The 123,865-nt window shown below is 39.1% G+C and overlaps 4 protein-coding genes, 3 long non-coding RNA genes and 1 other non-coding gene across 47 annotated transcripts; 3 read left to right on the top strand and 5 right to left on the bottom strand.

Annotated features, from left to right (window-relative positions):
* Window positions 1–4,639: 4,639 nt before the first annotated feature.
* On the bottom strand, window positions 4,640–8,781 carry LOC126410492 (uncharacterized). Its single transcript, XR_007574556.1, has 3 exons — window positions 8,113–8,781; window positions 5,522–6,666; window positions 4,640–4,761 (listed from the first exon to the last, which is right to left on the bottom strand). It is a non-coding gene; the product is annotated as an uncharacterized LOC126410492 (long non-coding RNA).
* A 20,612-nt stretch (window positions 8,782–29,393) lies between these two features.
* LOC116262118 (mechanosensitive ion channel protein 10) lies at window positions 29,394–49,900 on the bottom strand. Of its 4 annotated transcripts, none has more exons than XM_050080316.1 (6): window positions 48,854–49,759; window positions 31,127–31,822; window positions 30,893–31,016; window positions 30,498–30,791; window positions 29,883–30,085; window positions 29,394–29,781 (listed from the first exon to the last, which is right to left on the bottom strand). In XM_050080316.1, exons 1-6 carry the CDS (start codon window positions 49,465–49,467, stop codon window positions 29,514–29,516), a joined length of 2,199 nt encoding a protein of 732 aa, XP_049936273.1. In that variant the 5' UTR covers window positions 49,468–49,759; the 3' UTR covers window positions 29,394–29,513. The 4 variants fall into 4 exon arrangements, with proteins under 4 accessions (XP_049936273.1, XP_031496356.1, XP_031497076.1 ...); XM_031641216.2 differs by lacking the exons at window positions 29,394–29,781; window positions 29,883–30,085; window positions 30,498–30,791; window positions 30,893–31,016; window positions 31,127–31,822 and adding exons at window positions 46,342–46,814; window positions 46,916–47,118; window positions 47,529–47,822; window positions 47,924–48,047; window positions 49,775–49,900 and having other exon boundaries at window positions 48,158–49,667; XM_031640496.2 differs by lacking the exon at window positions 48,854–49,759 and having other exon boundaries at window positions 31,127–33,224.
* On the top strand, window positions 37,609–45,015 carry LOC116262164 (uncharacterized). Of its 7 annotated transcripts, XR_007574561.1 has the most exons (7): window positions 37,609–37,753; window positions 37,857–37,920; window positions 38,087–38,127; window positions 38,827–40,964; window positions 43,152–43,195; window positions 43,763–44,093; window positions 44,179–45,013. It is a non-coding gene; the product is annotated as an uncharacterized LOC116262164 (long non-coding RNA). The 7 variants fall into 7 exon arrangements; XR_007574563.1 differs by having other exon boundaries at window positions 38,827–38,977; window positions 39,404–44,093; window positions 44,179–45,014; XR_007574562.1 differs by having other exon boundaries at window positions 38,827–39,231; window positions 39,395–44,093; window positions 44,179–45,014.
* Window positions 49,901–53,764: 3,864 nt separating the features above from the next.
* LOC116263120 (uncharacterized) lies at window positions 53,765–58,593 on the bottom strand. Its single transcript, XR_004174570.1, has 5 exons — window positions 58,523–58,593; window positions 56,888–56,978; window positions 54,684–54,789; window positions 54,530–54,588; window positions 53,765–54,028 (listed from the first exon to the last, which is right to left on the bottom strand). It is a non-coding gene; the product is annotated as an uncharacterized LOC116263120 (long non-coding RNA).
* A 7,461-nt stretch (window positions 58,594–66,054) lies between these two features.
* TRNAY-GUA (transfer RNA tyrosine (anticodon GUA)) lies at window positions 66,055–66,147 on the top strand. The gene is made up of 2 exons: window positions 66,055–66,091; window positions 66,112–66,147. It is a non-coding gene; the product is annotated as a tRNA-Tyr (tRNA).
* A 1,195-nt stretch (window positions 66,148–67,342) lies between these two features.
* Window positions 67,343–74,632, bottom strand: LOC116262454 (putative pentatricopeptide repeat-containing protein At5g37570). 25 transcript variants are annotated; one of them, XM_050080076.1, is made up of 6 exons: window positions 69,592–74,632; window positions 69,441–69,503; window positions 68,457–68,708; window positions 67,801–67,889; window positions 67,663–67,717; window positions 67,343–67,592 (listed from the first exon to the last, which is right to left on the bottom strand). In XM_050080076.1, exon 1 carries the CDS (start codon window positions 74,403–74,405, stop codon window positions 72,765–72,767), a length of 1,641 nt encoding a protein of 546 aa, XP_049936033.1. In that variant the 5' UTR covers window positions 74,406–74,632; the 3' UTR covers window positions 67,343–67,592; window positions 67,663–67,717; window positions 67,801–67,889; window positions 68,457–68,708; window positions 69,441–69,503; window positions 69,592–72,764. The 25 variants fall into 25 exon arrangements, with proteins under 25 accessions (XP_049936033.1, XP_049936034.1, XP_049936035.1 ...); XM_050080077.1 differs by having other exon boundaries at window positions 67,801–67,832; XM_050080078.1 differs by having other exon boundaries at window positions 67,801–67,832; window positions 68,612–68,708.
* A 2,868-nt stretch (window positions 74,633–77,500) lies between these two features.
* LOC116262382 (serine carboxypeptidase-like 35) lies at window positions 77,501–110,375 on the top strand. 5 transcript variants are annotated; one of them, XM_050080027.1, is made up of 7 exons: window positions 77,501–77,925; window positions 78,267–80,202; window positions 80,298–80,458; window positions 98,207–98,317; window positions 98,409–98,504; window positions 103,939–103,975; window positions 104,062–105,270. In XM_050080027.1, the coding sequence occupies exons 3-7, from the start codon at window positions 80,308–80,310 to the stop codon at window positions 104,066–104,068; spliced, it is 402 nt and encodes a 133-aa protein (XP_049935984.1). In that variant the 5' UTR covers window positions 77,501–77,925; window positions 78,267–80,202; window positions 80,298–80,307; the 3' UTR covers window positions 104,069–105,270. The 5 variants fall into 5 exon arrangements, 3 of the variants coding, with proteins under 3 accessions (XP_049935984.1, XP_049935985.1, XP_049935983.1); XR_007574431.1 differs by lacking the exons at window positions 103,939–103,975; window positions 104,062–105,270 and adding an exon at window positions 106,875–106,972 and having other exon boundaries at window positions 80,357–80,458; XR_004174452.2 differs by having other exon boundaries at window positions 80,357–80,458; window positions 98,409–103,975.
* LOC116262381 (zinc finger BED domain-containing protein RICESLEEPER 1-like) lies at window positions 90,167–94,964 on the bottom strand. Of its 3 annotated transcripts, none has more exons than XM_031641701.2 (4): window positions 94,681–94,964; window positions 91,039–92,986; window positions 90,880–90,938; window positions 90,167–90,734 (listed from the first exon to the last, which is right to left on the bottom strand). In XM_031641701.2, the coding sequence occupies exons 2-3, from the start codon at window positions 92,982–92,984 to the stop codon at window positions 90,896–90,898; spliced, it is 1,989 nt and encodes a 662-aa protein (XP_031497561.1). In that variant the 5' UTR covers window positions 92,985–92,986; window positions 94,681–94,964; the 3' UTR covers window positions 90,167–90,734; window positions 90,880–90,895. The 3 variants fall into 3 exon arrangements, with proteins under 3 accessions (XP_031497561.1, XP_031497560.2, XP_049935982.1); XM_031641700.2 differs by having other exon boundaries at window positions 90,883–90,938; XM_050080025.1 differs by having other exon boundaries at window positions 91,039–92,929.
* Window positions 110,376–123,865: the final 13,490 nt, after the last annotated feature.

Here is a 123,865-nt window from a genome sequence, read left to right as displayed (position 1 = left end):
TTCTTATTCTTTTGAATCTGTTCTGCCTTCTGAGCACTCCTGTTTATGACTGAGCCAGTTTAGATGCCCTCTTCAGACAATTTTTATTTTTAGGTTTAAGGTTGTGGTTTAGTGGGATTATGCATCCTAATTTTGTTAGACAATTGTACCGGAGAATGAACGGTCTTTTTGGTTGCTGTTACATGACTTGTGGTCTTGTCATCTGGAGTCGGCACTGGATGTCCCTGTATTAGGTATCAGTTTCTAGGAAACAATGTCCCGGTTTTTTCGACTTCTACCGGGTGAGGACCCTGCCTAGGTCTTTTTGGATTTTTAATTTTCTGATTGAAAGGCAAAACAATGCTTTAAGAAATAGAGAAATGGAAAAGTAAGCTAATTTCTTTTCTGAGAACATGATTAAAACTTTGACTTCTGAACGCTACAAGTTGAGGACCTCCTTTTTTTTTTTTTCTCCATCTCATCCACCGTTAGTCTGGCGATCTCAGTGGGTTGATGATATCGATTCTTGGTATGTTTTGCGGTCGCCCTGGTAACTCCACAATATTTGGAATAGTAATCTTACTTTTGTCACAAATGGTGGCACTAATGATGCAACGGAAGTGAGAGCTCTGAGATTTGCGTTGTTTCACTTGGGTTACATTTTGAGGTTCTTTGCACTGTTAGGGCTTTCTTTTGAAGTGGCCTATTCATATGTAACGCTTTTTATGTGCTTATGAGTTCTGGATTTGCATTTTCATCTTCAAACTACGGATTGATGGTGGACCTTGTGTTGTGTGTTGGTTTGGTTTTGTGAAACATATTAAGATCCAACTATCTGAGAACCGGTTCATGGCAATTGCTGAAGCTTTAGCGGCGCATACACGTACTCAAGATGATGGACTTTATCGAGCCATTGATATCTACCTTAAAGAAGTTAAGGAAAAACACTTTTTTCCTTCATCTTGTTTCTTAAATATTTTCAAACGTCAATATTTTGATCTATGTTTAGGTGGTCTGTGATGTATGCTATAGACTATAGTCAATTTGCATATATATATATATATAATATATATATATATATATATATATATAATATATATATATATATATATATATATAATATTATATATGTTTAGAAATTTGTATACGTAAAAATTATCTTTGCGTTCTGTAAAGTGGGTTGTGTCCAGACAACAAGGTCAGATGTTCTTTCCAACTTGTGAACAAGCTTATGTTTCTTTTGTAGGCATGTGCTTCCGGTGATTTCATTTACTTCACAAGTTCTGTCTGATTTAGTACTTACACAGCAGCAATCCAATTTTTTTCCTGCTGCAGGCCCATCCAGGGTTGCCTGACTTGGAGCGGAAGAAGCTATGTAAATTGATTGATTTCCAGAAATTATCAGCTGAGGCAGGTGCACGAATGAGCCGCCTTCCTGCGCAGTCGGTTGTTCAAGTTCTTTATTTTGAACAGTTAAGACTCCCGAATGCCTTATTTTCTGCTCATGCAGATGAAGACCAGCAAAGTTTCCATCAGTCTCAACGCATTAGTAGTGGTGCTCTCAGTGCTGCCATATCCCCTCGTGATAACTATGCATCATTAAGACGAGAGAACCGGGAGCTAAAGCTAGAGCTAGCACGTTTAAGGATGAGATTAAATGACTTAGAAAAAGACCATGCTTGTATGAAGCAAGATATTGAGAGAACAAGCTCTAATAAGTTTTTAAGTTCATTATCCTCAAAGTTTAGCAAAACTAAGCCCATTTGGTAATAGTAGCTCAACCAGATCAACTTCATCTTCAAGGCGATCATAGGCAACTGGGCTTGTGCTCTCTTGTAGGATAAGGAAAACCTTGTCTTAGTTCCATTCAACTTTGTTTTTCCTTCTTATAGCTGTGTATGAGCTCCACGTGCAGCAACCTTTTTCGCCTTAGCAGAAACTTTGCAGCTTTAACTGGCTTCCCATATCATGTATGTCGCTGTTGTACATATACATTGAATATCTTTCACCAATACGTTGATTCTAACTTCTGAATGCTGCTGCTATTTTGAAAAAGAAAAAGAAAAAAAGTCACCATTTTCTGCCCGTTTGAAGTTCAGGAAGTTTTACTTTATCCTGATTAATTTACACATACATAGAAATTTGGGCTGAAACGAATTTTCTTAGTCAGTTCAAGCATTTCACAGCACCATTTTGTCAATCTGGAAAATTTACTTGCCTATGAATCTGGTAACTTTTTCTGTTAAAAGTTATACATCAATCTGTGCAGAACGATTATAGCAATCCAGCCCACTCGAATCATAACCCAACCCTAACAGCTCCAGTTCTTTAAAAAAGTAGGAACCGATCAACCACTTATAAATATATAAATAAGTATACACATTTTATTACGATTAACTATATTTATATATTAATATAAATATCGTCTGGTACTGCTGAACAATGCTTCTTCTTATAGTATGTTTTACAACTTTGAAATCATTGGTATCACCATTCGCGATTGCATGTGTGATCTCCAAGCTCTGAACTTAGTCAGGCCTACCCCAAAAAAAGCAGGTTCTATATGATGAAGTCGGCGTAGCAGGTTGAGACATTGATTCAATATTACATGCTATGTGTGTGTCTACATATATATATATATACATATACATATATAACTTCCAGCTTTCTAATGAATATGTTCCTTGTGCATATACAATATTGAACTTACCTGATCCCAAATTCCAACCTGAGTTGACTGGGATCAGGTTTCAGGTCTTAACATAATGTTGTCCTTACTGATACCTATCAAAATCGGAGTGGAACCGATCCGGTTCATGTGCCTGCTCATATCACATAGGAGGAAGAGATAAGGACGACCATGGTGGAGTAGGGGTGAACAAGCTACTCAAGGTCGACTCGTAAACGAGTTCGAGCTCCATCATGTGTTTAACGAGTCGAGCTCGAGTTCACGAGTCGACTCGTTCAACTGATCGAGCCTTAATCGAGCTCAACAAGTAAGGGTAAGTATCAAACGAGTTTGTCGAGCTCGAACTCAACACGCGACTATCGAGTTGAGTTTGAGCCAGTGTAGTCAAGCTATTTTCGAGCTCAAGCTGAGTCGAGCTCGAGGTCTTACTTAGTCGAGCCGAGTTCGAGCTTGGCTCGTGTTCAGCCCTAGGTGGAGGCTCTTTCCATGGCAAAAGAAACAAGTGAGTGGGGCAAATGTTTTTACGGGATAAGAGTGATTCCCAAAGGAAAATGAGTGGCGGCCATAAGAGCGAGAGCGTGGAGGATTGGGGTGAGAGAGGCTCAAACTCTCGACCTCAGGATCACTCGAATAGCTATGAGACCTACGCACTGGCCAACTGCGCCACCACCCCTTGTTGTTAAGCCGTGCTTATTTAACAAAATCCTAGTTTGTCCTCCCGTTCAACAACCGTGACCACTTTGCATTAAGAAGGCAGCCTGTTCTCTAGTTAGAATCCGTCAACGAACATGGTTAATTCTGTCCATTTGATAGCTTAATCGGTTTGGTTCATTCATAGGCTTCCTTGCGATTTTTCTTGCAGCTGGTTAATATATCAAGGAAAAAGTTTGCTCACCTTTAGTTCAGAATTTTTATTGTTTAGGTTTTTTCATTTTGCTCTTTTCCATGTGGTTCAACCGAATTCAGTGCTTCATTGTGATTCTTCTTGACCAATTATTAATTTGATGCATCGTACCCTGTTAAAATACTTTTTCTAAACAATATGCGTTAAATATATACACAATAGTTGCCATCGTCGTCAATAAGGTTGAGTACAGGATGGATGATCTCTTCGACTATTTTGAACTACCTTCATGATCATGAACGGTGAACATGAGCTGCTGACTTTTCAATATATAAAGATTGAATCTCACAATGATGGCTGAACATATGGTATTTGTAGCTTCGGAAACTAATGTTGTAAATGTTACTTTAGAAGGAATGCAAATTTCTGCTAGGAGTAATATTTTCAGAGGAACTGTGTCAGCTATTCAAGAAAAAAGAAGCAATTGAATTGATAAGTTCAAAAGAAAAATATAAATGTTAAGACAATACAACCTGTGCAAAAACCACTGTAAAGCTCGAAATAGGATGCACCATAACTCCATGCATAAAAAATGTAACCTAGTTGTTTGATGTTAAATCCAGATGCAGCATTTGGCAGGATGACCATAAAGCAAGCCAAAGTGAGCAAATCTACATGGGTATGAACAACCAAGCCCCCTAAAACCTAAGCACAGAACCTTTGAGAGGCTACGAGGAACAAATCTTTGAAATGTGGTTTTATCAAGAGCAGCCTCTGATAAATGTCACAGGAAGTGCACAGAATCCATAGCTCCAAGTGATCTCCATATGCACGAGAAGACTTACCAAGTTCATGCAACAACTTTTTGCTGTCAGAGTAGCGTGAACAAATAGTTAACATGTGGATGAGACTAATGATTGATGTGCTACATTTAATTGAAGAATGATCATCCTTCATCTCTTGATTCCCTTTTTTTATTTATCCTTTTCCCATATTTTTTGGGACATCAAATGAAGGACAGCCCTAATTCAGATAGCAAGGACTAGGAGATATTCATGTGGTTTTGCACTGGGCACCACCAGGCAATTAGAAACGAAACTCTACAATGCTCCCATACCAATATCACCAAACACCACCACTATAATGATTGTCTTTGGTCTGCGCATATGCTCCAAAAAGGAATGCCACGGCACCCTGGATGTTTCATACAGGGAATTTGGAAGCCAAGACCGCTGGAGTCTTCTACCTCCTGCACGGACATTTGTAGCTAGTTTTATCAGGAAATTCAACAAATTTGACTAATAAGCACAAGAACTTAAGGATGCAGGAATTATCAGTGTAAGTACACAGAAATGTCGCAGCATCTTAGTCTACAGGCAAACTCCATAAAGTAAAAACCTTCATAAACTAAAAATTGAACACACATCTAGATAAAGTTCCATATGATTTAATGGAGAACCCCAGACTAAAGCCCACTTTATGTATGCTGGAAGACTAAGACCATTTTGTGCAAAGCCATGCCACCCAGATCGAAAAACAGTGTCTTGCCAGGTGCTCTGGTAGATCAGCCTATATCACATCCACGAGAAAGCAGTAGCTGTAAGAAACTAAGAGGAAAAAAAAAAACAAAACGAAAAGAAAAAAAGAAAAGATAAAGGTGGATACTGCAAAAATACACAGCTAAATGAAGACAGAGAAGAATGCACAGATTAAATTTGCTCAGTCTATAATAAGCCATGGAATTCATCCTCAACAAACATGAGGGAGCAGTAAAACTTGATGTAAAATTCTTTTGAATTAAATGCTTATACATGAGAAAGGGTTTCATAAACGGATGAAATTTCCTCTCAACAAGGTGCTTGAAAGTTGAAACCAGTCATGAAGCAAACAATGAAAGCTTCATGAGTCTGCCAACCAGAATTTCCCCGAGCTTTTTTCTATTGGAAAACATGATTTACATCAGTATAATAATCTCACAAAAATAAAATTAGGGAAAGAGATATACATACACTGCTCCAGGGAGAGGAATAATTGTCAGTTGAGACCAACCAACATCCATCTGACCCTAATCCTTCCCATCTTGTTGAACTTGCTATTTCTGTCAATTCATCACTGGAACTATGGTCGTAGTCAGCACGGTACTTTTTTCTCTTTTTCCTATGTCTCTTTTTTTTATGTTTCGAGGAACTCTGGCTGAACTGCTATCACCTGTCCTACTTCCACCATTATGTGAAGAGCCATCACGACCAACTAGCGAATATGTGGCAGACTTGCAAAAGCCAATCCCATTTGCAAGGAAGAATGATTCCCATGAATCTGAAGATTTACATTGCAAAGCCAAATGCCTATGCACCACCCAAGATTCAAGCCCAAGTAATTTCATTGCTGCCAATCTGTTTATTTTTGTACATTCCTACATCAGTGACCAGTGTTGGGCTTCATCCCGAATCCTATTTATTTTTGAAAGGATTTCACTGGTCTTATCTTTTTCCTCAATGTGTTCATCAATATGTACAAGACCTAGCAACTGGCGACCGTGATTAATAACTGCATTTGATAGAACCAATTCATCAATGGCTAGCTTGTGTGAACTTGTTAAAAGTAAAATTTCAAGCCAAAAGGATGGTGAGAATGGCCCCTTCAGTTTGCCAAGAAACTTTAGAGTGCAAATTTGAACAAACTTTGTGTATGTGAATCATAAACTCAGACAGCTCACTTTCATTAAGTAAAATCAAGAGAAGGTTGCAGAGATTTGAGAACTGCTCGTCATTTAGAAATTCATCAATGGAAGCCCATACATCTGCTGCATTCTCTTCATACATTAAATGGGTAAACTGATCAGTGAAGAACTCCATATCAATACGAAATATTTCCCATCCTTTAATGTCTCTGCAAGTTCATTTGATACCCAAAAATCAGGGACGTTCTCCAGAAAATTCTCCACTGTCCTCAACACATCCAAATCAAGGAAATAGTGTGGCTTCGTAGCAACCATCGCTAGTGATTGACCATGTTTCTCGTTCCACTGAGCTCCTCCAGCAAACGTCTCTGTTTATGAAAGCACATTGGGATATTGCCCAAGCTCCCTTCTGGTGCTCATACTTGCCAGAAGTAGCAAAGTTTCCAAACCACTGCAGAATGCGCCCTGGATTACCTGTACAAAAGCCATGAAGAAAGTACGTTTGAAAATTAAAAATCTATTCCCGCAGCATATAATAGACCATTTACCAACTATAACAAATCATTGGCAGCTGCAACGATCAAGAGCCAGACTAGTACCGACAAATTTTCAGCACAAGAACACAGTCGTTAATACATGCATACACACATGCAAATATAAACACACTTTTGTACAATACTTGTATCATAGTCTATATGTCTTTGTTGCACACATACACATCTATACGTTGCAGATTTATATATTTGTTTTTCTGTTCCAGTAATTTTATTTTCTTATGTATATTTATTGTTATACATTTCTCTTTTCCTCAGTTTTTTTAATTAAGATTAGACCTTGACCTTTTCTTAGCTGGTCAATAACTAGTTCAAGTTCTCCTTGTATAAATTTGGAGATGACTCCCCCTTCTCAAGTAATGTTTTTTCCGAGCTTTTTTATTTGTTTTGGACATTGACACAGTTTGCAACTTGTCCATGCCAATTCAATGGTGATCATATTGGGAACCGTGGTGCATGTGCATGCATGTGTACACATATATGATGAACCTGCCTCCAAAGTAAACGTATACGGGTATTATATGGCGAGAAAAAAAACGGGTATAAAACGGCAAAGTTATATATCTCAGGAATAAAACGGGAAAAAGATGACAAATTTTTAAAAAATAAATAAAAATCCTGATACTTTGATAAAAATCGTAAATGAAAAATAAAAAAAAACATTGAAAAATGACTAGATAAGCAACAAATTAAAATTAGATACTGAAAACTAACAAATACACAACTTGATGATAAACTATGGTAGATTCCTTCATCTGGAAGAGACAAATTCAGCACATAGAGGCATCTCAGAATGGAGAAGCCAACACCTTCCATAGGTAGCAAATTAACTTGATGCAAACAGTTTCATATGGCAAATTGGTGCATGTCAGTACATATAAAATGCATGTTAGTTTCAGCCTTTAGCTCAACAAGTATACGGAGTACTGCTACTAACAAACAGTGGCAGTAGGTAGGCTGTGATAATTTTAGTGAAATGACCGCTTCTTCATCTCTCCAAAATTTACTATGACTTAGAAAAGTAATGGCCATACATGTGCCCTTAACGCCTCCCCTTATGCCATAAACAATTGCAAGCAGTTCCCTCGAGCTAAGACTTGAACCCGCTCGTGCAAAATATATTTACTAGGAAGGGGGGTCTTCACTAATCAATGATCAAATGCAACAAGAAAAGGGGGAAACTTGAAGCAAAAGCTTGCACAAAATTCAGTTTTAGTACTTCTGCGCTTTTTCAAAGGACCAAAGCGACATCCCAAATCAAGATTCGTCTGAGAGGAGGAAAAAGCACCCGAAACAAAAACATTGTGTTAATGCATGTAGGAATAACCAAAAGCATAAATCTTAAAAGCAACCATTTAAAAATTACCACTAAAAAACTTCTCCAGCATGTAACATTTCTTCGCAAGCAATTGGCTTCTTCTCGAAGACCAACTGCAAAACTTGGGCTGCAATTCGACGCCTCTGTGAGCTTGATTCCAATAGTTTCCTGAATAGCACCCACTGCTCTCTTGGCCCAATCGAATTTATGCTTGCAATGGTGTTGCACAGCCACAAACGAGACTCCGCCCGCCCGTTGGCGACAATTACTTGCCGTAGAAGGGAACCCAGCTCTTCAAGAAGTGAACCCCATCCCGCTTGCGGCGCCGGCGTTGATGTCAATGTCGCCATTATCATCATCACAAGTCCTTTGAGACAGAAACAAGTGGACCATTTTCCCTTTGCGCACAAAAATGAGCTGCTCACTCGATGATGCAGCCGATAACTGGAAGAAAGAAATCCCCAGCAGTGGAAATCGATTTGGCCGTTCAATACCAAATAAATATGAGGTTGTTTGGAGATAGTGGGATTTGTTTCTCCTTCTCACTGTGCTTGGCTTTTGATCGATGGAATAGGGAACGAAAAATATGCAATCAAACTGAATCACAGCAAACCGCTCCAAAACCAGACGAGGAGAAGAACGCATGAGTTTTACCCCGTTACCATCCCCACGTCGGAGTTAATATGGCAATCTCATGACTTTTTCCCTTTTGTGGAAGCTCCATATGTACAATATAAACGTGGGTCGCTTTTCTCACATTCCTTCAGACTTTCAAGCGTGTTTTTGCATACTACTTCATGAACATGTTATGCTTGGGACAATGCATTTTTCATCTTCTAATTTTAATTTTATTTATAAAAACATCTTTTATATTTTTACTCTCATTGATCCATTTCACGAACAATTCGGATTTCAATTTGATTCAGCCCATTTTTTGAGTCTTTTCCCTGACAGATTCAATTCAAAAACCAATATAACAACCATCAGATAATAGCCAGAACTCTCTATTGAACAACTAAACCTCATACATACCCCTTCTACAAAGTTAGGATCATTGAGGAGAGTGTACATATATTATTTGTGCTATGCACACCCTGCAGTATAATGTGTGGTTTTCAACGAGAGATTTTATGTTGGCGGACTAATGGTAGGGGTTGGCAGACGACCCATATCTGTTTCAAATTTCATGTTAACTTTTTATGTTGTAAAAGTAAGATGTTAGTATGCAAGTTAAAGTATAGGAGAAGTGCTACCCTGAAGTACCATAAGCAAGTTTGCTACCTAGGAGAGAATAGGAGGAACGGTATGACCTTCAACACTTGGGTGTTAAGGAAATTGGTAAGAGCCACAAATCCGTTGGAGAAGATAACGACAATAAAAAAACGGATGAAGAGCTGCTAATTGAATATTATGATCGGATGAAAAAGGCAGTAAGATCTGAAGATAAAGAAAGGCGACAATCTTGGGATCAATCAAAGATTTCATCTAATATAGGAAAGAAAGATGTTGCCTATGATAAAACGTGAATCTTTTCCCTATAAATCGAACCCAATATAGAGCGTGAGGCATACTTTTAGAAGCAGTGCAAGAACATTCAAGACAGTCAACATTAGAACAACGCTAAGCAATTTTATGTATTTTGGTCAACGATCTTGTCAAACATCTTGAACATGATGTTCCTAAGACTTGGGATTGATCAAAAACATTGATTATTTGATTGCCTTTCATTATAATGACCTCCCCAATCCACCTGCCCATGTAACGTCAGATCCGAGGAAAAGAAAGAAGCAAAAACTAAAAAGTAGATGGTATCTAAAATGAACTCGATTCTTAGTTTAGGCATTTGTCATATCTATGTACCATCCTTTATGTTCTTAATTATAAAGATATCTACGTGCATCTTGATTTCAGATCAGTGCCTCTAGATCTCTTCAACAATAACAATCTAAAATTTTGGGTAAGATGTGGTTGTCAAATAAATCAAACAATCTTAGATTGGTGAAAGCTCGTAGATTTGCCCGTCAATGCTGTTTAGTACTTATTATCAATCATAGTTACCAACTTGGCTGCTAACAATATGAAAGTTCAAGCTTTAATATTTTGTCCTTATTCCTTGGTAATGTACCATGCTTCTATTCAACCATTGAGTCAAAGTAAAAAATTTTCAATATGTTGGCTTAAGAATGTTGCCTAAAGCAAAGGGTGAAGGAACTAACCTAAGGTTATTTTTTCGACCACTGCTAAATACATTATTAACGTTAAACATAATTGCAGGAATGTCACCCACAATAACTCAAAACGACCATTTGATAACATGAATAATACATTGTTTAGGTATTGAAATATTTGTGAATTAAATCTAAGAAAGTAAATCATGGATAATTTCACTAAATATATATGATTTTAGGTGGACATGAGGAAATCTGATCCCCCAAGTGAAGGTCTAAGTCTGCCTCCTTTCTTCATCCTCTCAGTGTTTAGGGCTGGTTCAAAATGGCACCAAATTGTTTCTACTTACATATATTAATATATTCTTTTTACAACACAAAAAGTTGTACCTCATTTTGCAGTACATGAATTTGACATTATGGGAGATTTAAATAGAAACCCACTGCTTACCAATTATCGGAGATTTAAATAGAAACCCACTGCTTACCAAGTGTTCCGTTCACTACGCCTACCCTCTTCACAATACCTAGACACAAGATAAAATGTTTCTAGATTTCCAATACTCAAAATCTATTATTCATAAGCCTGGGCATCGAAGAGGCGGGTCGGGCCAGCCCGGCCCGATACCAATCTCGCCCTCCGTCCCCTGCTCCACCTCCTCGTCCGTCACCCTCTCCCCCCTCTGTATCCCGCTCCTCCTCCGTCTTCCTCCTCCGTCTCCCTCTCCCCCTCCGTATCCCTCCTCCTGCTCCCCCTCCCCCTCCCCCTCCCCCTCCTCCTCTGTCTTCTTCCTCCGTCTCCCTCTCCCCCTCTGTATCCCTCCTCTTGCTCCCCCTCCTCCTCTGTCTTCCTCCTCATTGCCCCGCTCCACCACCGAAACCTTGTGCGCCAGGTCGAGACCGCTGGGGAGGGGGAAAAGGAGTCGGCGAGGGGGAAAAGGCGCCGTGGTGGGAGGAGGAGGAGGAGCGCGGCCGTCGGGAAGGGGGAAAGGGGGTCGGCCGTTGGCAAGGGAGAAAGGGGGTCGGCCGTCAGCGTGGGGGAAAGGTGGTTGGTCATCTTGCTCCTCCATCGGGGTGGGCCGGGCCGGGCCTGACAGAGCGGCCCAACGGGCCGGGCCTGGCAGAGCGGCCCAACGGGCCGGCCCTTACCGAGTCGGGCCTGGCCGGCCCGGCCCGGCCCGATACCCACCCCTAATTATTCAATATATGATTGATTTTAGAGGTCAAAACTCAACCCAAAACATAAGATAAACATATATATAATTCCTTAAGGGCAAGGTTGATTACTGGATAGCTTATTCGTGTGGTCAATAAAGTTTGCATTGTGGAAAAATCGATCAAACATATTACAAAATTAACCATGAATCGCTTATCCAATTTTTAACGCATATAATCCATTGATTCAAGGTCCGAACCGTCAGTACCTGATCCGATACGTGAAAATGGGAGGAACTGAACTTTAGGGTTTGCAACCCTTTATCAGGCGGCTAGGTTGGCTTCTGCGGGAGAGCGAAAGGACCAAGTGGAAGGAGGCTTCTCTTTGCCCATCTGCTGCACAACGTGGAAATGGGAGATTGCTCTCTCTTCCATCTCCTTTTTTTTTTTTTTCTATTATGGCCTAGATCTCTTTATCCCTCCTCCTGCTACCCCTCCCCCTCCTCCTCCGTCTCCCTCCGTCCCCCGCTCCTCCTCCCCGCCCTAATCTCTGATAGCCCCACCCTACGCCGCTCCACCACCGAAACCTTGGGAGCCAGGTCGAGACCGCTGCAGAGGGGGAAAAGAAGTCGGCCGTCGGCGAGGTGAAAGGCGGTCGGACGTCTTCTTCCTCCGTCGGTGCGGACTTGGCCGGGGCGGTGCCGGCCCGAGAACCGTGCTATCGGGCCGGGACCGGGCCTAGCTGAGGGGCCCAACGGGCCGGCCCGACATGATACCCACCCCTAATTATTCAATATAGGATTGATTTTAGAGGTCAAAACTTGACCCAAAGCATAAGATAAACATGGATATAATTCCTTAAGGGCAAGGTCGATTGCTAGATAACTTATTCGTGTAGACAATAAAGTTTGCATTGTGGAAAAATCGATCAAACATATTACAAAATTGACCATGAATCGCTTATCCAATTTTTGATGCTTATAATCCATTGATTCAAGGTCCGAACCGTCAGTACCCGATCCGATACGTGAAACGGGAGATACTGAACTTTAGGGTTTGCAACCCTTTATCAGGCGGTGGCTAGGTTGGAGGCTTCCGTGGGAGAGTGAAAGGACCAAGTGGAAGGAGGTTTCTCTCTGCCCATCTGCTGCAGAACGTGGAAATGGTGAGATTGCTCTCTCTTCCATCTCCTTTTTTTCTATTATACCCTAGATCTTGGTGATTGCTTTTTTTCTTTGATCTTGCTGTCGTTTTTTATGGAGTTGTAAGATATTACTTCATCAGCCGCACCACTGCCTTTAGCTATAAATCTGAAGGAACACTTGATGGTCATTTTTTTGGTATAATTTGATACGCAGTAGACTAACAGTTTAGTCCTTTTCAGCTTCTATTGGTGAAGAGGGCTCTGTGTAATTTGGATGCTTCATTCATTTTGGTAGTGAAAAATGCTTTTCTCTCTAAATTTTAGTTAGTCATTATTCGTTTTGAACAAGCATGAAAGACCAAGCAATTTAACTCCATGCTGATCTTCTTGGAACTTAGCGAGTCTCTAGTGACCGTATGCTTCCAGGGTTCAAGATCTCTTTGTAAAAGCTGTTCTAAAAATTTCTTCTTGGTTCATTGATTCTTTTTAGTTTATGATCTTATAGATATCTAAGCATATTTTATCAGGTGTACATTAAAACTTGTTTATGTCCTTTGTAATAGATTTGTTGATCTATGTTGTTTTAGGCCTTTACTAAAGCTCAGAAGGTAAAAGCATATTTCAAGTGATTTCAAGTGAAGTACAAGAGAAGAAGACGTATGCAGTTTCCTTTTGTGTTGCAACATTTCTTAAGATTCTTTCTTCCACGATAGTGATATTGAATCGTTTCCATCATCTTGTTAAACAGAGGGAAGAACAGATTATCGTGCACGCATTCGACTTGTTAATCAGGATAAGAACAAATACAACACACCAAAGTATCGGTTTGTTGTTCGATTTGTATCCTATTCATCTACTTGCTTGATTATAATTTAAATTAAGCAATTGAACTTTAATTTATTAGGTGGCAGCTGGGTTGGAGGCTTCCGCGGGAGATCGAAAGCACCAAGTGGAAGGAGGTTTCTCTCTGCCCATCTGCTGTAGAACGTGGAAATGGTGAGATTGCTCTCTCTTCCATCTCCTTTTTTTCTATTATGACCCAGATCTTCGTATCTCTTCTCCTGCTCCATCTCCCCCTCCTCCTTCGTCACCTGCCTCCCCCGCTCCTCCTCCCTGCCCAAATCTCTGATAGCCCGACCCTGCGCCGCTCCACCACCGAAACCTTGGGCGCCAGGTTCAAACCGCCGCAGAGGGGTAAAAGAAGTCGACGAGGGGGAAAAGGCACCGTGGTGGGAGGAGAAAGAGGAGGAGTGTGGCCGTCGGTGAGGTGAAAGGTGGTCGGCCGTCTTCCTCCTCCGTTGGTGCAGGCTTGGCCGGGCCGGTGCCAGGCCTGGCTGAGCGGCCCGACAGGCCGGCCGGGCATGATACCCACCCCTAATTATTTAATATAGGATTGATTTTAGAGGTCAAAACTTGACCCAAAGCATAAGATAAACATGGATATAATTCCTTAAGGGCAAGGTTGATTGCTGGATAACTTATTCGTGTAGACAATAAAGTTCACATTGTGGAAAAATCGATCAAACATATTGCAAAATTAACCATGAATCGCTTATCCAATTTTTAATGCTTATAATCCATTGATTCAAGGTCCAAACCGTCAGTACCCGATCCGATACGTGAAAACGGTAGATACTGAACTTTAGGGTTTGCAACCCTTTATGAGGCGGCGGCTGGGTTGGAGGCTTCCACGGGAGAGCGAAAGGACCAAGTGGAAGGAGGTTTCTGTCTGCCCATCTGTTGCAGAACGTGGAAATGGTGAGATTGCTCTCTCTTCCATCTCCTTTTTTTCTATTATGGCCCAGATCTACGTATCCCTCCTCATGCTCCTCCTCCGTCTCCCTCCATCCCCCGCTCCTCCTCCCCACCCTAATCTCTGATAGCATTGTCGCTCCACCACCGAAACCTTGGGCGCCAGGTCGAGACCGCCGGGGAGGGGGAAAAGGATTTGGCGAGGCGAAAAAGGCACCGTGGTGGGAGGAGGAGTAGGAGCGCGGCCGCCGGGAAGGGGGAAAGTGGGTCGGCCGTCGGCTAGGGGAAAGGCGGTCGGCTGTCTTCCTCCTCCGTCGGGGCGGGCCTGGCCGGGCCTGTGCTGGGCCGAGACCCGGGCTATCGGGCTGGGGCTGGGCCCGGGCCTGGCTGAGTGGCCCGACATGATACCCACCCCTAATTATTCAATAATAGATTGATTTTAGAGGTCAAAACTTCACTCAAAACGTAAGATAAACATGAATATATTTCCTTAAGGGCAAGGTTGATTGTTGGATAACTTATTCCTATAGACAATAAAGTTTGCATTGTGGAAAAATCGATCAAACATATTATCAAATTAACCATGAAATGCTTATCCAATTTTTAACGCATATAATCCATTGATTCAAGGTCCGAACCGTCAGTACCCGATCCGATACGTGAAAACGGGAGATACTGAACTTTAGGGTTTGCAACCCTTTATCAGGCGGCGGTTGGGTTGGAGGCTTCTGTGGGAGAGCGAATGGACCAAGTGGAAGGAGGTTTCTCTCTGCCCAACTGCTGCAGAACGTGGAAATGGTGAGATTGCTCTCTCTTCCATCTCCTTTTTTTCTATTATGGCCTAGATCTTGGTGATTGCTTTTTTTCTTTGATCTCGCTGTCGTTCTTTATGGAGTTGTAAGGTATTACTTCATCAGCCGCACCACTGCCTTTAGCTATAAATCTGAAGGAATACTTGATGGTCATTTTTTTGGTATAATTTGATACGCAGTAGTCTAACAGTTTAGTCCTTTTCAGTTTCTATTGGTGAAGAGGTCTCTGTGCAATTTGGATGCTTCGTTCATTTTGGTAGTTGCAACTTTGGCCTATCGCAATGGGGAAAGTGAGGAAGGACAGGTCGGTAGATATGCCCTTGGTGGTGGAGTTCTAGCCGCAGTGGGTGAAGAAGCCACCAACGGAGGCCCTTCACGGCACCACGGTAAAGCTGGAAAGTCAGGGGAAAGAGGTGCGGCCCGGCCCAGCCAGTTAATAATCGGGCCGGGCCGGGCCTCGGGCATAAATCAAAGCCCGAGGCCTAGCCCGGCCCGGCCCGATGCTCAGCCCTAAGAGTGGGCCTTTGTTAACACCCCAAATTTTTCCACATCAAAATTGAAGTAATGTGAAAATTTCTCAAAAGAATTGTGAAATTTTGCAATTTCAAAGTCAATTTCAAACATAAACGTAATTTGGATTCAAATTATGAATTTAACTTGTGACACAAATCCCAATGCATGATTATGAGTTCAAACTATGTCCAAATTAGGATTTGAAATCTAAATCCAATTGCAAATGTCATTTGAAATCCAAATCCAATTGCAAAATTCAAATTTTGACTTAGATCCAAAAATTGGATCTAATTCGGTCTAGAATGCTATGTGGAACCCACGTGTGGGCCCCACCTAGCCCGTGTGGTCAAGAGCCCCCCAGGGTCACTCCCCTAATTTAAAAAAAAAATGTTTTCTCCCAATTAAATGAAAAATCATTTTCAAGGAGAAATGAATGATATCATAACTAAAAACCTAGGAAAAGAGAAACATTTATGCATCTCTCTCTTCTTTAACTAGGTCCTCTTTAAAGAGTTTTCAATCTTCAAAAAGCAATAACTAGGCTAGTCAAACCCACTTAATTCAAGTAGGTTCAACCCTAGTGCACCCAAATCTTAGCTAGGCTCAGTCAACATGAGCTCAGTTTGACCAAAAAGTAGGTCTGTCTCACGATCCAATTAATGGATGAAAATAGGCTTTGACCGAACCAAACTCACTTTAACTAAACTCAGTCAAAGTACAATTTAGCTCAATTAAGAGATTTCTTGGCTCAAATTTATCAAATTACCTCAAACAAAGTCAAACTACTCGCAAATGAGCTTTGAATTTCGTCAATTGGTTGAAATTGACCAATCTGAACAATTTTGCCCTTCTATGGTCAAATTGAGATTACAGAGCCCAAAATTGGTTTGTGAAAGGAAAATAAACATTTGGATTTGTCAAATACATAAATCAAATACCAAATTAAAATTCAATCTTTCAAACGAAAGTTTGATTCAGCTGAAATCCGTCTTCAATCAAATTGTGGACAAAAATACCCTTTTCGAGCAAAATTTGATGGAATTTTCAAATTTTATTCAAATTTAAATTGAATTATCATAAGTCAATGACATTTGGAGCTTAGTAACTAGGTTTTAACCTAACAAGCTCAATTTCAAATAAAAAAATAAAGAAATAGCGCAAAATAAGGCAAAACCCTGTGTAAGGGCATTTTCGTCCGAATTTTTGGTCAAAGTTGGTCAACTAGGTCTGAACCAATCTTGACCAAACCTAGCCCAGCCCACCTAGCTCGTGGAAATGAGTTAAGAAATGGTCAATTAGAGCCTTTAAAGCCTATTTAACTCATTTTACAAGTCCCCAAGGTCTTAAGCAAGTTTCCATGGTGAGTTAAGAAGGTGGTTGAACCTACCTCATCCTCTATATAAGCCTTTTCTTGGCCACTAATGAGGGGGATGAAATTTTCAAGCACTTCACCAAGTTGTGGCAACCAAAAAGCTTGGAGGGAGAAGCCAAGGAAGAGAGGAGAGATTCGTCCAAGTACTCTTCCCTCTTTTCTCATATTTTCTTCCTCATTTCTCTCCATTGATTTTGCTAAGTTAGGGTGCTTAAGTGAACCCTTACTTAGGATTTTCATGGTGAGAAGTCTTCTATCCTACTACAAATTCCAGCAAGCAAGTTATTCTATTTCTAGCTTTGCTAAGCTCGAATCAAAGCTTGGATTCTTGCTTAGGATTGCTCGATTTAGAAAACAAGTGAAGGCGAAGATCAAGTATCAAGACTGACCGCAAGGTAGGTGATTTTAACAATTTCTCATCTATTTTGGCTTCTCATTAGTTTATTTTAATTCCAACAATTCGTGGAAGGGTTTATTTTCATTTGTTTCATGGCTGGGAATGATGTCCAGCTAAGGAAAACCTACGATTAAATGTACATGTTAATGCATCATGCATGCATACGTCGGTTTTTCTTAAAGATGAACCCATGTATCAAATTTTGAAAAAGGCCCCAAGGCCACTTCCCTTTCAAAATAACCAGCTTAAAACCATTTTGAACTCCCCACCATGAGAGAATATCACAGTGAGAGAGTGATCTTGTTGCAATATATATATATGACGAAAATGCCTATTAAGGATGGATGCATTCTCATGAATGTAATCTATCTTTGCATGGCGAAATTAAGGATGAACTAGCTTGAGCATTCATTTATCCATTTCCATTTAAAGTTATTTTTTTTCATGCTTTATTTAATTGATAAATGGTAGTATGGGAGATTTGAAACAAGTTTTCAATCTTCCCACGTAAAAGAACACAGCCATGAATCTTCATGATTTGTGAGTTATGTGATCCCTTCATGTCATTTTGAAGAGTAAAGTATGTATATGTATACATTGTTATATGTATACATATACGTATCCAATCTCTTGTTAAAAATTGTTTTCTTCTCTTAAAATCAGATTGGAACACGTTTCCAAACTGGTTTTAAAAGAAGATGGTTCATTTTGACTTTCATAGTACCAAGTTATGAAATCATTTTCATTTCATTTTAAAATTTGTTTAATTTCAGCAATCCATACGTAAGATGTATGTATGTTGTTGAAATCAAACCATATTTTATAGGAATTTGATAATGTCAAATTTTACATATTTGAAATGCCAACTATCCTACAACCATCCAAAGAAGTTGATGATTTCATGAGTACGAAATCTGAAATTTGATTAAGAACTTCTCATTTCTATCTAAAAAACAAGCTCTTTATTGGAATCAATGTCCACAATTTTCAGCTATCTAAGTCAACATAAGGTCTGATTTTTTTAGCTATCTTGAGACAAAAGTTGATGTTATCCACGTCTCCATCTATTTCAAAAAAAAAAAAAAAATTGATTTTGACATCGTTTGTGTATTTTTCATCATTTTGATAGTTTTATGTCAAGTCTCAAGCTTATGGACTACATCTCTAATTCATATGTTTAATCATATAATAAGCATATTTAGTACATGTTAATTAAAATCAATCTCTATGTGTAGATCGTATGATGTGCAATTGTAATATGGACCTTAAGAGATTATGAGAGAGTGAAAAATGTATGTTTCATATGAATGAACCTTGAGAGATTTTGAGAGAGTGAAGAATGAATGTTTCATATAGTTTCACTTCTCATTTCATGCATTCACTTTCACTCAAAATCAATGGCACCACATGCACATTCTCAAGAAGTTAAGTGATTCAAATTTGAGTTGCAAAAAGTGACCAAGTCATATTGCAACAAAAATTTGTAAACTTCTTTTAACTTCAAAAGAAAACACAAGTAATGCATTCATGATTTTGGCCAAATTATATTTGAAAAACAACACGTTTTCTAACAATTTGGAACCTATGTTTCATCAAAAGAATGAATTCTACCTAACCAAATCACATGATTTGCAAAAGAAGAATTGAAAAATCAAGTTTCTTTGCTAAGGAAATTTAGCTATTTTTCAAAAGTTATCATAATTTCAACTCATGAACCATTTAGAGTTCACAATAAAGAACTGAATTTCACTCTTCAAAATCCTCAAGAATTGTGTATTTCAAATCGAGTGGCACAAAAACAAAGGTTTTTGAACCAACTTGAAAATCCTCTAATCTTCAAAACGAGTTCAAATCACTCATTCGAAATAAATTTTGGTTCTTGAATCCAAAACTTCAATGCATAAGCATATAGAATTTGCATCAAAAACTCGTATATGATTCAAATGATCCTTAGTCCTTGGTCTAATTACCACTGTTAAAGGCGGCAGGAACGATTGGACCTCGTACCGATGAGCGGACCGCTTTTTCATTAAAATATTTTTCAAAACCTCAATTTTAAAACAATTTGGCTGATTCACATGTGACACCCTTTGAGAAAGGGGTGGGGTGCGAACAGCCTTGTTCATGACAAAGAGGTGGATATTAATATCTTGAGGTTTTAAAAGGTTCCTTTGATGTCAAAGAATAATATGGAACTAGTTTTTTATCAAGACCACCTAAAAGGTAAAACATTTCAAAAAGTATTTTATAAATCTACCTCAGACAAATACATAAACAGTTACAAACTATTTTGTTAGCCATAGGGGCCTAAACTTCAAATGAAGCTTTTGTTTCAACTTAATACACATATTCCATATTATTTCAATATGAAAGTAATGACGGCCCAAGCCACTATAAATTTTTGCAGGGGATGAGATTTAAAATGGCATTTAAAAGGGAGATTCTTATACCAAAATACACCATAGCTTACCAAATGTTTTCGAAATCAACTAGCACTTTTTTTTAAGTGAGGCATATAATAACTAATTAATTGGCAACCGATAGCTGGAATATCAAGTACTACAACATTGGAGAGAATCAGAAATTTCTCTGCCAAATCGAAGATAACCTTGGTAAGTGATAATATGTCACTGAAAGCAACAAGGCACAAGAATCAAGTGCCACTTAATTCTTACTCAATCGCTTCTACCGAAAAGCTATCAGTATAAAATCTTTTTGAAAGAGTGGTGCATTAAGAGGAACAAACGTCGTTTATATCTATTAATTGAAAGGCGAGAAACAAGTAAAGAGCGTGATATTGATGAGCTGATTTGGACATCAAAGAGTATCATAAGAAGAGTGGGTGGCGCATGCAACACATATGCATTGTCAAATGAGTCTCCTTTTTGTTTTTTGGACAAACCCAGGAGACTAAATTGTGCCTGGGCCCAGCTCATTTCGGCTAGAGATACCTGACCCAATGCTGAGTCTTAGTTGTATACTGTTTTAAACATGAAAAAACTTATTTATATAATTTTTAAATAAAATATATATTTAAAAATATGCAATTGCATGTCCAGCTGGAGATCCAAACAATTACGCCGTGTTTATTTCACTCTGGATCTGAGGTCTATGAACTTAAGATCGGACCACCTTCCTATTCAACCTTAAATCCATCCATGTAATTAAAAAAAAGACCTCTCAGAACACATCCTTTTATGTAGCCTCGGATTTGAGATCTGAAACTATCAAACACAACCATTAGTTAATTTGTGCTCAGCTTAGTCAGACCATGCAAGAACTCGAGCTCGGCTGCGGTAAGCTCAAGCCTGCTGTTGGCTGGCTCCTTGTTAGCTCGCCCGTGTATTGCTTTTCCCTTTTTTCAAAACAAAGCTTGTGCATTTGAAGCTCGGCCTTGAGCTGGAGCTATATATCGACTCATCGTGCAGCCTGAGGCAGAATATATAGGAAACAAAATAGAAAACCAAATTCAATTGATATTGATCACCAACCCCATGAAACTCAATATATAAGTTCTGGACTTTCCAATTTAATTATATCTATAATTTTAAAAACCACAATTTTGGTAATACTAGAAATACAATTATGATTGATAACATACAACAAGCATAATAGTAATTTAATTGAACGTGATATTTAAATTGACCTTAAAAGCTGTGTCACCGCGGTAGTGACCCACGTACCGGTACCGGTACACTGGTACAGAGGTATGCGGTGGTACGTTTGGATTTGGTTTCGGATCGAAACCATATCCAAACCAAATTTATATCCGAAAAAAATGTAAAACAGTAAAACCTAAAATCGTTCGACGACTCGACGGTCGTCTTCTTCTCTGCCTCTCTTTCTTCCTCTTCATTACGAAAGGCAACGGATGGCGACCGGCGACGGACAACCGATGGACGGCGAGGGACGGTACCTCTGTTTCTTCGTATCCCCTTTGCCTCTGTTTCTTCTTCCACCTGATCTCTATTTCTTCATTATGCAATGTTCATGCTAGTCTTCTTGCTATCTTCCAATTGTTATTTGCATCTTCTTCCCTTAGCTTGTTTGTCATCTCTATTTCTAATGATCTACAGTAAGATAATGTATTAGCAGAAACTCTTTATAATTTTTTTTAAATTAAAAAATTAACTTTATTGCATTAAATTTTCACCTAGTACCCAAGTGACATAGACATAGCTGTCGAAACGAAGGCATGTGACAGTACCACGGAAAGTTCTTTCACACCTCGAATGCCCATAAAGTGGAGGGAGGCCCAGTTTGTGCATCACGCTTGGGTGGTGTCCGCAGGGACGCACAGACAACGTAACGGCGAGGGAGAACATGGTGGTTCACACGATCTGGAAAGCGGTCTCGTTCATTCCATGGTAAATGTTATATTTGTCCGTTCCTCCCTATCGGACAAGCTCTACCGCGTTCCTTGACGCCTTGACGCTAAGGATGAGAACATGAGGTCGGTCTCTTCACGGGCATTTGGTGAACTGCTTATAACCGATCTTGATGTCTGAATTTTTCCTTTCTTTTTCAAAAAAGATCAATTGAATGAGTATCAGACTGACTATCAGTATGGATGTCCCAAAACCCACACTTACACGTGCGAAATCTAACTGTATATCTAGATACAAAATGTTTAAATTCATGACATTAAAAAAAAATATGATAGATTAGATGTATAATACAAATTTTTTTTTTTAATATTTACTTAGGAAAAACCTCCTTCAGCTTAAAACCCCGATGTCATGCCCTTATGCATATAAAATTATGGTCCACTTGAGGGTCTGGGTGGACCTTTGATAGGTCCTTCAATTATAGTTTCACATTTATCACTGATGACAACGATCACGCAAATCTAATTTGGAATCCTTTGAATGTGAGCCACATTTCACTATGTCCCTTTGAGGTAAAAGATCTAAAAATTAGCTTTCTTGACACATAAAATTGCATCCCAAACATCGGCTTCACATTTTACTTCTTTGTAAAATTTTCCTACATTTTAAATATTGGAAAACACAGAGGGACCAGAGAAGGAGACATGAGAGGAAGGTCCTTTTTCAGATACATACAGGTCTCCTTTGTGAATGATAACAAAAACAAATTGGCGGCACCGTGCAGTACTATTGGCTTTTTGTTTGGTTCGGCCAAGCACGTCCTGGGCCGTATCCACAGGCCTTTGGTTGGTAATAAAAACCAGGTAAGTCCTTTCGTCCACCCACCCCGAATTAAATAACCTGGCTTTGACCACTCGTGGGCACAAAATGTTTTGCAAGTCAAGATGCCCATCACTCTTAGCCGCAATGGCCGAGCCGACTGGTGTGGGCAATTGCCCACACTAACTTCTCAATTTTCTTTTATTTTTTCATTAAGATCGTTTAATATTTACTTTGTTATACATGTAAGTGTCCCTTAAAGTATGAAAACTTGTGAATCAGTGCCCCTTCAGAAAATTTTTCTGGCTCCACCACAGCTTAGGAGCACTAAATTCAAAGAATCAAACATGGGTGCACGCCTTTCATGTTTAGATGGTCGAATTGACGATCACAATTTCTACAATGTATACATCTTCATTTTAAGAAGGATCGAAAGTTAGGGTTTACAGGTCATGTTAGAAGGGGATCCAATATATTTGAAAATGATAATACCCTCAAGCCAGACTGGCCCCATTTAAAATGGGAGGTGGTCATGGGGCACTTAATGCTCGAGGGCACACACATATACACATGCATACATACATGTACATACATCCTTATTTTGATTTTACCTCTCCCTTTATGAGGATTGGCAAGTAGGTCTTGAAACCATTATGAGGGTGACGGTCTCGCTTTTTTTGTACAAAAGGAGCTTGACAAGCTGAATATCAGCTAGCGATTGGTTTGCTTCAATTCATATAAATTCCTAACTAGTAACTAACGATGTCTAACTAAGGTATATCATTCAATATATGCAAAAGTAACTTGTAGCAGTATTTTGATGTGCAAACATTTAATTTCAGACTATGAATCTCAGTCTAAGCGAATTAAATCGAGCATGGCTCCATAAGATTTGGAGTTCCAAGCTTTACTACTTTTGGCCTGGATACAAGTTATCTTCCATGAAAGAAGCGGCTTGAAGCGTAGCTCACTTTGTAACACTACATTAATTTTATGAGCAAGGGCATGAATAGCTTGTTTGTCTAATCTTCATAAATTAAACAAATTAAGCTCAAACATGCCAGCGCTTAGTCCGTTGGAGGTCCAGCATGGTGGCGTCGGTCTTCAATTTTTGTGAGCTTCAACTCTCTACACAAGCAGAAGCATGTAACCCACAGAGTGGAGATATTAAACATGAAGTCGAAATGACCAAGTCTCTGGACCCGGGTGCAGTTTGTTCTACGTAATAAAATCAAACATGTTAGGGCAAAATCTATTTGGTGGTTCGTGAGTGGAGGGGCCACCTCCTGCCCTCCGGTTCTCAGGGTTCACGGCTGCTTTGTGATTGGGACCTCTGTGGTTTTGTGGTACAATTTTCATTTCGAGTGTTGTGTATGTCTTATTCCCAAACTTGCTGCAAATTTGATTTCAGTTAGTAAGATTACTCAAGATTACAATTGAAATAGAGTCCATCTCTTACTATATCTGGGTACTAAGACGTCGACTGGGCTGGAGACCCTAATGACATGAGATCAACATCAGGATACTGCACATTTATTGTGGAAAATCTTGTGACATGGAAAAGCAAGAAACAAACGGTTGTGGCGTGGTCAAGTGCTGAAGCCAAATACAGAGCTATGACTGTATGCACGTGTAAACTCATTTGGATCAAAGCTCTTCTCAAGGATATGAATTTGAATATAAGGAAATCGATGGAACTGAAGTGCAATAACATGACAGCTATCCATATTGGGCAAATCCAGTAATCCACAAGCGAACCAAGCATATTGAAGTCGACTGTCATTTTGTTCGGAGAAAGATTCAAGATTACACTATTCGAACTTCGTGTCAGAAGTAAGAACCAGTTGGCTGACGTCTTCACCAAGAGTATGGAAAAAGAAAAGCATAAGTACATGATCAACAAGTTGGGATAAATTGATATCTATCTGCCAACTTGGGGGGAAGATTGTTAGCAGAATTATAGGGATTGCCTCCATCTGTTATTTTTTCTCTGTTAGGAAGGTGTAGCTAACAGCTGCCTTATCCTTGGTGTTTCCATATTTTTCGTTTCCTTATTCATCAAAAGAACGGTTATACTATTTAGTATAAGAATCCTGTGTGATTCTCTTCATCAATAATCTGGTATGGCCTGTACTCTATAAATTGAGGATTCATCCTCCCTAAGCTTGTATCATAGAAATAAAAGAGAGCTCCCTTTCCTGTGGACGTAGGCATCAAAATGCTGATATGCTTGAGTATTATTTTTGTTCTTTCCTATTGTTTTTAACAAAGTCAGCTTTTATCCTATGCATGGAGACTCTGTTTCTTAAAATCGGTCATCAATGACATTGTTGATTATTTGATCTCTTCCCTTCCCATCAATCTCAAAGTCCTAAAATATATAGAAAGGGATATGGCAAAGTTTCTTTGGAATGAGTGGCCAGAGAACTGGAGACCTCATTAATCATTATACAACTTGGAACCAGTTTGCAGACCCTATAAGGAGGGAAGGGCGGGTGTTCACTCCCTAGTTGAGCTGAATAAAGCCGCCCTGAGCTCTCTCTTCCTGCCCGGAATGATCTTTGGGTTAATACTCTAAAACGTAAGCGTCTTAAGGATGATAACATTTGGACTTGCAAACACAAAGCACACCAATCTTGGTTGTAAAATTATATGTTGCCTGGTTGGGGTGGCATTCAGAACAATGTTTCTTGAAATATTGCTGATGGTCGACAGGTATCTTCTTCGATTGATAATTGGAATGCCTCTGTCCCGTCAAAGGAAATTCGAGTAGAGTATCTTGGGCCACAAAAAAAAGAAAAACAAAGGGGAGGCTGTTGCCGCCCCCATCATCTCCGGCAGGCTGACGTTGGCAGACGATTCGCCGGTGAGGCAAGGCCGGCGCCAGCGCACCAGAGACTATGGAAGAGGCACGGCCTCCCCATCCATTTTCTTCTTCAGTCCTGAAGACCTCTTACGTTCTGAAGAAGAAAACAATAACTGGGGGATGTCGTGCCAACCCATCGTCACCGGTGGTCTGCCGCCAGCGTTGCTTCGGGGGAGGATGGTCCACCGGCATCTGCTCACATGCCATGGCCTCCACGTTGACGCTTTTTTCTTTCCCTTTCAATAAAACGATGTTGGGCCATACAGCCTTATGTGGAGATAATAAAAATTCATTGTAGGGCTATATGGTTTTTTTTATCAATTTCTTGCAACTAACCTGCTATAGTGGAGACCATATAAATGCATTTAGAAAAGCTATCACATTTATTAATATATTTGCAAGAATGGTTCTCATGATTGAATCCTCCAACTTGAAAAATTTTAAGTCGAGTCCCCCTGGCCAGGTGCATGGAAAATCTGATGGCATTTTTCTTATTATTATAGTTTTTGGAACCATTCAAGTTGAACGCGACCAATTTCCGATACAATACTAAATATTGTAATCCACATTCGGATCTGCACGAGGCATGACGCATCGTTGTTAAATTAATTAAGTTTAGGGCCTCATTTGAATACACACAAAAACCAAACCAGGTCTGGGTGAAGATGCCCAACTAAGCGAGGGAGTGAAGTAACAATCACGAGATCCTACCAATCCCAAGGGTGCCAACTAACTATGACTTTGTTAGGTGCGTAGAAGGAGCATCTCTGGTTTTCCTGCTTGACTAGAGATTAGAATAGAACGTCAAGAAAGCTTGCATTCCTGCCAGCTCACATCCAACTCAAAAGGCACCAAATAAAAGAACAAGTCTCGTTTTGGTGTATCGAGGTGACACTTCTACTATGCTTCAACTTGTATATCGATATCTTCATTCGCTCTCTTGTGTATAACAAGAAGCTGATGTTCAGACAATTCGAAATGAAAATTGACCGCTTACCAGCCTCCACTTGATCCAATGCACTCGAAATCAACTATGACTTAGTTGCGTTTGGGATTTGGATCTGGTCATGATTTCCAAAGTTAAAAGACTTGCCCCACTGCCAGCCAGCCAAGTATGACTCAAATTGCATTTGAATTTGGATCAGATGTGATTCTTTTTAAGACCAAAGCCTATTCCAACTACCCGAAGATCAAACCAAACTGTCGTCATGTTTCATATTTTTTTTCCTTACTGCTGTCCAAACTTGAATAGAATAACTACGTACCGCATTCAAATATATGTGTTGGTCTTGCATCATTTAACACGTTCAGTTGGACCTGGGTGGATCCACCTTGCGTTCAAGCTTCTCAGCATGTTCAAATCTGTACTTCCCCCTACCTAACAACCAAGCTTGGTCGCAGCCACATGTGGGCATGTGTGGTCTGGTCGCCCACACGGTCCCATAAATTTTTTTTATTTTTTTTTCGTATTTGTGGTCACCAACAATTTGTTTATTCACACTCCACGTGCTCCTCAATTATTTGGTCAGCGTTCTTTAATCATTTTCCTTAACAAAAAAATATCTGATTTCCAAGCAAAGCAGTTTAAAAGTTTTTTTGAATGGAAGGTCAAAAGGCAAAAAACTCCATCTGCAACAGCTTCTCTGTTTCAATGGCTAAGGTACTTAAATTCTAACGGAAATGGCTTAACAACAACGCTAAGAAGCGTATATACTTAAAATGTTATGAATATGCCTCGCCATATCGTGAATGCTAATTGTTCTTGTTTGTGTGTTCCGTAGCCTCATCGTCGCCTGTTGATGGTATGATCGGTAGCCTCATATTTGAGAGATGAGATTGATTTGAAACACCAGTGTGTGGAAAATGAGAATTTGAAATTTTCAATATGTAACATAAACAACAAATCCACTTAGTAATGACCATATGAAAGGCAACCTATATACGATCCAGGTAGGCTCATTTCTTTTTTTCTTCATTTTCTCTCTCTCTCTCTCTCTCTCTCTCTCTCTATATATATATATATATATATATATATATATATATATATATATATATATATGTATGTGTGTTATAGTTGACAGATGCATAATTTGTAAATTTATTGCTAAAAGAAGTATAAATTGTCTCCAAAGCCTCTATAAATCACCGTCGTACCAATATAGTGCATGTTTTAGACAAATTTTTAAATCTTAGTCCCCTACATTTGGGAGCATTAAATAGACCTATTTATAGGAAAGTTGTCAAATATCAAACCACTTTGATAAGAGACAAAAAATTTAAACTAAATATTAAAGTTTTTTTTTTTGGGTAATCTAACTTTATAGATGTGATCCTAAGAAAAATTTGGTGAGAAAAATATATTAAGTTAGTCAATTTTTTTTTACTTTAATAATGTTTTTCTATAATAAAGATAGATGGCTCTATAACATCAAAATTTTGGTAATATAAAGACTAATTTTTTAACAAAAATAGTTTGAACTAAAACATGATTTTTATTAAATTAATGGTTATAAACACATTAAGAGGTTCACATTTAAAAGGCATAATTTTTTCCCTTACTCAAGTGGTCGGGCATTTACCCAAGACTTATTTTTCTCACCAAATTACTGTTAATATTGCAAAAAAAAAAATGCTCTAATAACTAATATTATTTATTTACAAAATTCCAGATTTTACCAATTTGTAAGATTCGGTTTGTGAAGACTTGCCCATCAACTGAATCAATCGATTCCCTTGTTCAGCTGAAACAAAAATTTTAAAAAAATGAATTAACGTATAAGAAAAAAGTGAAACACTAAAACTAATATTTTAAAAACAGTAAACGGCGGTCTTGAATCATCTTTGGTTCACATCGCCGGCTAACTTGTATTTTGGCTAATAAATGCTATCCATTTATGGCCATGGGTTTCAATTCCTGGGCCCGGCGAAGGTGACGGCAGTGTGTGGCCGGAAAACGCTGATGCAACCGATCAAAGGGATGCCAACCAAGTATGACTCGTATGTGATTTCCAAAAATTCAAGCCAACTCAAGCCAACCAAGTATGACTTGTATGTGAGCTTGATTTGACAGTCCAACAACCGTACATGAATTTATGGTTGGCTTTTAAATTTTATTCATGAGAAATAATGTCTCAAAGTTTTAATCAACAGTGAGATTTTTTTCATGTATATTACCAAAATGCAAATGAAATATGGTAAATTTTTAAAAATTAAAAAAAATTTAAAAAAAAAAAAGTAAGCAACTGATAACTCAAATATCAAAAGATAAGTAAGTTGCAATAAATAAAAAATAAAAAAAAACAGTTTACCATTAAAAAAAGTGAAAAAATGAAAAAAGAAACTGAAAACAAAAAACCGAAAAAAAAAAACATGAAAGGACGGGTTAAAAAACCCAGTTTTTGTTTTAATTGTTTTTTTAAACTTATTTTTTAAATTTTAAACGGCCAATTAGCTTACCACATTTTTTTCAAAAAAACTCATTTTTTGTAACTATTTCAAACAAAGTTGAAAGAAACTACGCGTCTTTATTTGCATGATCTAGGTGCACAACTAATCGAGCTCAACTCGTTCAAGTTGTAAGAACTCGATCTCAATAGCTCGAAAACAGAATGATTACCGAAAGATAACGATTTAACAAATTGAAAAGAATAATCATGTTTAAAAAAAGCAAGTTAATTGAGTCCAGCTTGAGTTTGATAGTATATTGTCGAGTCAAGCTTTGTTCTATGGAGTTCGAGCCCAGCTCGAGTTTTCTACGACCAGCTTCACTCAGCTCATGTGCAGCCTTAGATTATTTTATAGAACTCGTTTGATTGGACTTGGGTCAGATCAGTATCGCACCACATTTTAAAATCTCCATTTCCCCAGCAACGCAACGCAACGCAACGCAGTCCTAATATCTTTCGAGTGGAAGGTGATAAAAGCAAAAAGGCGAGTCTGGCCCACATTCTCTTGTTCAATCAATATCACAATCTGTTGAACTATGCAAACCGGAAAAGAGAGAGTAAAAGAAACTGGTCACACCATTCCCTTTTTTTAACTAAATAAATAAAAAAATACGATGCTTGTACATAAATTCTAACAGAAATACACTCAAAGCAAAGATCCTTAATCGACTTTGAGTCTAATAAAAACCGCGGCCTGCGTCCGCTGGTGCGTGTGTAACCACACGAACTTCTTGAGGCAGCAAGTGATACTTGATACCAAGTTCTTCAAAAATTTTCTTCAGCTCCACGACAAGATCGGAGCGACGAAGGTTTTTCTCGACGAAATTCTGATGGTTCATCGTGTGCAACACATACAGAGCACACTTCATCTTGTTAACATTCTCAATCTCCTTCACCACCACACTGTGCTTTGGATGCCAATGTTGCGGCTTGCTTTCCAAGTACCTGTATTCAAATGAAATAGATAGACACAGAAGGGAGATTAAAATAGGATTGGAATGAATTCTAGTAAATGAAGAGGATAAAGGAAAGCTCTGATGTTGTACATCTGAATCCTGGCTTTGAGGGCACCTAAGGTCTCTACTGGAGTAGAGACATCAATAGAGAACTCAACAGAATCACCCATATCTGGACTCCTGTAGAAATTGCTGATAGGCTTTGTAATGAGCACAGCATTCGGATAGTAGATTTTCTCGTTGTCGTATCTCAAGAAGATAGTGTTCAGAATGTTCATTTCTTCTACAATCATCTGCACAAAATTCGCATTCTGAATCAGTTCATAGCAGGCTGAAACGGAAAAATGGCAGCGGAGTGCCAAGAAGGAATTCAGCAGTAGAATGCAACAGTAATCCCATCATAGCATAAAATTGAGAATCTGCAGACCCCTGTCATGTTTCTTTCCCTTCACCGGGATGAAGATTTTCACTGTTAAAACTCTGAAAGCTTTACTTGTACATGCCACATTCAGATCAGCCAGGTATGGTAGAGTTCAAATGCAGGGAGTGAAGAGAGAGCAATCAAAAAGTCAAAAGATACAAGAACAAAAGGGGAATTACAGCACCACAACCAATAAGTTCTTTGTCTGCAAATAACTACTGCACTCCTGAATATGGTAGGTAGCAGAGAAACAAACAGCGGAAGTACAAATAGTTCACTGTTACCTGCACGCCATCAATGACACACCTATCGCCAACATCAAATGGATGCATTACAAAGACGAATATGATCGACTCGAATATGATCTTGCAGGTGTTCCCAAACATGAAACCCAGCAGCAACAGCTGGGATGAAATGAAGAGCAAGACTTTGCTGGTTGCGAATCCCATGAACAGCAACCATACCACCAAGTTAACTAAGATCACCATGCAATTTGCGAGTTTGTGCAGTTGTTTCACTGCAGTTTTAGTGTCATTTAGAGAATGCGCCAAGGATTTGCGTTCAAGGTAAGCGTCAACCTAAATCAAATAAGTCACGTTAGGCCACAATCAAAACCACCTTCAATGAAGCATTTGTCTGTTGAAAGTAGAACAAGGTTGCATTGTCATCGTTGTCTTACCACCCACTTTCTGAAAGCAGACTTCTTAACCTTTCCCAACTCTGCTGCTCCAGCAAACTGAGGAAATATTTTCTGCACATCTTCTTTGCTCAAGAATCTCAGAAGGTCTTCTTCATCAATATACCTATTATCATCAGAAGACGGAGTACACAAGTAATGAGAAGAGCAGGTTATGGAACGAAATTTAGAATAGAATGAGACAGAAAGTTCAATTTCTCCGGAAGAAATTCTCACTTGGAGTCGGGCCTAGCAACATTCCTGAAAATCGTGTAAGCAACAGCTCTTGCCTCCGCCTCACTATTGATCTGCCCGTCGTTGTTCCCATCCTCAGTAGATACAGAGTCATCGATCGTCGCTGAGATCGTCGACAAACCTGAATTGCTAATTACATTGGCTAGTGTCTTCATCGTCCAGGCGGAGACCTTATCTTGCTGTATCCTTTGCAGCTTCTTCACATCGATCACATCCACATCCTTCCCCTTCTTCCCCTCCACCCTGACGCTCAGTTTCCCGCTACTTTCCGACCTGCCCACCTTCTCCTGCAACTCCATTAGCGGCGGCCCCGCCAGCGTCGCCAACACGTATTGATGAAACACTGCGTCCTGAATCCGATCAAAATAAGCGTTTACATGGAAAGAAGAGGCTAACGCCTTGACCAATATTGTCTTCACCATCCAAAGCAGAGCTCCAACCAAGATGGCCGACAATGACCGTGTAACGTATGACAGAACCTGTTGGCGGCGGGGCTTTCCTCCACCGTTGCTGCTGTGGTCGAAGACCAATCTCCACGAGAGGAGAGCCAGGCCCATCCAGATACTGACTTGGACGCTTTTCCGCATGCCGTAGACGAAGTAGAGCAGTCTGGTCCTGAGCATGAAGTTTCGCTCGATCATGAAGACGAGCAAGCGGACGATCCACCCGGAGACCAACCTCCCCGATAGGACGACGAGCACCATCAAACACCATTTCCAGAGCTCCAAACCCCAACCGGAGAAGTTCTGTAAGCGTGGCACTGTTAAGCTGCATATCAAGGAAGCCGTTATGAGTATGAAAGCCATCCACTCGAGGAATCTCCTAGCCGTAATCTTGTGGTTCCTTTTCTCCTCCAACACGTCGGGTTTGTAAGCTTCGTCGTCCTCCTCTTCTAGGGCAGGAGTCCCCCTGGCGCTTTTTGGAGTCCCCCCGGCGCTTCTTGGAGTCCTTTGTGGAGTCGTTGCCGTCGCCGGAGCAGCCTGACTGGTATGGGGGGTCCGCATCAGCACGGTGGTTTCGTCGACGGGATGGTTCATCTCAAAGAAGCGAGATTTCTGCTTCCGGAACGTCGCCCTGGAAATCAGTCGCAAGGGAGGGGGCCTAAGCTCAGGGGCCTGAGGATGGATGCCCTCTTTGCCTTTTGCATTCCCGAGAGATGGTGGTGACTGTGAGAATATGGAGAAGGAAGGAGACTCCAAACTCTGTTGTTCTCCGCTTTTCTTCCCCTGTTTGGAGACAATACCTTCCTCCCCCACCTCCTCCACCACCAAAACCACTGCATCTCCTGCCTTCGTCGTCATCTCCGTTGTTTTTGGTGTTCCCCTTCTTCCACTGATATAGTGACTGAAAAGAATGGATCCTCTTTGTTTTTCGGTCTACTGATCGACTCTGGTTGATCCAGCGGTGCGGAAAGAAAAAGGGGTAGCTGTTTTTGGTCTTTCCTGATGTTGTCTGACTTCCTCCGCTGATTGAGTGATAGAAAAATATAAGAATGGATGGCTTTTCTTCCTGCTCTCTAATCATCTACTACTGAATAATGGTGGGAAAAAAAAAAAAGACGGGTGCTGTGTAACTATTTTACTCGTATTGTTCTTTCCTTCTGTTCTCTGATCTTCCCATCCCAACGATCCAATGATGCAAAAGAAAATTATTCCTTATCGCTGCTCATGTGCTGCCTTTTTTTACAGTGGAACATGCTCTTCCTCAAAGTCTCGACTCCAATCTCCTTTTTCCCTCTCCCTTCAGTTTCTTTCGGGGCAATGGCTTCTGCTTGGGCTCCTGAGCTACCTACAAGGATTCTTGTTATATTTGTCGTAACCAGAAAAAGCGGGAACACTGGTCTTTAAATGGAGCGATCAAAGATTCAACTCCCGAGGCCTGTCAATTACCTGTGTGAATGACGGCTGCAACCTTTTTCTCTTCGAAAAAGGGAAAGGGACGAAATAAAAAAAGTCGTTTGGCAAAAAGATGAGGAAAGAGGTCATCCACGCTAGTCGTTACCCCTCCATGATCACCTTCCTGATGCCATCTCTCCTCTTTTGTTCACCTTCCCAGGTAGTGCATACCAGAATCGTTTTCGTGGGGAAAAAGCAGAAAGCTAACCGCGCTTTTGCTTGTTCCAATCAGTTCCGTCCATGAGAACTGTTAAACTCTTTCTGTGGGATTATCATCTCGAGAAGGTGGGGAGTTATACCATCATGGTACTGTGCATGGACCTCGGCAGCCTGGAACCTTTAGACATCAACTGAGACAGTAAGACCTGGTTTGCTCATCCTGACCCAGCTCGCTTAAACAACTACACACGGGGGGCTGGACCTGGTACCCAGCATAACAGGACCGCCCCATAAGTGCCCGGATCAGAACCAGGCACGCTTGTAGTGGGCTGGGATTGAGGGGGAGGGGTGAAAACTGGACTCGTTAAAGCTCGGGTTCGTGAAAGAGTTTGAGCTGAATCATTTGCTTAACGAGTCGATCTCGAGTTCATGAGTCAATTGGTTCAGAAGCTCGACTGTGTTCGAAAATAATGTATAACGATTTTTTAAATATCTGACTCATTTTTTAATTAAAAAAATAATATATTGGTGTTAATTAATTATGTAAGTTTTACCAAAAGATTATTCAAGTTTGTCGAGTTTTAATCGAGTTGAGCTTGATTTATGGCAAAATAATAGTCCATATGAGATTAAGCTCAAAGTTTGTTGAGTTTCAATGGAGTCTAGTTTGATTTATAGAAAAGTAATAGTCCATATATTCAAATGAGTTTGTTGAGCTTTAATCGAGTCGAGTTCGAGCGGCTTCTATTGATCTATTCTCAAGTTCAAGCTTCAGCTCAAGGTTTCATTAGTCAAGTCAAGCTCGAGTTGACTGAACTCGGGTTCAACTTGTTTCGTGTTCGCCTCTACGTGAGCCCGCCTAACTATGCGCTACCTTTTAAGTTGAGCTTAAGAACTGGTTTAATTTCTTGAAGCCTGCACCTGCAACTCGTCGCTACAAACATTATAGAACTCCACGGCGGAGTTGGAGAGACCTTAAAATGGATGCCAAAAAGTGTTCACCATACTTACAGGAAAGAAACCACTCTTTGGGCAGACGGAGAGTTTTGATTTTTACACATAAAATTGTTCTTGATCCATGTGAACCATGTCATTTCTTCTTTCTTTCTGCGAAAACGTTCAGAAAACCCTTTATTTTGCTGGCTTCAACAAAGGATATATATATTTGTGAGATTTCGAGGCTCGGGCATGTCATTCAAAGTTTTAAATCAAAAGAAGGAGGCCTTCCATGCAATTTCTAACTCACTAGAAGGCCCAGTCGAATGTGACTTGAAGTGAGAGGATATTTGAAAAAAAGAATTCAAAACGTGTAAAGTTCAGTCTATAGTATCTTTTTAACGTCTTCTTTTTTTCTTTGACTGGAGTCGTCGTTTAAAGCTTGTAATTCATTGATAAGGGGTAAAAATAAATAAATAAATAAATAAAAGGAAAGAACAAGCACAGTAACTGTGCGAAGGGAAACAAGAGAAGAAGCACCACAAACTCATGTAGGACTTAAAAAAATAAAAATGGGTTTGACGACACGAACATCTAAGTTGAGCCTTGTGTCGAGGTTCCTGAGAAAGTTCAGAATTGATAAAATTATTTGGTTAAGAAAAATACGACTAGTCCAGAGCAAACGGCTACTGGTAAAGATTAATCAAATTTGCTTATGGATAGTCATTATCTAAAACTGATGAACTGACATTAATAAAAACAATACTTAAGAAAAAAAAAAATATTATATCATCAACCAACGAGAACATGTAATAGACATAGAACATGCAGGATGAGCCTCTTGTAGCTCATTTAATGTGCTTTTTTCTCGTTGGTAAGCGAGGCATGTGAAGTGAAGTGGGTTTGGTACGGACGAAAAAAAATTATGGTCGGTCGATTATTTATTCAGGTTAAATGGATACCATCCAATTAAAGTTTTTAAATTTTAATTAATATTAAAAATATTATTTTAAAAAAATTATAGAAAACAATTAAATTAAAAGTTTTTAAAAATTACATATAAATTTTTTTTAAAAAAATTGAGGTGGAACCAAGCCCTACCTTATCTCCGCTCCGTTCGTGATAAGTGATAAGGTAGAACCAACGACCAAGCTGCATATTGTTTTCAACAACCGATTTTTTCTTGTCTTCATCAAAGAGCCATTCCAAATCCTCAGGAATGTCTGAAAAGTTGTGGCCAAGGTAGGATGTCAACCGATCGATCAGATAAATCCTTACTTACATCTGTTTTTTTTTTTTTTTTTATATTCAGATTCAAATACTAATAAAGAAAAGTCATATAAATCCAAATCTGAAATCCCATTTTACACTTTGAACTTGATTTTTATATTCATATATAAATCCGTGCCAATTTTCAAACTTTAACGGATTTTGCCAATTTTCAAACTATAATAGGTCAGATATAAGATATTTGTCTAATTTGATCGGATATTTATGTCTATCTTAATTCGATTGGATATCATTTACTGAATCCCATCTGATTTCTTAATCAAATATTAGTTTTTTTTTTCATAACTGATTTTTTTGATCGGTTTGGTTGGATATCCAATTCAAATCAGATACATAGACATGGATGGAAAGAAATGTATTTTTTATGTTTGAATGACTAATTAACAAAGAGAGAAAGAAAATGAGAGCTACTAAATATGCTTGGGTGCAAATGAAAGGAAATGAAACGGAGAGAAAAAAAAAAGATTTTAATGTAATTCAAATCCCTTGAAAAATGAAGATATTGTGAGGAAAATGAATTCCTTTTATTTCCTTTCTTCTCTGTTCCCTTCCCATCCATTTTCCTTCCATCCTTTTTTTTGTCTCTTCTCTTTCATCCAATCATATCCAAAGCATGAGGGATAGAGATATTAGAGATAGAGATGTTAATATATCTTATTTGAATTTAATAGTTTTATTTTGAAAAAAAAAATCCCATTAACAAATTGGATGAGATTTGGATTTAAAAAACAACATCCAAGTGGATTAGGATTTATAATATTCTATTTTGAAAAAATAGGAAAAAAAGTTAATATCCCATTAAAAAAATGGATGGGATTTGGATTAAAGAAACAACATCCGATTAGGGATTCATAATATTTTATTTTGAAAAAATCACAAAAATATTTAATATCCCATTCAGCAGTTGGATGAGATTGGAGTTTAAGAAATAACAGCCGATTATAAAATCAATGCACTTTTAGTCCTGTATCGAAAGTTTTAACAAAAACTATATCACATAAAATGATACCTCAATTCACCTCGATCGCCGAGCTTCGTAGCAGAAGCTTGTAACTCGAGCGAGGGCACAAAGGGTTGTGGGACCGCACGTTGGACATGGATCGGTGAAGGGAAGTGAAGCATCGATCGGCTCGTCCTTGATCCAAGCCGAGAGTTGCGCTCCGTGTCCGGTCGAAGGGCTGGGTGGGGTGTGCTCTAGGGTGGAGGAAACGGCGTGAGGCTGGCTTCACAGAGCAGCGAGCACCTCCCGCTCTCGGCAGTGGAAGGATAACGAGCCGTTGCTTCCTCCCTCGCTTACCCGAACCTGACCTCCTGCAAGGACTGCAAACTTTTTTGGGTGCGTTTCCTTTTTCTTTTCAATATAGAAGCCGAGGCGAAAAGAAGCCGCTAATTAACTGCCATTCTCTTACCTAAACTTTTAAATGATGTGCAAAAAAATATTGGCCAGATGCGTGAATCTGCATAAGGGACCTAATTTCCAGCATTGGTTGCATGATTCCATTTTTTGATAAATTAATTAGTAATATTTGTTAATGTTTAAATTACACAATAAGTGTTGGATGATCCATACATGGGGATGTCAAATATATCCAATCTTAATCAGATATACGATTGAACTGTTTTGAAAAAATTAGGTATAAAAAAAAGATTAATATCCAATTAAGAAATCGCATGGGATTCAGATATACATAAACTTCCAACATGATTCAGATTTGGAGTTTGGAATAAGATCAGATTTAGTTTTAAATAAAAACTTATATCAATGTATATTTTGAAAATCAACTAGATTCGTTTTACAATTTGGATCAGATTCAAACTGAGATATTAGATTTTGGATTCAGATGTAACTTGTCTTTTATTCGCATATGAATCTGAAAATGTGAGCATGTGAAATTAATATGAATCCAAATATATGTGAACATATGTGTATCCCATCTGTTGGACATCCCAATCCACTTAGTCTACCATCATACTGAAGATGCTTCATAAGGCAACTGAGATTGCCTTAAGGGCGTTTGTTACGCCAGAAAAATACTATTCACCCACAAAAAAAATTCAAAATTTCAAAATTTTTTCATCTTAACAAACGCAGAGAAAAATTTTCGACCGTTGAGGTCGATTCCGAAAATATTTTTTCGGAAAAATATTTCCACCTGGAAAATTTTTTACAGCCCGTTACGGCACGCTCGCTCTCCCGACCGCCTCTTCCTTCCTGCTGCCACGAGTGAGCCGCAGCCCCTGCCTCTTCTTCCTCGTCGTCTCCCTCGCACTCTCATCTCCTGCTTCGACCAGTTGCCTACTCCGGCCACTCGCCCTCTCATTCTCCGAGGTATGCACCACTCGCCTTCCCACCTGAATCCCTTGCTCTTCTCTTTCCTCTTTCCTTTTCTCAGTTGCGTCTTGCTTCGTGTTGCCGCGAGGTCCTCATGCAGCCGCTGCCGTCTCTCTTGCCTTCTCACGCTCCCGCTCCAGCCACTCTCCTTGTCACTCTCCGAGGTAGACACGTCTCGCCTTCCCTAGTTAACCAGCCTAAATTGCTCTTATCTTTGCTGATTTTTAGTTTCTCACTGCAAATCTGAATATGACCAACATGTCTTTCTCGCCTTCGTTCTATGGATCTGTTCGTTGGATTGTTTTCTGATGTATGTATATGTCATTGCAGGTCCGTTCAAGTACTGTTTCATCGTCAGTTAATGCTATCAGGTAAATCTCAATTTCTTCCTTTTTCGCCTATGCTCTGGAATCAGCTCCTTCCCCTTTCCCGTTTGTCGATTCCTGCATTTCCCTCTTTTTTATGTATTCTTCTTTTGATTTTGAGCTTTATTTTCGAAGTCTACAGTGAAATATGGTGCCAAAAGTTTTTACTTCGATGCTATAATAATGAATGCTTTGTGTCGGTACTACCTAGTGCTTTTTAATCCTTCGTTGATAGATTGTTTCTGGAAGTGCAGACAGAAGTTACTCTGAAGCTGGATTTGATTAGTTTCATCTATGTTCATGAGTTTGCTATTTTCCAAGTTTATTTGGTTGGTCATGACCTGTCTCATGCCATTTTCCAAGTTCATGACCTGGTCGGTTATGTGATTCTTGGTACCCAGTGTAAAAGACCCTCGTCCTGATCACAATGAACGTGCAGTTGGTTACATCAGCTCTACCAAATGTGAAACCACGTTAGCATGTAATCCATCCTCATGTAAAGAGGATGTAACTGAAAGGATAAACCTTATCAAGTCTATTAAAACTGAAAAGGTTATCCCCATCTATTGTAAAGCAACATAGTATATAAAAGGAAAGCAGGAACCATGGTAACGTGTGTGTGTCCCTGCATCATGGATGTAGCCTTAACAGGTGAACCACGTTAAAATTTCTGAATACTCCTTCATTCCTCTCATATGGTATCAGAGTTGATGGTGCTCCATTACTAAACCAGCGTGGACATGGGTAGCGAAAATCAATATTATGGAAGGGGAAACTATCGTGGAGGCCGTGGTGGTCGATTTCGCTCACGAGGCCGAGGACGAGGAAACTACCACAACAATCAACAAAATCAAAGGTATTATAATGATCAACGCTCTCACATTGTCTGTCAATTATGTGAAAAGATAGGGCACTCGGCAAAGACGTGCAAATTATTCCAGCAATCAGACAATTCTAATTCCAATCCTCCTCATGCGTATAATGCTGCAACATCTGAGACCACTGGTAATGATTCGTGGTATCCTGATTCCGGTGCTTCCCATCACGTTGTTCCTGATATCAGCTCTTTGTCAATAAATTCCGCTTAATCGGGCGTCAAGGTGTGAAATGGTACAAGTTTAGCTATTAAACACATTGGTAGTTCATCCTTTAAACTTGGAAATTTCAACGTCAAGATGCATGATATTCTTCATGTTCCTCTTATAACCAAGAAACTTTTCTCTGTGCATCGGTTTGCTGAAGATAATAACGTTGTTTTTGAATTTGATGCAAGAGAGTGCAGAATTAGAGATGCCAGATCCAAACAAAAGTTGTTGAGAGGACACGTTAAAGGAGGAATCTACACTCTTGACTTTGACAATTTTAAAGAAAAAGTTGCTTGCATTGGAGAAAAGGCTTGTCGCGCTACATGGCACGCCCGGTTGGGACGTCCAAATAGAAAGATTGTTGATCGTGTGCTTAGTTCCTTTAATTTACCTTTTTCGGACTGCAATATCAAAATTTGTTCTTTCTGTCAAACTGCTAAAATGCATAAGTTGCCCTTTAGTCGCATTGATTATAGTAAATTGGAACCTCTAGAGATCATCTTTTCAGATGTATGGGGGCCAGCCACTATTTCTAGTATCTATGGACATCGTTTTTATGTTATCTTTGTTGATGCATGGTCAAGATTTACATGGCTGTTTTTGTTGAAACATAAATCTGAAGTGCTTGAGACCTTTCAAAAGTTTAAAGCAATGGTTGAAAATATGTTTGGAAGAAAAATTAAGAAATTCCACAGTGATGGTGGAGGAGAATACAAGTGCATGGACAACTATTTTTCCAAGGCAGAAATTAAACATCGTTATTTCTGTCCTCACACCCAAAAACAGAATGACGTCTTCGAACGCAAACATAGGCATATCGTTGACACTAGATTGACTCTTATGGCTCATAGCAATGTGCTAAAACAACTCTGGAATTTTGCCTTTTCAGCTGCAATATTTCTGATAAATCGATTGCCTGCTGCAGGCTTGAAAAAATACAAGTCCTCTTGAAATGCTTTGGAACAAGGAACCCAACTACAAGTTTCTTAAAACTTTTGGGTGTTTATGCTTCCCCAACTTGAGAGCGTATAGATCCAACAAACTTGACTATCGATCCCATGCTCACGTTTTTATGGGTTATAGTGATAATCATCATGGCTATCTATGCATGGATCCTAACTCATTCAAGATTATTGTGTCCAAAGATGTTATTTTCAATGAAGAAAATTTTCCTTTTATTGAAAAACCAGCTAATGACACTTCGGCCCCAGGAACTCACCCACAAGTTGTTCTTGTGCCTCCATGGCTCTCATCTTCAAGCAGTGCCATTGCAGAAAATCCTACTGCTCCTGTTCATGACAGTGGACCGCTTATTGCACCTAGCTCGCCACAAACAAGTCCAGATCAACCTGCTCCTCAAGAGGCACTGTTGGTCACCTCAAGGCCTCACTCTATGGTGAGACGCTCCCAAACTGGTTCACTCAAACCATCCTCTCGGCTCTCGTTATGCTTTCTCTAGTCTCTTGGTGACTAAACTCCTCGAAGACAAGGAACCAAAAGATTTTAATGAAGCCACCAAGCATAACAAGTGGCGTGCTGCTATGCAAGACGAATTTCAAGCTCTTTGCAAGAATAAAACATGGTCTCTTGTGCCTCGCACCTCGGAAATGAATATTGTGGGATGCAAATGGGTGTACCGCATCAAACACAAGTCGGATGGCACTCTTGAGCGACACAAAGCTAGACTTGTCACAAAAGGGTTTCACCAAGAAGAAGGAGTCGACTTCTTTGAAACTTTCAGCCATGTCGTCAAACCAGGTACTATTCGAACTATGATCTCACTTGCTTTATGGGGGAATTGGATAATTAGACAACTTGATGTCCATAATGCATTCCTTAATGGAACCTTATTTGAGGAAGTGTATATGGCTCAACCGCCCGGCTTCATCGACCACCAATTTCCATCACATGTCTGCCACCTTCATAAGGCCCTATATGGGCTAAAGCAAGCCCCTCGAGCCTGGTTTCAACGTCTGAGTCAAAGCCTCTTTCATTTTGGATTCACGAGCTCTAAGACTGATCCTTCTTTATTTATCATGCATAGTGGTGAAAATATTGTTTATATTATGGTCTATGTTGACGACATTCTTGTCACCGGCAATTCTCAAAGTCTTACTAACAAGATTATTAAGCTTCTTGGTGAGTAGTTTGCCTTAAGGGATCTTGGGAGGCTTCATTTTTTCCTTCGGGTGGAAATTCTGTATAATTCCCAAGGTGCTATCCTCTCTCAACGGAAGTACATCATGGATCTTCTAAAAAAGGCAAAAATGCATGAGTGCAAACCATCCACTACTCCAATGTCATCCTCCTCTAAATTACACATTGGAGACGACATTGATTTCGAGGACCCTACCTTGTATAGGAGCATTGTGGGTGGTTTACAATACCTATCTCTCACAAGACCAGACGTCGCTTTCAGCATCAATAAAGTGTGCCAATTCATGCACAAGCCTCCATATCTCATTGGACAGTGGTTAAAAGAATCCTAAGGTATTTTAAATATACTATTCAGTATGGATTGGTGTTCAAAGCATCCAAAGACACTAGCATTAATGTCTACACAGATGCTGATTGGGCTGGGTCTCCTGATGACCGAAAATCCACCTCAGGGTATGCAGTTTATATTGGCCCTAACCTTGTTTCATGGAGTTCAAGGAAACAACATGTTGTCTCCCGCTCAAGCACTGAGGCCGAATGCAGAGGAGTAGCAAATGCCGCAACAGAGCTAACCTAGATTCAGTCTCTCTTAAGTGAGATGAAAGTTAGTGTTGTCAACACACCAGTCATTTGGTGTGACAATATCAGCGCTAACTACCTTGCAGTTCATTCCACGTTTCACTCCAGAAGCAAATACATTGAAGTCGACGTTCACTATGTACGCGACAAAGTTTCTAAAGGTTTGCTCAGAGTTCAGCATCTCTCATCATTGGACCAAATTGCTGATGGCCTAACCAAGCCCATTGTTGTCACACAATTTAATTAATTCCGTGTCAAGCTCAACCTTAGAAGCATACAGTTGCACTTGAGGGAGGCTGTGAAAGACCCTCGTCCTGATCACAATGAACGTGCAGTTGGTTACATCAGCTCCACCAAATGTGGAACCACGTTAGCATGTAATCCATCCTCATGTAAAAAGGATGTAACTGAAAGGGTAAACCTTATCAAGTCTATTAAAACTGAAAAGGTTATCCCCATCCATTGTAAAGCAACAGAGTATATAAAAGGAAAGCAGGAACCACAGTAACGTGTGTGTGTCCCTGCATCGTGAATGTAGCCTTAACAGGTGAACCACGTTAAAATTTCTGAATACTCTTTCATTCCTCTCATACCCAGGCAGATGAGTTCAATATGTTGTTGCCTGCGTCCGGCCTCTGTTTGTGGAAGAAGATGTTATTCTTTTCTGTTTGCTGAAACTCCAAATTCCAGATATTTAATCCCTTCTCAAGAGGAGTGAGTGAATTTTGGGGTGATGTAACACTAGTAATTGTTTTCATTAGTGTTTCTAAGTTAGCAGTCGGCATCAGATGTACTTTTCACTTCCTTTTTAGGATATCTTTTTGACAAATTTATTTGTTTCTGTTTGCAAGTATCTTTTGCCTTTCAAAAGTTCAACTCTTGTAGCTTCTGCTTTGGTTGGTCCTCTTGGGAAGCCCATCCCTTTCTCATGGTTCGAATTTATTTTACTAAGCAGTGGTGAGTCTGTGCATGGGGCATTCCCTTCACATTTTTGTCTCTGGTAGTACATTTTCTAAGCTTAAAAACGGAATCATGAAGGTCTGGACTTTATGGCGTTTTATGATATTTCAGTAATGAGGGTAAGTTTTTGAAATGCTTGAATTTGTATAGTTGTTAAGTTCTTGTGGTGATCTTGTAGTAGTCTTAGATTGCATAGCCCTAACTGGACGGGACGCAGACTAACTGTTCTTGTTTATGTGATTTGATCAGACATTCCACTGCAACAACGGAAAGGCATACCTTTTCAACAAAGCGTAGGTTTATCTGATTTAAATCTTTCATTCTCTCCTTACTTGATATGATGGATTCTTATAGTGGCATTTTTGAAATGATGACTTTTCCATGTTATGTTTCTTTAACGCTTGTGGTAACAAATGTCAAGCTTCAGTTTTTATTTTATGTTATGACATGAAATATGTTGTTTGCTTGTTGAGATGATATGAAACTAGTATTGTTTTGTTCATGTTTGCCACTTCGTTAGATATTTGTTATATTTAGTTGCATTCTTGGCTAATGTGAAACTAGTCTTGTTTTGTTATAATTTTTTGGCAAAGAAGAAGGAATGTTGATCACTTTTCATAGAGAAAACTTTCATGCTATGGTTAAGTCAAGGGAAATAAATTGGGTTTATTTTTCGTACATTGGAGTGACGAACTTAATAACACAAATTGGGTTAGCAAACCTTATAAGACTGAAAACTTCCACGCATGACTGATTTGGTTGGTTTGCTTTTGTGATCCATGATTGGATATATATGCTCTATTTTTTTTGTTCTATTTTGGAGTTTGCAATTACTAGTTTTTGTTTTTTTCATGTTGTAGTACTATGGAAGTTTCAAGCTCAAGAAATGATAGTCTTATATGGACTGATGCTCAACTAGAGTATCTTACAAGTATTCTAGTTAAGCAATCAAGACTACCTGGCATGAAGTCAGGCGAAAATTTATAGCCAAAAGCGTATAAGGCAATTGAACGGAATATGTTAGAAAAGTTTGGGCCAGATTTCACAGTCGAGAAAATAAAAAACAAGTTGAAGAGTACAAAAGCATACTACAATGTGTGCAAGCAAATTTTGTTAACAAGTGGGTTTGGTTGGGACCCAACAAACAAGTGCGTAGAAGTTGACAATGAAGTTTGGGCCAACTACATTAAGGTAAGCAGGGCAACATTTAATGTATGAGCATAATCACCGTGTCAATTACATTATACAACATATGTGACTATAATTCTAACTGCAGAAATTCCCTGATCAGCGGAAATTCAAAGGGGGGCAAAAATGGAAACATTATCAACAGTTAGAGGAAGTGTATGGCCAGTCCACTGCGAATGGTAGTGGTAGTTTTACTTGAGACAGGAAGACTTGGTTTGCTCATCCTGACCCAGCTCGCTTAACCAATTGCAGGCGGGTTGGGCCTTGAGCTGGATGATGTTGGCCTGGTGTCCAGTTCGACGCGGGCCAAATAGCAGGTCCGCCTCGTAAGTGCTGGGATTGAAACTAGGCACACTTGTAGTGGGCTGGGCTGGGCCAGCCTAACTGTGTACTACCTTTTATGTTTGGCTCGAAGCCTCTAATAGCAAAGAACTGGTTTAATTTCTTCAAGCCTGTACCTGCAACTCGCAGCTACAAACATTACAGAACTCGACGGCAGAGTTGGAGAGAACTTAAAATGGATACCAAGAAGTGTTGAGCATACTTACAGGAAAGAAACCTCTCTTGGGCAGAAGGGGAGTTTTGTTTTTTACACATAAAATTGTTCTTGATCCATTTGGGCCATGTAATTTCTTCTTCAAAAACATTCAGAAGACCCTTTATTTTGCTGGCTTCAACCAAGGATATATTTGTGAGCTTTTATGTAGTTTGACAGATGGGTGTAACCAACCTTTTGAGACTCAGGCATGTCCTCCAAAGTTTTAAAACAAAAGAACGAGTCCTTCTATGCAATTCCCAACTCACTAGAAAGCCCAATCGCATGTGAAAATGATATGAGAGGACATTTGAAAAAAAGAATTTAAAACGTTTAAACTTAATAATTGGTGAATATGTATAGGAAAGTTGGTAAATATCAAACCAATTTGATAAGAGACAAAAAATTAAAACTAAATATTAAAGCCTTTTTTGGGCAATCGAACTTTATAGCTATGATCCTAAGAATAATTTGGTGAGAAAAATATATTAAGTTAGTCAATTTGTTTTACTTTAATAATGTTTTTTATTAATAAAAAATAGATGACTCTATAACATCAAAATTTTGGTAATATAATGAATAATTTTTTCACAAAAATAATTTGATCTAAAACATTAAATTAATGTTCATAAGCACGTTAAGAGGTTCTGTTCAAATTGCTTTTTAACGTAAATTTTAAAAGGTATGATTTTTGTCTCTTACTCAAGTGCTTGGGCATTTATCCAAGAGGTATTTTTCTCACGAAATTACTGTTAATATTGCAAAAAAAAACTCTAATAAGTAATATTATTTATTAACAAAAACCAGATTTTACCAGTTTGTAAGATTGGGTTTGTGAATACCTGGCCATCAATTAAATCATTCGATTCCCTTGTTCGCTGAATCAGTTGTGACTTGGCCAGAAATATTGTAAAAATCATTTCTAAAAAATGAATCAACACATGAGAAAAAGGTAAAACACTAAAACTAATATTTTAACAACAGTAAAAAACTGACACACCGTAGTCTTGAATCAGCATGGAATCAAATCGGTTTGCCGCCACCGGTTTGGTTCAGATCGCCAGCTAACTTGTATCTTAGCTAATAAATGCTATCCATTTAGGGTCATGGGTTTCAATTCCGGAGCCCGGAGCAGGTAACATCCTGTCCGGCAGTGTGTTGCCGGAAAACGCTGCAACCGATCAAAGGGATGCCAACCAACTATGACTTGCACGTGATTTCCTAAAATTTGAAAGAAACTAAGCATCTTGATTTGCATCTGTATAAGATTTACTCAGGGTGCACAGTTAGTTTGAGTTCAACTCAAATTCACTATACGAGTTCAAATTGTAAGAACATTGAGTTCGAACACACAATGATTGCTGACATATAGTGATTCAACAAATTAAAAAGAACAATGTGTTTAAAAGAAGCAAGTTAATTGAGTCGAGCTTGAGCTTGTGATAGTATATTGTCAAGTCAAGCTTGTTCTTGTTCTATGTAGTTCGAGCCAAGCTCAAGTTTTATTCAGTGAGTGAAAGCTTCACTCAGCTCCTGTGCAGCCTTAAATTGTTTTATAGAACTCGTTTGATTGGACTTGGGTCAGATCAATATCGCACCACATTTTAAAATCCCCATTTCCCTCTAACTACCAGTGCCCTAAACTTTCCCTAGCAACGTTTCCCCAACTAATTGTCAAGTCAAGCTCAACCTTACCACATTTTGATTGGAAGGTGAAAAAAGCAAAAAGCCCCGTCTGGCCCAGTTTCTCTAGTTCAATGAATATCACAAGCCGTAGAACAATGCAAACCAGAAAAGAGAGAGGAAAGAAACCGGTCACACCATTCCCTTTTTTGACTAAACAAAAACAAAAAAAATACAATGCTTCTACATAAACTCTACAGAAATACACTCATAGCAAAGATCCTAATCGACTTTGAATCTAATAAAAAACGCGGCCTACGCCTGATGATGCGTGTGTAACCAGACGAACTTCTTGAGGCAGCAAGTGATACTTGATGCCAAGCTCTTCGAAAATTTTCTTCAGCTCCACGACAAGATCGGAGCGACGAAGGTTTTTCTCGCCATAATTCTGATGGTTCATCGTGTGCATCACATACAGACCAATCTTCATCTTGTTAATATTCTCAATCTCCTTCACCACCACACTGTGCTTTGGATGCCAATGTTGCGGCTTGCCTTCCAAGTACCTGTATTCAAATGAAATAGAAAGACACAGAAGGGAGATTAAAATCGGATTGGAATGAATTCTACTAAATGAAGAGGATAAAGGCAAGCTCTGATGTTATACATCTGAATCCTGGCTTTGAGGGCACCTAAGGTTTCTACTGGAGTAGAGACATCAATAGAGAACTCAACAGAATCACCCATATCTGGACTCCTGTAGAAATTGCTGATAGGCTTTGTAATGAGCACAGCATTCGGATAATAGATTTTCTCGTTGTCGTATCTCAAGAAGACTGTGTTCAGAATGTTCATTTCTTCTACAATCATCTGCACAAAATTCTCATTCTGAATCAATTCATAGCAGGCTGAAACGGAAAAATGGCAGAGGAGTGCCAAGAAGAAATTCAGCAGTAGAATGCAACACTAATCCCATCATAGCATAAAATTGAGAATCTGGAGACCCGTCATGTTTCTTTCCTTTCACCAGGATGAAGATTTTCAATGTTAAAACTCGAAAGCTTTACTTGTACATGCCACATTCAGATCAGCCAGGTATGGTATAGTTCAAATGCAGGGAATGAAGAAAGAGCAATCAAAAAGTCAAAAGATACAAGAACAAAGGGGGAATTTACAGCACCACATCCAGCAAGTTCTTCGTCTGGAAATACCTACTGCACTCCTGAATATGGTAGGTAGCAGAGAAACAAAAAGTGGAAGTACAAATAGTTCACTGTTACCTGCACGCCATCAATGACACACCTATCGCCAACATCAAATGGATGCATTACAAACACAAATATGATCGACTCGAATATGATCTTGCAGGTGTTCCCAAACATGAAACCCAGCAGCAACAGCTGGGATGAAATGAAGAGCAGCACTTTGCTGGTTGCGAATCCCATGAACAGCAACCATACCACCAAGTTAACTAAGATCACCATGCAATTTGCGAGTTTGTGTAGTTGTTTCACTGCAGTTTTAGTGTCATTCAGAGAATGCGCCAAGGATTTGCGTTCAAGGTAAGCGTTAACCTAAAGCAAATAAGTCACGTTAGGTCACAATCAAAACCACCTTCAATGAAGCATTTGCCTGTTCAAAGTAGAACGAGGTTGCATTGTCATGGTTGTCTTACCACCCACTTTCTGAAAGCAGACTTCTTAACCTTTCCCAACTCTGCTGCTCCAGCAAACTGAGGTAATATTTTCTGCACGTCTTCTTTGCTCAAGAATCTCAGAAGGTCTTCTTCATCAATATACCTATTATCATCAGAAGCCGGAGTACATAAGTAATGAGAAGAGCAGGTTATGGAACGAAATTAATAATAGAATGAGACAGTAAGTTCAATTTCTCCGGAAGAAATTCTCACTTGGAGTCGGGCCTAGCAACATTCCTGAAAATCGTGTAAGCAACAGTTCTTGCCTCCGCCTCACTATTGATCTGCCCCTCGTTCTTCCCATCCTCACTAGATACAGAGTCATCGATCGTCGCTGAGATCGTCGACAAACCTGAATTGCTAATTACATTGGCTAGCCTCTTCATCGTCCAGGCGGAGACCTTATCTTGCTGTATCCTCTGCAGCTTCTTCACATCGATCACATCCACATCCTTACCCTTCTTCCCCTCCACCTTGACGCTCAGTTTCCCGCTACTTTCCGACCTGCCCACCTTCTCCTGCAACTCCATTAGCGGCGGCCCCGACAGCGTTGCCAACACGTACTGATTGAACACCGACTCCTGAATCCGATCAAAATAAGCGTTTACATGGAACGAAGAGGCTAACGCCTTGACCAATAGTGTCTTCACCATCCAGAGCAGAGCTCCGACCAAGATGGCCGACAATGACCGTGTAACGTATGACAGAAACTGGTGGCGCCGAGGCTTTCGTCCACCGCTGCTGCTGTGATCGAAGAGCAATGTCCACGAGAGGAGAGCCAGGCCCATCCAGATACTGACTTGGACGCTCCTCCGCATGCCGTAGACGAAGTAGAGCACTCTGGTCCTGAGCATGAAGTTTCGCTCGATCATGAAGACGAGCAAGCTGACGATCCACCCGGAGACCAACCTCCCGGATAGGACGACGAGCACCATCAAACACCATTTCCAGAGCTCCAAACCCCAACCGGAGAAGTCCTGGAAGCGTGGCACTGTTAAGCTGCATATCAAGGAAGCCGTTATCAGTATGAAAGCCATCCACTCGAGGAATCTCCGAGCCGTAATCTTGTAGTTCCTTTTCTCCTCCAACACGTCGGGCTTGTAAGCTTCGTCCTCCTCCTCTTCTCCGGCAGGAGCCCCCCTGGCGCTTTTTGGACTCCCTTGTGGAGTCGTTGCTGTCGCCGGAAAAGCCTGACTGTGATGGGAGGTCCGCATCAGCACGGTGGTGTCGTCGACGGGATGGTTCATCTCAAAGAAGCGAGATTTCTGCTTCGAGAACATCGCCCTGGAAATCGTTCGGATGGGAGGGGGCCCTAGCTCAGTGGCGTGAGGATTGCTGTCCTCTTTGCCTTTTGCATTCACGAGAGATGGTGGTGAGTCTGAGAATATGGAGAAGGAAGGAGACCCCAAAATCTGTTGTTCTGTAGCTTCTTCTCCGCTTTTTTCCCCCTGTTTGGAGACAACACCTTCCTCCCCCACCTTCTCCACCACCAAAACCACTGCACCTCCTGCCTTCGTCGTCATCTCCGTCGTTTTCTTTCTTCAAACGCACCACAAAAGAGAGAACAGTTTTTGGTGTTCCCCTTCTTCCACTGATGTAGTGACTGAAAAGAATGGATCTTATTTGTTTTTCCGTCTACTGATCGTCTCTGGTTGATCCAGCGGTGCAGAAAGAAAAAGGGGTACCTGTTGTTGCCTTTCCTGATGTTCTCTGACTTCCTCCGCTGATTGAATGAAAGAAAAATATAAGAATGGATGGCTTTCTTTCTGCTCTCTAATCATCTATGAATAAAGGTGAAAAAAAAAAGGTGCTTATGTGTAACTATTTTACTCGTATTGTTCTTTCCTTCTGTTCTCTGATCTTCCCATCCCAACGATTCAATGATGCAAAAGAAAATGATTCCTTATCGCTGATTTTTTCCAATCTCCTTTTTCCCTCTCGTTCAGTTCCTTTCGGGGCAATGGGTTGTGCTCTTGAGCGCTGCCTACAACGATTGTTTTATATTTGTCGTAACCAGAAAAAGCGGGAATACCGGTCTTTAACTAATTGAAAGATTAAAGTTTCAAAAGGGCATGTTTGTGGGAGGGCTCCCAAGGCCTGTCAATTGCCTGTGTGAACGACGGCCGCAACTTTTTTTCTTGGAAAATGAGAAAGAGACGAAAGAATAAAAGTGGTTTGGCAAAATGACGAGGAAATAGGTCATCCACCTTAGTCTTTACCCCTCCTCCCTCCATGATCACCTTCGTGATGCCATTTCTCCTAAGGTCAAAGCGCTTTTTCTTGTTCCAATTAGTTCCGTCCATGAGAACTGTAAAACTCTTTCTGGGGGATTATCATCGTCGAGAAAATGGGGAGTTCTACCATCATAGTACTGTGTTAGGCGCAGAGTTATACCATCGTATCAGGGGCAGACCTAACAAATGAGTTTCCAAGTTTCGTTTATTTCTGTTATTTTCTGTCTTTTTTGTTTTCAGCTTTAAGTATTTCTTATATGTAACTGGTCAGGTCCTGTTAGGCACGTCTTAAACCAAACCCATCACGTTATGTATTTGAGCACAATTAAGGGAATTAAACCCTAACAAAGAAGATTACGTTTCGTTAGAGAAACTGGATTTGAGTGAATTGAGGTGTTAGTGCAGAATTTTGCGCAGAGGAGATCGATAGCTGCGTGAGGGCTAACAAGGTATCAGAGCTCGATAGCTGCAGGACTATGGCCGAGAGGATCACGGCAAAAGATGCGGTCTTAGCAGTGGAACACTACTGAAACCAAGTGGGGGCGACAATAGGCAGCCTGGAAGGGTGGATGCACATGATGGATCAATGCTTGGATGCACAGTTGGAAACCTAGATTGTTGAGCAACAAACGATGGCAACTCTATTGCGGGAAAATCTCCAACAAGGTACGCCGTGTTCACCTAATTCAGATCAGACACAGTCGGACAACCGAAGGGGACACGTTTGGGCAGCAAACGGAGCATGGGGAGCAACCTGGAAGCCCTTGAAGATGGAATTTTCGAGGTTCACGAGAGACAATCCTGTGAGTTGGGTGTTTCGTGCAGAACAGTACTTCGAGTGTCAAGGAATCATCGGAGAACAATGGATGAATCAAATTGCCCTATACTTTGAAGGTGCAGCCATCCACTGGTATCGCTAGTTGCTATCGTACTAAGGGAAACCAAATTGGGAAACCCTAGTTAGAGAGATCACCACCCTTTCTGGACCATCAGCATACCTCGATTACAATGTTGAGTTGTCGAGAATTAGACAGACATGTACGTTGGTAGAATATTAGGAAAATTTTGAAGCTCTTACAAACATGACGCGTGGTTGGCCCATCGAGGCTCTGATTGGAGCATTTGTAGGAGGGCTTAAGGATGAACTAAGAATTGAGGTACAGACTATGAAACCTCAAAACCTTGTTAGAATGCTTTGAAATTGCTCATATGATGGAAGAGAAATACATACACACTACGGGCAGGAGCTCCATCGGCAAGAACTAGTTGGATGTTAAGGGCCGTGAACATTGAAGACATAAGTTTCCCCTTATGCAGCGACGAGGACCAAGCCGGGCAACATGCCTCGACAACTCATGAGGCATCTAACGCTTGAGCGAATAAAAGAAAAACGACGTCAAGGCATATGTTTTCACTTGGATCGTCCTTGAGTACCAGGGCATAATTGCAAAAGACTACACATGATCCACCAGATGCTTGTGAGGACTTTGCTATAGCCATTGACGTAGCAGCCCTTGTGGAGGAGATGACATCAGAAATATCACTACATACTCTTGCAGGAGATGAAGTTCCTCAATTGATGCACATAGAAGGTAAATTGTGTGGCTCAAGGGATAAAGTGTCAATACACATGGGCTCGTCTCACAATTTCATTTGCGAGAAGTCTACCCGAGCCTTGGGGTGCAGTGTGGAAACACAGCCAGCGTTTGACGTCGTAGTAGGCGATGACAACACATTGAAATGCAGAGGTAAGTGCCATCTAAAGACGTTGGAGATACATGACCTTTGCTTTCCAATCCAATTGTATATCCTTGCTATGGCCGTTGCTAACTTAGTACTGGGCATCCAATGGTTGTGTGAGATTGGAGATGTAGTATGAGACTTCGTGGGCATGAAGATGCAGTTTAAGAGACCAACAAATGAGTCATTAATACTCGAAGTGACCCTTAAACGACCTTGCGAAGAGGCCCCAACTGCCCGTATAATGAAAGGATCGACTGCCTCGTTTTTTTTGTTGTCAATGCAAATACCACATGTGGCCAAAACTGATAGTCAGTACAAGTCTGAAGCCTACGGAACAACATTGAATGAACTATTGAACGAGTTCCAGTAAGTTTTTAGAGCCCCAACGATGCTGCCTCTTACGTGAAATCATGAGCATAGAATTGAGTTACAACCTAGTCTAAACTAGTCAAGTCCAGAATCCTTATCGTTACAGTCGAGTGCAGCGGGAAACACTGAAGCAATTAGTGCAAGAGATGTTGCAAACAACAATTGTTCAACCGAGCTGGAGCCCATTGCTTCTCCGGCCTTATTGGTTAAATAGAAGGACAGTAGTTGGTGGTTCTGTGTGGATTATCATGCGCTAAACGCCATCACGATTAAGGATAGGTACCCAATACCTAGTGGAAGACTTTGTAGATGAATTACATGGGGTGCATATATTTTCTAAGCTAGATTTACGCTCAGGCTACCATCAAATCAGAGTTGTTAAGGAGGATATACCAAGAGGACATTCCAAAAACTGTCTTTCATACCCATGATGGGTATTACGAATTCACCATCATGCCTTTTGGTTTGACGAATGCACCCTCCACTTTTTAGTCATTAATGAATGAATCGTTTTGCCCTTTCTTGCGACAATTTGTATTGGTATTTTTTGATGATATTCTGATTTACAGTCAGGAAGAACAGATGCATCTCAGGCACATGCGAGTCGTGCTTATGGTGTTGTTGCGACACCAACTCCATGCCAAGTTTTCAAGTGCATCTTTGGCACGGCCAAGATTGCTTATTCAGGGCATGTGATAAGCCACAGGAAGGTAAGCATGGAGGAAGAAAAAGTCCAAGCAATGAAGGATTGGAGCACTCCAAAGACGGTAAGGGAACTGTGTGCGTTCCTAGGGCTCACAGGTTATTACCAAAAGTTTGTCAAAAACTAAGGTCTGGTGGCTGCCCCTCTCACGAAGCTAACCAAGAAAGACAGGTTTGCTTGGGGAATCAAGGCGAAACAGGCATTCCAGTGGTTAAAGGAGACAATTACAATGGCTCCATTGATTTGAAGGTTTGTTTTCTCAAAGGTAAGGAGAATGCATCTGCTGATCGACTGTCCAAATCCTTCGAACCATAGAACAACCTGTTGACCATCTCATAAGTACAAGCTCATCTGTGGAATCAGATTAGGGCTGGCCATCGGGCTGGGCAGGCTCGGCCCGATAAATATGTCAAAATCGAAGCCTGTATCGGGCAGGGTAAGGCCCATGTAATATAGGGCCTCAGGCTTTTGTTAATGCCTGATGCCCGACCCGATTGATAAGGGGTCGGGCGGGCTGAGTCGGGCCGGGCTGGGCTTTTTCAGGTCAGGCTTGTTTCTCGACTCAGTTTGCTTCTATACTCAACTTGCCGTGCAAAAAAATAACAATAATTTTTGTAAGATAATAGCCAAAAGCTTTTTCAGAAGAATGTAGTAAGGATATTTGAAACATATGAAGTAAGGTTTTCAGAAGAATTCTTCGTAGAGGAATGCAAACAAAGTGCACAGGCTGACAGGAAGGTAAATAACAGCCAATTACAAACTTATCTCAAACGTAGTTACAGGGCACCACATTACATTACATTACATAAACTCCCATTTACAAGAGCAGTCCTTCATTGTTTCTAACCTTACATGGACGGGGAGTACAAATGAGCAGGTATTTTAAAGCTATACAAAATCAAAAACATAATGGCAACTATGTTGAAGGAGATTAACGCATAGTGTATGCTATAAACATAGTGTTGCATAGATGCTTAAAAATATCATGTATTAATGATTCTGGATCTTCCAATGCTCTTGTTGATGCCAACGATGCTTGAAGTTCAGCAGATTAATTGTGTTAGTGTTAACAATCAGTTATTTGACTAATTGCATCAATAACAAATGGTTTACTACCATACCCATTACGAGTGTGCTTAAGAAAATGATAGATGATAAGATGAATATTATGACAGAGGCCCTCCCAAGAATGGTCATCAGCTTTCTCACAAAGTACTACCCTAAAAACCCAGCAATTGACATCCTTGCCAAAGGCAAGGAGAAATGTTAATATATATCAGGAAATGCAGGCAGCAGGATCCAATGCCATACCCATGTTTCTATTGCCTTTCTAAACTTTTGCAGGTGAATTTAAAATTATTTTTTAGAGAGGCAGACTAGCAAAACAGAATAATTATTGACAACTAACGACAATTTCATGGTAAAGTTCTTAATAACCAATTCTAAGGTATAAGGCACTAACCATACATCAACCTGTGTGTGCATGTGTGTCAAAGAGATTTTATAAAATGTAAAGGAAATGTTATAACATTTTACCACAGTGAAATATAAATCATGCGAATTCGTCACCAGAAGTTTCCTCCTTGTCTTCAAAACTATAAAAACAACACATCACCACAAGCAAACTACAATGTTAGTATATCATAAAAAAAAATGATTAAAATTTAACATTAAACAATGAACATCTTACCTTTCGCATGAGATATCTTCATCACGAATCCAACTCTGTATGCAAACTAGTGCTTCAACAGTGAGTGGTTGAACATCGATAATCTTTAATGATTCTTCCAGTTGTACTGAATGCAGATTCAGATGCAAATGTGGATATAGTGATTGCCAAGATGTCTCGAGCTATTTTAGATAAAACTCTATATTTACTTTCATTTGCCTTCCACCACCAAGATAATATATTAAAGTCTTCATTAGACTGATATCGTTCTATTGGATCAGTTAAATATGCTTCCAGATCTGTGCGAGGTACTTGAGGAGATGCAGAACTCATGTAATATGTGAAAAGGACATCCCTTGAAAAAGTTGAAGCTCTCTCTTTTTCAAAATCAATAATTGCATTGTTTGCATTTTCATTTTCTTCATCGTTTATACCATACATGTTTTTGTACTCAACATACAATTCATGAAGACAATTCTCTACTTTTTACATTGTACCATTGCATCAACTTCATTTAAGCTCTCAAGCACATACTTCAAATATCCTAGTCTGGACCTAGGATCTAAGACAAATGCAATTCCAAAGAGGACATTGTAGTCTTTTTTCCAATATTTGTCAAACTTTTCTTGCATTTTGTATACTAATGACCTTATATAATTATTTTGCTAAATGATGTTCATGCAAATGATTGTGTACCTTCTTTATTTCTTCAAAAACCACATTAGTTGTTATGTTTTTAGTGGAAGAGAAGATATTTGTAACATTATAGAATAACTTCAAAAACTGGCACAAGGTATTTGCATAAGACCATTAATCATCAAAAGGTAAATTTATATAATTGGGATCTACAGAAGCTAAATGTTGAAATGCATCTTTGTAAAATAATGCATCTCTCAACATGACATATGTAGAGTTTCATCGAGTTGGAACATCATAAGTTAATTTCTTTGTACCAATCAAGCTCACTGTTCTTATACAATCCTTAAATGAATGTAGTCGCTTTGGTGATCCATTTACATATTTAATTTTTTCACGATTTTTTGAAATTGTATCATACAGATCCTGCATGCCATCTTGAACCATAAGATTTAGAATATCCACACCACAGTGAATATGCAAATGTTATCCTTGCATTGGAATAAGATTTCTTCTTCCTAAGTTCCTTTTTAGTATAGTTATTGTACTATCATTCGTCGAACAATTGTCGGCAGTAATAGAAAATAATTTTGACTGAATGTTCCATTTAGAGATGCATTCTAATAAAGCTTCACACAAACTATTTGCATTATGTGGCAGATGTACATGTACAAAACTGAACATATGAGCATGCAACTTTCAGTATTTATCAACATATTGTATCAAATGTCAATGAAACTCATTGCGTAAAATCATTTATAAATCCTTCAAGTCAGGTGTTCTCAGTCTTGTACATTGACATAATTTCTCTTTTTAAAGTTCTTCTAAAAAATGGAACGAGCCTATGGTTGCAAGCTTGAAGAAGTTTGTTATGATATTTATATTCTAACAAGTTAAACAAAAGCTCATGTGCTATTACACACTTTGACATCAACTTTCTTATAGACTCTATGTCAAATTTTTGTATACATAGAGAAGTTGCACCAATGTCGCTAACTGCAAGAGATAAAGTTCTTTGTTTTCCTTCATTGATTTGCCTATTTAAACAAGATTTTATATGTTGACTTAAATGGCTAGTTCCATGAGCGTTGCTTGCTTTTAGTCGTTCTCCACAATGTTTGCATTTGGCAAACTCCTCTCCTTTATATTTAACCAATGTAAAATCAATTCGTACTTTTGAAGTCCTTTTTCTCCTGGAGACAGCTTCCCTCTCGGTAGATGCTTCGAGTGATTCTATAATAGGAATTGGACAATATTTTTTATCAGAGGAACTAGACGACATAACTGACATAAATTGAAATGACACATGTAAATAACGAAGACAATAAGCAAGACCATCAAGATGCACAATATCAGAGGAATGAACTTATTAAAATTATTGCTAAATAATAACTAAGACAGAATAAGTTGCAACTTATTGAAAGAAACAAACATACCAAAATATATCACATAGAAGATTGAGGTAAGTTACATGATAAACAAACATACCAAAACATGATCTTTATGTGCAGACCTAAAAGATGAGCATTTCAACTAAAACAGAGGTTGTACCATTAACCATATCAATATATAAATGTCAACAGTCTAACCTTGGCAAGTCAATAGGATTTAAGTCAACCTGGTTCAAGAAATGATTGTCTTGATAATGTTTCCTCTCTTGGCTTTGGTACAGTCAAAGACCTACAAAACCACATTAGAATTAAATTCATAGAGACTAGAATTAAATTCATAGAAACCAACATCATTGAGCACGGATGGTAACATCGTAGAACATTGGCTTTCCCCACTTACCTTTATTTTTCTCCATTACAAACATCCAACGTCATTAATTTTCAATTATAGAAACATAACAGTTACAGGGAGACGGCCAGCTATAATAATAAACATGAAAATGCAGTCACGAACAGTCACACCCTTAAAATAGACATGTCTTGCAGTCAACAACTCATTTTTCATCTAAAAACAAAGTCAAATGAAAGATAACTATTTACCCTACCAAACTGTAGCAGAAATCACAGTAGAAGACATAATAAAAAACAGGCTACTGTGCATACACACTAATCTAAAATCAGAAACTATAGTAAGAACACTTTACACAAAAAACTAATATTCACCTAAAAATGGATCCAAGTGAAAGATAATTATTAAGAACAACTAAGAAAACAAGTTTTATGTTAGAAAACTATAGTTAACTATTGTAAGTTGGGCCTACACTAGCTGGCAATCTAATAAAACTGTTGGGTAGTGCTTTACACTTACCATAGAATAAGACTATGAATCAAACAACTTTTAGACTAAAAATACACTATGCTCAATAATTTAACACCTATTCTACACTGCTGCTATAGAAAATCCACTAAAAACACAATATCAGTCTACTTAGAAAGGAAAGGAAATGAAAATTACACTCTACTTAACATATACATAGTCAATGACTTAAAATCGATTATAAACATGATTAAGCAACTAAAATGTAGACATGACACTACTTAACATATAGACAATTAAAAACCACAAAACAAACACTCAGTTGCATCCAAATACAAAATTAATTCACTGTTGGGCATGGCCAGCACCAATAAAAAAAAAACAGGAAAAATAACAGGCAGGACACATGTTACATACATTTCCTTCCATGTTCTCATCCCTCAACACTATGGCAACTTTATACTTCATCTATGAAAATTAGAAGAATCGAGAATTCAAGACACACTCAAGAGTCAAGACCACAATCTTCTAGCTAGTCATCCTCCTCGATCAGTAAGAAGTCAGAACCTATATCTTGATCAACTCATTGAATCTCCTCACTTCAACACTCATGTTGTGCCTATTGGCAATTCACCACGTGAAGGATGATTTGCCATTCTGGCCATCAGGAATTTGAAGTTTTACCAGGATTAGACCTACTTCTCAAGACGTGTTCTTGTTATAGCTAGTCACGGGTTCTGGAACAACAACTAAAAAAAATTTCCTTGTACATTTATCAAATACCCAGTAAACTTTTCCATAACATAGGGATGTGAGGCTGGTGATGCGTGGAAAAAAATAATAGAACAGCAAAGCATCGCAATATTCTTGTAGAAATCCAAAAGAACAGGGTGCAGGTTGTCCTCGCGTTCACGCAAATAAAAAAAAAAGTGTGGAGTTTCAATTTGAGCAACAACATGCAGGAAACAACATCGAAGGTGGAGATATTCTTCATGAATGGGAACCTCTACACGAACCTGAGGTCCCCAAGGTATCTATTGCCGCTTCATTGAGGTGTCAAAACTAGATTTGCCTCCTTTCCATGTTCCTAGAAAAGAGAATTGGTCAGACGCACAACAAAAAACAAAGAAACACAAAATCGAACATGTGAAAGAAGCAGTTTCAGATAAACTTCAGTAGGTGCGCTTGAGAAGAAGAAAAAAAGCATGTTGAATCTAAGTGAAGAAAGGGAAGCCCTCTATGGCCGACAACCACAGAGGGCAGCTATTTTCCTTCAAAAGAAGAAAGAGAAGAAAAAAAGGACACGAAACAAGGGAATGAGACTGACAGGGAGAAGAGGAAAAGTGGCACACTTGCAAGAAGGACAGACGAGAAGAAGAATCCAGCGCTCGGCGGTCAACAAAACAACACCAGCCAGCAAAAAGGCCAAGTTCAGCCCTCTCAAGGAGAAGCACTAGATGCGACTGACGAGGAAGCAAGCAGAGCAGCTGCCAGCAGTGACGATAAGGACAAGAGGAGGCAGTCTCAAGCTCGACGGGGATGAAACTTCATAATGAAGCGAAAAGCGAAAAGCGAAAAGCCTAACCCTAACCCTAAGTTCATTTTTCTAAAAAAAAAATAATAATGTCGGGCTTCTTGGGCCATCGACGTTCATAGTGGCAGGCCCGAGCCTGACCCGTTAATTACCGGGCCGAATCCGATAAACTGAGCCTGAAAACCATTTTGTCAAGGCCCGGGCCCGTGGCGGGCTGGGTACTGGGTACCCGTGGCAGCCTGGCCCAGTCCCAGGCTTAGATTAGATTCGATAGGTGCAGAGTGAGGCAGAATTAGTAAAGAAAATCGGTTGGGGACCAACCCTCTCAAAGTTTATGGATATGAATGACAGCCACCTTACTTGTACTGTAGTGGACGCATATTCATTCCGCCAAAAACCACAATCACTGCTACAATATTATCATAATGAACACGCAGCAGGCTATGAAGGCATGGAGGGCACATGCTGCAGGCTTCGTTCCACATTCTATTGGCCCCGAACGAAAAAGAGCCATAAGGGATTTTATATGGAACTATGACATTTGCCAAAGAACAAATATGAGATGATGAAACCTGGGACTCCTTCAACCGCTTCCCACACCTGAGCTAATATGGGAGGATATATCTATGGATTTCATAGAAGGCTTTCCGTCGTCCCGAAGAAAATCTGTCATCTTGGTAGTTGTTGACCATCTATCCAAGTATGCTCACTTTGTGCACCTGTCACACCCTTACACAGCAAAGACGGTTGCCCGCACGTTTCAAGATCATGTCGGGAAACTTCATGGTCTGCCCAGAAAAATAACCAGTATAGGGATCCTATCTTTAGTAGCACTTTTTGGAAGTAATACTTTCAGCTGTAGGGAATGAAACTACAATTAAACACTGCATATCATCCGCAAACAAACGGCCAAACCGAAGTCATCAATCGCTGCCTTGAGACATATCTACGCTACTTTGCGGGGCAAGGACCTCGACTATGGGTGGACTATTTAACATGGGCTGAATTTTCCTACAATACTAGTTGGCACTTTTCCACCGGTGTCACACCATTTGAAGCAGTTTATGGTCGAGCTCCACCAAATATACAACATTATCAACCAGGCACTGCAAGAGAAGAAACATTTGATACACAACTATGTTGCCGTGACGCCATACTTAAGGATCTAAAGGAACATCTCGCAGCTGCACACAATCGTATGGTCCTCCAATACAATCATGGACATTGAGATAAGCAATACAAAGTGGGAGATTGGGTGTACTTGCGGAGACCTACCCATGCAGCAAGTTATCGATAGCCAAGAGGATACAACAAACTCGCTCCTAGATACATTGGGCCATTATGTATTATCAAGTGAGTCGAACCTCTTGGACACAAGATTACTACCAGATGGGAGCAACATCCATCCAGTATTCCATGTTTCGAAATTAAAGCCCTCTCACAGCCACCATCAAAGGAAGAAATTGTTTCAGAGTCAATTAGGGAGGACCAAGCAAATGTAGTTCCTTTTCAAAGATTGGGTATTCGCACTACCAGCCATAATGGAGTAAAGACTATTGAATGGTTAATAGAATGGAACAATACTGTTGACGGTGCAGCAACCTATGAAAAGGTAAAGGACATCACTCTCCGATTCACAGATTTTACACTTTGAGAACAAGGTGTTCTTGAAGGGGAGAAATTGTTAGGCACAGACCTAACAAATGAGTTTCTAAGTCTCGTTTATTTTTGTTATTTTCTGTCTTTTTTGTTTTCAGCTTCAGTATTTATTTTATGCAACGGGTCGGGTACAGTTAGGCCTGTCACAAACCCAACCTATCACGTTATGAATTTAAGCATAATTAAGGGAATTAAACCCTAATGAAGAAGATTACATTTCATGAGAGAAGCTGGGCTTCGAGTGAGTTGAGGTGTTAGTGCAGAATTCTGCGCAGAGGAGATTGATAGCTGCGTGAGGGCTAACATACTGTGCATAGACCTGGGCACCCTGGACCCTCTAGCCATCGACTAAGACAGTAGGACTTGGTTTGCTCATCCAGACCCAGCTCGCTTAACCAATTACAGGCGGGCTGGGCTGGGCCTCGAGCTTGATGATGTTGGCCTGGTGTCCAGTTCGACGCGGGCCAAATAGCAGGTCCGCCTCGTAAGTGCTGGGATTGAAACTAGGCACACTTGTAGTGGGCTGGGCTGGGCCAGCCTAACTGTGTACTACCTTTTATGTTGGTTCGAAGCCTCTAATAGCGAAGAACTGGTTTAATTTCTTCAAGCTTGTACCTGCAGCTCGCTGCTCCAAACATTACAGAACTCGACGGCGGAGTTCGAGAGAATAAAATGGATACCAAGAAGTGTTCAGCATACTTACAGGAAAGAAACCTCTCTTGGGCAGACGGGGAGTTTTGATTTTTACACATAAAATTGTTCTTGATCCATGTCGACCATGTAATTAATTTCTTCTTCAAAAACATTCAGTGAACCCTTTTATTTTGCTGGCTTCAACCAAGGGAATGTTTGTGAGCATTTATGTAGTTTGACAGATGGGTGTAACCAACCTTTTGAGGCTCAGGGATGTCCTCTAAAGTTTTAAATCAAAAGAACGAGTCCTATGCAATTCCTAACTCTCTAGAAAGCCCAATCGAATGTGAAAATGACATGAGAGGACATTTTAAAAAAAATAAAAATAAAACGTGTAAAGTTAAGTCTATAGGACATCTTTTACCGTCTTGACTTGGTAAGGGCAACAAGCACAGCAACTGTGCGAAGAGAAAAGAGAAAAGCACAAACTTCTGTAGAACTTAAAAAAATACTGAGAAAGTTCAAATAGATAAAGCCTGACAGCATGCAGACAACTCTTGTAGCTCATTTAATGTGCTTTTCCCGTTTGGTAAGCGAGGCGTGTGAAGTAGGTTTGGTACGGATGGAAAAAAATTAGTAAAGGTTTTTTATATGTAAATTTTTTATAAAAAAAAAATTAATGTGGGCCCAAACCCATGCAAACGGTACCTCTGTTTGGCCCCTCATAAGTGATAAGAGAGAACCCACGCTAATTTTGGATCGTTAAAAACTGTCATTAAATATGCATCCTGTCGTCAAAACTCATAGTCAAGCAACTTGTCATACTAAATGCTCTTGTTGTGGCAGTTTGTAAATAATAAAAAAAATAATAATAACCATCCGAGTCGCTGGATTATTTTCATTTCTCGATTAAATTTTTTGACAGTGCCATACAATAATACTCTACTCACTAATACGCAGGCTCAATTAATTCGCCAAGGCCATCTATGACACTCAACATCGATTTGGTGGAGACTAAGCTGGGCACCGGGCCGGGTTACCATCAGGTACCTGGCCCGACTCTAGCTGGGTCCAGGCCTAGTTGGGCTGTTTCGGGTAAGCCCAATAAGTTTTATCGAGCCCAATAATTATTTTTTTTATTTTTTATTAATTTATATATATATATATATATATAATATTTTATTATAATTAATTATTTTATATTAACAATATTTTTTAATTTAATCCGACGAAACTCATACTCGAGTTTACCGAGCCAGGGCCCATGCCCAGGCTTATTGAAAACTGTAAGCGCCGTCCTCAATGCATTGCATTTAAAACGGCTTGCTTGGCTTGCCAGATGTACATGACTCCCCTCACCTTTTCAACTCACATGTTGAAGCCCTATCCATTAATTTTTTGAATTCAAAAAATAATAAAAAAGTTTTGATATTGATTATAAAAATAAATAATTGGATAAATAACGTTAACTATTTTAGACAAGAAGCAGCAAAAGTATGGGAAATCTTTGCAAGTAGAAAAAGAAAACATTAAAAAGAATACTGAATGACATATTTTTGCCTTGTACGGTCAGTCCTGATTTGAACCGATGTTCTATTGCATTTTATTGGAACCAGCGACCCATTCAGCCTCATTTTTACGACATTCTTTTCAAACAACCGATTTTTATTTTCGTGACGAAAGAGCCATTCGCAAACCCTCACGAATCGCCGAAAAGTTGTGGTCAATTCACTGGCTGTGTAACAGCGTGTTTGAATGGAGGTACGGATGTCAACTAATCACATCGGTTTTTTTTTATATTTATATATTTAAATTCAGATACTAATAAAAAAAAGTCATATTTGAATTTGACTTCCAAATTTGAGTTTATAATTTGATTTTGATTTTTATATTCATATCTAAATCCAAATTTCAATAGAATGTCATCTCATTTCTTAATCAAATATTAATTTTTTATTCATATTCGACTTTGTTGAATTAGTTGGGTCATATATCCAATTCAAATTAGATATATTGACATTCCTAGATGGAAAGAAATGAACAAAAAAATTGTCTTTCTTATGTTTGGATGACTAATTAATAAGAAACCTAGTAACTATGTTTCAGTATAAAGGAAAGAAAAGGAAAAGGAAAGAAAGAAAATGATTTTAATGTAATTCTAATCTCTTGAAAAATGAAGAGATTGGGAAGGAAATGAATTCCTTCCAGTTTCTTTCTTCTTCTTTCCCTTCCTATTCTCATTCCCGGCCCTTCTATCCATCTCTTTTTCTTTCTTCCCCTTCATCCAATTCTAGCTTAAAGCAAGAGGGATAGAAATGTCTACATATTTTAATTGAATTGAATAGTTTTGTTTTGAAAAAATCATAAAAGAATAATATTTCATTAATAAATTTCATAGGATTTGGATTTAAGAAACAACATCCGAGTGCATTAAACGAAAAAAAATCAAAATCAAATTAATATAAAATTTGATTTATATTCTATTTAAAAAAACAGAAAAAAAAATAATATCCCATTAAAAAATTGGATGGGTTTTGGATTAAAGAAATAACGTCCCATCATATTTGGATTCATAATATTTTATTTTGAAAAAAATCAGAAAAATATTTAATATCCCATTAAGGAATTGGATGGGATTCAAAGTTAAGAAATAGCATCAGATCATATTGAGGTTCGGATTTATAAAATGGATTGAAAATTTTGACCTCCCTCTAGTTATTCACAAAATCCCAGATTTTAGGTGTACCAATCGAACAAATAAAACAAGTCCTGCAAACTCATGGTTTTCATAAAACCAAGTTTTTATAAAAGTGAGTAAAACAAAATTGCCAACCAAAGGATCCCAAAGAGAGAGGCCAAGACTACACAACTTGTTTTTAGAAGGGGCACTAAGAGTAGTATTATATTTTCATTTACTAGTAAAACCCAAACTTCAGTTAACAGAACCGGAAGACATGGTATGAAAAACTGCTTGGAAACAAGAGGTGGCTATTTATAGTTTTCTACATGTCAAGCACTTTTTCGTCAATGTGTTATACATTAGAGAGTTTTATCCATGTTTTCCTAAGATAATTATAAACAAGTAACGTTTTATTTGCATTTGGTTCAAAATGAGTATTCCATATTCAGATCGAAGGGAACATTGATTGGTAAAAGAGACAATATTAGTTTGTAACTATTCCATGGCTATGCTCCAAAGATTGAGAGTTAGTTCCTCAAAAACTTATTAAAGTATTGTATGAATTTGTCACAAATTTAGAAGTATTAAATCCGAAACGATTATACACCTAAGGGCCAATTAAGTTTTACTACCTAGCCTTGCCATTATTATATTTCTACCATATCTACATTGAAATTTTATCTGAACGCCCACTTAAAAGGACAATCCAGGAGATTATAGCGTCTATTCCGAAAGGCAGAACCAGGGGGTGGTCCATGGCTGCCACTTCACATTTTCCTGGATCACTGTTCATCCCTTTCCCGCCGGCATTTACTCACAGACCAAGCCTAGATAAGCTGGTGAAGTCAGTGATACTCGGTTTCCGGGGCAAGGCGGCAGATTTAGTCCTGTATCGGAAGTTTTAACAAAAAATATACCACATAAAATGTGACCTCAATGCACCTCGATCGCCGAGCTTCGTAGCAGAAGCTTGTAACTCCAGCGAGGGCACAAAGGGTTGTGGGACCGCACGTTGGACGTGGATCGGTGAGGGGAAGAGAAGCATCGATCGGCTCGCCCTTGATCCAAGCCGAGGGTTGCGCTCCGTGTCCGGTCGAAGGGCTGGGCGGGGTGTGCTCTAGGGTGGAGGAAACGGCGTGAGGCTGGCTTCACAGAGCAGCGAGCACCTCCCGCTCTCGGCAGTGGAAGGATCACGAGCCGTTGCTTCCTCCCCCGCTTACCCGAACCTGACCTCCTGCAAGGACTGCAAACTTTTTTGGGTGCGTTTCCTTTTTCTTTTCAATATAGAAGCCGCTAATTCTCTTACCTAAACTTTTAGATGATGTACAAAAAAATATTGGCCAGATGTGTGTGTGAATCTGCATAATGGACCTTAATTTCCGGCATTGGTTGCATGATTCCATTTTTTGATAAATTAATTAGTAATATTTGTTAATGTTTAAATTACACAATAAGTGTTGGATGATCCATACATGGGGATGTATGGATATATCCAATCTTAATCAGATATCCGATTGAACCGTTCTTAAAAAATTAGATATAAAAAAGAGATTAATATCCAATTAAGAAATCGTAGGGGATTCATATGTACATAAACTTCCAACATGATTTAGACTTGGAGTTTGGAATAAATAAAGATCAGATTTAGTTTTAAATAAAAACTTATATCAATGTATATTTTGAAAATCAACTAGATTCGTTTTACAATTTGGATTCAAATGTGAATTAAAATATGATGTTTGGATCAGATTCAAACTGAGATATTAGATTTTGGATTCAGATGTAACTTGTCTTTTATTCCCATATGAATCTAAATATGTGAGCATGTGAAATTAATATGAATTAAAATATGTGAACATATATGTATCCCATTGGGTCCGGTGCTCGGTACATTATTTAATATTATTTTATTTTAATAATGATATATATTTTATTATTTTAAAAATTATATTTTATATTTTAAAAAACATTGAGGCCTGATGCCCAGGCGCCCACAAGATGGAAATATTTAAGTACATTTGTTGAGCGGGAATCGTCATAATCCGACCTTAGCTCAGTTGGTAGAGCGGAGGACTGTAGTGGGCGAATACCGTTCAGATATCCTTAGGTCGCTGGTTCGAATCCGGCAGGTCGGAAGTTCTTTTTTTTTTTTGTCTCTCTTAGTTGTGTGTGCCAAGCCCTTTTTTCGTTTTTGTTCTTCCAAAACCAGCCAGGAAATGAAATATTTAGCAATCCGACTTCCCATTTGGCATTGCTTGGGTTGGGTTCTGTGCCCCTGGATCTAATCCAAACCTGTCCAGAAAAAATGCTGGTCATCAACAAACTCGCCATCGCCACGGATCAGCGCTGGTTGAGATATTGGACTCTGTTATCCAACCAAAATATGAACCACTTCTTTTTGTTCATGCGAGAACTCTCCACGCGCAAGCAAGTGCTGTCAAAACCCGAGATTCCTGTCTTCCAGTTTGCGTCGTTCTCAAAACAAAGACAACTCAGCTTGACAAGATATCAAGTATTTTGTTGGCCAGTTCGAGGACCTTGTTGGTAGGCCAAACCATGTCCATTTAGTTATTGGGTTCGGCCCAACCCCAGGCTCAACAAAGTCGGGCTTGGGCTAACCCAAAGACCTTGCTAGCGAACCCAAGGTTGGCCTGGTAGTTCTTGAGTCGGGCCTGACCGCTAGCTACCTTCAATGCCGATTGGGTACCTGGTTCGATATTTATTTACCTTCGTTTGAAACTTTAACATTTTCTTTCTTTAATATCTCAAAAACCTTTGGCGACACATCATGAGTTCCTAAGAGAGTGAGTGCCAAGAGTTTCTAAGGGCCCGTTTGATGGGCGGGTGAAATTTAACGTGGTAAATTTACCATGGTAAATTTTTCTAGAAAAATTTGCAGGATGAAATTTCTCCCTCTTCCAATCTGAGACCCTGTTTGATGGGTGGGAAGAATTTAACGCTGTAAATTTAACTATGTTTGATGCACATGAAGAATTTAACATGGTAAATTTAACTCTGTTTGATGCAGAAGAAAAATTTAACGTGGTAAATGTTGTTTTTTTTGTCTTCTCCCCTCCAAATCTGACTTGGGAAGAAATTGAAAGATGATCTTTCAAAACAACAAAATGTTTAGGGTGTATTCCCTACCATCCAGAAAACAATAAGAACAAAATATTGAGGGTGTATTTTCTACCATCCAGAAAACAACAAAAACAAAATGTTGATGGTGTATTCCCTACCATCCAGAAAGCAACAAGATACACAGGCTATGGACAACACATTTATGTTTAAAAAAAAGTTAAAACTATGACAACCAACAGTGCAACGTAATTGTCGAAATAAAATTTATAACAATAACAAAGTTGTACCCACAAAAGTACATGTCCACATAAGTTTAATGAGTACAAATCCACAAAATGGTGTATTCCCTACTATCCAGAAAAACAGAAGTTTAATGACTACATATCCAACAAAAAAAAAAAAAAATCGCAAAAGAAGTTATCCAACATTTGTAACTGCACTTCCGTTCTTCAAACTTCATGTCTTCTATATCTTCATCTACGATGTCATCTTCGTTGTCCTATTCAAAACAAAACAAATGTCAAACAATCAAACTATACCACATTGTCAACATTTATAAACAAACTTACTATTCAGGCTAAGACTAGTAGTTACTCCACACAAATGCAGGCAGGGGAAGCTTGACTGCGATGAACAAAAGATTTCAAGATATTCTCCAGTAAGGACGAACATGATCCACTTGTGCTCCTAGCATGTAGCATACATACCTGCTTTCTGCATCCCTGACACACTGCCCTTTCTTGTTTTTTATTATGAAAGGTGGCCAACCAATGGAAGGGAACACCAAAGAAGTTGCCTTCAATACACAGGCAGGTGTGAAAGAACTAAGAACTGTAACAACAACAATAATGTGTAACATGCTCCATGTGCACCTTCATCTGAATGTGTACAATCATCTCTATGTGAACTCAGCACAGGTTTTGTCATAATTCTGCATGAATGCATATCCCCGTTTTATGTCTTTTATGTATTTGTACTATACCTTTTAAAAATATATCCCTATTGCTGTTTATGTTTTAAATTTGATTGGATCATAAGCTTGGTTCTGATGGTTGAAAACTTTGTAGATGGTTTCTTGCAAGACCTGACACGCTAGTGTAGACAATTTTAGTCATGTCATTTACCTCATTGTAACCCAAGTTACAAGTAAAGAAAAAAACCCTATTACAAGTTTAAGAAAAAAACCTATGTATCAATCAAAAGGCACCTCGACATGAAGCCTGATTATGGTGCTGGGAAGTTCATTATAGGTTCTGTAAATGCCTACAATGTTGGTGGTTTACTTGTGTCTACTCATTGGTTTGCATCTGCTTTCTTATGACAAAGACAGTGCTGACCTAGAATTAGTAGAATTTTTTCTTACCAGGTATATGTTTGGGTGGTCCATGTTCAGGCTTCAGAATACACTCTTGTATCTAGTAAATCATTTCTGGCTTTAAAGCAAAATTGTTGTGGACGATAGACACAATTATAACTTCAGATGTCATGTGATATTCTAACGGCATGGAGCAAGGATACACCAAAACTGGAGTCTTCATTATGTTCCTCCCTCCAGCCAATGGATGGAGCACAGTTAAGAAGTAATAAAGATGACCAGCAACAATCCCCAACAGATCTGGAAGCAACAGAGGAAACAACGTGAGTTCCAATAAAAGTTACTCTTCCTCCTTCAGCAGTCTGTCTCTCTGGGCTGTTTTGACTACATCATACATGCCACATCTCTCCTCCCTTCAGCAGCCAAGCTTATAAGGCCTCTCAAGAAGCGTTGTAGGTGATTAATTTTCCTAGCAAAAGGAACATTGTTGAATGCATTCACAAGGACAGATCCGATTGATACAAGGCTGATAACCATGATGCGTAATTGGGTTTGAATCATTTAGTTGCCAAAACTGAATGATGCTAGTATTCAGGCCTTTCATGTGTGTCTAACTGAATAAATGGGCACCAATGGAAGAGCTGCAGTGTAGCTCCACATTGTGAAACAAGGACAAGTCAGGAGAGCAAACAAAACGGTTGCTGTAGTGGAATGTTGTAGCTCTCATGTGAGAAATCATAGTTTGATGCATATAGATGTTTTCTCATCATTAAATTGTTCGAACAGACGTTAAAATCCAACGAGAAACCAGATGGGGCAGTAACAGAGGGCAGCAAATCAGAGAAAGAAGCAATCAGAGATAAAACGTCATGGGGCAATAACAGAGGGCAGCAAATCAAGTTTTTCTCATCAATATTTAATGTTTATGCAGAAAAAACATCAAGCAGGCAAAGAGGGACGCAAAGACACATCATCAAATAAAACGCCCAAATCTAGAAGGAGGAGAAGCGAAAGAGATATTGAGCAACTCACAGGGCTCTAAAAGAGGTGAAGGATGAAATTTAGGCAGTGGAGGACACTGCTGTGTCTCTCTTCCTTGCCGGTGAGAAGCCACAGAAGAAGTTAGGGCAAGAGAGAAAGGGAGAAAGGGAAGGCATCAGAGAGAGAAAGGGAGAAAACGTACCGGCGGAGGAGCGGAGAGGCGACGGTGCGAGCTCGGTATACTCTGGTAACACGTTGAGAAGGCAGAGGGAGGAGGAGCTGCTTCGTTGTCCAGCGGGGTGAAATGATCGCCCGAAACATGAAGTCGAGCGGGTGAAATTTCACCCGCTCGAAAGTCCGAGCTCCGAGCTCGGATTTTCAAGCGGGTGAAATTTCACCCGCTCCCTTTTGAGTTAAACGGGTGAAAATTCATGCAGAGTTTTTAATCGGGCGAGTGAAATTTCACCCGCCCGTACATATTTACCACGTTTCACCTACCCATCAAACGAGGCCTAAAGGAAGTGATGGCAACACATCAACAATATCTAAGGGAGATAGCTGCTGGCAGCACGGTGAAGAAGAGAGGGAGAGAGAAAACAAAACGAAATGAAGAGAAATATGATTTAAATGTATATATCAGGTCAAGACGAGTCTCCAATGCCTGACTTGGGCCAACCCAGCCTGGTGCGTTTATTTTCTCAGACTGGCTAGATGTTAACAGCCAACCCATCACGAGCTACCTACCAATGCCCAGTTGCCCACCCTTAGGAACAAGCATTGGTCTTTCTTTATTATGGAAAAGCTGAAAGATGCAGAATCGGTAAACTGTTAACAAAATATTGACGGCATAAAACAATTTGAGAGTACAGCAACACTTTTGGGGAAAGTACTGAAATTTTACAACTTAGCTTTACTTTGTGAGGGATAAGACAGAGAGTGGTTAAGATTGAATTTCTTTTATTTAGCAGCCTGAATTACATATACAAGAGACAATCAAATGAAACAAAAATTAAGCTTAATCGTCTTTTTGTTCTACAACTGAACCTAAGAAATCTTGTTGTAGGATTATTCCAACAAATCCTAAAATATTATGAATGATATACAAAATAACAAGGAAGGCGCCTTTATTTATAAAAAAATGTAATATTTCGAGAGTTCGTGCGAGGAGTAGTCCTCATATTCCAACTTAATTCAAGGTCAATTGGCAGAGTTCTTCCTGTCCCGTAGCAATTAGCAAGTTCAATCCAAACCACTTACTGAACTATTCCAAATTGGTTCCTACAACTAAAAAGCTAACAGGCACTATCTTTTCAATAAAAATAAGAAAAAAATGGGAAGAGAAGAGGTGCATTTGATGAAACGCACTTCATTATCTCTCAAACAGTCTAACCTCATTTTGTTGACAAGGATAACTACGGGAAGAAGCCAGCCGTGGCTAAAATGACAATTCATCTGTTCGAAACATGTAATCACGGGGTGGACGCAAGCATGCAAGCCACAGCTTGCCCACAACAGAATCTCATTGTACCTGGCTACCATAATTCTATACTGTCAAGCTTGATTTATAGGGATTTACTTCAAACTACTCTTCCGTCATAAAAAGCGTAGCCCACAACCATATCTTCTTTAATTTATCGAAGTCAATCGTACCAATGGCAGCCTGCAGGCTCTCAACGGCCACCCACTACGTACATGAACTGTGATTAAATCAGAACTGATCAGCTACATAACTGGGAGGATCTGCAGAGCCCCCTATCGGGCTTCCTTCCCTGTGAACGCTGAGCTGAATGTCCATATCTATAACACGTAAAATAAACCAGGCAAAAACACAAGTATGAACAACTTTGTCATGAGTAAGCTTCTCTATATTTCCATTTTCCTCCTTTTCTACGTGAATATCCCTTCACGACTCCTACTGAAGAAGGCATTCACAGGAAAGTTCATGATCGATGACGAAAAGCTGCATGTCAGAAAGAAGGGTATGCATGGACTGCATATAATAAGTGCCAGAAAGAATGTCCTGGTGGCCGGTTGCGGCCACAAGACTCCGAGATGCTGGTTATCCCGAAACAGTGATTTTCTTATTCTCATGGAAAAACCATGAATGGCATCTGAACCATAGACGGCTTGGTCCTTGGACATTCGGATTACAGATAAAGAAATGCTGCTTTAGCCGTCACGATGTTCACGGTGAACTCCTCTCAACTACATTCCCATCTACTCATTTGCTTCATCCTTCACCTATGAAATTGGCTATCTATGAATTTGTCACACAAGTGTTTGTCCTGGATTTCATTTCTACATTGTTTACATTTTGGATTGAAACGCTCACATGCTTGCTGTGCTCACTGTGACTTTCTATAACATTACCATTTGTAGTGAACCCATTTCTTTGTCGTCTCTCTTGGATTATTCTTTCCTATCATGACACATTTCCCTGAAAGAATGCAGCTTAGTCATTTACTGTAGACCAACTTCAGCCTGGAGATTTTGTCATCCTCTCTTCCGGCTCCCTTCTCATAGCTTCTCCCTATTTCTCTGTTTAGTATATCTTAATTTGACAGAAGCACAAAGTTCCAGTGTTTTCCGGCTCAAGCACAAAAAGGCGCTTGGCTGCAATCTCTGCCAATTGGGTGTTAGAATAGACCCTGCATGCAATCAATAGTGCTCCCCAAACAGCTGCATCTGGCTTTGCTGTCATTCCCAAGATGACCTGGTATGCCCAATCAAGAAGTCCTGCTCGGCTGAAAAGATCAAAGACAAGCACGCTGCTGAGTCATGGGAGTGATTTGACGCTGACCTTTCAATATACTCAAAGTACTTGAGTTCCACATCCAATGATCTTGTTCGGCTGCAAGCCCACTCACTTCGGGCTAAATGACTCGGGAGAATCTCGCCTGCGACTACTTTTTTGGCCATGCTGCACAACCTACGATGGCGCTTTCCGATGAAAGGTGAAAAAACATGTATTTTCCATCACCCGTTAAATAAAACAGGCAAGAACACAAGTATGAATGCCGGTTTAACGTGTGTAAGCTTCTCCACATTCCCATTCTTCCTTTTCCATGTGAAAATCCTTTCACAACTCCCACCAATGGACTTCTCTCAACTAAATTCTCGTCTGCTCAGTTGATTTATCATCCACCTATGGACTTGGTTACCTATCAGTTTGTCACGTAAGGGTTTTATCCTAGATTTCATTTCTATATTATTTACATTTTGCATGGAAAAGTTCATGTGGTTGTTGTGTTCACAGTGGCTTTCTGTAGCATTTTCATTGGTCACCAACTATACTTTCTTTTTTTTTTTTTGTCCTCTCACATTGGTCATTCTTTCTATCATGAAACAATTCCCTGAAATGCTGCAGCTTAGTCTTTATCTAGAAACCCAACTGCAGCCTGGTGATTTTCTCATCAGCTTCTCCTCCATTTCTTTTCTCAATTTTGCCGCTTCTCCCCATTTGTCTGTCGAGGCATATATGCTTGACAGAAGCACATAATTCCCAGTGTTTTCCGGCTCAAGCTCAAAGAGGCGCTTGGCTGCAATCTCTGCCAATTGGGTGTTAGAATAGACCCTGCATGCACTCAATAGTGCTCCCCAAACAGCTGCATCTGGCTTTGCTGTCATCCCCAAGATGACCTGGTATGCTTCATCAAGAAGTCCTGCCCGGCTGAAAAGATCAACGATACAAGCATAATGCTCAGTCATGGGAGTAATCTGACACTCACTTTTCATGTACTCAAAGTACTTGCGTCCTTCATCCACTAATCCTGCATGGCTGCAAGCATTAAGGACTCCAATAAAAGTAACTGCATTTGGTTTGATCCCACGTCTTTGCATCTTTGAAAAGATATCAAGCGCATCCTGCCCACGCCCATGATCTGCTAGTGCATTGATCATAGCAGTGTACGTAATCACATCTCTGTCAGTCATTCTGTTAAAAACCTTATGTGCGTTCTCCATGTCTCCACATTTAGCATGCATATGAATTAATGCGTTTGCCATAAAGACAGTCGTCTCTAATCTCCAGCTTTCTATATAATCTAAAATACGATTTGCAAGCTTTGCATCACCAAGCTGAGCAGCAGCAGATATCACGCTAACCATAGTTATCTCATTGGGCTTGATACTTGACCTTTTCATCATCTCAAAGAGTTCCATGGCTTCCTTGGCCAACCCATTTTGTGTGTAGCAGGAGATCATTGCAGACCACGTAGCAACATCATGTAACGGCACTCTGTCAAACAATTCCCTTGCCAACCTGACATCCCCACACTTGCCATACCCTGTAATCATCTTAGTCCAAGAAACAGCATTTCTCTCAGGCATTTTATCAAACAATTGGCGTGCAAGATCCACCTTCCCTGCATCTGCGTACCCACCTACCATGGCAGTCCAGGACACCACATTTTTTTCAGGCATTTCATCAAATAATTTGTGAGCATGATCCATCAATCCAACCCTAGCATATCCATCAACCATCGCCGTCCAAGAGACTACGTCTCTTTGCGACATTTCATCGAACAACCGACGGGCATCATCCACAACGCAGAACCGAGAATACATATTCAGAAGGGCAGTCTCCACAAATGCACCAGGTGAAGAACACCACTTGATGACCAGAGAATGTGCCTCTCTCCCTTCTCGAACGGAATGAAGGTGAGCACAAGAATGGATGGCAGAAGAGAACGTAAATTGGTTAGGAGGGACGTTGCTGCGGTGCATGCTCCTGAAGAGCAAGAAAGCTTCAGCATATAGGGTCTTCTGGGTATACGCCCGGATCATGGCGGTCCAAAGAAACTGATCCGTGGTCTGCATTTCGTCGAACAATTGACGTGCATAGTTGAGGTGCGGGAGGAAGTGAAGCAGTCGTGCGACGAGGGACTCCTGCTGGTCGACACCCACCTTGGTCATGTGGGCGTGTACCTGTTTCAAGTGTTGGATGTTCTTGGCTACTTTGATCGCAAAATCAATTGCAGAATCTTCAAATTTGGAAGACTGTAAAAGCATGCTCATGTTAACGAGGGGGTAGAGAAACGATTCTCTGTGGGATCAATACCAGAGGTTTTCGAAGGTAAAGCGATAGCGAGTTTGGGTCGGACCGAGGGTGTCTCAGTCGGAAATAATTGGATCTAAACTAACCGGTTTGGAGTTATGTTTGGTCTCCGATTTGGTATTTTTTGTTGTGGTGGTTGCCGGTTGGTGTAATGAATAAGGCAAGAACGGGTAGGCAGCCGGTCTCCATTTTCAATTCTCAAGGCGTCAACTCTTCGTGTTGTAAAATGAAGACTATCAATGCACAAAAGGTTCAAGAGACGGTACCGAAAGCAGATCTTACACCTATAAGAACAAGTTACACCTATAAGAACAAGAAGTTGCGTTGAAGCTTTCACCTTTAGTCAATCGGATAATCTTCCCAACTCACTCAAAACTATCTTCTTTCTTACTTTTGTAAAAGGGTTACTATCTCTCTACCTAAAAGTTTTACAAGTTGTACCAAATTTATCTATGTAATCGTTGCACCGTTGGCTAACTTGTCCAATATTAGGTGTGTTCACTCTAAACCTTTCTTTTAGCCTTTCGTGCCTAAATAAAGGCCAATTCAAATTGCATCCAAAGATCACTAATAACACAATCAATTAAACTGTTCTGTCCAACGTGCTCTATTATCAGGTTCTGTCAATGGCTCAATATGAAGACATGCTTTTCTTCTAGCCATTGTCTCAAGGGGAGTCCTTTTTTAAGCGCATCACATGCTCTATCTATCTCAATTGAATGGCTCTAGCATTGTCCTTCTTCCTAGTAGTAATTGCTTTTGACACTTTAGATAGCATCTCTCAATCTTAGCACTAGTACTAGAGCCTCATTGCACCCCAAGTACTCATGGTACAAGATGCACACCTAAGGAATGAATCAATGAAAATATAATATAATGATTATTTCAAGGTATGGAATTCATTTTCTTTCAGGTCAATCTTCTCGTAGAAACTAGTCATTCAACTTAAGCATGTTTTGCCATACCAAAAAAAATCAATCTGGCCTCTAAAACAATTAATTATGACTTATAAAACTAAGTCACCTGATAAGATCAAACTACACATATACTAATTATCATATACCAACTTTTTGGCTCACGGAACATTAAGGGTTCTGACAAACCCCTAGCTAGCCTTCACTCCTCTTAACATATGCCTTAATGGACATGACAAGGAGTGTTGTCAAAGCACTCAATAAACTATCGTTTCCGAAACCAACCTGCAGATGGCTGGCCACCTTTCCTTACTTAAGCAAAATCAATACGTATAGAAGGAAGAATACTGCAAACAAACTCAGAAACAAAGCACATACAAGGAGTCACACCAGAACTGATAACACAAATAGAAGAGCATGAATAGAATAATGCAGGTGTTATATGGTTCGACATAGTTTTTGCATGCATACAAAGGAAGGAAGTAACCATTTCATCGATTAACCAACATCATGAGAGACATTTTATGTGCACTCTCTTGTTACATGCCGCTACAGTCAGATCTCTCTTAGCATTACCATGTCAACTGCATTCAAATTTGTTTCCACCATTATTGGCGATCTTTCTGTATCGATCAATACTCCCATCTGGCCATCGTTTGAGTTTAAACACTCACTTAAATGCAACCAAAAAACAATTAACTTAATGTATGTTTTGCATCAACCTATTCTTAAGATAATATCTGTAAAATTAGATTGAAAGAAAAAATAGAACAATTTAAACATGACATTCAGATGACCTGGTGGTTTGGTTTATACCAATTTCCACACACACACACGCATATATATATATATATATATAGAGAGAGGGGGGAGGGGAAATTTGGTATAAACCATGGGACAAAAATTGTAGCTTTTGAAGCCTTGATAAAAAAAAAAGGTTTACAACATATAGACATTATAATATGTTCATAATTTACACCATTCCACCATTGTAACTTAATTTTCATTATCTGATATCTTTGGAAGTCACATCCCAAATGACACTGCTTTGGGTTTATGCCCCCCACTATGTTTCAGCTTATACATTGGTACTCTCTTTGTGCTTTGGGTTGATGCCCCCCACTATGTTTCAGCTTAGACATTGGTGCTTTCTTTTGCAGCACAAAGAATTGACACCACAGGAGTTCAAAAGAAGAACTGACCACCTACCACTGACCATTGTGCCAACCCTCTTAGAGATGACATCAAGTGTAGTTGTCATGTTAATAAATAAAAGGTAAGACACATAAAAATACAATGTAGGTTGTGTTGGATTTAGTCTGACTCAAACCCAATCCAAAACAGACTGGTGCTGACCAACGTAGATACGGGATAAGGTGCCCTCATATTGCAAGAGTTTGGTTTTGATCAATCAAATTTAATATACTAAATTTTATTATATTTAAAGCTGAAGTTCATATTATAATTCTTCAAGAATTGCAGATTTTATTGTCAAACAAAAATGATGATAAACTTTTATATCGAGTACTTTAAAATCATTCCAATTTACTAAAACGGCAAATCTCATAGAGCAATTTCCAAACAATAGAAATAGAAAATAAAGAATCGATCCTAGACTTGGATTAGCTTTCACCGTAGAGAACAAACAACTTGAAGTGCACTTTTACCAGCAATCCTGTTTTCGTTATGCACAGTTGCACACTGACACCGCATTGTTTCCTCTTTGAGTTAGTTTCTCCTCTTAGGTTCGAATCTTAAGTTGCCTTGTTCTTTTCTCATGGGTAATCATGCAGAATCTTCACTTTCAACTTAAGATTTTGCGGATATGAAAAGGTTTAAGAGAGGAACGTTCAACGAGACGGACGCAGACCCTTAGAAAATGGTGGGTTCTGAGATCTAGGGAGGAAATACTTCCTTTATTCTGGTTTCTTCATTAGGGGCAAGTTTTTGCTCGGCTAGAAATACACTCTTTAACAAGGAAAAAAGTTTCATTTTTTAAATTTTTTTTCCTTTCCATCAAACTAACAAAAAAAAAAAAAAATCGACCGTTGAGGTCGTTTCAGAATTTTTTTTTTTTCTGAAACATCTTCAGGTGGAAAGATTTTTTCGGGTTTATTTTTTTGCCCGTTACTCTTCCCGTCGAGGTCCCCTTGTCTTCCTCTTCTCCTCTTCGTCCTCCGCCGCTGCCTGACGCTGTGACGTTCCTCTTCTGAAAACCCTCAGTCTCTTCTCCACTCTCCTGCACTGTGACGTCTTCAGCTGTCCATCGCGGCCTTCTCCGCTCTCCCCTACAGCGACGCCATTGCTCCTTCGTTTTTTCTTTCCCCCCATCGGTTCCACGGCGAGAACCTGCATTTCTCTTTTCTCTCTGCCCCATCGCCTCCATCTGCCTTGTCTCTCGGGCATCCTGCAGAGAGGAAAAAGGGGAAGAGGGGAGTGGACGGCTTTCATCACCGTTCTTTATCCTACAGGCAGCTGTAGCGCGCTGTTGGATGAACAGGAAGGCTGATTCTTCCTCCCTCAGCATGCTCCCGACATTCTCTCCCGGGTCGATCAGCCATTTCAGGTGTGGATTTCTATCTTGATATTCCCTTTTTGTTTTGCCGTTTATTTTTCTTATGCATTTTCCTATCTGTGTTTTTTTTTTTTTTGGTAAAATGCTATGCTTTTGGATGTTGAATTTTCTGTATGTATCCTCTGTGCTGATATAATGTCTTCTTATTCTTCTTCTTTCCCCCCATCTTTCTATCTTGTTTTGTGTCTATTTTTGGAGTATTTTGTTTGATTTATCTGTAGTTTTCTGAAAAAAATTTGTTTTATCGGGATAGTTGTTGTAGTCTCTGTTTTTTCTCTCCAAGGTCTCTGTTTCCTCTTCCTTCATGTGATTTTATATTTTTTGTTATACAGTTCTTGGTGCGTAACTGTAGTTGAAAGAAATCATGTCCTCAAGAATGCTTTTGAAGATATGATGTTTTTTTCTTGTACCTGCATTGTGAATGGAGAGGTAATTATGTCAAGGGTACTAAGCCCAATAAGGTGGGTTCTACAATCACAGTGTACAATTCTTCGTATGGAATATCACCTTATTTTTATTTGATATATGCTGCATACTGTTGCTTGTTTCCTGCCTCTTCTGTTTCCCCTGCTTGGCTAGTATTTGAGCTTCATGGAAACAATAGTTTGTAGCAGTAACAGAAAATAGTGTGCATCAAATTCAGTTAGCCTATTGTTTGTATCTTATGCAGTTCCTTTCCTTCTCTTGTTCCACATGTTGAAAACTTAAACTACACAATCATTTCGTGTCAGATTATTATCTTGATAATCTTGTGTTTCTCCTGTTTTAAGATTTTTCTGCTGAAACAATAATGTGGCAACTGCAAAACAATCTGCAGTCATCCGAGGCTGCATGACAGGAACACATTTTTCTTATCCCGACCTGAGAATGGCCAACTTATTCAAAGGAAAGAACAGCTCAAATTTCATATAATTCTGAATCTCAGTTTCTGAAAGGAAATCCCATGCCAGCTAAGCACTTGAAAAAAAAAAAGACGTGTTGCAGATAGCACAAGATGTATCAGATGATGCATCTATATAACTTGTTTCAATATGAATCAGTGCCTTCTTTAGCAGCTTTTGAGTGGTTAGGAAGGCAACATATATGGGGACTGACTGCAAATGAGTCAGCTCCTCTCATGATTGGCATGTTGGGTACTTTCTCTTACCTAGGAAGACAGCCTGGCACCATGGTTAAAAGGGTAGTGGCACGTTTACAAGTGCTGGAACTTCTTTTGCCATGGTGTCAGTAATAGCAAGCAAGTAGGAACTACAAATAAAACAATATAAGATTTATTGTCTATCTAGAAGTCACAAATGCAGCTGCTTGTCCATCCACGGGAGAGATCAGAAGGATGAAACCTGAATGGAATAAGGACACCCAGTTACTGCAATTTACTTTCTTCTCTTCTGTACTGGGCGCATACGCATCAGACGATTGCTGCACATGTATCTATTCTGCAAATCGCTTTTGACAAGAAAGTATTGATCTTTGACTTGTTAAGGCTATTTGAAGATGGCAGTGCTGTTATGGATGACTGCTTTAAGCGTATTCTGCACTCTCACTGGATTTTAAACCTTGGTACATAGGAAGAAATTGGAGGTCTTTCGGTAAGAACTTTTCATTGTCGATTCTCAAAGTTGAGCACTAATGTACCACATTTCGCATATAGGATACAACGTGCAGTGTGATCTCCATCAGTTAACAGAGTCCTATGAACTATGAAGAGCTTGAGTGTTTTCAGTCGTATGATATGTTACTAGATATCCAAAAGGTGTTCAAGTAGGGAACTGGTGGTCTCTCTGGAAATATGTTTCTTTCTTATCAAACTAAAATAATTTTTTGAAAATTTAACATACTTATCAAAATGAGAACGGTAAAGATTTTTCCCATTCATTTATTTCAGGAAACTTATTTCCAGAAATATTTTTTCAATTCTAAGTTTCCAATCCATCAAACGGCCCTTGGAGCACGTTTGCTTGCCAATAAATATATTGTACCTATAGCAAAAAAATTCAAATTTTTTAAAAAATTTCCAATCCATCAAACAATGGACGAAAAATGTAACTGTTAAACTCATTTTCGAAATTTTTATTTCGGAAATTCTTTTCCACCCTCGGGGTGGAAATAAATTTCTGGAAACGATTTTCTGCCTGTTGGCTTCTCTCCGTGTCGGCCTCCTCTTCACAGCCAAGAGGGTCCGCATCTGCCTCCCCTGAAACGGCCTACTCTTCACGCCGTGCAGCCGCAGTGGAAGCAGCGACCTGCAACACCCTCGACCGGCGATCTGTTTGTCTCTCTCTCTGTCCCATTATTTCCCTTTTCTTCAACTGTCGCAATGCCCTGAAACGCCTGTCGACTGAATTTTTCTTTTTGTTCCGTAGCTTTGTTCTCATGCCCTCGCTTGTGTTGCTCATATCTCCATATACTTGTGTTCCTATAGCAAATAGTTTTGGCCTCCTGCAACATTCTGCTCCGGCAACTCATCCGACCTGCTTCTCAAACCCTCTAGCATACCAACTGCTGCGTTGCATGTGTTTTTCAGGTAAGAAATCACTATTGTCTTGCTCTTTGTATGCCCTTTGTTTCTGTTTTGCTATTGAGAATGGTTTCGAGTTCACTGGCCGTTTTCGTTCTACATTTCTTCCTTCCTTGCTGTTTTGGGCTTCTAATGTTTCATGGTTCCGTTTCTTGGGGGTTTCGTTTTGGGATTGGGCTTCATCCCTCCTATTTATTTTTGAACTTTTGTTTCTTTTAGCTATGTCTCTCTCGTTTTCACTGCACATACAGTCGTCGAGATCTTCGTCTGTGGTGGCAGGGGGGGATTTGCTCTCGGTTTCCTGAAGGGAATGTTGCTGCCATTGCATTCTTTTATTTTTAAAAGTGTTATGTTTTTTGTTTTGCGAGCTAAAAGGTTAGCCTAAGTTGTTCAAGCTGTTGTTTGAATGGAAGTTTGAACGTTTTCCGGTAAAATAAAATCAAAAGGAAGAGCAATGTCACCAATATTTGAGTTTTATTTTCAAAAAACTATTAGCTACAATTACAAAAACAAGACTTTTGTTCCTGGTCTTTTACAGAGGTTAGAAACTATTCTGTTGGTACTAGAAAATCAATTTTGGGATTGTGGCTTGAAAGCAGACCACTAAACTTAAGTTCTTCCTTCCTCCGGTGATATGGACCATCACTTCCATTTCCAAATGAGACATTCCAAGAGACATGTCCAGGCCAGCCATGACCAAACCAATGGTCCTAAAACCCGTCATTCTGCTACCCACAGACAAATTAGCGGTTGTAATGGTGTTTGACCTTAATTTTTAAGTTAATGTGGGGGGGGGGGGGGAGGGTTGGGATGAACTGATCTGTGCTGGCCAATTTGTACTAATTAATTTTAACTTCATTATGGGCCAAAGTTTAAATCTGATTTCTTCCCGGTACCTTGCCACTAAATAGTATGGTTGGATATAACTTTCAGTACCGAAAGCAAGTGGATCATGAAATATGAGTTCCTGTTCCTTTTGAAGAATAATTTATTTTCATTAAAGTATGCTAGTTTCATTTGCAAATGTTGTAGATTGAGGGAGACGAGAGAGATGTAGAGGAAAGGAGAGAACGAGAGAGAGAGAGAGAGAGAGAGCAAAAAAGATTAATCATTAACGTAACCTTAATCCCCTTTAAAAGAGATTAGGGTTGGTGGCACACACTTTACAAGAACAGTCCAACAATTATAAGAAAATATTTAAAGACCTCCTCTCTAACTTTCTAATATTTCAGAAATACTCTTCAACACTCCCCCTCAAGCTGGAGCATATATATCTGTAGAAACATGCAACACACGAAAGAAGAAGAGGGGAACACACGATATACGTGGAAAAACCTCAGAAAGAGGAAAAAACCACGGGAAGCTCTAACCTAGGTGCACACCGCAACCCTAGGAGAGAGAAAATTATTTTCACTTAATCACACAATTACACTTAAGTGAAGATTATATAGGAGGGAGAGAAGAATGCCGCCTAGGGTACCGAGCCGGCCTCGGTACCCGTGCCCCATGGGACCGGGTCCAGAAATGGACCCGGTTCCCCATTACATCTATTTTAACACTCCCCCTCAAGCTTGGCATACATGTCAAACATGCCAAGCTTGCTAACATTTTTCTCAAATTGAGATGTACATAAAGACTTAGTTAAAACATCAGCAACTTGATCTTCAGACTTCATGTAGGGCAGGATCAACTCCTTAGAATCTATGCGTTCCCGTATGAAATGGCGATCGATCTCCACATGTTTGGTTCTGTCGTGCAAGACTGGATTGTTTGCCAAGTTAATAGCCGACTTGTTGTCACAATACATCCTCATCTTCTCTTCCATTTTCACCCCAATATCTGCTAACAGAATTTTGAGCCATAACATTTCTGTAACCCCCATGGCAACCGCCCTGTATTCAGCCTCAGCACTGGACCTGGAACAAACTTCTTGTCTTTTACTTCTCCATACCACCAGGTTACCTCCAAGAAAGATGCAGTATCCTGTGGTAGACCTTCTAGTATCTGTGCAACCTGCCCAGTCGGCGTCAGAGTATCCTTCAATACTGAGTTGACTTTGTCGAGTATAGAGCAGTCCTTTCCCTGGGTCATTCTTTAGGTATCCCAATACTCTTTCAGCACTTTTCCAATGACAATCAGTAGGGGTATGCATAAACTGACTTAACACACCCACAACATACGTAATGTCCGGGCGAGTAAGGGTGAGATAAATGAGTTTACCAACCAGCCGCTGATACCTCCCTTTTCCTTCCTCATCCAAGATCGTCCCAGTTTTGATACTTATCCTTGTGCCAGACTCCATTGGAGTAAGAAAGGGCCTGCATCCCAGTTTACCTGTCTCTTTTAGAAGGTCCAAAGTGTATTTCCTTTGGCTCATAACAAGACCAGTCTCAGATCTAGCAATCTCAATTCCCAAAAAATACCTCAGTTTACCCAAATCTTTGAGGTCAAATTCAGCAGCTAACGTTTCTTTCATCTTCCTTTTTTCTTCTTCGTCATCACCTGTGACAATCATATCATCAACATATACTAGTAGGAGGCTCACCAGACCATTTCTCTGCTTGATGAAGAGGGTGTGATCACCATTTCCCTGTTTATATCCATTAGTCTTCATCACAACCCTTAGTCTTTCAAACCACGCTCTAGGGGACTGCTTGAGGCCATACAATGCTTTCTTGAGATAACAACACTTTCCTTTCTGCGCATATCCAGGCGGCATGCTCATATAGACTTCTTCCTCAAGGTGCCCATTCAAAAAGGCGTTCTTGACATCAAGTTGGTCCATGCTCCACTTCTTTTGTACTGCCAGAGCTAAGATGACCCTTACTGTCTTCAGTTTAGCAACGGGAGCGAACGTCTCAAGATAGTCAATCCCATATTTCTGGCTAAACCCCTTTGCAACAAGACAAGCTTTATAGCGTTCTACAGTGCCATCAGGTTTGTACTTCACAGTAAACACCCACTTGGAACCAACTAAGTGAGTTCCATTAGGAATATCAACAACCTCCCACGTATTGTTCTTTGCCAGGGCGTCCATCTCCTCTGTCATGGCCTGTAGCCATTTGGGATCCTCCCTGGCATCCTCCACTGACCTGGGAATAACAGCCATAGATAAAGAGGTAATAAAGCACTTGTAGTCTTTACTGAGTTTAGCATACGAGACAAATCTCTGAATAGGGTGAGAAGTACATGACCTGGTGCCTTTGCGTAGGGCTATGGGAAGATCTTCATTCATTGGACTTGGATCATCCGGGGAGCTCACAAGATCGGGATTGGTAACATCAACAACCTCCATCACATCATTCTTCTTCCTGGTGTATACCTGACCAAACAAATGATCACGGAACTGTTCTTCCACAGGGCCCCCTTCCATCTGACTGTCTCTGTCCTCACTGACTGTGTCATCCACACTCACACTCGGAGAACTAGCCGTGTAATCCAAGAAATCTGTGAACTGAATCAACTGATGCGAAGAATACTCGTCCACTCTCTCACCTAAACACTCCCCCTGAAGAGGATTCGCAGGAAAGTATGCCTCGTGTTCATGAAATGTAACATCCCGGGAGACATAGACTCTGGAAGTGCTAGGGTCAACACACTTGTATCCCTTCTGAGTGGAGGAATACCCCAAAAAGACCGCTTTGATGGACCGAGGATCAAGTTTCTTGAGAGTGGGACTATGATCATGGACAAAGCAAATACACCCAAACACCCGAGGGGTCAAAGGCCAGGGACTCTGATTAGGCCACAAAACAGAATAAGGGGAATGTCCATTCAACACACGAGTAGGCATACGGTTAATGAGATGAGCACTAGTGAGAAGTGCATCACCCCAAATACCGCTTAGGGACATGACGTTGAAACATAAGGGCCCGGGTGACATTTAACAAATGACGGTTCTTCCTTTCAGCCACGCCATTCTGAGGAGGTGTGTAGCTACAGGATGTTTCATGTATAATACCTTTGCTTCGCAAGAAGTCATCAAGGGATAAGGAGACATACTCTCGAGCATTGTCAGTACGAAGGGTCTGAACAGGGGTTTGGAATTGAGTTTCAACAAATGCAACGAAGTTTTTGACAATGCCGGGAACCTCACTACGTTCTTTCAACAAGTACACGAACGTACAACGAGAGTAGTCATCGATAAGAGTCATGAAATAACGAAAACCACGACCGGTGGGCACTCCCGAAGGACCCCAAACATCAGAGTGAACCAAAGCAAAAGGACGGCTGGTTTTATTGAACGAAATAGGGTACGAGGCCCTAACATGCTTAGACAACTGACACACTTCACAGGCGAAGGTGTCCAAAGAAACAGACCGAAACATCTTAGGAAACAATTGTTTAATCAACTGAAAAGGAAGATGACCAAGTCTCTCGTGCCAGCGCATAATAGCGGATCTGTCCTCCACGTCAGATAACTGTCCACTGGTGGCTGAAATCAAAGCAGAGGCAACCTGTACTGGCATTCTGTAGAGACCATCAATAGCCGAACCAATCCCAATCTTCTGCCCCGTCCCCAAGTCCTGTAGTACACAACGATCAGCAGAAAATATTAGATTACAGTTTAGCTCTTTGGTAATACTGCTGACAGATAACAAATTCACGGGAATATTAGGAACATGCAGGGCATTATGAAGACAATATTTGTTCAGTAATGAGAAACTCCCTTTTCCAGCCACAGAAATAGAAGAACCATCAGCCATAGAAACACGCTGCTGCCCAGAAGTCAACTTGTATTCTTGAAACATCTTAGGGTCCCCGGTCATATGATGAGTAGCCCCACTGTCAACAATCCAATCACCAGGAGAGGAATTACCTTGATCACTTGTAGCAACAAGAGCCTGAGCTAATTTAACTCCATCAGACGTAGATGTGTCCTCTGACGTAGTAGAAAGGCGACTGATGTAAGCTTGTAGTTCCTTGATTTGATCAGGGGAAAGCCTCGATTTTTCACCACTTGAAGAACCACTCTGAGTTGAGTCCTGCACAAGAGGACCTCGCCGACTAGACGGAGGGCGACCACGAACAAGTCTCTTCTCAGGGTGAAGATCCCAACAAAAGTCAACAGAATGTCCTGATTTGTGACAATGTGTACATCGCCTAACAGGGCGTGGTCCAGACACAGAAGAACGGCTAACAAAGGCCGAGGGACCAGTCCCGTGACTAGGGTCAATTTGCATCACTTGACGCCTTTGTTCCTCTGATTCCACTCTGGCATAAACATCTTCTATTCCAGGAATCTCATCACAGTTGAGAATTTGACTCCGAATGGATTCAAACTCATCACGCAAGCCTCCAAGGAAGAGGAACGTCCGGTCCATCCATTCCTTTTCCCAGTACCGAGCATGATCAGAACCACAGTCCCAGTTATCATTCACATGATAATCAAGTTCCTCCCACTTAGTTTTCAGGGCTGCATAGAAGGAGGCAACAGACAGGTCACCCTGTTTCAGAGAATAGATACTGCGTTTAATCTGATACGTACGCAGAACCCGTTTCTTGCGACCATACATCCTTGCAAGCACAGTCCACATATCAAACGAAGTAGGCTTTCGCAGAATAAGAGGGCTGAATATCAGCAGACACAGAGCTGATGATCCATACCTTAACCTGACTGTCTTCCAACACCCACGTTGCCCATTGAGGATCAGTTTTGCTGGGCGCCGGTTTGTCGCCTGTGATATAGGAAAGACGACCACGGCTCGTTATCCCAATCTCGAGAGCAGCAAACCAAGAAAGATAATTGTCTTTAGTCAGACGAATGGGCGTGACCTGAACCGGCAAGATCTCGCTCTTGGGAGCGCTGCCCGCGTCAAAGGCCATATCACTTTTAGGTGCAAGCTCTTCCGCCATCACAAGCAGTCAAGTCAGACACAACCCCAGGCAGCAACAAGACAGCACGGCGGCGGCTGAAACACCAGCACCACACGGAACCTTAGGTGTCGGCGACGGTGCTGGATCGCCCGACGGCGGCGACGCAGAGGCGTGACGGCGCTGGACACTCACGGCAGCGGAAAGATGGGATGGCGCTGGATCGACCGACGACGGAAAAGGAGACACCCACGGCAGCGGAAGTCACAAGCGGCAACAGGCGGCGGCGCTGGATCGTCTGAAGGCGGCGGCGCAGAAGATCCCAATGGTGGCGGCGCGGGAAACCCTAACGGCGCAGGCGGCTGCGGTGCAAGGGCGACTACGAAAATACGAGACGAAGCCGAACGATCTCACGGCTCTGATACCATGTAGAAACATGCAACACACGAAAGAAGAAGAGGGGAACACACGATATACGTGGAAAAACCTCAGAAAGAGGAAAAAACCACGGGAAGCTCTAACCTAGGTGCACACCGCAACCCTAGGAGAGAGAAAATTATTTTCACTTAATCACACAATTACACTTAAGTGAAGATTATATAGGAGGGAGAGAAGAATGCCGCCTAGGGTACCGAGCCGGCCTCGGTACCCGTGCCCCATGGGACCGGGTCCAGAAATGGACCCGGTTCCCCATTACATCTATTTTAACAATATCAATCATGCTCACCTTGTTACAACATCTCAAAAAATCGCCTATGGGAAGATGAGGATATCAGCTGCCTGATCTTTTGAGGAGACATGAATAGTGCTAACAATTCCTTCTTGAATAAGGTCCCAAATATAGTGGCAATCCAATGGAAGACAAAATTGTTAGCAATATATGTAGTTGCCTTGTTGTCACAATACATCTTCATTGGGAGATTAACTGCAACACCCAACTTTAAAAGTAGTGATCTAACCCACGACATTTCAGCTGCAGTTTGAGCCATAGCCCTATATTCCGACTCAACACTAGATCGAGCCACCACATTCAGCTTCTTGCTCCTCCAGGAAAAGATTACCTCCCACAAATACACAAAAGCCTGTAGTAGACTTCCTGTCATCTACAGACTCTGCATAATCAGCATCACTATATGCTTCGATGTCAACACATTCTCCCTTTTTGAACCATAACCCCTTTCCTGGAGCAGATTTCAAGTATCTGACAATCAGTGGAGCAGCATCCCAGTGAACCTTCCGAGGTTTTTCCATCAACTGGCTTAACTTATTCACGACAAAGCTAATGTCGAGGCGAGTGACAGTCAAATATAACAGTTTTCCTATCAGAGATCTATAAGATCTAGAGTCAAACGGCTCTGAGTCATCATCATGTATATGAATGCGATGATTCATGAGAAGTATGGCAGGTTTAGCCCCCAATAGTCTTGTTTCCTTGCAGAAGGACAAGAACATATTTCCTTTGAGACACTACAACTCCTTTATTACTACGAGCCACCTCAATACCAAGAAAATAACAGAATTGTCCAAGGCCTTTCGTAACAAAGTGTTGCAGTACGAACTCTTTTGTTTGACCTATCTCTTGATCATTCTCCCCAGTAAGAACAATATCATCCATGTAGACAATCAATATCACCATGCCCGATTAGCCTTGCTTGATAAACAATGAGTGAGATAGGTCGTGATCCCCTTGCCCTATATTGCATAACTCCTCTTCCAATTGTAAGATCTTAATTACATTAGTGGCATGCGAGTATGTCTTCTTCAGGAAAGACCACATCTCCTTGGCCTTGGTATAATATGCAATAGTTGGGGCTATATGAGACTCCAAGATATAACAATGTAATTATCTTCACCCCACGCAACATATATTCCTTTTTTCTCAGTAGGCTCATCCTCCTCAAGAATATATTTCTTCCTATGAGTAGCCACAGACATTATGAACACCATAGACCATATTTCATAATTTGAACCATTAACCTTGATCGTGGTTCCATAAGAGAAGGAATTTCCAGCCATCTTGTATTCAGTAGAGCCCTCAGATTTACTGTTTTCAGCCATAGTAAATGAAGAAAACCCAACTGGTGTACACGTTAAGAGTCTAGGATGTTGCTGTCCACTAATATCAGAATACAGGATGACAACACAGACAAATTTGGAGTAGAGGTTTGTGACTCTAATGACAAATCTGAAACTTTCTCAAATAAACAACAATATCTCAAACATGAAGCAATATCTGAACTTTCTCAAACAAGCATATATGGAAATTTTATAAAACAGGCAGCAATATGGAACCAACTGTTTCAGTCGATGACTGAAACTTCTTCACCCAACGACAAAAGACTGCTGCTACTCCTAAGCACGGCAGTTTCTCATAAAACTTGCTGTCCACACGACAAAGAACTCAACGACATCAACTGAAATATCTTGTACTTAAGATTAGCGGCAGTCCACACCTCACAAAGCCTCACTTTGCTGATTTCACATTCACGATTTGCAGATATTGCTCCTCACATCAAAACTACATCTTCAAACAACAACGTGACTCCACACACAACAACAAAAGGGCAGATCTGATGATATATAACGTCACAGATCTGCTTCCACAACAACAAAAAAATTCAGAAAATCAGATCTGTTTAGGGCAGATCTGATACATGACTTCATAGATTTTCTTCACAGCAGCAGAAAATCAAATCTGATAAACAGATCTGAGCGACATAGATATTCTTCCACAACAGAAATCCAGATCTGATGCATCCTGATCAGATCCACCATCTTCTTCCACGGCAACAACTTCATCGACGTTTCTCCATGTCTTTCACGGCAACAACAACACAAGGGTGCTAATCATGTTTCTACATGTTAAACGTGATTAGCCTCATTTACCAAATAGATTACTTGCTTTTCTTGAAATTAACAGAAAAATATAGGTGTGAACCCTAACTTGAAGGAAGAGGCGAGAGATGAAGGAAGGAACGTGAAACCCTAGATAGCACAGTCCTAGATCTAGGGCTATAATACCATGTTACAAATTGAGAGAGACGAGAGAGATGTAGAGGAAAGGAGAGAACGAGAGAGAAAGAGAGAGCCAAAAAGATTAATCATTAACGTAACCCTAATCCTCTTTAAAAGAGATTAGGGTTGGCGTTACACACTTTACAAGAACAGTCCAACAATTATAAGAAAACATTTAAAGACCTCCTCTCTAACTTTCTAATATTCCAGAAATACTCTTCAACAACAAAACAGAGGTTCGAGACAAAGTCCTTGAGGAAAAGAATAATACTTTCCCGTAGTTACCTATTTAATTGTTGACTTAAGAGAGTGAACTTCAGCAGGTACGCCAACATCATGGATGGACTTCTGTGGTCTGCCATTCATAATAGTAGATGATAAATGCACGCAATTTCATTCTTATCATGTTCAGACGAGCGCGTGTGGCCAAGCACATCCTTCACGACATTATTTGTATTGTCCACACTAGTTTGCTTCTTGTATAATTTTGTACAAGAACTAAAATGTTAGTTGTTCTATATTTCTTATAATATAATCCTCTATATGGTCCATCAACCACGTTAGCTGTTCTAAACTAGGGCTGGGCATCGGGCCGGGCCGGGCCGGCCCGGCCCGATAAGAATGTAAAAATGAAGCCCAAAAACCGAAACGGGTCGGCCCGAGGCCCGGCCCGTTTCTAAATGGGCCGGGCCGGGCCCATGCCATATCGGGCCCCGGGCTTCGGTCAAGGCCCAAGGCCCGGCCCGGCCCAATTAATAACGGGCCGGGCGGGCTCAGTTGGGCTTTTGGCGGGCCGGGCCAGGAATTTTTGGGGCCGGGCTTGTTTCTCAAACCTGTTTTTTGGTTCTGTTTGCTTCTATAATCACCATGTAACCAATAATTTTTTATAAGATGGTAGTTTCATATGATATTTGAAGCAAATAACAGCCATTTATCCCAAACATAGATACATCGGACAGGGCACCACATTACATAAACTCCCATGTAAAAACAATAGTCCTTCATTGTAAGAAACCTTACATAGTTAGTTCGTTACATGGGCGTGGAGTAAGGACTCATGAAGTATTTTAAAGCTCCACAAAATCAAGAACATAATAGCATCTAAGTTTAGAACCCAAGTACAAAGCAAAGCAGCCTTAGTAAAAAAGAAATCCATAGAAGTTGCACTTGTTTTCCAATAGTGTCAAAGTACATGATTGAACATTGTATCTCCATATTAGTGATAATACCAGCTATCCAAACAGCACATGATATCTTCCTTTCCGAACTTACAAGATCCCAAACCACCTTAACAACCAAGGCAGGAAAAGAGTACAAATCCCACCCACATAGCATGCTACATATATATTAGGAGGGCTGAGCAAACAAGAGCAACACCAGCGTTGTCTTCCCATTGAACAAAATCTGATCAAGCTTTGTTATGTGACATCCTTCGCCTTCATATGTGCTTTCACTGTAACAACCACACCCATTGAATTTGCATGAGAAAGCAAAGAGATAAAGAGAGACAATAAGATTGATTTGATATGGTGCAACACTATGCTTATAGCATAAGAAACCAATCTACAATGTTATAAAATGTCAAAGAAACGTTTTACCACAATGAAATATAATTCATGCTAATTCGTCACCAGAAGATTCTTCCTTTTCTTCAAAACTACAAAAAACACATCACCACAAGCAAACTACAATGTTAGTATATCATGAAAGACAAAAAAAAAAGATTAAAAATTAACATTAAACAATGAACATCTTACGTTTCACATGAGATATCTTCATCACGAATCCAACTCTGTGTGCAAACTAGTGCTTCAACAGTTTCGGGAGTGGTTGAACATCGATAATCATTAATGATTCTTCCAGCTGTACTGAATGCAGACTCAGATGCAACCGTGGATATAGGGATTGCCAAGATATCTCGAGCCATTTTGGATAAAACTCTATATTTATTTTCATTTGCCTTCCACCAAGATAATATATTGAAGTCTTCATTAGGCCGAGATCGTTCTATTGGATCAGTTAAATATGCTTCCAGATCTGTGCGAGGTACTTGAGAAGATGCAGAACTCATGTAATATGTGAAGAAGGCATCTCTTGAAAAAGTTGAAGCCCTCTCTTCTTCAAAATCAACAATGGCGTTGTTTGCATTTTCATTTTCTTCATTGTCTGTACCATACACGTTTTTGTACTCAACATACAATCCATGAAGACTACTCTCTATTTTTTCATATTGTACCATTGCATCAATTTCATTTAAACTCTCAAGCACATACTTCAAATATCCCAGTTTGGATCTAGGATCTAAGACAAATGCAATTCCAAAAAGGACATTATAGTCATTTTTCCAATATTTGTCAAACTTTTCTTGCATTTTGTATGCTAATGACCTTATATAATCATTGTCTGCCAAACGATTTTTACGCAAATGGTTGCGTACCTTCTGTATTTCTTCAAAAACCACATTAGCTGTTACGTTTCTAGTGGCAGAGAAGATATTTGTAACATTATAGAATAACTTCAAAAACTGGCACAAGGTAGTTGCATAAGACCATTCATCATCAGAAGGTAAATTTGTATAATTGGGATCTATAGAAGCTAAATGTTGAAATGCATCTTTGTAGAACAATGCATCTCTCAACATAACATATGTAGAGTTCCATCGAGTTGGAACATCATAAGTTAATTTCTTTGTACCAATTAAGCCCACTGTTCTTATACAATCCTTAAAGGAATGTAACCGCTTTGGTGATCCCTTTACATATTTAACACTTTCACGAATCTTTGAAATTGTATCATGCAGATCCTGCATACCATCTTGAACTATAAGATTTAGAATATGCGCACCACAACGAATATGCAAATGTTGCCCCTGCATTGGAATAAGATTTCTTCTTCCTAAGTTCCTTTTCAGTGTAGTTATTGCACTATCATTCGTCGAACAATTGTCAACTGTAATAGAAAATAACTTTGATTGAATGTTCCATTTAGAGATGCATTCTAATAAAGCCTCACACAAACTATTTGCATTATGTGGCGGAGGCACATGTACAAAACTGAACATGTGAGCATGCAACTTCCAATATCTATCAACATATTGTCCTGTCACACATAGATAACCCAATGTCTGCTGTGAAGTCCACATATCAAATGTCAATGAAACTCGCTGCGTAGAATCATTTATAAATCCTTCAAGTCGGGCTTTCTCAGCCTTGTACACTGACATAATTTCTCTTTTCAAAGTTCTTCTAGAAAATGGAACAAACTTATGGTTGCAAGCTTGAAGAAGTTTGTTATGATATTTATATTCTGCCAAATTGAACGAAAGTTCATGTGCTATTACACACTTTGACATCAACTTTCTTATAAACTCCATGTCAAATTTTTGTATACCTATAGAAGTAGCACCAGAGTCATTAACTGCAAGTGATAAAGTTCTTTGCTTTCCTTCATTGATTTGCCTATTTAAACAAGATTTCATATGTCGACTTAAATGGCTAGTTCCATGAGCACTGCTTGCTTTCAGTCGTTCTCCACAATGTTTGCATTTGGCAAACTCTTCTCCTTTATATGTAACCAATATAAAATCAATCCATACTTTTGAAGTCCTTTTTCTCTTTGAGACAGCTTCTCTCTCAGTAGATGATTCGACTGATTCCATATTAGAAGTTGGACAATATTCTTTATCAGAAGAAGCAGGCGACATAACTGACATAAGTTGAAATGACACATGTAAATAGCCAAAACAATAACATACTAAAGACCAACATCATTGAGCATAGATGGTAATAACAAGAATAACAAGAATTCACTCTTATGCAGGCATATGTATAGAAAACTTATTGTAAATACATATATTTTTATGCTCATACCAAATTTACATAAAAGTTTCACATATCCTATTCCATGAAATAGATATTTGATTTTGTGACCACATCATATAGCACATGACAAGTCCAAGTAGAACTGGCCACATCACCATGAGCCACGAGTTACTTCCCATACATACACAAAATTGAGCAGCAATTTCCATTAGTAACTCATGCTAAGTAAGAGAAGATTTACAACGACTATGGACTATGGTAGCATCTTTGTATAGCTTCAGGCGATCTTTGTTCACTATTGGTTTCCATTTGGTTTCCCAACCCCCAAAAAAAACACGCTGACATTTTTAATCTTTTGAAAAAAGCAATTAATAACTATTTTAGAATGTTTAAGAAAATTTAAAAAAAAAACTTATTTTACAACTCATGCCACGTGAGTCTTAGAAGCACCAACTCATGCCACCTACTCTTTTGTTCACCTTGAACTAGCTACAAGAAGCACCCATCTGTCGACTGTCATGGCCTTTTCAATGATCATGGTATGCTGACAACAAAATAAATGGAACCCGTATTCTTCTTCTTCAAAAAAAAAATAAAAAGTGCTCCTAATGTCAGATAAATGCATCAAATTGCTTTTATTTCTTGCATTCTTTTTTTCCATTGCACTGGGCAAAGCCTTGCACTCTACCTCGTCAATAATTCAGTTGAACATTATAATTATGGTACAGAAATAAATCTTGCGTTGAACATTATAATTATGAAGTCTCTGAAAACCAATTTTCCAGGATTCAGGTACAGAAAGGTCATACTAAGAACAGTAAGCCCTTGACTGCAAATGGCTGCTTGAGATATGTTCCTGCTCATCCCAAACTAGTAGACGAGGCATGATGTAGCGTAGCATCTTGTTTTGATATTGGCGTATTTTTTTCCCACCACAGTAATAGAATTTACAAAGAAAAGAAACAAATGAGAAAACAGGTAATGGACCACAGCTGCAAAGTCAAGTTCTCTCAGACAACTTACCAAACAGGTAATGGGCACAGTATAAGGACACAAGAGCGCGCTCGGTTCCTTGCAGAAGCTTCTTTAAAAGGTTGCAACCAATTATATATTTGACTCACTTACGCGTTGATAAAAGAAACACAACAACAGAAATCTATACAAAGAACAGGATTGTCGGCCAGCATTGTTCAAATAACCAATGAAAGAATAATGCTTTTCCTTGTGTAGATCTTATTGTAGGGGCAACTTGACGAGTTGATGTTGATCTACAGATCTTGCATTCAAAGTTACTGCATTTGAAGATAAATGCAGGAAGGAAGCATGTTCTAGAGCGAGAAAATCAGAAGTACTGCAATAAGAACTTATATATGATCAAAAGAAGGCTGAAATTATACTAGGAATCTACTAGGCTAAATATTTTCCTTCCATTTTGAATTTTCCCTATTACAATCTTGATTCCTTCTAATTGGAGCAGTGATTAGAGTTAAGCGCCTCCAAATTATATGGTCTCTGTCCTAGATGATAACGAAGAGGAGATGGAGATAAGTGAACATGAACCAGAAGAGCAGTACGAACCTCAAAACGTGTGGTTTTTGACGGGATCATGCAGACTTCAATCCGAACTCGAGTGGCCTGAAAGCTTCGTGTTCTCCTCTTAATTGGGACCGTTCTGGCGTGATTCCAGCAGATTCTCGCCTCTTCTGAGCAGCTACCTAATTGGGCGCCGGCGATGGCAACTGGGAGGACCGGTCACCGGAGGAGGCAGACAGTCACCGGAGGAGGCAAATGTTGGGCGACGAGAAGGCAGTCTTCACTGAAGAGTCTCGACGGCGGCGAGGAACAAGTAACAACCAAACAGGGAAGGGAAGTATCGAGAGAGTGAAAACTGAAACCCTACATAACTCATAAGTTAATTTTTTTTTTTAAAAATAATAGTATCGGGCTCTCGCCTCTCGGGCCGCCGCCGAGCACAGTGGCGGGCCCGAGCCCGACCCGTTAACTACCGGGCCGGGCCGAGCCCGGTAATTAACGGGCCGAAATTGATTTTTTCAAGGCCCGGGCCCGGGCCCGAGTCGGGCCGGGTACCGGGTACCCGGCGGCGGCCCGGCCCGGTGCCCAGGCTTATTCTAAACTGTTAGCTGTTCTATCTTCTGTTTCTATTGATTGTCAAGAGCGCTACCCAAGTACATCCCACCTAAGTCACTAAAAGTACATTATAAGTGAGGTTTCAGTCTCCTTGCTTATCTCATTCATGATGTACTGTATTATTAAGCTAATAAAACAGCGTATTGCAGACTCTTCTCCCTCTTCTCTTCATGCACTTTGAGTTCTTTAAGGAATCTGCATATGCACTTGCACCATAGGCCTGCAGCAGAAAGGACTGTCCCGCTGCATGGACTGGAGGTCATACAACTGGTATTAAGTTAGAAGGGGCATTTCTATATAATTTTTCATTTTGCAGCTCCAACAACATAGTTTTATATGTTATTTACATAATTTTTGGCAAGTTAGGGGAGCCTGTACTCCCCCTCAGCTGAATTTGACTCCATCCCTAGCTGCAAGTACTCGGATGTGGCAGCCATTCAGACCTATGATTTTACACAACTGTACCAAACTTTATACCTTACGACAATCCCCTTAGAATCTGAAAAACTTCAAAAGAATACCTTACAACAATACACAGGTATCAATTTCTGTTTGCTTCCCTCTCAGTTCGTTCATAAATCCCTTTTCATTGTTTTTCCCTTCTAGAAACTTGTTTCTTAGTTATCAAACTAAGAAACAAGTTTGAGGAAAATTTGTTTCTCAGTCATCACACACAACAAAATGAGAATGGGAAAGATCTTTCCCATTCCTTTATTCGAGGAAACTTATTTCCAGAATCTTTTTTCCCATTCTAGGTTTCCAAATGCATCAAACGGCCCCTTAAGGCGATGTTGTCGTTTCAGGTGTTTGTTATTGTTCATTATTGAATCTAAATTGCTACTTTTTTTCCTCTGCATTCCTTTGGTTTGAATGTTGTGAGAGCCTTTGTTGGATCTTTAGTTTTCATTTTTGTTGTTTCATTCTTGACAATACTTTTTGCTTTAGAAAAGTATTGGTCTTCGATTTGTTTTGTTGTCTTTGATCCTAAGAGGGCATTTGATGGACACAAGACACGTGAAATGGAACATGTCTGTCCTGTTTAATCAATTTTTTTTATCAAACACTGTCTGTAGTACAAGATGAACACAACGGACAATTGGACAGGAGGTATGCCTCTGTTCCATACTATTCCAAGCTAACCCTCGGAACAGGGTGGAACAGAACACGCCTCCCTCTTGCCCCCGAGGTACCGTCGCCCCCCGACCCCGAGCCCTCGCCCTTTCTCTTTCTCTCCTTCTCCGTCTCCACCCCCGAGCTACCCCTTCTCCTCCGTCTCCACCCTCGAGCTGCCCCTTCTCCTCCGTCTTCACCCCCGTCTCCCGAGCTACCCTAGCCTTTCTCTTCTCTCCTTCTCCTCTGTCTCTGCCCCAAGCTGCCCTCAGCCTTTCTCTTTCTCTCTTTCTCCTCTGTATCCGCCCCCGAGCTGCCCTCGCCCTTCTCTTTCTCCCCTTCTCCTCCGTCTCTCCTCCTTTTCTCTTCTGAGTCTCCCCCTCGCCCACTGCTCTACCTCTTTCTCCCTGCTCTCTCTGTTGCTCTCTACGCCCATTTTCATTGCTGCAAGGAGCTCCATTGCCGTGAATAGCTTCTTCCAGGTGAGTTTTTCTCTCTTTCTCTTGTTTTCTCTCTCCCTCCCTCCCTCTATTTGTCTCTGATTTGCAGAAGCAAAGAATACACTTCTGAACTATGTGTATCACAAAGTGATGAACACTATCAGGGAATATTGGAGTGTGCAGACTAGTGCCAAAACTCGCTTCTGCGGACAGGAGGAAGATAGAGAACATGATTGAGCAGGTCACAAGGTGGCTCGACAAAAATGAGCTGGATGAAATGAAGAAGTGGAGAGACAAGATGAAGGAGCATGAGCTCGTATGGAGACACATCAATTAGTAAACTGTCGTAAAGAACTAGAGATAGTAATACAACATGTTTTCAATGGAAGCCTCATTCTCTTGGTAGTAATTAATTAATGATGCTGATATGTTTTAGACTTGGTTGTGTTCATGGTTAATTAAATTGGCTGAAAACTGGAAAAATTTTTTGTTCGGAAAATTCTTCCTTGTGCTTGTCGAGTTTGTTTTCTTGTACCCAATTGTGATTTCTCCCTTTTCCGTTTCCTTTTTCCTGTGATGATATTTGTGCACAACTATAGGGAAAGGAGTGCATTTCCACTTTTGTTGGAAAGTTCTGTCTTATGATCGTCTATCCTGTTCTCCTATACCTAATTGTGATTTCTCTGCATTCTCCTTTTACAACAAAACATTCTATAACATAGGCCTTAGCTGGTTAATTTAAACAAAAAGGGTGGTAAATTGATCCGATTCACCGGCCCACATGCAATCATTTTCTATTTTTGTTGTTTTATTAACAGTTTTTTGCTTGTTTTTCTGGCTGCACTTACTCTGTCTTTTATTTTTTAAATAATATGTATAATGTATATTTTTGCTATCACAAGTGTTTCAGATAAGACTCTCTTAATCATCTGACTCACGAAGTTGGCAGCCTGTTAAATTTGATTCGACTTCAACTCTGTGGATAATATTGATCTGATAGTTGCACACAGCAGACTGCATGTGTGAGCAGTCGTGAAATCTTTTGCCATGTGTATCAGGCTGCACATGTATGGTGCCGAAGCATTCATATATATATATATATATATATATATATATATATATATATTAATCAATAATAGATGCATCTTATTTAGTTGTTATGGCATGTTTAATGCATAAACTTTTGCATACAAGTCAGAAATATTATTCTTTTTCTATCGCAGTGTTAAGATAAAGAGGGTAGAATAGACCAATAAGGATATTTAACTTAAACAGAATTAGACTAATTATTTGTTTAACCTTACAAACTGTGTTGTAAAAATTAGAGTCTAAATTCAGTCGGCCACATTGTCTCTGATTTTATTGGTCATAAAGCGCAAATTTTCTTTGTTTTTTGTTAATTACAGGACTTGGTTGTTCTTCTATTGGATATGGACAGGCACAAGAGTTAGGAGGTCCATTCTTGGTGAAGAAAGGGATTCCTGAATTAAAATTCAATAACTACAGTTGGAACAAGGGTACCACCGTTTGATTACTTCTTAGTTTTAATTATTTGTAATTTTCCATTTTGAGAACCTTAATTAGTTCATACTTCTGTCTTTCTTGCAGAGGCCAATTTGCTCTTCCTAGAGTTGCTAGTTAGGGTGGGATTCTCTTACACAAACACCTCTTTTGATATTCTCAAGCTTGGAGACAGGATCACAGGTATATTCTTCTTCTGGACCTTTCGTCAATGGCTATTGCTTAAAACATTCCAGTATAATTATAGGGTGTTTCGTACCTAACATGTATCTCATAATATATGATCTAAAACATTGTCAGAAATATCATCCTTGGGTTTGGCCTGTGCTTGTGTGCTCGTGTTAGTAGCGAGATTGTCTTATATTTCTTCCCTTTTGGACTTGAAAAGGAAATGTGAGTGAAAATCCCTGTTCATCTGAGCTTGCACTCATTTCGTTGCAGTACTTTTTACTGGATTAATTACAAAAAGCAGTAGGTTTTGAGCTTGAATTCAAAGAGTAAGAGTGCAAAATATGTGCACTGATAGTCGTTTTTATAGATATGATAGGAGAAGACTTCTTCACAATTAAGAATGCATCATCTCCAGTGTTTTACTACTTTTGGAAAAAACAAAAGTTTGCAAACCTGAGTTATTCTTCAAAGAGGGCCCAGGGCATATTCTGCTGTAACATATAATTGTTTATACAAGAGGTGAGCAAACATAATATTTTGAATGTGTTGTTGATACACATGAATGTTCCTTATGTATGATGATCGTTTTTATATTTGAATACATTTTTCTTGATTTCTGATTTTTTTGTTTATTTTTCAGATTTTTAATGATTTTCTCTATTTTTTCTGTTTTTTTAATTAAAAAAGTTAATTTTACGATACACTACTCTACGTTTGTGATACGTGATACGGCGTATAGGTCTTCCCGACCGATATGCGTTATGCTACACCTTTTACAACGTTGATGCAAACTGAAATTGGTAATTGCATGGCATATGTGTTGGGACTTGGGACTTAGCATCATTAGAAAAACCAGTTGAGATCTGCCATACTAGACTTGAAGACTAATAATGTAGCATTTATATGTCATAAACTTTGGTACATCATAGTTTCATGTTCCTTTTTGTTTCTATATTTTTGAACTTTATAATTACAATTTTTTATTGTTTTTTCTATGCCTTTCTTTCCTTTTTCACGCTCTCACGTATTTTTTTCTCAATTTTTTGTTTTTCTATTTCCCATTTTCTCATTTGGCAACCCTAATTCCACCCTAAGATTGGTGGATTTTAGGGAATGGAGAAGACATGCAGCCCCAAAATATGGTTAAACACTAGGCTGTGGTTAAGAATTAGGTAGCATACATGGTGAAGACATACAAAATCGAAGTGTTCCAAGACCTGTCGGCACCAGGCCAGCCACCGGTCTTAACTTGGGATACTTCCACCACCTCTAGATTATTTAAAGTTTCATAGCTCTTTCACAGATGAATGTAATCGCATATATGCAATGCAGTAGTTGTAATGCCTTATTTGAATAAGTTTGATGCGTGCACTTGGATTTTTGTCAAAGTAAAGAATATGTAGCCTACGCTTTATAATTATGACCTGACTTACTTTTCGTACATGCTGCATTTTTAATCATTTAATTTTATTTTCCTTTTCTATTCTTCTTATCCCATTAATCTATAATAACCATGATCATGGTATGTAATTAAGGTTTCTGTGTATTAATGGATGTCATATTAAGTATCATATTCAACTAGACTGCAGCGACGGAAGTCGCAACGTTCAAGAAGATATGGAATTTACTACCAGCAGAATTTTAGAGAGGACATTTTGTGATGATTGACACTCTGAAAGTTAGATTTGTCCCTTTTTTGGGGACTTCACCAACACATGGAATGTTATTAAAATTATGGTTTTGAACTCATCAAATGTGATAGAAAGAGAGAGAGAGAAGGAGAGTGAGTCAAGGAATCCCTTGGAAATTTGTGTAGATGAGCTCACAATTGACACACTTTCTTTATCGAGATTGCACTTGAATATCTAAGCAATCTTGTTTGTACATATCTAACTCCTAACAGCTTTCCTCATATTAAGTTGGCCACCATATCATTCCAGTCATGGTGTGTATAGGATTTTGAAAAATTCTTGTCAAGCCAAATAACCAACATAGCAGCCTAGTGTTTAACCATATTTTTTCATAACAAAAAATGACGATTGTAGTTTTGAGTGCATGTTGTACATAATTTTGTTTTTTCATGTCATTTCCCATTTCTGCAAATATTTCATCATTCGATCTTCCTCCTTGTTCTTTATCATCTATTACAATACATGAAGAGTTATGTTTAGCTTCGACTTGTTATATTATTGTTGTATATTTGTTTATCCACACAACAAGTCAATTGTTTAAACTTATTTCATGTAACTAAATTGCTTGATCTTCTTGTACTTCTATTTGTTAAAATTAAATGAGTAGCCACCATGACAAACTACAGTGGGATGAAGATCAAGTGCAATTTTTATTTGACATGATGTTAGAGCAAGCTAAGATTCCTAGAATGCGGACATCAGGTGGGCTAAAAGAAACAACTATGAAGTTGGTTGAGCAAAAAAGTGATGGAAGCATATGGACCAATGTTCACATTAGTGAAAATTCAAAACAAGCTGAAAAGAGCAAAACCTGACTTACAAGTGATGAAAGAGATGCTTACTACTTCAGGATTTGGGTGGGACCCAAATAAAAAAATTGTACAAGCAGATGATAACGTGTGAAAAGAGTATATACAAAAGTACCCGAATAGAAAAAAATATAAATAGTCAGCAACATGGAAGTATTATGAGCATGCAATGAAAATTTGGAGATCTTCCATTGCATTGGGTGACAATAGGAGTTGTGTAGATAGTAGGGAACTAGATGATGTACAAATAAATGTGGATGAACAAGATGAAAATGATTTTCAGTTACCTACTTCACCAATGGATAGCAATGCTCAAACTCAGGGAGAAACCTCTACCAGCACGATGCAAAACAAAAGAGTGACAACCTCTACAACCATGAATATTGTTACTTTTGAAACCATTGGTGACACATACGACAACTTGTGGAAAGCTAACTTGCAGCTGTTTCGCAAAAGAGTGGAGTAATTTTAAGAGATATGTATGCAAAAGAGGAATTAGATAAACATTTGGGTGGGGCCCAGATAAAAAAATTATACAAGCAAATGATAATGTGTAGAAATTTATAAAAAATAAAAATTATAAATAATGATGAAATACTGAACAAACACAAATACATGGTAGCAATAATTTATATCACTTATAATTTCACTTATTTCACTATAATTATATCAGCAGAAGGAAATTGTTCAGCATTTGGATTGTGGTTGATTATAAAATTATGAAGAACACCTGCTGCTTGTATAATTTTAACTTGAGTGGATATTGGATATGACACATGATTCTTCAAAATCGGAAACCTTGCCTTAAAGCAAACCAAACACTCTCTCCACAGTAGTGCGCAAAGATGAATGTCTGTAATTGTAAAATTCTTCTTTTGTCTCAATTTGCCTATATCTAAACACATTAAACTTTGATAGATGATCCCCACATGTTTTATATGGAGTTAATAGTCCGACAATATTTGGGTATCCTGCATTGGCAAGATAATATTTATCTATTTCCCCTTTTGCATGCATATCTCTTAAAATTGCTCCACTCTTCTGCAAAACAACTGTAGGTTGGGTTTCCACAAGTTGTCGTATGTAGTCACCAACGGTTCAAAAGTATCATCATTCATGGTTGTGGAGGTTCTCGTTCTTTTGTTTCCCATCGTGCTGTTAGAGGTTTCTCCCTGAGTATGAGCATTGCTATCCATTGGTGAAGTAGGTAGCTGAAAATCATTATCATCTTGTTCATCCACATTTATTTGTACATCATCCAGTGCCCTACTATCTAGGCGTACTCCTATTGTCACCCAATGCAGTGGAAGATCCACAAATTTTCATTGCATGCTCATAATACTTCTATGTTGCTGGCAATTTATATTTTTTTTATTTGAGTACTTTTGTATATACTCTTTCCACACATTATCATTTGCTTGTATAATTTTTTTTATTTGGGTCCCACCTAAATCCTGAAGAAGTAAGCATCTCTTTCATCACTTGTAAGTCAGGTTTTGCTCTTTCAGCTTGTTTCGAATTTTCACTAATGTAAACATTGGTCCATATGCTTCCATCATTTTTTGCTCAACCAACTTCATAGCTGTTTCTTTTAGCTCACATGATGTCCGTATTTTAGGAATCTTAGCTTGCTCTAACATCATGTCAAATAAAAACTGCACTTGATCTTCACCCCACTGTAGTTTGTCATGGTGGCTACTCATCTAATTTTAACAAATAGAAGTACAAGAAGATTAAGAAATTTAGTTACATGAAATAAGTTTAAACAATTGACTTGTTGTGTGGATAAACAAATATACAACAATAATATAACAAGTCAAAGCTAAACATAACTCTTCATGTATTGCAATAAATGACAAAGAACAAGGAGGAAGATCGAATGATGAAATATTTGCAGAAATGGGAAATAACATGAAAAAACAAAATTATGTACAACATTCACTCAAAACTATAATCGTCATTTTTTGTTATGGAAAAATATGGTTAATCACTAGGCTGCAGTTAAGAATTAGGTAGCATGGAAAAGCTATCATGATCGGTAGACCTACTTTTGGCTTGACAAGAATTTTTCAAAATCCTATACACACCATGACTGGAATGATATGGTGGCTAACTTAAAATGAGGAAAGCTGTCAGGAGTTAGATATGCACAAACAAGATTGCTTAGATATCTCATCTCTGCACAAATTTCCAAGGGATTCATTGACTCGCTCTCATTCTCTCTCTCTTTCTTTCTACTCATATTTGATGAGTTTGAAGCTTTAATTATAATAACTTCCATGTGCTGGTGAAGTCCCCAAAAAGGGACAAATCTAACTTCCAGAGTGCCGATAGTCACAAAATGTCATCTCCAAAATTCTGCTGGCAGTAAATTCCGTAGCTTCTTGATCGCTGTGACTTCCGTCGCTGCAGTCTAGTTGAATATGGTCGTCAATATGATATCCACTAATACACATAAAATTAACCTTAATTACGTACCAAGATCATGGTTACTACAGAAGATTAATGGAAGAAGAAGAATAGAAAAGGAAAATAAAATTAAATGATTAAGAATGTAGCCTCTTGATCGCTGTGACTTCCGTCGCTGCAGTCTAGTTGAATATGGTCGTCATACACAGAAAATTAACCTTAATTACGTACCAAGATCATGGTTACTACAGAAGATTAATGGAAGAAGAAGAATAGAAAAGGAAAATAAAATTAAATGATTAAGAATGTAGCCTGCATGATTGTTGCGCAAACAAAGTAAGTCAGGTCATAATTATAAAGCGTAGGCTACATATTCTTTACCTTGACAAAAATCCAAGTGCACGCAACAAACTTATTCAAATTAAGAAGGCATTACTAACGAACAAGACTTTAATTCTTGATGGAGAACTGACTTGGCCTACCTATTTTGTGAACCATTTCCACATAACTCATGGCTTCCCTTGGATTTCCCATTAGATGAGCTCAAGGATTTTGACAGGAATTCCTCAGAAAGGTATGACAATATTTTGAAAAAAATTTGTGATTGTGCAATTGATGCTTTTACTTGGCCCTTATCAACTTTTGTGGATATGCATCTAGCTCATGATTATGATGATCAGGAAAAGTTGTTCTTTTGTGATAATGAATAACTTCTCCTCCAAAGAGTTCCTTGGCTGTTCGTGAGGTTGGACAGCTATTTTGTTCCATCTCTGTATCTCATGCCAAATTTTGAAGACTTGGTAAATTGTTTCCTGAGAAAGATTTAGTCTTTCATCACTTGGGTCAATATCTTTTCCACCCTACAAATATTGTGTAAGGGATGATTACAAGGTTCTATGATGCTTATTTAGCCCACACAGAAGAGGAGATTGGTATCCAAATATGGATGTTTGATACTGAAAAGGCGCCATTCCAACATGTACTAGATCAGGTCCTTGCATGTGCAAAGAATATGGAAATTCTACCTCAAGTATCAGTGAGTGAACCATTCACTTCTGTGCATAAACTGAAGGGAAGGCGAAAGTCTGTTTTTGATTACTTATCTTAGTGGAGGGTATTTTGAGTGGATTAGAAACATGTATTGGGAACATCCAACCATGAATGGGGAAGTTGTAAGTGTATGACAACCAAGCCATTAAGAGTACCAGCAGACAGAGCAGCAAATGCATAACATGAAGGCATTGGCAGAAATATTACCTTTTGAGCTTAAATGACGTACTGGTCACAAGTGCATGGTCAGCTTTTGGGTATGTAGCCTTGGATTCTTTTCAAGCCTGAGAATCATACTGCACCAGATCATCCTTGTTGCCGAGCTATGTCCATCGAACCTTGTGTCGACGGGCTGAGGAATCCACACCTCACCGGTTTTGGTAGTTTAATGAGGTGTGTCATGTTTTTCTCGCCACATCGATGAGCCCAGTCCCAACTTTATGTGCTCAGTTGCTAGAGACTTGTTATTTGGCCTGCCGCAGGTTCGGCAACCTAGGAAAATGGAGATTTCTTCAGAGAGTCTGGCTGCCCAAATTTTGGAGGACTATTTGGACAGTTAGAAATGACATTCTCTTAAGGGCAATGGCTGAGTGGATATATACAAACAAATGTTTGAGAGACCTTATATATATAAATATGCAAAAATCTGTGGTAAAACAATGTACAGGATTTTTGTTGGACTGTGTGGGCAAATTGCCCACATGTGCTCTGCCCAGGAATGCCATTCTACACCATTCCACCATTGTGTCCATGATCTGCTCGGAGCTTTACTTCAGCTGCCATACTGATCTAATGATCTAAGGTTGTTTCATTTAATCATGTACTCTCTCTCTCTCTCTCTCTCTCTCTCTTGCGTGCGCTTGTGCTGCAATACACACACTTTATGGTAAGAAGAATCTGCAATGCACCTCCTTGGGTCCAAATTTTGATTAAGAAAAAAATGGTTCAACAAAACCATCGCCACTCTTAACTTTCTGCCGTTTTCCTCCTAAAAACTTGGTGAGCATCGGTACATCTGATTGACTCTTATAAGAGGTACTTCAATATCTAGCATGTTGAACTTGTGGAGGATCGCTTCCCTGGAGTGGAACTATGGAAACTCGTAATTTCCTTCGTTTCCTTACTTGTTTTCAGAAATAACGCTGTAACTTACATGGCGTACACATCCTGGTTGCTTTTGAATGTCATATAAATAAATATATATGTATATATAATTCTTACAAAATGAATAACAAGTGTGTCAAATCCTGGTTGCTTTTGAATGCCATATAAATAAAATAAATAAATATATGTAAATAACAAGTGTGTCTTTGTTTATAACCAACAACCTATTTTTCCTTGGACATTCTGTTCCAACATTTATCGTTGATTGTAGAAGGCCACCTCAAATTCATGAGTATAATATTGAAGAATGGAGCAGGAACACCGTGTTTACTTCGCTTCTTTAGTTCTGTAAGGTTTATTATATTTGTTTTTTTTCACATTTTTCTGACCAACTGAAGGGAATCATGTTTTCAACAGTTCTAGAAATGAAAGGGAAACGGAGATAAGCTTGAACCCTTCCGTAGAATAAGAAGTAAATCTCAAATCTGGATATCATTATGAAAAGTTATAGCAGGATCGTCATGGGCATGGTAAAAAATTTCAGGAGAATGCCAACTAAACTCGTGACCATGATATTTGTCTCTTTTGCTTTTCCAGGATTTATGAATACCAATTTAAGTAGGAAACTTATCATCAGTCCCTATCATTTTACTCGAGTGATAGATTTTTCTGAACTTATATTTGTTTTTCAAGGGAGCCCTTTTATACACCAATAAATTCCATCTTAGAAAAGGCGCTTCTACATATTTGAAAATTACAAAGAAAATAATAAGTTTTGAGGCTTATTTTACAGTTCTCTCTCTGGTTACCACTCATAGATGTTTGTATATATGTACCTATTTGCTTTTTACCTTTTTCACTTTTTGGTGAATAACACTGACAGAAAGAGATTCAATTATCTAGAAGGTACAGGTATGAGCATGGAAGTTACATTCACTATTTTTTCAAAATTCACTAAACAATATAAAAATAATAGTTACATTTATGATAGTTGATGACCATAAGGGCTATGGTATAACAACTATTTCGTGATTTTTATATGGAAGGATTTTTCATGAAATTGTTGGTCTCGGCCATTTGAAGCGAGCGTGAAATAAATCACGATATCCAAGAGCCTGGCCTAAAAAAAGAATCCAAAACCAGCAGCAAACCCAAATTATACTCGAGAGGTCAAATGGGCATGCTCTTCGAAATTAAATTTTTTCAGAAAGTAAACCAATCATATACAACATGAAAAAGAAGCAGAGGTTGTTTGTTCAATCGAGACGTGGTTTTGCTTAACGTGTGGATCTTATCGTGTGCCGTCTTTTACTCATTAGAACGTAAAGAGACAAAGCGACATAGCACAACTGGAACATGAATAAGAAGAAATCCTACAGACAATCAAGTCCCCATGATATGCTGCGGAATTTAGAAGGTAAATTCTGTTTGGTTTTAGTCTTTTTATGTATTCCGTAACAGATGAAACTTTTTAACATTTCATTTTCTAAAGAATTTTTTTGTCAGTTCTTTGGTCGGTTATGGTTGTGGTCGCCTGAGCATTCTCATGGGATGAGTAGGAAGAAAATATCACTGCTCCAGCGAGATTCATCGTTAGGTGTCAATGTACTTCATTTTGATATAACATTTTATCCCATATGGCAGAACAAGTGCATAATGTTTAGGGGAATCGAACTGGGAATGCATCTTATTAAACCCACCAGTTATATAGAACGCTTCCTGGAGCATCTGGTTTTAATACACTTGTATATACATATTCACAAGAGAAATGGAAGTGGTTTTAATAACTTTTTCATGAAAAGTATGAAAAAATACGAGAGAAGTAGTATAATTTTGGTTGTTTATTTCAAATATTATTTGAAGAATGAAAAGTCATTAGTTCAAGTATATCCGCACTAAATCTAAGTAGTGGTTAGATTTAGCTGATCTCAATGACCCGCTTTACCTTTTGAGGGCGCTTTGCATGTTACACGTTAGGATGGGGAGGTATATTCCCATCGTTTATTAAAAAAAAAGGTATCTTACAGGTTAAACATTTTCCAGATACCATTTTTGCCCTTATGAGGGAGGAATCTTTCATATAACAAACAGGGGTATTTTGGTTATTTTTTGTCTATGACATTTGGTAATATAACCAGAACGGCTTCAAGTAATATCGTTTTCTTTATATATATTTTTTCGTTCAATTTTTCAAACAAATATACATTTTAATATTGTATTTTGCCTTAAAAAACCAAGCTTTATAACATATAGTAGGAAAATAAGGATTTCTCAAAGGTAATCAATTGAATAATGTTAAAGATAATCTGTTCTTATTGCCCTTAATACTGAAAACAAGACAATAATTTATTGTGATCCTGTCTCTCTTGGGGTTTAGCGTTTTAGTTGAAATAGATAAAATAATTTTATAAAGTGGGATTGATCTTAGGCAAGTCAATTTCATTATCCATCCATCAACGCGAAGCTAAACAGTTGTAAGTGCAATAAATATCCCAACCGAAAATTAGAGAAGCCATTATCTTATGCAATCTCTTCAAGGCAAGCTATAACACCAAGCTGAAGGGAAAAAATAAAGGAAAATGAAATGTTTTAAAAATAAAGAGAAAATAAAATATTTTAATCACATAATGGTATTATATGAGCATATGTTTTTCTAACTTTTTAAGTATCTATAAATTTCAGAATCTCAAATCTATAGATTTAAGATTGGAACCCCTCCCACTCCCCCCTCCTCCAAGCCGACGTTAAATTCATGATTTTTAACATGCAGTATATATTTAAAATCCATGTTACTGGTTAAACTGATGATTTTCCGTTGGTTGGATTTGCAACACTATTTAGTAGTCATCATTCTTTTTTAGAATTGTGGATTTTGTTATTGACCTCGTAGGGCATTGGTGGAAAGGTTTGTATTTTTGCTTGCTTTGTTGATTTGACTTTTTTTTTTCGTGTCAAATTTTATATCTTGTAGTTAGTAAACATATGGTTCAACTTAGTAAATATAGGTTCGGTTCTTCATTTTCTGGGGGAGTCTCTATTCCTAGTATTTTTTTTGCTTGAATTATTGATTTATTAATTTTAAGGAAGGAGCGATTAGACCAGTGGGGATAAAGTAGAATAGAATATTTGTTTTATTTTTGAATTTGATGGTGCAATTGAGTATTTGGTTTTAAAAAACATGTGTGACTAGGATTCATATGTATATATATGGAATATGTATATTTGTCTGTAAGTGTAGTATGCATTTTTATATATTTTTTACTTTCATTTTTTCAGTTTTCCTGCTCAATTGGCTAACTCAATTGACTCCTTTTGGAACCATTGGTCCTAGTCCAACAGCTAGTTCGCTTCTATCTTTTGATTTTTTTTCTTTGTTTATTCCCTAATTCTTTGATTGTGTATATACAGGTCTTGTGTTCACCATTGTTAGGAAGTTGTTTTTCACTATTTCTGAAGTGGTTCAAGAATATTTTTCATTCTCTATTTTTTGGTGAGTTTGCCTTGGGTGCCTTTCATTGAGTTGTGTTGTGGGTTTATATCTGTGACTGTTGTCCGTCACATTTTCTTGATCTTAGAGCTTTGGTTTGGGCTTTGATTTGCTGATTGTGAGTACAATAACACAACCCTTTTTATTGGTTCATAAATGTGGTGTTCACCAACTGTTTGGTCAAGTTACCGAATGGTTTGCTTGGGGGAAGAGATGTGCTTAACCCAATTGTTTTTGAAAATTTTAAGTAGTTGAGGACCTGACGTTTGTGGGAGCTCGTCACCTTTAAACAATCCTTTTGTGTATCAAGTTTATTATTTTACCTAATAAATCCACCTGGTTTCATAAACATTCTTCTCTTGAGGCATACGAGAGTTCTTACTTCTAGTTGATATACCATTTGATGTCAATAACTTCTATGAAAGAGGAAAATTTTTATTTTGTCTAAAAACATTTTAAAAGTGTCTTCTCAAACAAAGATCATTGATATAAGTAGCCAAGAAAAATTCTAAGAAGCAGAAGAAGTCAATACTAGGAAAGACTATTGACTTAAGTGATCAAGCGTCGGCAATGATTTAGTAGGAAGATATCCTAAGAGAGAAGTCATAACACTGTATACAATCTTGGCAAGTAGCATAATAAGAGTTCGGAGATGGGCTTGGGGTTTGTGTAGTTGTTTCTCTGGGTTAGAAATCAAGAGTATTAAATAGATATATAAGTGATTTATATCTATCCCGGAAATATGTTGACGTATGAACTTTTGGCATGTTGAAAACCTACATGGTAAAATGGGTGTGATATATGACAAAACTACATATAATCACCAATTTGGTGAAACTTCTTAGTAGCTTTTGGGGTGGTGAAGTATTCCCTCCAAGGTGAAGATCAACCTGTGAAAAAAATAAATGCAAGAAAAAAAAAAGGCCTACTGCAAAAGAAAAAGAAAAAAGCAAGAAAAACAAAAAATGTGTCTATCAAAATATGAATGGCATGAAGGCTAGAAATTGAATGTGACAATCTTTCATGTGCAATTCTTAGGTCAATATTTTCTCCTATTTTTTATTTTCTAAGACGTGATGATTTTTTTATATTCATGTTTTGGAAATTTAGAGACACCCCTTCTAGAGATTCAACAACATTGACGCGAAATGAGTCCTGATGCTTATATGGCACTGAAGGCAAAAGAAGGGCATATCATTTGCACAGTATGGACATTCAAACTTATGTTTAAATTGATGATTTATGAAGCTGTTGCTGAGTAAAAACTTGACATCTCTTGTTATGTTTCTTGGCTTTTCGGACATATGAGGAACTCCCAGCCCCTCTTTGGCGTTGAAAGATGTCTTTTATATTACCAAACTGTTGCCCCTCAAACATATCCACTCATGCTAAGTGTAATGAATTTTCCATCAGGACTAACCCATAGAACTGTGCTTTGTATTATTGTTATCATATATTCGATGATTTTGCAGAAAGCCACCATACAAGATGAGTTTATGTTGGGCATTGTTTGGAGAAATAGAAGTGCTTAACCCAATCGTTTTTTAATATTCTAATCAGTTAAGAATTTGACGTTTATGGGAACTCGTCACCCTTAATTAGTTGAGAGTTCATACTTCTAGTTGATAAACCAAATACATTCAGTCTGTTGATGTTTTTGAATGAAGGTAAAAGAAAATACCAGATGAAGAAAATGAGAGTGCAAGTGACGAAGAAACATAAGAGGAGCATCAATTTATATCCTATATAGATTATTCAAATGACTATCTTTTGTCTACTCCTAGTTGTGATGAGCACGAAAATGATGTGACCATCTAACTTGTGTCGCATTGATATTTGTGTCAAAAAGATAATTGTACTTGAAAATTTGAACCTTTTCTTCTGGTTATTTCTTCTTATCTTTTTTTTTTGTATATGTTTTAGAAACATTTGAATTGTTGTCCATTAGTTTATCAGTTTAGTTGTTCATTTGTGAATATTAAATTATATATTATGCAATAGTACTTTATCATTTTATATTGATTTTCTATATAATATGTGAAAGGTTAGAAGATATTGTTGGAGCAGATATTGAGTTCACCATAGATTTTTTGTGCATACAAGGCACTGCTTCTACCCTATATCTGTTGAAGTTATTTTTAATCTAATTTTGTGGATATGTATGATTATGTTTGTTTTATAAACTATGCTTAAGAAGTGCTGTTTAGGAGAGATTGATTTGGGATTATGCCCAATATTTCTATTTTATACATAGAATATATTGTTTAGGATATATCGATTTGAAGATTTCCCCACGTTGGTTCTTTACTTCCATGATATTTTTCTAGCTATTTCTATTTTTTTTTTTGATATTATTTTTGTGGATTTGTCTTGAAACTTATGCTTTGTTGTGCATTGCTTGGCTATATGTCGTTTCATAGGATTAGTGTACTGCTTCGCCTCATTGCACTTAACAGCATTATTCATAACGTGTCGACAACCAGCTAAGATGATGCGTATTAGTGATACAGGCATTCACTGATATTTTTACAACACAAAAATGATTAAAAATGCCACATTCATAATGTGAATTTAAAGTGTATACCGAAAAGGAATCTTGGGTCGAAATGGGGCAATTCTCCACAAATGTCAATCATTTATGAGATTGAGGTGTTTTTACCTTAATAAATGAACCAAATAAAGTAAGAGACTCATTTATAGAAAAAAGATGCGTGGGGAAACCAATTTCCCTGGATGGGAGAAGAGAAAAAAAGCGATCTACATATATACATCCAATTATTCTCTTTTTGGAACTGAAATTACACCTATAAATATTAACTTTCACCTTGTTTGTGTACTACGTGAGGAAAACTTATGTCTCAAAATGTAGGAGCTTAGAAGTGATGGTCCTGATAAGAGTGAGCAGTAGGAAATCAAGCTGATTTAGTGGATGAGTGGCAAGACTTTTGATTTTAGTTACATGTTTGTTCAATCTGGTTTCTTTTGATGACTTGAAAGCTATAGAGTCTATAACTTAGATGTGCAAGATTAGCCTATTCAAGGTCAGCTGAGCACTATAGCAGTTGCTCTTAATCTTTGGTGCCCTCCTTCTCTGTGGTCGAAATGTTCAATCTTTGTGGAAAGTCCCGTAAGCAAAATTTGAAAGATAAAAGATCTTAATGCAAGTGATCGATGATGAGCAATTGGCATTCTCAAACACGATAAAATGAAGACAATCTCTTTTGGAGCTATTTTTAGGGAAGTCTGATCATCTTCAACCACCAAAACTTGCACGTTGTCTCAACATAATATGAATCTCCTTCGCCTAATGTTCCACTAATTCATGGATCATGCAAGTGGCTGAACGAGGTAATGTGTCCTCTATTTTGGCAACTAAACCTCCAGCATTTTCCGCCTTGTCCATGAAAAAGCGTAGGACTCCTTCAAAAAAAATCTAGACATTGGTTTTTTTTGCCCCTCATGTCATGGAAAGAATTTCTTTGGGCAAAAGAGGTATTAGTGGGTGTCTTTATGATATAAAACAGAAGATGCTGCTGTCGGTAAAGAGGAGCACCCCTCCAGTTATAATATAAACATAGGTGTCTTTAGGAGCCGAATATAGCGCTATGAATACTATATAAGTGTACCATGAATCTGCATCAAAATAATTAAACTGTATGTATTTATGGAACACATGTTCCAAGATGATCCTTTTGGCAAATGGAATGCTGTTTCATGAATATGACCTGACCATCAAAACTGATTCATGGAACAACTTAGAAAGTGTTTTACGATTTTTGGGGTAGATTTATGAAGCAACTCGAAATTGTTCCATTTGTTAATCGAGTCTTGAATGTACTTCAGTTTTGGCAGATTCATAAAACACTCACCTACCATTTTGAATGCCAAATGGCCTGTTAAGCATCATGGTTGCCTCTCAAACCCATTTCTTCCTTCCTATTCACCCTCATCCTGATTACCATCTCCTGCCAACTAGGCCTGGGCGTCGTGCCGGGAAATTTTCTTATCGGGCTCAACTTGAGTGAGCCCGGTTATCACTTCTATAGTCCGGCCCGGCACGACAGCCCGTTAGGTCACTCCTCCCGCGCACTCCCCTCCCTAATTCGATTTTTCCATCAAGGGAGGCAGAGCCTCAAGGATGGAGAGGGGCGAGATGAAGGAAACAAAGATCAAACGAAGGGAATCCGAGCTCCCGGGTTGGGAGAAGCAGGAGGGCGGAGGCGGCAAGGAAGAGGCAGAGGACGAGGACTCGCCGCCGTAAATTTCGCTCCACAGCACCCAACGACTGCCTCGCGCTCTTAGGGTTTCGTCGTCTTCCAACTCGTTCGTTGCTTTTCTCGTTCGTCTGATCTAGGGTTTCCTCTTCTTCTCAAATTGTTTCTTTTTTCTCATCCTTCACCTGATCTGGGCTTGGATTTTTAGATCTGTGGCCGTTGTAATTAGTTTGATCTTCTCCTTTGTTTACATCTTTTTGTGTTCCCCTGATTTCCTTGTTCAAGATTAGTTGGAGAAAACGTTTCCGTCCAGGTCGCCTCCCTTCCCGCTGGCCGGTTCCTCGCCGCCGTCCTCCCCTCCCGGCCCGGCCCGTCAATAATCGGGCCCGGGCCTGATTTTTGGTGGATAGGCCCGGTACCCAGCCCGTTTGTTAACTGGGCTGGGCCCGGGCTTCGGGCCCCATGGGCCGGCCCGATACCCACCCCTACTGCCAACCAAAGGCAAAGGCAAGGGAGTGCCGCTTCTTCTCACTTACAGTCCAGAAGAGTAATGTCCACAAGATGGAACTAATGACCAACTTGCCAAGCTGACCAGCTACGCCACACCTTCGGAAAAAGTAATGAATTCCAGCATATTATTTTCCTAGCGATGATTACTTAGCAAATAAGCACAAGCTGATCTTAAAATTGTAAATTACGAAAAGAATTAATGAGATGCCAATTTTAGCTGCCTCTTCTAAATGTACAAAATACATGTCAAGGTATTTCAACATATAAGGAGATTGACGCCAAGCTATCATAATATATGCAATTTTATCACAACATTCTCCATCACACGTTTGTCTTATTTCCGAACTAAAAGTTTCAGTTCTTATAAATAAATGTAAGAAAAGAAAAACACGTGCGCGGGGTTAGTTCGTATACATTGATACTGGCCAATGACCCAAATCTGGTTCGAATCCTCTTAGAAACGTGACGTGCTTTTACGAGCATGAGAAGTCGGAACTTGTTCGGATTGGGACACAAACAGACTTTACGATCCTGGACACAAATTCGGATTCAAAGAATGGCCAAAACGACTGCAGGACCCGAGGGGAGGACTGACCTGCAGGTGCAGACAAGCTGACCAACATTAATATGATGCCAGTGGAATTAAGGCACCAACAGAAGGAAACTCAACTCGCTGACCCCAAATGATGTTCCATGGGAAGTGATGGCAACAAAATAACCCATTTGTGGGCCGGAAAAGTGCAAGTGGGCGTGTCCTTCTCCAAATGGAGCGACGCAAATGAAGAAACGCCAACATGTGGCCTGTCGTTGCTTTGCTGTGAGAGAAGCAAGGGAAGGGAAGGGAAGGGAAGGGAAGTGAAGTGATAGTAGGAGCTCACCGGTTCACTTCGGCGGCAGTTTGTAGCGCCTTATGGTTCATTCCTATCAACAAGTGTTCATTGCATGGCCTGCATGAAAACTGTAAAGCCCTCAAATGAAATGGTAAAAGCCGTGAAGCCATCTTTTTAATGGTAATAGCAATAAAGGCTGCTCAAAAGTGAGCATGGGAAAAATTATGGGAAGGCGTACTCATTTATTTCCAGAAGCTTCCCCCATATTTAAAAACCAACTGGTCCCTCTATAAGAAAAGAATTTATTGTCATGGACACCTCCACTATACATGTAAGAAAATGAATCCGATTTTATTAACATATATTTAGAAACAAATCGGCTTGCTTATGTGCATGTATAGCGGAGGTGTCCATGACAATAAATTCTTTTCTTATAGAGGGACCAGTTGGTTTCTAAATATGGGGGAAGCTTCTGGAAATAAATGAGTACGCCTTCCCATAATTTTTCCCATGCTCACTTTTGAGCAGCCTTTATTGCTATTACCATTAAAAAGATGGACATTTTATTTATTACTCCACGGCTTTTACCATTTCTTTTGAGGGCTTTACAGTTTTCATGCAGGCCATGCAATGAACACTTCCTGGTAGGAACGGACCCTAGGGCACTGCAAACTGCCGCAGAAATGAACCGGTGGGCTCCTAAGCTGGCCCCTATCACTTCCCTTCCCTTCCCTTCCCTTCCCTTCCCTTGCTTCTCTCACAGCAAAGCAACGACGGGTCACATGTTAGCCTTTCTTCATTTTCCCTCAATTTGCGTCGCTCCATTTGGAGAACGACACGCCCACTTGCACTTTTCCGGCCCGCAAATGGGTTATTTTGTTGCCATCACTTCCCACGGAACCGTTTCCCACGCCTTCATTGATTTTGAAAGAGATCGCCGCTTCGTTGTGGACAAGAACTAGGAAGACAGAAAACACCCAACTTTTTGTTGCCAAACAAGAGGTGATGCAACAAAAAAGTAAAGCAAAACATGTTTTCAGCTTTCACTGCAGGGATGTCAATATATCATATCGACTGAACCATTTCTCAAAAATCAGATATGAAAAAAAATTAATATTTGTAAAAAATCAGATTGGATTTGAATTTAATAAATGACATCTGATCCCATTTGCATTCGCATACACACAAATATCTAATTGGATTCAGATTCAAAGTCAGATTCAGATTGAATTTAGTTTTAAATAAATATCCCATACTCAATGCTCTTACATTTTAAAAATTGGTTATTTTGGGTTCAAAATTCAGATTCGGATTTAGATATGTATGTAAAAATTGGATTCAGATTGTAAAATAAGAGTTCAGGTTTGGATATAATTTTTCTTTGCTAGTATTTGAATTAATGTGAATATGTGAATACCTAAAACAGTAGATATAGTTAAGGGTATATTCTATTTGAATCGGATATATTGACATCCATATAATTAATTATTTCTGAATACTTTTGAACTATTAGTGTCAATGCACTAACTTGTAAATTCTGGTATAAGTACATTGTTTTCTTATACATTTATTGATTTGGTTTCCCTTCTACGATTGTGTGGCATTCTCATGAGCACGATTTTTACAAAAATTATTTTTTGTAGGTGTCATTCAAGCACTACCTTCTATTTTTCTCGTGTGCCCCAATATGCTCAAGAGACCCCTGATGCATTATATATATTTGAACTCTTAAAAATCTCCTTGAACTCATGAATAGTTTTTTTTCACACTCTAGGGGTGAGATCCATTTTTTTCTAATTCCAGAGAAAAACCAGAGCAGCTTGGAAGCTGCGCATGTAATTAGTAGTTTTAATCTGTCTGATCACACGATATGTTCTTGAAATTCCAAGGAAGCATTTGCTTGCCTTGTTAAAAAACTAAGCGACCACTTGGTTTTGTTTAAGAGATGCTCTCCACTGGTAGCTTCAGTTACAAGAAGACTGGTCTATTTATTTTATCGTCTACCAGACCAAAGTAGAGCATCTCGTAAACAAAAGCAAGTTGGTGGTTTAGTTTTTAACAAGGCAAGCAAATGCTTCCTTGGAATTTCAAGAACATATCGTGTGATCCAGACATAATAAAACTACTAATTACATGGGCATTTTCCAAGATGCTATGGTTTTCCTATGAAATTAAAAAAAAAAAGGAACTCGTCCTACAGTGTGAACTAAGAGACGGCAATATTGGTTACACATATATGGAGGTTTAACATCTAAATTAATTCACTTTAATTGGTCTGTGTATTTTTTTCATGTTTCACATAAAGCTGATTGTGCACGCCACTTGTATTCTTCATGTGTAGAAAATGGAACTTTATTTAATTGAATGCAAAAACATGGTCAAAGTTTCTCCAAGTTAGGTAAAGCACAAGAGTTAAAGTAGAAGTAGTGAATGGTGTTAAGGTGAAGATCCAGACTAAACTTCAACATTATAGCTTTATGTTGGCATAAGGAATGCAAACGCCTTACATTGAGGTAGATCCAGACTTTGCAGTACTTGATCAAACGGGGTTGAAATCGGACTCAGATTCTAACCCTACTTTTAAACTTGAATTCATACACGAGTGGCACAAAATCCGATATATTTATATTTATTTGGGTTGGATATTCATTGAATTCCAATTAGAATTAATGGACTTGGACTTGGGTTCAAATGTGAGAATGCACAGCATCAAACCTGCATCCATTATTAATCGGATCTGAATATATACTTTTACCAAATTTGACTATACAGATTTGAAATTGAATCGATAATCTGATATATATGTCCGGTACTTATGTTAGCTAGATAGAGCAAAGCACCTTCTAACTTCTTTGAAAAATGTGAACCATTTCAAAGTAGATGTAGGGCCCTGATCAATTTTGCATTGAAAATTGAAAGAAGAATCTTTGCCAATTCAATGTTCATAATCAGAAAGTTGCATAATTAGAAAGAAATATTCTTGGGATGAAATCGAGCTCTATATATATATATTCTCCAAAAATGTCAATTGTTTATGACAATGACTCTTTTGCCGTAATGAATGAACACAAATGAAGAGAGAAACTCGGTTACAGAAAAAGATGCGCGGGGAAACCAACTTCTCTGTATGGGAGGAGAAAAAAAACACATCCATATACATCCATTTATTCTCTTTCTAGAACTGCAATTTACGCCTATAAATATAGCCAAATTTCACCTTGTTTGTATAGGTGAGAAAGATGATCCTGATAAAAACGAGCACTAGGAGCTGAGAAGAGATAATCCTGAAAAAAGCAAGCACTAGGAAATCAAGCTGTTCATTTGACCGATGAGTGGTGACAGTACTTTTGATTTTGTTTGCTTATTTCCTCAATCTGGTTTCTTTTGATGACTAGAAAACTATAACAGTATTCTTCAATTTAGATTTGCAAGATCAGCGGCTGCGAGACAAGGCGAGCCCTGTAGCAGTCGCTCTTAATTCATCCATGGGGCCCCTCCTTCTCTGTGGTCGAAATGTCCCGGAAGCAAAATTTGGACGATGGGAGATCTCTAGATGCAAGTGATGATGAGCAATTGACATCCTCAAACACGGGGAAATCGAGAGAATGTCCTTTGCAGCCATTTTCAAGGAAGTCCGATCATCTTCAACCACGGAAATTTGCACATTCGCATCAAATTCTCTTCCACATAAGATGGATCGTTGTTCACATGGTGTTCCGCTCATTCATGCATGCTTCACGCAGGTGGCTGAATCAGGGACTTGAAGGAAAGGACGTTAGTTAGTTTTACCACCTTAATTAATTACTTTTGAATAGTTCATTTTTAACCATTGATGTCGATGCACTCGCTTGTTGGCATTAGTGCTTCTTTCGAAAGTAGAAGACTGATACTCGACCAATAATGTTTGTCTTTCAATCAAATATCGGTGCTGAATATTTTACATTTGATTTGATGAAGGATCATACCAGGTCACTGCATGGAAGAGAACGACGACCAAAGGGAGTAATTAACACTCGAGATGGGAGATAAATCTGGCAGGTGCATATGTGAGTTTTGGTGGCGGAAGATGATCGGACTTTCTCGAAAATGGGTGCAAAGGAGATCTTTCTTGCATTCGCCGTGTTTGATGTTGCCAGTTGTTCGTCATCACATAGAAGCAGTCTTAACTTCCTTCTTTCAACGAAGAAACTTTGTAAAAATGCATGTATGGCCTGCCGCTCCCCCGTGATGTAAAATCTAGTGAGTCTGCTGCTTTGCAAGTGCTTCATGCTTCTCACAAGACGCAGGAAGCAAGTCATGCTTATAACCCATCTGATGGGATCAATTTTAGTAAATAAAAAGCATCATTGAGACTATCATTTCACATTCCCTCCCGCATGTATGGTGCACAGATAACTTCAGTTCATGTTGGGCTTGCCTTTTTTCTATGTATAATTATTTGAAAGAAAGATTCGCTTGATTAATGAGTGGCTTATAAGATCTCATATGAAAATTTACTTTTTCTGAAAGGACACAAATAATATTTGCCTCTAAAAAACGTGACTTTATATATATATATATATATATATAATATGCTGTCATATGATGAATGTTGTTAATGACTACAAATTTAAAAGTCCATCACTAAAAACACCATGAATAATTTCTGAAACATAAACCAACGCATACTTTTGGGACAGGTTTTTTTAGTCACATAAACGCAAAATTTATGCATATATGTATGTATAAGAAATGTCTTCAACTAATTTTATTTTGAGATTGATTTTATCATACATTTCATTCCAAACTTACCTTGTAGATGTAAACTTTTACGTCCTAAATATTATGAATTTAAAATAAATGATATATCTTTTTTTGCAAAACCATGACTTTTATCTCGATTCGTTCAACAAAAAAAACTGATGTCTAAAATATTTCTCATTTATAATTTACCAAAAAAATAATTTTATGTCAGCATATATTTTAAAACATGTTGATCACATTTGTGTAGCGTGGTGGAGAAAAAAAACGTTTGATATCCTCGGATCTCAAATCCAAGGCTGACATGAAATCCCTTTTATATACGCAGGGTTACAAAATAAATAATAGTGGATTTTAGATCTACAGGAAAATGGTGCGTGATGTGAGATTTTCAATATATGGCCAAAACCTTATATTTGAGGTTCAATGGGAGGGGGTTTGACCTCAAATCTTTAGATTTGACATCATTAGGGGTGTTTGATAGCCTCGGATTTGGCATGTGAGATGATTAGAGATCATTACAAGTTTCAGATCCATAGATTTAGGTCTGACCTCCCTTTCATCTGACTTCAAATGTGAGGTATTAAGTATATCAAATCCTCTTTTTCGTATGGTGGTAAATCCAGTATTTGTTTACATTATGGGTCTCATATAAAAGGATTCTTAGATAAGATCTGGATCTGAGATTTGAGGCTATCAAATACACCATTAGTGATCAGATCTCATATAACCTCTAATCTGATATCTGACATAAACAAACTCTAAGTTGGGGGAATGCAAACTTCTTAAACGGCATGGTGCTTATATCTATAGCAAAAAAAAAACCTTTGTCGCTTACCAAGGGATGAGATAATCGATATTATAATACGTAATACTATTTTTCTTAAAATGAGATGTTTAAAAATCATTTTTTCGTCAAACTTAAAATTATTAATTTGATCTTACAAAATGAGAAACCTAAAATTTACCATTTTCTAACTTTTAAAGACAACTGAATAGTATAGAAAGTAAATCCAGTTCTTTTAGAGTCAATAGTAACTTTACTGTTAAAGAATTTCAAAAAGTTGGTTTTCATGGTGAATTTTGCATTTAAGAGTAATTGAAAACTCAAATGCAATATATACACACAGTATATTGTACATTTTTTACTTTAAAATTAAGAAGTTGTTATGATTGACATATTTCCTTCATTATTTTTAGTGCTGTCTAACTCTATTGATTGTCTGCCAACCGATTTTTCATTATAAAGTTTGCAGCTCAAAACTGAAAAATGAAATACTACAAGACAGAGGGAAAGCGCCAATGCTATTCTTCTTATGGCATCGGTAACAGGTAATGACGATCGTTCTCCACCGTGGTAATGCATGTCCGAACAGCCAATGCTATAAGGACCTCCTGCTGTTGGGACTTTCAGAAAAGCATTGCAACGGGGATTGCTGAAATGATAACAATTCCGCCTGTAGCATCAGCGGCTGAGGAAGCTGATCAATGATCAATGAACGAAGGAGCTCCAATGGTTAGCAACGACGTCGATGGAAGCTGCACCCATTTCCAACAGTGAACCGTTAGTGCCTGAGCTCCCAAAACCCTGAAGCGGGTCGTAGACACACCCTTGGTGCAAGAAGATTTCATGCATGTATGCTATCTATCTGCCACGTGCCGTGCGGATGCCCAATTAGTGCCCCATTTAGGTCCACCGTGCAGAAGCCGTATCAGCGGTTGAAGTTGATGGAAAAGACTGTCCCAACGAAAAGGGCAGGAACCATGGTGTTAGTTCGTAGGTCACCATGGCCAATATATTCCTTTGAGCAGCAAACAAAACACTTTGTTTTTTCAAACGAAGTGAGTAAAGGTCCCAAACCCTCGCTATAGGCCTTGTGTCCCAAATTAATCGTGCCATAGTCCTTGATAATATCAATCATGCTTTTTATTTGCTAAAGTTAATCTCATCAGATGGGTAATGAGTATGACTTGCTTCCTGCATCTTATGAGAAGCATGAAGCAAACAGCAGACTGATCACTAGTGTTTACATTATGGGGGAGAGGTAGGCCATATATTTTACAAAGTTTCTTCCTTGAAAGAAGGAAAGTAAACTGCTTCTTTGTGATGATGAACAACTGGCAACCTCAAACACGGCGAATGCAAGAAATATCGCCTTTGCACCCATTTTCAAGGTCCGATCATCTTCCACCACCAAACTCGCATATGAACCTGCCAGATTTATCTCCTATCTCCAGTGTTAATTGCCACCTTTGATCACCGTTTTCTTCCACGCTGTGACCTAATAAGCTGATCCATCATCAAAACAAAGAAAAGGTTCAGCATCGATGTTTGAAATATTAAAAACACAAGCATTATTGGTCAAATACTAGTCTTCTACTTTTAGCATTGTACATTATAAGAAGCTTCTTGTGAATAGATTTACTCACCAGGAATGATACGATAAACGAGAACAAGAAAGAAATATTATCGACGGAAAAACTCACTTTATTTGCCAAAAATCAAGACATTACATACAGTAACTTTACAACGGTTTAATTACAACGTCAATAAACTTTACAACGGTAAGGAGCCAGCTCTCCTTTCCTCACGTGTCAAAGTTTCCTAAATAAATGAGTTTGATATTTGAGGCAAGTTGAAGGGGAGACATTGAGATGAACGTTGAAATGGGCGTTGAGACGAATGGCCTTTTATGGAAAGGTGGCAATTGGCAGCGGATGAGAAGGTCGCGATGGACCTAATCTTATGCAGTTGTTTCCTTTAACACTCCCCCTTCAAACAAGTGTGTAAAGATTGACGACACCAAATGTGAGCAATAGATGATAAAAACCTCATTTTCCTAATGCTTTAGTAAATAAGTCTGCTAGTTGGTCTTTACTGTGTAAAGATTGACGACACCAAATTTGAGCAATAGATGATAAAAACCTCATTTTCCTAACGCTTTAGTAAATAAGTCTGCTAGTTGGTCTTTACTTCAGATATAACATGTGCCTATTGTCCCCTTAGGCAATTTTTTTCGCACAACATGACAATCTAGCTCAATATGTTTCGTGCGCTCATGGAAAATTGGATTTTGAGCTATATGTAATGCTGTTTGGTTGTCACAGAAAATCGTTGCTGGATGTAGTTGACTAACTCCAAAATCATTCAATAGATATCTTAACCATGTTATTTCGCATACCACATTAGCCATGGATCTATATTCAGCTCTGGATTTTCAGCTATATGTAATGTTGCCTGGTTGTCACAGAAAACCGTTGCTGGATGTAGTTGACTAACTCCAAAAGGTGTTCAATAGATATCTTAACCATGTTATTTCACATACCACATTAGCCATGGATTTATATTCAGCTACAGTAGACGATCGTGACACCATTTGTTGTTTCTTTGACTTTCAAGTTATGAGAACTAGACCAAGGAACACACAACAGCCAATGACAAATCATCGCGTTTGACGGCAAGTAGCCCAATCTAAATCACAAAATTGGCCCGGATTTTTCTTGAGATATCGAATAACTCGAAATGCCACTTGTAGGTGGGGTATGTGTGGTTGTTGCATGCACGGCGTATTGTATACATGGGCATGTAATGTTGAGATAGATTAGTCTCCCAATAAGCCAACGATATTGTGTTGGATCTTTGATGTAGTCTTCATGATCTTTATCCAATCCATGCTTTTGTTCCATTGGTGTTTATGTTGGTTTTGCTCCCAAAAGACCTGTTTCATGAATAATATCTAGAGCATATTTTTGTTGTGAGAGATATATACCTTTTAAAGAACGAGCGATTTCAATTCCCAAAAAATATTTAGGTTTGTCTAGGTCCGTCATGTGAAATTTTTTACATAGAAATTATTTGAAATTATCAATTCCATCCTTTATATTTTCTAAAATTATCAAGTCATCAACGTATACTAGAATGACCATGTAGAAATGCATTATTAACGGCCATTTGACACATGATCCAATCTCAATTAGCTGCTATAGTAAAAAGAGTACATATTGTGACCATTTTTGTGATCGGAGCGAATGTTTCATTATAGTTCAATCCCTCTTGTTGAGCATATCCTTTGGCCACCAGTTTAGCCTTGTAACGTTCTAAGGATCCATCTGATTTTAGTTTAATTTTGTAAACTCATTTGCATCTGATTGGTTTTATCTTATTTGACATGATGTAATAGTCCAAGTCTTCTTTTCTTCACGAATCTCGCTATCCATGGCGTCTCTCCATTCCTTATGTTGAGTTGTGGTGGGAACCTAGACCCGGCTAGCGATTTCTACGCCTGAGAATAGATCCCAAGTCCAGGATCAACTCGCGGGAGCCTAAAGTCCACACTTAAGCAAATTATATTTACAAAACTTTTCCCGCCGGACAGCAACCCCAGTTTAATAGTACCCTGGGTATAAGATACAAGTATGTTTTCCCTATCCCAAGTCTTCAATCCTATTACAACACTGAGGGGATTAAGGCTAGTACAAACGCGAGCGATACAGATTTAACTCTCACAACTCACTCATCATTCGTTCCC

Source organism: Nymphaea colorata, chromosome 10, assembly GCF_008831285.2.
Source record: "Nymphaea colorata isolate Beijing-Zhang1983 chromosome 10, ASM883128v2, whole genome shotgun sequence".
Taxonomy (NCBI): Eukaryota; Viridiplantae; Streptophyta; class Magnoliopsida; order Nymphaeales; family Nymphaeaceae; genus Nymphaea; species Nymphaea colorata.
Note: the sequence above shows the minus strand (reverse complement) of the source record. Positions and strands in the feature narration are given on the sequence as shown.

Coding starts and splice junctions, on each gene's coding strand:
- LOC116262118 (XM_031640496.2), bottom strand. CDS start 32,445: ATGACGACGAAGGCAGGAGATGCAGTGGTTTTGGTGGTGGAGGAGGTG. Junction 31,017..31,126: donor GTTGCTAGGCCCGACTCCAA/GTGAGAATTTCT, acceptor TGATGATAATAG/GTATATTGATGAAGAAGACC. Junction 30,792..30,892: donor CTGCTTTCAGAAAGTGGGTG/GTAAGACAACGA, acceptor TATTTGATTTAG/GTTGACGCTTACCTTGAACG.
- LOC116262382 (XM_050080026.1), top strand. CDS start 80,308: ATGCCCTCGCTTGTGTTGCTCATATCTCCATATACTTGTGTTCCTATA. Junction 98,318..98,408: donor TAACTACAGTTGGAACAAGG/GTACCACCGTTT, acceptor TCTTTCTTGCAG/AGGCCAATTTGCTCTTCCTA. Junction 98,505..103,938: donor GCTTGGAGACAGGATCACAG/GTATATTCTTCT, acceptor ATTTCCCATTAG/ATGAGCTCAAGGATTTTGAC.
- LOC116262454 (XM_050080062.1), bottom strand. CDS start 74,405: ATGAGCATGCTTTTACAGTCTTCCAAATTTGAAGATTCTGCAATTGAT.
- LOC116262381 (XM_031641701.2), bottom strand. CDS start 92,984: ATGTCGCCTGCTTCTTCTGATAAAGAATATTGTCCAACTTCTAATATG. Junction 90,939..91,038: donor GAAGATATCTCATGTGAAAC/GTAAGATGTTCA, acceptor TGTTTTTTGTAG/TTTTGAAGAAAAGGAAGAAT.